This window comes from Trematomus bernacchii, unplaced genomic scaffold, assembly GCF_902827165.1.
Source record: "Trematomus bernacchii unplaced genomic scaffold, fTreBer1.1, whole genome shotgun sequence".
Taxonomy (NCBI): domain Eukaryota; kingdom Metazoa; phylum Chordata; class Actinopteri; order Perciformes; family Nototheniidae; genus Trematomus; species Trematomus bernacchii.
Genome location: NW_022987573.1, coordinates 1,579,867 through 1,710,285, shown reverse-complemented (window position 1 = coordinate 1,710,285; position 130,419 = coordinate 1,579,867). Strand labels below are relative to the sequence as shown.

Below are 130,419 nucleotides of genomic sequence, written 5' to 3'. Positions count from 1 at the left end.
ACTAAGATCTAAATCTTATAGTCAGTTTTTTCTTAACACAGTGCCAAAAACATTATTTGCAGCCCCTCAAGCAGTTAATCAGATTGTCCCTTGTCCCTTTGCCCTGTCTAACACTATTTTCTTGAATAGTTCACACTGGAAGCCCTCTCCTGATACACATCTAACATTACTAGCAGACAATGATTTATGGATAATTATTTGTTCTCTGCTAGTATGACGCTGACATTATGATTGTCTTTTACATGTTTTGATGTCACACACCAGACACCTACTAAATGTAGTTCAAATAAACATTTCCTCTTTAGATTATTTGCAACATACTGGCATGCCTGCATTCTGAATATTGTATTACTGCTGGGACAATGACTTACATGGTGACTTACTAAAACTATAATTTTTCTTTTTTTCTGAGTCATGTTTCCTATCTCTGTTGTGTGTCGCATGCATTCCTTAAACATGTATTTACACTGAGGACTTTTATCTGTTTTTGCATGGAACAAATTCCAAAACATCTTGAAGAGAGTATGTAATCTCTCTGCTCTTGACGCATGTCACTGTGTCACTCATTGAGACTTCACTGTGACTCTCGTCTCCTTATACAGGAATCTGCAAGGGCAAAAATATTCTGTTCAATTGTAGAACCTATTCCTTTAAACTTCTAATATTAAAGGTTATAATATGTCTGGAGTTGGTTTGATTCCTGAATGTGCACTATAACACTCACATAGTATGGTTCTGCTGTTTTTATAAAAAAAAAAATCTAATTGTATTTGGTCATCCATTCAAACTTGTTGAGGTGGTTTCCTTTTGTTTTGTTTTTGCTGTGTCATTGAAAGTTTTATTTCAAGTGCTATATGGAGGACATATGACATACGTACAAAACATGCAGGGCTAAGTAACTCATACCATCTGTCTGACTTCCTTCCTGGAACAAACATGCTCATCTCAACCATGACATTCTTCTATATGTGGCTCACATGTAGGATTATTTACATTTGGAACAGATGGAGAAGACTGCAGGTGGGCCAACATAAAGCCAATAACATGATGCAAGTAAGATGTGTTTGTAGTTATATTAATTAAACTATTTTATATTCAATCGTTATTCCATTTGATGCTGCTTCTACTATACCTCACTGCTTTTCAGATGTTTGTATTGTAGTTGTTACTCCATTTAGTAAAGTCTTCCACCGTGCCTTTATTTAATAGCTAAAGTTGCTAATTTTGTTACAGCATTTGCAAGAGAAGTACAGAAACATTTTACTTAGGTGTCAGACTAATACAAAAATAAATACAATTTATTTTACTGAAAATGCCACGAAATACAATCATGATTCATAAATAAAAATACAACACAGAAAAACTGTCACAATATACTGTATTTACATTAGTGTATAAAATACATAATTTTGAAATGAAGTAAACCAAAGGCCTGAATACTTCTACCATTTGTGGATCTACAATCTCTTGTGTTTCCTAGGAGCATATAGCCTACTTTTACCATGTTTACATTTATTTATTCTACAATTTATAAAGTTGAGTTTTAGTACAACATCTGTCTTAAAGGTGAGGATTTATTTGATGGACAGCACTGCACATTTGCGACCTTGTCCCTGAGTATTGATATGTCCTCCCAGGAAACAGAAGACATAACTCACTGCGGCTGTCACCGCCAATATCCTAATTTGTTAGTAGTTGGGGATTACCACCTGAGAGAGAGAGAGAGAGAGAGTCGTAAGCCCATACTTAGCCAGAGACTGACCTGAACAGCTCTAGCTCATTTTCCAACTCCCCCACTCCGTCCTATACCCCACTTTTATATTTCTACGGTTAAACTTAAACATATACAAAAATACTGTATGATTCACACAACATATACACCTAGATACTGTATTGTATTGTATTGTACTGTAGTGTCAGTCCAAGTTTGGCACAAAAGAAAGGCTGCTCTTACATTTCAATAGACAGGTTTAGAGATTTAAGACATGGGCAAGTGTTGTGTCCAGCCAGCCATTATGTAAGAAATGGCACAGCAAAGACTACACGCCGGCTAAATTGAATGATAGGTTCCCGCCGAGAAGATCTCTTTAAAGGATTGCCATGAAATGAGAGAGGCTGAGCAGCCAGTCCCTCTCCCCCACATTTCAACAGACATGTCATGCATATACCAGGCTGAAGATGCCTATAAGTTTAATAAATACTAATTCAAGCTTAAAGCGTCACAACCTGGTATTCTGATTATCTCCCTGCTCTGCGTGGAGGCTCCTCTTAGAAGTGTGTGACAGTCAGATGCTTACACTTAACATAGCCACGGTAATATGGGATTAAGCCTTACATACATGCACACTTGACGTATTAGCTGCCAGGACACAGACAAGCAGGGGAGCAGTGGTCTTATTAGTCAGCTTTGTGAATGACGATTGACTCTCTAAGAAAGCTGAGTAAATATATCTGGCCAATGCGTTTGCTTATAACACGAACAATGCATCCTGCAGCAGCAGGACATTTTTTTAATGGTTTATTTGTCCAATGTGTGTCCCAGTGTTCATTTTATCCTTTGCCATGTGTCTGTCTTGTTTGTTTGTTGCTATACACTGAAATGTTATGCTCAATTAAAGGTGAGTCACAAGGTTGCCAGAAGAGATCACAGCCAGCTCTGCAGATATACAAACAGCGTCTGCATGTGAGGCAGGATTACACTGTGACCATGTGACTGGTCTGCCCTTAGCTGGACCTCTAACAAAAGACAAGCTAAATCTATCCAGGACAACAACCACCGGTCTTAAACTCCCTCAAATAAAACATTCAGTGGACCTCAATGAATCAATGCATCAAGCTGCTGCAAAGGAGACAAAGCAGAAACTTAGAGTGTAAGGTTCTCTCTGCAACAAGTTGACTTTACTTGTACACAAACTTAAAGTAGTACTTGCTGAAGGGAGTTATATTATCAGATATTTGTGCAAAAACAGCAATTTAGCTACATTCTTAACATTTGGGCAGGAAATCATTGTTCACATCAAAGATTTTATTTTGTATTGTAAATTATACCAACAATGAAATAAGAAATTAAGAACAAGCACCAATGTACAGTATGATAATTGAATTACTAAGGCCTACTTCACTAGCATGTTCCAACATAACATTTCCCAGCTGGCATTTTCATCAGTCAACCATAATGTAATTTTTTTAAATGTATTAATCTAACCAAAGTTTCAAAATTTGAAATAAACATTTCATGATCTTTTTAGCTCATTTAAGCTGAGTCACAAAGCGGTGAGGTGACGCAGTAAAGAGGCGGTACATGATTGGAGCTTTGCAGATAAAGCTTGGGACAAGATGCATGATCTCTAAACATGATTATGGCCATACAGTATGAGCATTGAAAAACAACCATGTTTCAAACAGGATTCTATCATAATGATCAGGATGTTTACTCTGTCGGCTGGCCTGCTATTGTAACTTGATACTAGTCAGATGAAGCTTTCTCTCCCCTGCAGTTGTTCAGCTACTTTAGATTCAAGGTTGGTCTTTGTCACAGTTACAAACCGTGAGCGTCCAAACTTGAATTTGTTTTCTCTTTCCTGTTTCCTGGCCATTTCGTCCCCTGCACCAGAAAGCAGTTGTCCTGCTGACAGAGCTTTTGTTCTCTGTGAGGAGAAACCATCACCGAAACTCAAGGGGGCTGGGTGGCTTTGAAACACACTTTGCTTTACAACACTGACATGAAATGTTGCTCCGAAGGCTAATGAGGAAATGTGCACGTAAACACAGCATTGAAATAAGGAACAAACAGTCCGTTCCTTTTTGAAGTTTGATAAGAGATTGTGTGTTTAATTTCTTCATAAGGTTGTTCAATCAATTATTTGTCTTAATTTCTGGCTCCAAATCTTATAAATACAACCCCAAATAGCTTGAACATTAATCAATATGCCTTTACTTCCTATTTCTGAAACAACTGTAGTTAAGGTTATTTGTAGGCCAACAGTTTTTAATACATTTCTCAGTGTCTTAACAGTTCATGGTTTTGTCATATCAAACAATTGAATAAACAAACTGTGGTTAGCATTAGTGAGCATGATTTTGATGCTTTACCTTCAAGACATGGCAATACGTGGCTCTGCCATCTGTTTGTTTGGCATGTATTGCCTTAGATCAGGGGTGTCAAACTCAAGGCCCGGGGGCCAAATCCGGCCCGCGACCTCATTTTATGTGGCCCGCAAGAGCTTGCAAAGAATATAATATACAATACAATTGGTGTAATTGTTGAATATTTGCTTTCAATGATTTGCCCTAGACTTCTGCTTTCAGACGTAGTTATTTAGGAAGATATTACCAGAACTGATAATAATCCAATGCAGGGCCAACAATGTAATATAATACATTATTTAATATATATTATATATTTACATATGTATATTTATATATAATTAAAATTACAAACGGCCCTTTGAGTGCAACCATAATGCTGATGTGGCCCGGAATGAAATTAAGTTTGACACCCCTGCCTTAGATGAAGACATAAACCACACTGAACCACTGGTGTATGCACAAGACATAAACAATTATCTGTAGTCGTCTGTTTAGCCGCACTAACACAACCATTTTTTATGATAACATTTAGCTGATTTTGCCAAGTGGTGAAAAGTCACTTTGACTGTTTAGACCACATTATTCTAAACAAGATTAAAAGAGTCTACAGTCATGCATCTCTGTGGGGCTGCACTAAGGCACAGTGTTGTGCTAAGTTAAATGCTAAATCCTAGCATGCTTATAAATAATAAAATAATACAGATAATATTAAAGATATAGGTCTTGTTATTGTATTTTAAAATATCAAATAAAGCAAATAAAAAAATATCAAATAAAAATAGACAAAGATAAAATAAATGTGTATACTCAAAAAGATCATTTTAATTAATTCAAGGAACATCACTAATTCTTGGAATATTGACTTCTACTTTAATTTAAAGACATTGAACGTGTCTGCTAAATGTGTACTGCCTGCGAGTACTTTGCACGTATTTGGCACATTTTGCAAGTGCATGTAAACCAATCGTGCCATGAGAACATGAATTACGTGATGGATTATTTCTGGAGATATAGGCTGTATACATGGTGACAGACTGTTATGAATCAGGGGAAGGGCCGACGGAGGGAGGCTGTCGCTTTAAGAAGTTGATGCATGGAGACTGGTGATTTTCCACTCAAACTGATATTAAACGCGCACCAGCCTGTAGAAACAATGGTCTGAGAAAAATAGATTTCCTCATTTCACTCAGTGCTAAAACGCAGGCTACAAAACAAGGAACAACAACAGACTGCTTGATACCACGAGGAAAGGTAAATCGGCATCTTCTTTACGTATCAATTCAGGAAATTACGAATATGAATGTTCATTTCATTTTTTTAACGGCAAGCATAACTAAAGTAGACATCTGTTTCTGTTGTTAAAATATTGATTTAAGAAAACCACGCTGCGTTGAATTGTAATTTGTCCTGTTTTGATGTTAAACATCAGGCACGCGGATTTATTTCCTGTCCACATTTGTTCTTTTTCTTTGACATGAAGCTGTGTCCTACTTAAATACTGTCGTTTGTACATGTTTTAAAAACAATTTAGGCAATATTGATTTTTTTGGATTATTACAAAAACCCAGTTTTGGCCTTTGAACCGGTTTCCTGTGTTTACAGAGCAACCCGTTTCTATTTGATCGTTATTTGGAGGTCTGTCATGGTGCGTTCAGGAGCAGCTCCGGTTTCAAAGTGCCATGTGATGTGTTTAGGACGGGCATAGACTGTACTGTATAAGGGGTAAATACATGTGGTTATTATCTCCTTCAGAGTCCAGGTACCCGTTCACCCTCCACACCCACAATGAATGAAGGAATTGATTCATGTCTATGCAACGTTCAAAGCTAAAGGGGCGTCTGATAAGACTACTAGCTTATATCTTATATCTGGACATACTTAACCCACTTCCTCTGTCTGCAACCTGTCCAGTGTATGATTGATTCATGTTGTCCTTTCTTAAACCCAATCCAAAAACTGATACATACCAGGTCAGCAGGATAACAAATGACCGGCACCTTCTTTTTAAGCTGCATGTGCTGAAAGAAAAGCGGGGTCATAGGGCCTTTGGGGGTGTCTTTGAGGGGTTTCCTGAGGTTCACCATGCAAAATAAGGAGTAGATTCTAATATATAGGATCATTTTAACCAGTATTTCTAGTCAAATGTGACTTTCCCAGTCTATAGTTTAACATTTTAGTGTGAAATTATATTAAATGTTTTAACTGTTTCAACAATACAACAACAATACACCATTCAACAATAACTAAAGCTTTTTGTTAGCTATGAGTATGGAAAGTTGCACTTTATAAGGGTAACTCTGTGTGTATCTGGATAACCCACATGAAATTCTTTCTCTTCTAAGCATCTACCTTCAAAACACAAATCCTGTGATCGCTCGCATACGCATAATAGATTAGACAGCCTCTATCAAAGGTTATGTAACCAAAAATAGTATACAGGGCATGAAACCAAACTAAACATGATGGATAATGGCATCATGCAAAGTTAAGAGGTGTCAAAAGTGTGTCTGTGAAGTGCTCAAATGACAGCTTGCCATCAGCTGATCCTTGTCCCCCTCATTTAACTGTGCAAATCCTGCAGAGGAATGTATCAGTTTTTAATTGAACCTTGCATGCCAGCCTTTGCACAGCCATTGTGTGCTCTCTGAGCAGTGAATGGTATCTATACAGTTTCATGGACGAGCAGAGAGAGGCACACATTTCCTTATTAGGAGTTGTTATAAACTCATACAGTACTCGTTTACATTTCACAGATAACAAACTACATGTCATGAAAGAATGAAGGACCAGTGATTCGAAATGTCCCACATACCAGGTTTTATCACAGCATACGCTTGAATAAAAATAGTTTTCTCACAAAGATGCTTGAGAGTGGCGTGTTGATGTTATTAGGGACTTGTTATGAAACAGTGTCTCCTATTTTACTGCTGATTGAGTTTGCATCAGTTAAAAGAAGCACTTAAACTCTCAATGCTGCCTTCAGTTTCATTTTATTCAATTGTACAAGACCATAATTCAAGGCCGACCCCCAGTCTTGGACAAGCCTCTAACTTGTTCTCTGTGTCTTCGACATGAATAAGAAGTGTGTGTGTGTGAGAGTATGTGTATGTGTCACATACTCACCCCCCACCACTTGGTTATGTGTACGTTTGTGGGCAGGGAGTAGTGGGAAGTGGAAATTTACAGTCTGCCGCGTTGGTACCTGAGTCGTCTGTCACAGCTAGGCTGCGTCCAATCTCCACTTTGGATTTAATTGTCTTTAGAAAAGGGGCGGGCCCTGCTGTCAGCTTCACTTCTTGTGACCGGTGTCGCATAAAGGCATTCAGTACAGAGGAATGGTAACAGCAGAGGGAGAGGAACTCTATACATAGTTGCAGCCATGAAGGAAATGTAAGTTTTCTAAATTGCTTTACTGAAAGGAGACTTTACTGTTCAGGGTTTGCATGTGATATGTCAAGTTTTCTTTTATTAATGGGCTTTAAATAGTTAAATGGTGTAATGCTGTCATGGATGAATAAATGTTGAACAAGTCTATTTTTGTGCTAAAAGGTTAAACTAATAGAAACAAAACTGTTTGTTGAGATTCATTTTGACGGGATGTCTAGTTAGGAAGAGTAAGTGATTTCAATAGAATATTTGTTTTCTTTTTGTGTTTTTTTTTTTTCGGTTAAGGAATTTGTAGCTAAGTATGTCTGGTTTAAATCCCAAGGACAGTTTGTCTTAAATCTTATCTGTCGGGCCGGCAGCCTCCTAACACCATGCAGGCAGGTGGAAGCATACGCTGAGCAGACGAGGGGAAAAGGGGGGAAAAGAGATAAAGAGAGAGAGATAGAGAGAGATAGAGAGAGATAGAGAGAGATAGAGAGAGATAGAGAGAGATAGAGAGATAGAGAGAGAGAGATAGAGAGATAGAGAAACAGGATGAGAAACAAAGTGGGCAAGAACTGATCCAGTTATGTAAGGAGGTCTGAGAATGGAAAGCGGTTCAAGTTGACTTGTCATGCATAACAGGAACAGAGAAAATGGAATGTGAGGTTACAGTCTTAATGTGTTTGTTGGTAGAAGTAAACAATTCTGAAAGGGACATGCTGTCCATTTTTCAACAACGAATGAAGAGCAAATCTCAGGGTGATGTTTTTGAAGCATGAACGTTTTTCGTACAACGTGTACTATTATTATCTGAGCTTCAACAATCAACATAGTCTGAATTTATTTTGGGTCTCGCAAAAGTTACGGGAAGTACTTGATGTTGCTCAGTTCTTCTCTTAAAAGAAGAGGAAGTATTACATTTCATTTTGTATGTTACAATTACTGTTTTTGTGCTTTATTATAGCCATAAATCACATTAAGTTTCTTCACAACTTCCAAATGTATTCTTGTTCTCCAAGGGGTTTATTTTCTCTTCTTTGGCTCATGCGGGGAAATAAGATACTTTAGCAAGTGATGCTAAATCCTGTGTTTCTTGGAAAGGCGGTTTACAGTGTAAACACGCTAGTGAACCTAAGCCGCTGTATCGTCTCGAAAGCAGCCAGGGCTTTAGCAATGCAGAGGGGTATCTTTTTCTCTAAATTTGGATTGTGGAGGACCTACTCGTTGCCGATACTTCTTAGAAAGCTAAGAAAAAAACGTTCCTCCAGGGTCAGGTGAAGTCTTAAAGTCCTGCATCGTGTCCAAACATACCCTTCCTTTTTCTTCAGGGACAATGTGCCCCCCTCTGAGCAGAAAAATACACCATGAATGAGATGGAAACCAGCGAGCAACAGCTATCAAATTGGGGATGTGCTCATGCTATTGCCATGGTGGTGGTTTAGCCAATTGTGCGATTTCTTGGCAATACAGTTTAAGGCATTAAGATGTTTTTTCTAAAGATAGATGTATTGATTAATTGATTAAATTATTAAGACAGAAAAACAAACACAGTGGGTATGCTCTACATTGTTGGATAATCCTTGTCCATTGCTTTTAATTAACAAAATATTTCTCTTGTCTGAATGACCTTCCTGCATCAGTTGTTCAGATAAGCAAGATTAGCAACATAGTACTGTATATCACGTATTCAGTGGTTACACAGCACGGTGTAGCGCAATCACGAGACAGCATTATCTTCTTAATTTTCCTCCCTATATTTGTCTTACCCCAATTCACCTCTGTTTCTCTGTCTTTTTCTCTCTCCATCTTGCGTGTCCTTTTCCTTTTTACCGTCCACAGCATGGCACAAAAAGAGAAGCTTCAATGTTTAAAAGACTTTCACAAGGACACCCTTAAACCTTCACCGGGGAAGAGCCCGGGCACGCGGGCCGAGGATGAGGCTGAAGGCAAGGCGCCTCAGAGGGAGAAGTGGGACAGTAAGCTCGACTTTGTCCTGTCCGTGGCCGGAGGCTTTGTTGGATTAGGAAACGTCTGGCGCTTTCCTTACCTTTGTTATAAAAATGGTGGAGGTAGGCAAAAGATACTTAATGTTATTAATGCAAATTGTTAAGCAGAAAACACAAATTGTTACTGAAATACGTCTCATTCCCATTACCCAGGAGCGTTTCTCATCCCTTACACCATCTTCCTGTTTGGGGGCGGCCTGCCTGTGTTCTTCCTGGAGGTTGCTTTGGGCCAGTACACGTCTGAAGGAGGGATCACCTGCTGGGCCAAGCTCTGCCCCATCTTCACTGGTCAGTCCAAGCATAAACACTGCACATATTCTCACACACACAAACAGAAAAAAAAAGAGGCTATGCATCCCCAAGCTAAATCTTTCCTGACGGGATCATTTAATATTTAATGCTGAGTAAAAGCTTAATTTGTCCTAACAAGAATCCTGCCCTGGTTTTCTTTCTGTTTTAGTCAATTGTTCATCCTTAGTTGACATCATGTTCTTCTAAAGGTGTCCTTCCCCATTTCTAACATTGTAAGTGGACCAGTCTTACTTCATCAGGATGCTTTGTGTTATGTAAAGGACACTAAACACTACATTTAAAGCAGGAATAATGAGAGTACTGAAGATGGATTAGTATGGAGGATGATTTATCCACGGTCATGTTTACATTCATGCACACACGCACATTAACGTCTATTTAAATTAACACAAGGATATGGAACATGAAAGTAGGCGCTCCAAAACATAAAGTCATTGTTAGATTGCAGATTTTGTGACCGAGTAGATTGATGAGTTGCCATGGAAACAGACTAGCAAAAGAAACACAAGGTTGCCTAGCAATGACTCTGCATAAAAACGTAATAATATTTGTTGACAATGCGGGTCCACTTGTTTTCTCCTAGCTCATAGGGTGATATGAATAGTGTATGACGTCTGTGGGAGTTGTCAGGGTCGGGTTCCTTCACCTGTTCCATGACCTGAGATCACCAATTAGCTACTGATACTTTAAGGCACTCTTGGGTGCAACCCTTAACCTTTGATTGACAGCTGAAGACAAGCACAGAGGTCTCGCACCTTCAGCAGCTGCTGTGACGCCTTTACTCATGTTCACACACGGGACATGACATGAAGAGAGAGGAAGCTGTGCCTCACCAGATCTCTACCAGCTGCCGATGGTCTCCGCTATTCAAGGAACGCTGAGGCGGCTGTCTGTCCATATGGCGCAGCGTCTGGCACAGCAGAGAAAGTCCACAAGTGGCAGCAAAACTAGCCAACCACAATCCTCCAAATGTTTTCCCTCCCGCCTTCACATGTTTTAGCACACAGTGAAATTCATGACTTTACTCCCTGCACTCCAACACGTAGTCAAGTCCATGCAGACACACACACACGCACACCTGTCACAGCGTTGACTTGTCTATCAGTTCAAGTTTGGTATGTGGGAACAAGGCAGTGGGGGCAACAGAGATGATGAGATTAAAAATACTCTTGAGCAGTACCAGGGATTTCTGTGTCCAGGTTCGTGGCAAAGTCATCTAAAAATAGCATTAAAACACTAACGACATTATAACAGTAAGATAGCAGAGTCTAGTTCGGGCAGCTTTCCCTAATTTGACTTGATAATGAGTAAGTTGTTATTTATGTTTGTGAAAGCCTTCTTTTTAAGTTGTTCAGCAACAATCTCCACCTCACACAAGTTTTAATTTAAAGGGTTATTTCCCACCGGGCAGAAAATCTGTGCTGTGCTGCCCTCTCTGTTTGAAAGTTGAAGCTCTGACCACACCCAGAGTTACTGATGGTGTGGTCAGAAGTACACTTGTACACCACAGGGGCAAGGCAAGATGTAAAACCACTAATGCTGCTGGTAAATCGGCTATAATCACTATTTTTACAACAATGGATAACAATACTACTTGTTTGTGAAAGGAGTTGCTTGTAGTGACAAACCCACAGAGAACTAGCACCTGACTCTATGGTTGATATTACCCACTGAGAGACTACAAGCAGAACTTAAAGACAGTGAATATCAGACTTACATTATATGGTGACCAGAAACATATGAAATGCATCAACACAAATCTAAATCATAACTGTATTATATCTATCTCTATCTAAAATCTGCTTTCTTTTCTTCCTTTCTGCAGGTATTGGCTATGCCTCTGTCGTGATTGTATCTCTACTGAACATCTACTACATCGTGATCTTGGCCTGGGGACTGTACTACCTGTTTCACAGCTTTCAGCCGGAGCTCCCCTGGGCGAAATGCAAGCAGCCCTGGAACACAGAATTCTGTGTGGAGGACACAGTCCGCAAGAACAAGACCTTTTGGCTAGCAGCCAACATTACCAACTTTACCTCCCCCGTCACTGAGTTCTGGGAGTGAGTATTCATGCCTGACACACACACACACACACACACACACACACACACACACACACACACACACACACACACACACACACACACACACACACACACACACACACACACACACACACACACACACACACACACACACACACACACACACACACACACACACACACACACACACACACACACACACACACCACACACACACACACACACACACACTCACACACTTTGTACTGCACCTTTCACATGTTAAATGAAGCTCCTCAAAGTTTCCATTGCCTTTTTAAATGCCTGTTTGCTTTGAGTCATGTTTAAATCATCTGATTCATCATAAGTTTAATGCCTCTTACAGACTATTGTTTATGCAGCATTAGACCTAAAAGCCCTAAAGACTCTTTTCAAATATCTATCTCACCATTTTGGTGTTATCACAAAGGCCAGAGCAGCAGAACAGCACAGAATGACAAAGTCATTTGTCTGTCTGACTTGTGTTTTCTCTGCAGGCGCAACGTCCTGAGCATCTCCTCTGGGATTGAGGACATCGGGGCCGTGAAGTGGGACCTGGCCCTGTGTCTCCTAGCAGTGTGGGTTATCTGCTTCTTCTGCATCTGGAAGGGAGTCAGGTCCACTGGGAAAGTGAGTGCTGGGACACAGACACATCCTGTATTTATTGCGTTGCCATGGTGCTGTTTTTTGTTTGGCATTTTCACCCCGATAAATCAGTGACAAAACACTGTTGCTCAGAGAAAAGCCACATGCTTGGAGGGCTGTTAATTTGGTGGATTTAGAGACACAAGCCACTGCGCTGCCCTGAAAGTTTCTTGTTGGCCAGACTCACTGTCGGCTGTAAACAGTTGACTGCCGTTCCTTTAGCCCTCTCTGTGTTTCTGAAACTGGGCGGGAGCCAACAGGAGGAGCTCTGTGAGGAAAATTATTAACTCTATTAAGGAGCTCTTGTGTGTTTATCAGCGTGAAGCCTTTATGCTGTGTAGTGTACTGCTTCATGCTCTGTTGGGCATCTCAAATCCTCATTATGACTTCTGGTGACAGTAAAGAAGTCCTTTTCCCAGACCTTACCTACTTTTTCTTTGTCAAAAATACTTCTGGAAAAGAGGGGAAATGTTCGCCAGATAACATGGACAACGTTTATTTTGACATTCAGTTAGAAATGAGAACTTAATAATGAAGCTTTGTCTTTACCGTTATATTTAAAGGGTGACCAGTCATAAGTGTTGCTCAGTATTTTTGGCTGATACTTCCTTGTCCTTTCTAGGTGGTGTACATAACCGCAACTTTCCCATTCGTGATGCTGATTGTGTTGTTGGTGCGTGGAGTAACCTTGCCTGGGGCATCTGAAGGGATCAAATTCTACCTTTACCCTAACCTGACCCGCCTACAAGACCCAGAGGTAGGATCAAAAACTCTTCTCCTGTTTTTCTCCTCTACTTTTTTTTATGCAACTCGATTACATCATTTTTTTCACGAGTGATTGGATTAACAACAAAACCAAGCCGACATCTCTCAATAGGCTAGTCCACATGTGCTCTGTGCAAAAGCTGAGCTGAAATGGATAACATTTAACCAAGCTTCATAGAGTACGTGAGGTTTCAGATAAAACTGTAAAAAGTGCGCTCGGTAGAGTGCAGATCTCTGCCAGGTGTGTCTCCCGCTCCCATACCAAACAAATAAGAGTTTAATTTCAATCAATTGTCCCTCCGGCCCACCTTACACTCAAGATTGTGGTGGGAATAAGAAAAACAGAGATTTATTCATCTCATGTGGTAAAAAAATCAATATTTACACTAAAATGTTTGCCTTCTTGATATGAGCAATCACTTTCGATAAGCTGACTAGTATGGAGCTCATGATAACATTTCCAAAACACTTTCATAACAGGTGTTAAGAAACGTGTTTCTGCCCCACAGCCAACCTGCTCATTGTAATTTAGTAGCTTTAAAATATTTGTTTATCAGGGGACATTGCTTTTAAGATTTGCACTGGACTCTATGTACCATACTGAAAGTGCACTGGCATCCTTATGTGATATCCCTAACCAGTATCACTGTTGACAAGCTGTGAATCGCTGATGTGGACCCGACTGGTTCTGTTTCACAGTTTGACGTCATCAACATTGGATCACATTATGAAAACGTACTTGTCTTCTGTCTCGTTAGGTGTGGATTGATGCGGGAACCCAGATATTCTTCTCCTACGCCATTTGCCTGGGAGCCATGACGTCCCTGGGGAGCTACAACAAATACAAATACAACTGCTACAGGTGAGCAGTGTTTCCGCTGGGGGGGGAGTGGGACTGTAGTAGTGACAGCAACTCGTGTCAGAGACGGTTGCGTGAATAGAAAATGGGAACTTCGGTTCCACCTGTGTTCATTAACAACCTCCATGACATATGTGTGACATAGGGACTGTTTGCTGCTGGGAGGCCTCAACAGCGGTACCAGTTTTGTGTCTGGCTTCGCAATATTTTCCGTCCTGGGCTTCATGGCACAAGAACAAGGGGTGGACATTGCCGATGTGGCAGAGTCAGGTACGAGGGTCCAAGGGGATGGCAGCAGTGATGGTGGGCACTGTTGCCAAAAAAAAAAGACAATTGGAAACTCAAAACCAAGCAAATTTTTAAAAAGTTATTAATTCAAGTCTCGGAAACGATGATGCTGAAATGTAGAGGTATCGGCAATTGCACACTCCTTGATTAAAAGCCTCAAAAGAAACAGAATTGTTACTTCAGTGTGAAATCTGTTGCACCTTTTCTGCGGACAGATTACATGGCATTGGTGCTGTGTGTTTTAGCTACACAATGACCTGCATGGTTAAAGATCTCATCACTACTTCAAGTGTTCAATGGCACCAGGTGTCTTCATGTCCCACAGTCAACCCACTCATTTCATTCAGAAGCTTTACATCTTCTTGACCAGGGGACTTTGCTAAGAAGATTTGTACTGTATGTACTAAGTGCACTGGCACCATGATGTGATATTTCTCACCAGCAGCACTGTTAACAACTGTGGATCTCCCGAGTGGACGCCACCGGTTCTGTTTCTGCCTTCCTTTATACTCTATGTGGACTTTGAAGGAGATGCGTCTTCTTTCAGCATGCTCGCTCTGTTCAGTTTCAAATTACACTCTTTGCTTTCTTTAAAACTGGAATATAATTACAGTATTTATTTGATGGCATGTTAGTGTGTACATTCACAATATTCCACAATATATATTAAAACAAATGAAATTAAGAATATGTTTCATGTAGAACTGGCATTTCGCTCAGCTCTTCAATTGAGGCACTAGTTTGTGATTGCTGACTTTGTGTCTCATTGAATCCTGTTGTAATGGTATGTGGCTTTGTTGGGATTAGATTAGATTAGATTCCAGTTGGATGTTATTGCACACAGTACCAGCTATAATACAGTATGTACTGTATGAACAGGACCTTTTATAAATAGCATTTACAGTGGAAGGGCCATTACAGGAAGCAGTAATGTCATATCTATAGTGCAAAGAGAGACAAAACGTAAGGTTCAATGTTATTAATAAAAGTACAGAGACACTAAAGCATGAAAAAAACAATTATATTGGGAATTGTATTTCCTTATAGTTTACAAGAGTACATAAAGCCAACCATAGATTTAGATTATTGGCAGTGCCAGACCATGCTCGGCCTGTCTATCTCAATCTTAACACACATTTTTCCATTCCCCTATGTCGTCCAAGCTGGAATAAAATACAGATATTAATGTTGTTCTCCTCCCCTTCTCCCCATCCCCGCTATGCTTTCCCTCCAGGTCCTGGTCTGGCCTTTATCGCCTACCCTAAAGCTGTGTCCATGATGCCGATGCCAACCCTCTGGGCCGTGCTCTTCTTTGTCATGCTGTTGCTTCTGGGCCTCGACAGTCAGGTCAGTATTTTCACAATCACCGCGGCTCCTGTCGCGTAAAGGCCAGAATAATTAGTTGGTGATCTGTGCTCTGCAATGTTTAGTCGACGGAAAAGTTAACGCAAACTAATTTGATAATAGATAAGTTGTGCAAGTTGTGAAAAAATTGCAGAAATGCTGTTTTTTAGCCTCATAAATATCCATAGTCCCTGCTTTTATCTCTTTATATCATATTCAACTAAATATCATTGGGTTTTGAACTTACAAATCAAGACATTTAAAGAAATCGATATGGAATGTTAGAAACTGAGATCGATTTTTTTTACACTTATACACCAAACAATTCATCAAGAAAGTAACCGGCAGATTAATCGATAATGAAAATAATCGCTTATGGCAGCCTTAAAGAACTGCCCGTTTAATTTACCTTCCAGGTCCTTTCCAGGTTAGTTGGCTCCTGCCATCCACAATGTGTAAAACACATTAAGTGTCTCAGATCCATATCGAACGTCTCCAAGGTATCAGATAACTGTCAAACAAGAAAAGCAGACTTTTCCCACAAAGGAATTTTATTATCACGCTCGACCGCACTTGATGAGGCTTGAATTCCCTTTAAAGCCCTGTAGTAACACAAATGAAGTTTTAGAAGATGATACGCGTTAAAAGCCAAACATGTACTTAGTAGAAGTCATTATGATAGCTTGCATGCAAACCATTGCGACTGAGCTTTGAACAAGAAAAGATAATCTACATAGACAAAACACGAGTGTGCAATAGAGAGATTCGCCGGCCAGATCACATTTCCTGCCTCCAAGTGTAATTCTACTCCTGTGCTAACTCAGTCCTGCACATGGCCCGCTACTTCTCTCAGCCAACTGTGAGATCAGGCCAACGCTCTAAATTTGAGCACATGTAAATACTCATGCGGTTATTTCCATGAGACATGTTGGCAGTTACAGTTTGTGCGCGTGTGTGTGTGTGTGGGTGCGTTTCTTGACCATAAAATTAATTCAGTCCTGAATGCTATATATTGTTAACATCGCTCACACATACGTGCCACTGTTATGTAAGGGCTTTTTGTTTGGTTTTCATGCAACAAAGAAGCATGTTCTTGGTAAATTGGAACAATCTCATGATTTTGTTATGACATTATGTAGCTTATGATGAGGCATTAGAGGCCAAGGGGAACAAGAGGGAGACAGATGGGGAGACAGAAACAGAGATTTACTGTTTTGTTTCTGTTGCATCTTGGTAGCAACAAACCAGTGCTGCAAAGAGGAGCCCTGTGTAAATTATCATTACTGCTCAACAAAGACAGCTTTCATTCTCTAATCACTGGTTTGCAGAGGCTACACAAGAGCTGCATGCACACAAAAAGACACTTCTGAGAACTTAATAGTTGTTTTTGTCCCCACAGTTTGTTGAAGTAGAAGGACAGATCACCTCCATTGTGGATCTATATCCAGCAGTCCTCAGGAAGGGTTACCGACGGGAGATGTTTATAGCTGCGATGTGTTTGATGAGCTATCTTCTTGGACTCGCCATGGTAACAAAAGTAAGTTCACCAACAGTCACTTTTATTGGAGTTTCTACTGCTTATCCTGTTTAGAGAAGGAAAAGAGAGTCTGTGTATTCGGATCAACGGCAGAGATAACGCCACAGACTTTCCACTTGCCTCTCGACTGCCTCTCGACTGCCTCATTGTTACGACCAAATATGGCTTCCTACCACATCCACAGCTCACATCCTGTATGTCTGAATGGAACAATTTGGAATGCCATTTTCCATTTAGCAGTTAACTGTGCTCCAATGGCGTCTCAGCACCTGTTGAACTCTGCCTCTGTTGGTAGTGTGCCAGCATTCTTGTGCACTGCTTTTAACACCCCCCATCCACTCTGCTTTTATACCCTCCTCTATCGCTTTGACTTTCTTTCGTTTCACACACAACAGAGAGATAATTAATGTCGCTTTTCTTCTTTCTTTCTTTTCTTTTTTTCTAGGGTGGCATGTATGTGTTTCAACTCTTTGACTACTATGCAGCCAGTGGTGTGTGCCTTTTGTGGGTTGCATTCTTCGAATGCATTGCTGTCGCCTGGGTTTATGGTAAGTGGACACAACTATGTTTTTCTGTAACGTCGTTTTTCAAATTAATGATCCTGAAAAGTTGAGAAAGAAAAAGCAGAAATGATCTCTTTGGTCGTAAACAAAGGTGTCCTTGTGGTTCGTCACACATCAGTAGTTAAAAACTTGAACTGCATGCAGGGGCGTGGTGAGGGGGTTGGGGATGGTGTTGGTCCCCTGCTAGAATAAGATTGGCTATCCAGGGTTGCCTCCCTCTAGACCCATTCTTTTATTGTTAATGAAGGAAGAAAATAAAAACCCTAATTTGGAAGAAAGCAACTCTGCATTGTCCAAAAATAGACGCATTACTGATATTGTGTTGCTATCTGATTCCATAAATCATGCATCGGCCAAACGTGCAGCCACTATATGTACACTTTTGTGACTCTGAGGCTAAGTATGCTTCACCAAAACTCCCCAGGACTCAGAGTTAGGTGGCTTGGAACATAAAATATATTTAATTTAGCTTTCCTACCTTTCAAAATGTCTCCGCATTTCTAAGTACCATCGCCGGACTGAAGTCTTTTCCTTTTAAGAAACAAATACTGTCCTTATAACAATAGACTAGTCCCTTAGATACATGAATCAAATCCATCTTAATTGCTTGGCCTCAGTGTTCCTGGCCTTCAGGATTACAGATGCGTTACTCTTTGATTAATGTGCCGTAGACATATGCAACATATTACAAGTAAAAAAAAAAAAAGAAAAAAGGTTGGGAACCAGTGACTTTTGGGAGCTGTTTTCTATCATTGTTACGAAATATGCTATTATAACAGCACCACAAAGGACCTTACTAACATTCGTCTGTATTCCCTTGCCAGATGTTAAAAAGGAACTAAAAACAAAACAAAAGAACATATTGTTAACGTGTACAAAGGAGCATAATAATAAACATCAGGCACATGTGAACCACAGCACACACAACCCACTATACAATGCAATAGCACACATAGTTCACTGCAATAAACGTGGAAGGACAAATAATGACCTAGTAGCCAGACTGTTTATACTATATACATGTTATATGGTGCAGGACTTAGTGAAAATATAATTGCTGCAGTTAAGGGCAGACTGCAGAGATAAGGGGTAGAATGAAGGTCAGTCTGCGATAACAAAAATATCTCGGGAACAGTACAGACACATGGTATTGCTTGTACAATGTTCAGTAACTTAAGGGGAACTACAGGTTGGGTTAGGTTAGGTTAGGGCTACATCTAACCCTTTTTTTTTTCAGCGATTTACATTTGTATTATTTACTCGATTCATCATTTGGTCTGTAAAATGTCAGAAAATTGTGAAAGATTTCCTTCCTAAAAAAAGTTTTTTAATCGCCTTGTTTTGTTAGTCCAAAACCCAAAGATTTTCAGTTTACAATGATATGAAAAGTAGCAAACTTTTTCTGCCATTTTTGCATGAAATAATTACTCAATTCAATATGTTTTGGATTTATGTATACCAGTATGTAAGCTGGCACTCATGGTATTCTGTGTTCCCTTTGTGTTGGATAGGAGTCGATAATTTCTACGATGCAATTGAAGATATGATTGGCTACAGACCAAACTCATGGATGAAATGGAGCTGGTCTTATATCACACCTGTCCTCTGCATGGTGAGAGATGAGCGACAGCTTTTTAAGTTTCACTTGATAGTGTCGAATGAAGATATTGTTGATGAAATGTTGATAGTTGGAGATTCAAGGTCACAGGGAGGTGTACAAGTTGTACTAAAATAAGTATGTTTTTGTTTCCCAGGGCTGTTTTATCTTCTCCCTGGTGAAGTATAAGCCCTTGACCTATAACAAGGTGTACGAGTACCCTGACTGGGCCATCGGTATTGGCTGGGTTTTGGCCCTGTCCTCCATGATCTGCATCCCTATGGTGATGGTCATCAAGATCTTAAATTCTGAGGGATCCCTGATCGAGGTGAGCTCAACAAATAGTGTTTTTAAAAGAATAGTTGGAACATTTAAAAAAAATTGCTTATTTGCTGTCTTGTTGAGAGTAAGATGATATTACTCTTGTACCTGTACCCTAATACTGAAACTTTGCTTAGCATAAAAACTGGAAACGGCGTGAACAGCTAGCCTGGTTTTTCTAAAGCTAACCTAACAACATTTCTAAAGCACACTAATTAAACTACTGTTTGTTACATCTGTACTCAAATCAAAGTAAAAGAGTCATATAAGCTGAGACAGCTAAAGGCTAGTTTTCAGTATTTTTCAACATAAATGGGACTTAAAACCCGAAGAGTACAAATCTTGTTACCAACCTGCCTTAGGTGTTAATTGTTTTGACTGAGATTACTTTTGACAAAATCATCATTTGAAAAAAAAAAAAGAAAGAAAAAAGAAATATGAGGGAAACAAACTAAACGATAGCTAACTCTAGCTAGCCATCCTCCCTCAAAAGTTTGTAGATATACAGAAAATGTGTAGCTACGGCTAGCTACTATCTCAACTACCTCAAAGATAATTTTCTATTATCAATTATTACTAATAGGTGTGAATTACGAAGCCCTAAACTGTCAGCTGTCAGTAAACATGCAGATTAGCTCCATGCGATAGTTCAAGCCAGAGCAACCTCTTATGGTCACATAAGTCGCTTTGCATGTCATTGCGGCACATCAACAGTCTCAACTTGTCACCATGAGGTTGTTTAGCAACCAGGCTATCTGTTTCCCTTTGCTTAAGGTCATTCTGCCAAACTAAGCTAAACTAACATCTCCCGGCTGCAGCTTCACATTTAGCAAGTGTAGATTTTATTTTCATCTCAATTCCTGACTGAAGTATGAAGAAGCCTGTTCCCCAAATGTCCGTCAAATTTAAATCAACATGGCTTGAAATTTTGAACATGGACAAATTCAGATGCGATGTTTGTCATTTAAAATATAATAGCTGTCATTCTGAGCATTATACTGCCCCTTTTTGTGATGGTCATTGGTCTCTCGTCTCCTTCCTTCCTCAGAGGATCAAAGCAGCAGCGGCCCCGGCAAAGTCAGGCGTGAGTTCTCGCCCGAAAGAGTACAACGTGAAGGGCAGCGAGCTGACACAGCCCCTGGACGCAAACGGGACCAATGGCTTGAACAAGCCCACCCACACCATTGTAGAAACAATGATGTGAGCGCTCTCTGTGAGAGGAATAAGATTGATGTGCTTTCTGTGTTATTATCATATTTGCTAACTTTGATAATGGTAGGTTTACATCATCCAATATATTCACGTTAGAGATACTCTGATTTGATTTTTATGAAGAAAGTTATATATTATTGTTATGGGTTTTTTTTTCTCATGTAATTTTTTTTACTATATCAATATTGTTGATGTTATAATTGTTGTTGCTGTAGCTGGCACTGATCTCAGTTTAGGCAGTATTTTGAGATAGAAAATGTTCAATGTTTACTACCTTTCTGTTGATTCCGGAGAAGAGATGACGAATTTGCTTTTATGGTGTAGTAGAAGAAAAATTCTCACTTCACTTAAATTTAGTAAACTAAATGAGTAATTAGCCATGTAAAGGGAAAATACGTCTAAACACTCTCACTTTATTGTTACTGTTTTGTAGCCCTAACTATCTTTTTTAATATCTTAATGTTCATCCCTGCAGTGAAAATGAATGTACCCTTGTCTCTCAGAGTAGAAATCCTTAACATGTTAAATGGCAATATGCACTGTATATAGTTAATCTTGCTTGACATCCTTTAAGCTACAAGTTAAACAAGGCCTTGGTCAAATACTGTGAGAAATGCATTTATGAGAAAGTCCACCTTCAAAAACAGAAACGGGATAAAAAGCAAAAAACAGCCAAGGAAGAGGAAGTAAGGAGGAAAGGGAAGTGGCATTTTTAGAGTATTTGTACACAGCCTGTGTGACTACTAGTCAGTCCCAGTGCATTTATGGAAACCTCTCTTTGCACTTTATATGTCGTTTCACCTTTATTGTAGTATTTGTTTATATTGTTGCAAGCTATTTGGAGATGCATTTGCAACACATTTCAGGAGGAATACTTTTAGCTTTTAATTTTTTGATATTGTAAACTTTGATATACAGTATCTAGTTGTCTCCTTGGCCTTGCTAAGACATTGACACATTTAGAGTAGAAATCTGACATCAAACATTCTTAGCCAAATCTGTGAGAACAATTTTAAAATGTCAAAACCTTTCTTTTTCTAAACAATCCATACAGCTTTTCCCGTTGTGCTCATTACAGTAGCAGACGCGATCTACAGATCTACCACTGGATTCTAGTTGATAATGTTCGATTTAGGCATTTGTATCCTAGATCTTAAATGTTTGTAAATCACTTATGCCTTTTTGTAACAATTTTATACTGTACATCATTTGAACACCATCACTGATTAATTAATTTGACTGAAAACCTTCTAAATATTGATTACATTGTAAGATTGGATTACATTTTTCAGTGCGCAATATTCATTGAAGCAATGGAATTCTCTGCTTGCTCAAAATGCACCACAGATTTAGAGTAATGTTCAATAATGCAACATCTTGCACAGTAAAATACAAAATCTGAAGAATGTGCAGGAGCCACCACATTACCGTGCTGCTTTGTCCGTTAAAATCTCGGAGATTCAAGTGTACCAAAGTATTTTTGTCTCACAGTTGTCCCCTTTTTAGATGCACATTGCATCATTTCTATATAGATTATGAATAAACATTTTTTTTCTTTGGATTTTGTGTCATACAAATTATTTTGTTCTCTTAATATTAATGTCGGTAGCATTAGCATCCCTGAAAAGTGGAGAAATGTCCATCTGAACATGACACCACTGTTACTTTGTATCCAATATTTACAAAAATGCTTTTCTTCCTGAATGCCCAATTACTCCATTCTTCTCTTTAGTCTTGTATTTTTCCACTGTATCTACATTAAAGTTCCACTAGGAACCAGCTATTGTATTGTTGGTACCTGAAGCCTACAGCAAGAATACACTGTTAAATACATGTTTTATTCTTGCCATTAAAATGACTGCATATATTGGAGTTCCTTGCTAAAAGGAAATCTACCATCGCACAGATGATTTCGAGACTGCCTTTCAACACAATATCATATGTCTTCCGACATACATGGAATATCAAGTAAATGTGCACTGCGTAACCCTAACCCTCTGGTTTAGTGCCCGCTGGATGTTTTCACCCATGAATCAACACAACACTTTTTTTCATTAATACGATCATGTGTCAATACTAATTTGATTCTACTCTTGAAAGAACCAACTATTTATTTGAACAGATAAAACCAATGCCCCCTTTGACCCCCACCTCTCACCACTCATTGATACTTGGCGTGAATCTTTCTGGGTGACCCACCCACCATCAATCTAATGCCCCGGAACAGGTGGAAACTGCATTGACATCTCCCCCACAGGAATGATTCTGGCTTATTTGGGCATGTCTCTGGTGTCCAACCGTCCGGCCGAAGCTCTTGAGTCATTGAACCCCCTTGCGCTTTAATATACGTCACCTGGATGGTCAACATGAGTGCAGGAGGAAGCAAGGGCTCCAAATGCATTATGGCAAAGGGAGAGCACATGCATCTCTATGTCAGGCTCATTAAGTGTGGCAAATGTTGTGAAATGTCCTCAAAACTAATCAGAAACCCTGCTTGATAGTTATTTCCTGCTCTTATATTGCGACAGATATTGGATTTACTTAACATAGATGGACAATAAAATATTGTGCCCCATTTGCAATGGACACCATGTCCCAAACTGATCTTACACAGAATACTAGTTACCCAGTGTGTGACAGTAATCTAATTTAATGACGTTTCCAAACGGTCAATAGGGCTTTAAAGTCCTAAAAACATAACCTTAAACCAGGCAGTCTAAACCTAACCCTAAGCTGCCAAATATTACAAAAAGTCTTTATTATAACTTGAAATAAACACAACATATTGCATTAAACCCAACTGTTGACACGCTTTTGGGTTAGTGTGCGTTATCTTGGTGGGGATAGCCATAAACAAAACACTGTTGAGACACCAGAGCAACTATGGTTTCATGAACTTTATTCTCATAAAAAGAAATACATTTCTTAGTTTATAATAAATTAAATAACAAAAATAAAAATCATATTAATAAATAAATATTTCAAGTTACTTTGAAACTATTCCTGACTTATTCAGGGAGGATGTTGTAATTGACCACACTATGTGCAGCCACATTCAGTATCACAGCTTTCATGAAGATACTCAATGTGTGCATATACTTTAAATAAAAATAAAGCATGCCAATGATACAGCAAAATAAAAGATACAGTAAATTAATAAAATACCTTAGAAATAGGCCTCTGTGTATAACATGTCATTTTATATAAGAAATATCTGGATCAGATAAAAAAAAATTCACTGTCCCAAGGATTATTCAATCTTCTCTGAACATCGCAACTATCTCACAACATCTTCACATCGGCCAACACACGAATCAGGTTCTCATCTCCAGAGGCAGCTGGATCAGCAGGCCAGATTTGTTACACTAAAGCTTTATAAAAACACAGACATGATGAAAACGGGGCAAAGATCAAATTCCAATACCGTTTTTTTTTTTTTAAGTGAGGGATACTTGCTAAAGACAAACCCATGCCTTACATGCTTTTTGATAACGGTAGAGAAAACAGCTACTGCAGAGGGGAACATCAGATGTGGACTGAGAACAAGAAAATCATTCATCACTGAAAATGTAAAAGGCATTTCATCCTCCGTTTTGGGAAAGGATGTAATTCACTTAAGGAAGCATCAGTGATGGACCACCAACCAACCCATAAGTCATTCTGGTGTAATGCCACATATAGAGACGCAGAGTCACACAGTGAAATGTGAAAGTGAGGGAATTTTCAACAAATAAATCATAAAATGTGCCTTATGTGCAAACGCAGTGCGAGCAAGACACATGTGCAGAAACTGAAAACAGCATTTTTGTTAATGTGAGGGTGAGTCATCAAGACGGGAGCAAAAAAAAACTAAATGTATATAACTGTGGAGAACAGTGGAGTCTCTCTGGAACCATTCAGAAACTATTAAACCGTCAAGGAAAAACAGAAAGGGTAGAGTGTCTTCACAAGCATTCCTGGTATTAAAATGAAAGGAGGTTTTCAATTCAGCTAACGATCCTTGGAAACTACCAGGGAGCATTTTGTCTATTTGGAGGTCCTGTCACTTCTGTGGGACGGGCAGTGTGGGAAGAGAATGGAAACAAGGGCAGTCAGCCATGTTGTGTATGAAATTACTCAAATAAGCATAAGGGCCTTGGAACTTGAGCCCATTAACACCCTGTGTGTCAGTGCGTGCGTGTTTTATAAAGAATTGCATGTGCATATTTTATGTGCAACAAAAAGATTGCATAATAAAATGGTAACGTGAAGCTCAATCAGAGCAAAAGATATTAAATATATGCAGTGTGTGTATGTGTGTGTGCAGTGTTTGACTCTCCAGAGGCGTGTGTTAGCTTCTGACTGAGCCAGGATGTTATGACTCCTCCTGTTATATAAGCCTGCATGTGGCTTTGCCTCTGGAGAGGAAAGAGGTGGGGGTGGTGGGGGGGGGGGGGGGGGGGGCCCTGAAGCCAGAGCCTCCTCTGAACTGCATCATGGGAACACAGTGACTAAAACCGGCAGAAGTGAACACATGCACTTGTAACTTTGTGAGTGAGGGATGCTTTCAGGCGGTGAGAGTGGCCATTCTTTGTGTTGGTGTGTCAGAGAGGTACCGTGTGATAAATGTACCGTGCACAACAGTGTGTGTGTGAGTGTATGCGTGTGTGGTCCCAGTGCTTCATAAAGCTACCGTCTATCTGTGTGGTCACAGGGCGATGCTGTTGGTCCTGGGCTGCTCGTGAAAGCAGAACAGTGAATGTGAGCGGTCGTTGGAGTCGTCGGGCCGCCCGGGGTCTGCTGCCAGAGGATTCCTGCTAATGACCAGGTCCAGGGCGGCCCCTGCCTCTATAATAAGAGGTACAGTCAGACAGCAGTCCAAGTCCCTGGTCCTGGCTCGGTTCACCTAAAAAGGCATAGATTGACATTAGGGGAAATTTGCTTTTTGTTATATTGGTGAGAGATTTCATTGTAGTTTTCAGCAGGATGATGACAAGCTGTTTAGAAACAGTTTTACTGCTGTCACACACAGTAAATAATAAATGTATAGAATAGCACAAGATAAACAGAGACAATAAATGGAACAACAAAGTGTCCTTCTTATAAAAAGGGCTGTGCTACAAACCTATTTATTTTTTAATGGTTATTAGGGATTACAGTTTTGATTTAGAAGATGGAAATATTTGTTAAAATGTTTCAATTGTTCAATGGAGGATACGTTTTTACTTGCGCGTATAAAGTATATGTACAGGGGATGGATATCATTCTGATCCAACATTCACTAACAAGCAAAACATCGAATTTCTTCAAATCCATACCTGAAGAATGCGGTCGAAGGGTTTCAGCCCCGCCTTGTCAGCTGGGCCGTCGGGGCGGATCATGTTGACATAAACTCCTTTCTCCAGAAGCCCGTCGGATACACTGAAGCCAAAGTCATTGCTGTCGGGGTCCTTCCTTAAGGTTACCTGAAACACATGACACAGATTTTACAGTACAGCACATATTCTTGGCATTTACACACAGGCTTTTATGTAAACACTGCAGCAATTTAGTATTTGGGGCAGAGATTTGCAAAAGATTATAGCCGATGGCTAGAAATCCTGACTTTTTTTTTTTTTTTTACATTAGTAAAAGTCCTAAAACACTGGATCATCCTGGATTAGTTATAATGGCACACAATAGTGTCATTCATAGAGCTCATGCCTCCTAAAATGCTCATATCGTGTTTCGAGCTTTACATTAAACACTTAAAGGCTACAAGACAAAGCAGAGATAACGCTCAGAATAGGAAACCAGAGTCTCAAGAGACATTGTTCCGTTCTTTTTAACAGCCAGTGTGACTGAGCTAACCTGAAAATAAATACACAGTAGATGAGAAGGTGAATACCATTCTCATATCTGTCCATTAAATGTGAAGCTGCAGCCAGGAGACAGTTATCTGAGCCAAGCATAAATACTAGAAACAGGAAAGACTGCTTGCCTGGCTGGAGTAGATGCTACTCTTAGCTAGCTAACTGCCAGTTGTTCGACAGATAAAGAGAAATAACACTCTCCTATCGAACGTTTTGCTAGAAAATGACTAGGCACATTTTCACAAAATGTTAACTTTAAATTGTGGCCGGACAAAATAAAAGACATGATAATATGTAAGATAACTCTAGAAGGGCATTTGTCATGAAATTGGGCTTCTACATTTTCCATAATCCCTCTGACAAACAAAAACCTGAAAACATAAAATCCCTGGTGGAGGTTGTATACATTTTTAATTCATAGTCTTGCAATGTCTTGCAAACTACTACATATAAATTGTTGCAGTATTGTATCGCCACAGAGCTGCACAGTTGTGTGTCCGTTGTTCTTCCTCTGTTTATACTAAACAACGTTTTAAACGGCCACATGTCTCCGTGTCATGCGTCTCTTCGGATTCAGACCCACACAAGCTGAGCTGGTATAACAAGAAACCGCTTAAAAGCTAGGACTTCAGATGACTTTCCATGAAGTCAGATGTGTCAACTCAAAACAATTTATATTTCCACACTGCCTGATGGTGATGCTTTGTCACTAGAGCATGCTCTGTTCCGGTTACATGCTGAGATGCACAGATGACAGCAAACAATGCTTCTCAGGGAGTACACACCAAGGTCACAGCATGTAATGAAGCATAATGAATGTTGTGTGTTTCTGTTGTACACATACTGCAAGTCCTGACTGGCCAGGTATCCACTGGGTCCAGTTAGACGGTACAACAGGCACAGTGAGTCCAATGAAGGAGGCACACGGGTATAAACGTCATTATGGGCATTCCCTCAGGACACTTGTTTGCACCATGTTCGTCCTTCAAACTGGGAATGAAGCCGACTGATAAATCAATTATCAGATAATCATGTGTCTTTAGATTATTGTAGTAGTGCATATGGACTATCAAATATGATTTGGGTACAATATGCTGGTACAAGAGAATGGAAAGAAATGGACAATAAGGGAGTATTTGTCTTTTTTTACCTTATTTATACTTATATAAGGAACAATTACATTGTTACCAGTTCAAAATGGAAGGGGCAACTGGGCCAAAAATGTGTATGTTGTTAGTTAAAAAGGAAGAGAGAAGTGGGCAAAATTGGGTACATTATAACGTTTTTAGGCCAAATACCCCTCACCTGTAATTATTTATGGGGGGGTTACGAACATGACCCCTAGAGGTCACTGACTCCCTGTTGAGGACCCATGATTCTCAACAAGGAGTCAGTAACTGCTTGCGTTTACTGATAATGAATACTGTTGTTTATTTTCAAATGATAAATTCTACTGTGTAAATCCCTAAAAACAACTACCTTGTGCAGTGCCAGCGTGGTAGGGGACACGATATCCGAGGGGTCCCCTCTGCCCCGGGGGGGTAGGTCTCTGCTTCCAGTCAACATGTGCAGGTTGTTTTTGTTGTTAGACTCGAAGTGCATTGCTTCCCTTTTAATGGGACTGATTTCAGAGCGAAACATTGAGTCGTCGTTGGTCTTGGTTTCCTCCAGGTACAGACTGAGAGCGCTACCTGTCATGGATGCCTGAAAGAGCACAAAATCAAAGAGCATCATGTAATAAAAGGGACAGAAAAAAAAGACATCCATATGGACAGCACAACATAATCTCATGAAGTATCCACAGAGCCCGATTAGAGGCCAGGGCACTGCACAAAGCCTTCCTGGGTTAGAGAGGCAGCAGGTGCCCGGCCTGTGTGGTCAGATTTAATAACAGATTACACACTCCAGCGATTATCATAATGCTTCATCTGGCATGCTCTTTTAGGGTGACACTGGGCTATGAGTACATGAGTGGGACAAAGCAGATGGAGGAGGAAGCAGGAGGGGGGGGGGGGGGGGGGTGGAGATGACAGGTGGGCCTACCTCCAGCTCCCTGAGTATCTCCGACTGTCCGCAGGTCTCCAGGTCCTGCAGAGCCTGGGACCAGAAGCTGTCATCCTGGTTCAGGGTGCCATGGCAACGAGGGGGGCTGACGAATCTATGACAACGCAGGAACCAGAACATGAGAGCAGCCCAGCGGGTCTCGAGGCCGGTGTGCCGCAGACAAGAGGCAGCATGGGAAATGCAGTTTTTTGGGCTGCACGCTGGAGAATCCCTTTGAAAACCTCTCAGGACCACATTGAGGGTTTTTACTGTTAATTCTCACACGTTTGGAGTCCACTAGATAAGATAAAGCCTTTATAAAAGAGTTCAATTCAACAAAAAGTAACATCGCCCCCCCCCCAAAAAAAGCAGAAAATGTAAAGCATGTGACACAAAAGTTCAGAAAAAAAAAAGGCGGAGTGTGAAGAGACAGATAAGGCTGATGCATCCTTGGAGCGCTTTTTTGTGGAAACGTTTTTGTTGTAGACAAGGGGTGACAGAAAAAGATGCATCTATGTGAAACACCAAAGACTCGTGGGCAGTTAGTAAAGCAGATGAGAGAGAGAATACCTAAGAAAGAAGAGAAAAGACAGTTTTGGAAAAGCACAAAACATGAAAGCATACAACACAAAATGAAGAGAAAATAATTCACACAGTGCAGTTTGTTTTTGTCAATGATCCACAGAAGCACTATACACAGAGTGATGGAAACAAAGTATAAGTATAGTATTTACTTTTCTATAATCTTTGCTTTTTTGAGAAGTATTCAATAAATCTATCTCTTTAAGCCTCAAATTGTTATTCAAAAGTTAATTTCAGAAGTCTTGATATGAAATAACTCATTAATAACGTATTGAATCCTGAAACATGATAAGGGGAACTGACTGTAAACCACTGGCTTATTCTATAATAATGTGTTAAACAATATGCAAGTAATAATGCACGTTTTATGTAAATGCTTGATCTGTAGAGTAACCATGTATGTCCCGTGTGTGTGTGTGTGTGTGAAGTAAAAAATACAACATTCAGGTATAGCAAAACATGTTCAAGTACCTAAAACAACACAAGTCCAGTTCCAATGCTTATACACAGAATATGATTTGAATAAAAGACCGCCTTTATTGTGAAACAAAACACGAGAAGCTGCACTGACATGTAACAAGATGTTGACAGGATGTAAACTGCAGACTTGAGCCCTTACCCAGGTCTATTATCCCACTCGTCCTCAGTGAACCTCCCATCGTACAGCGCTGAGTGGTGGACCAGGCCTGCAGAGCTGGAGCCGATTTGGCTCCTGAGCTTCGTGCGTCGCCAGTCATTTGGATTGAGCAATAGATCTGAGGCTTTGTGGAGATATGTCCCTGAACAATACACACAAGAAAATAGAATGACCTTATTGGATGCAAGACATAAGAGAGGTACATTAGAGCTAACTAAGCATCCAGTGGACCTTACCTTGGCTACCGTAGCCTGCATCGAACCCTGAGCTATCCCAGGAGCTCATGGCAGAGTCTAAACTGGGCAGAGTGGCAGAGTAGACCTCCGAGTGTTTGCTGGTTTTCTGGGAGTCTGTCAGCTCATCCTCTGTGTCGCTTAAAAACCCAGTTTCTCTGTCCAGAGGCCGCCGGCCATCAGACTCTGGGAATGAACAGAGATTCAAATAATCATCAAACAAGGAGGAAGTGCACCTTTTATCAGTTTTAATTAATCATTTCTGTAGCATTTAAAGGTGGGGTAGGTAAGTTTGAGAAACCGGTTCGAGATCGCTAGAATTTGAAAATCTACCACTTCCTTATATAGCCCCGCCTCCAACACACACGAACGCGCACATGACCAATGAGGGCATGAGATAAGTTTGTGCCCCGATGGAAGGCTGACAGGCAGGTAGGCCATCCAGTTATTTTAGCCGGGCCGGCTGGTCGTACTTTTTACAGTACTACGGCTTCCACAAATTACATTTTATGGATTTTTTGTCAAAGCACTTAAGATATTCATTGCTATCGGGATGTTAAGAGCATTCCATGGAATATAACAAAAAGTGTATCTCGAGCCGGTTTCTCAAACTTACCTACCCCACCTTTAAGCCTCAAAGAAAGCTAAATAAATGCATTTTATTAAAGGATATCAAAACCCAGCAATTGTCTTTATTTTTTCCCCAACTTCTTTTTGTTTTTTACACTTTGTGTCTTTCTTTGTATACGTTTAGTGTTCTTCCTCTTTCTTCCCATTTCTCCTTTTGCTTTCCTGTTAACGATTGTTTAACATTTAGAAAATGTACCAAAGAAGTTGAATGGGAGTGGATAACATACAGCCACCAGGGATTTTCCTTCAGCAGGAGAATGGCAAGCAACATTTACTTTTAACGTAACTTTCTTTTTAGTTAAAAAAAACAGTTTTTTCTTTCTGTTTTGTTTCAATTGTGCAACTACATTTGCAAGATCATGTTTTCAAACCACTGAGTAGTAAAAAAGGAAACATTTGAGACCAAAACAACATACTGTCAGCTTGTTTTTTTATCTTGAGGGTGACAGACTCCCCGGCCATCTGCAGGAGGTGGATGGCCTCGCTCAGCGGCTTCCCCTTCAGACTGACCCCGTTGATGGCCAGCACTCGGTCTCCTATATGGATTGCTCCGGTCCTGCAGAGGAGACAGAGATACGAGACAGTACAACACACGGGCCGGGAAACTGTCAGGCTGCCAGCGCGCTGACTGAGACGGAAACAAAGAGGCTTCTTGTTTTAGAAAAAGACGAGACTGACATTGTTTATTGTCTTGTTTACTCTAAAAAGGGGACCTCCTCAGATTTGACTAGCCTCAACCTAAAGCATGCGTCACCATCCTATCAAATCTCTCTTTACCCCCGACCTGTCCTCCTGCCTATCTCTCACCTCTCTGCCAGGCCTTTCTTGGTGAGGCCTGAAATGACGATGGGGTCAAAGGGCTCCTCTGTCCCAGAGATCGTGATGCCTAGCGGTCCGTTATATCTCTTCAACTCCACTGTGTAGATTATAGAGCCCGACATCTCCAACTCATCTACAGCAAATAGGGAAAACAAAAATGTACCACACATAAAACTCAAGATTATACAGACATGAAATACTCTAAGATACAATATATTTTTGAAAAGTCTGTGCAAATGGATAAATAACCTTTAGAATTGTGATAGATAACGTATTCAATCCTTAAGTTAAAGAGTACAATTGCCAATAGAACAATTTTAAAATGACTTTATCTCGTAAACTACTTAATTTCATTAATTCCAGGTTTATGAATATTAGTTGGTTTTCTTAATTCTCTTTTATAATGCACTTCATATATTCGGACTTTGGACTTTTTAATGACAAAACAATTGAATATGTAAACTTGGGCTCTGGGAACCTGGGATAGATATCCGTTACACTTTCCTTAGATAGTAGGTTACCAATCTAGGGGTGAGGCCCCCTCCAAAGGGTCACTAGATTAGTCTGAGGGGTTGTAAGATGATTAATGGGGTTCGGGAAGTTCAAAGTTCAAAAGGGTTAGCTACACAAAACACACACACAAAAAAGAAAAGAAAAAGATTCCTCACAGTTATTCAAATGAAACAAATGGAGAAGTTAAAAGGGGAAGTCTATCTTGGTTCAACAGCTAAGAGCCTAAAGTCATTCAAATGAGACAAAAAGCCAACAAATATTATTTTATCTTGTCATTTTATATAAAATATTAATCTGAAGGGTAACTAGTAACATTTTAGGATAAATGTAGTGATGACAAGTGAGACAATTATTTCCTATAAATGTTGTGGTCTTATAAAGATGCATCAAATGTAAATACTTAATATTTAAATTGTACTTGAGTACAAACGTTTTTGTGTTTGGTTACTTTGCAAAGAATGCATATTTTGTGTTTCAAGCGATAAATGTACCAATGTTGTCCTCGTCTTTCTGGATCCGGAGTTTGACCATGTCCTCGGCCTGCTGCAGGACGTGCATGGCGTCCTCCATGGAGCAGTTCTCCAGACGCACGCTGTCGATGGCCAGCAGCCGGTCTCCAGGCTCCAGAGTGCCTGTTCTACCGGACACAGGAGCGAAAAAGATCACAGCTATTAACTAAGACCATGGAGCTGCTCCTCCTGAGTCCTATTGTGTCTCAGTGGGATCCTTCGGGGGTCACCCGGGTCACCCTGAGCCACACTGAGCCCTTCTGAAATGGAGCTGCTCTGTCCTACTGATCCAGTTTTAAAAGCTCAAACCAATTAGGTTTGTATTACACAGTGGATTCACAAAACAATGTTATTTTTTTTAATGGAGTAATCCCACACAAGGCAGGAAAACATAGTTTACCCTGAACTGTAAAGTGTTGAGAAACAGTGTCACCCTAATGTCCTATAGCCAATGACCATTTCTGTACTCATAAAAACTAAATGATATACTATAGCCCTGTGAGAGGAATAACATGTTAAAATGAACAAGCATTTATAGACTTCAGCTCAACATGTATGGCAATGTTCTCAAAAAAGATTAACAGACCACTCTACTGAATGGATAAGACGGATTTGTAATTAACATTTGATCTAGTGAATGAAATTGAGCAATTCGTTTTTTCTCCAAATATGTATTATTTTGCATCTAATGCAATTAAGAACACATTTTGTACAGATGACCATTTACGAAAACAGGAGGCGCACGCTTGTGTTTTGTGTCGATGCAGCAATTTTATGTTGTGTTATATAATCTCAATAGGATTTATTTTACTGTGTAAATGAACATACTATGGAAAGGAGTTCAGCAGTCATATTATTATGGCTCTGTGATGATAGGACATACCTGTGTGCTATGCTTCCTTTTCTGATGTCGGAGATGATGAGGGGCTTTCCAGGTTTTTTACTTGCTGGTGAAAAAGAAGAATAATTGAAGTGTTTTTATTATAAAGTTGTATGATTAACCACTTGGAATAACTCAACTTCATTTTCTCTTTGTTGCACTAATCATACTCGGCCTCCTGTTTATTCAGGGCACATTGAGTGAAGATGAATGATGGTACAGTCTGGTATTGTTCAGAGTTAATGAGGTATGAGCCCTCATGGTCTTTCAAGCCTGAGTTTTATGGATCACAGAACACTGATTCAAAGGCATGCAGCTCTGTGAGGTATTTTTAAGCGACACTGCCCTCTGCTGTTCATCTAGATCAGGGGTGTCCAAACTTTTTCCACCGAGGGCCACATACAGAAAGATATACGAAGGGCTGGGCCACTCCCTAGAGGTATATTGCCTCATAAGTTCAGTTATAAGTTAGCAAAAACAATCAAATGTAGGTAAATTATGCTTGTGAGTGTTGGCAGCTCATCCCTTAAAACAGAAGCCTCAGATTGATTATAATAAGGAGAAATATGAAGGGTGTTTCAAGCTTGTTATGTAAATAAGTAATTGGGCTTTTTTCTTATCAACTACGATATGTTAGAAAAAATGTCCAACTTTAATTGACTGAATTTATTTGAAAAGTGGTCTCATTAAAACATGAATACTACTGTGTAATATATTTGTACATTTATATTTAAGAAGTACAATATAAGAGATATTCCATTATACTTTTTGAATTTGCTGAGGGCCAATTCAAAATGGTCCGCGGGCCGCATTTGGACCCTGGGCCGTAGTTTGGACACCCATGGTCTAGATCAGGGATGGGCAACTTTGATGGTGGTGGGGGCCACATAATTGATGTACTGGCCACCAGGGGGCCGCATATTCACTTGGAACACACACACACACACAAATTCCATGTATTGTATGTAATTATTAACAAATATACTAAGTCTGACATCTTCATTGACATTTTACAATCTTTCAGGGAACATCCTCTAATAAGCTCACTAAACAAATATCAGTTCACAGACATTTAATTTAATTTTTACAAGTGGCATGTTTGTATTGAACAGGTTATTTAACAGTGGAATAAAACTATTTTAAACTATTGGAAAGCACGGAAAATGTGCTTGTCATGAACACTAACCCAGACATTAGTTGTCTAACTTGAACCTAAGACACTTGACCGCCGCCATTTGCCCATCCCTGGTCTAGATCCTAACAAACTCACCACTGATGGTGATGCCCAGCTCCACTCCTCTCCTCTTGGGTAGTTTAACGTGGAAGGTGCCGCTGCTGGGAACCACTGACTCTAAGTTGGTTTTAAAGGGAAGATAAATGTGAAGATAAATGTAAGTATGAAGGCACAAATTGAGTCAGAGATCTCACATTATAAGAATATATCTTCACAATATGATACCTGCGACATCAAACTCAATCTCCACTGTGACCTTATTGGCCAGAGCAGAGTCTCTGAGCAGCTGATGGGCTTCCTCCAAAGTGCCATCTTCAGTCGGGATCCCGTTAATGGACAGCAGCCGGTCCCCAACCTGCAGCAGCCCGCACCTCCACACAGAAACAAAACATAGAAAGGATTAATGTGGAAATAAAGCTCTGGTGAAAGACTGTTTTGACCACGACTGTTCATATAGGAATACAGATATGTATAAATGTTAGGAATAAATGTGATTAGGTGCAAATGGATGATAAAAAAAGACCTTGTTATTAAATAAAAGGATCACATTTCAACTAGGGCTGCAACTTATGATTATTACAATTACTGATTAATACTGTCAATTTCTCTCCAATCAGAAAAGTGATAAATTACTATCGACACTATATAAATTATAACTATCAATTCACAAAATCCAGTGTAGCCAGTTAAGTAGTTAAACATGGCTTAAGCTAATGCAGTCCAATACATACTTTATAAAATAAATAAATCTGACTTTTTATTTTTTGTTGAAATTGTTTATGGTGTTAATTGATAGAGTTCAACAGCACCTATTCAACCGATGACATTATACAGAAATGTGTTCAACCCTGATATAAATGTGACAGACATAAATAAATAGATGGCATAAAGAAAGTTTAGTTTCATAAAGCTGGCATCACACACAAATAAAACTAAAGTTTTTCTTAATAAAAAAACATTTAATAAAACAAAATTGTAAAGTTTCTCAGACGGATGAATGGCTGAAATGAGTGCTTCCCAGCTTCTTGTTTTGTCCAACAAACAATTCAGAATGAAAATGTTGTTACATAAATTACGGTAATTTGTTGCTTCATCAGTGGCGAGCCGTCAGGGCTCTCTAGGCCCTCTGTGAGGGCCTAAGATATTCCAAAAAAAAATATTTAAAAACATTAAAAAAAAAAAAAAATTTTTTAAATATATATTTTTTTAATATTATTTTTGTTATATTTTTCATTAGTTTTACCGAAAAAAAAAAACTTGATTTAATAAAATAACATTTTCAAATAAATAAATCCTTCGAATCTGCCTGTTCAGTCTCTGTTTGAATGTGGGTTACATGAAAGAAGCTCACCTGGCCCTCTCTGCGATTCACAGAGGGCCCGCTATAGTAACTGAACGAGAGAGTAATGTCAAATGACAGTACAATTGACCAGTCATATCTTCCCTCTAAATGGGTGGGTTTTATTATCGCGGACTAGATGACAAGTTCCGCCCGCTGTGAAACTTTTCTTGTTTCCATAGCAACAACAACTTCCTGTCAACAGCGTGAACTCGCCTTCAAAATAAAAGCATGCCAAATTACACTTAAGACATACAACTGCAACGAAAGTAACAAACACAATGCAATATCATTTTCAATGTCAAAGAACACAAATTGGGTTCACAGGTGTTGTTTTGTGTGGTAGAGGGTCGCTGTCATTGATGCGTTTTGCACCCTGGGCCGTTGTTTTGATATTCCGCTGAAGTATACGCTGTGACGTAATAACTCTTTTTTTTTTTTTTCGAGGGAAGGGGTGGGGGTCAGAGGGCCTAGGTATAAAGCTCACGGCTCGCCACTGCGCTTCATAGATGACCAGGATGCTTACATTTCAAGCGTTTAATCTACTAATCGTAACAACACTCGTTTCAAACCAGGCTTTACATTTCCTGCTTTCAAGGGAAGAAAATCCTGAGCGTTACAGCCTGTGTGACATGAGGTGTGAATGTTTAAAAATGCCATCATTAAATTGGTATGGCCTCAAGGCTTGACATAAACACAGACCTTACTTGAACTTGTAAAACCCCATCGAAGCGAGCTCATGCAGAAAAAAAAAAAATCTCACATTATCACACATTTACATCAGACCCTTAATTGCAAGGACAAACACTGAAGCACTGTCAACTGATATTAATTCACTAAGCCCCGCTGCTTGTTAACCTTGTGGAGGCAGAGACTCCGACATCACGGTCGGATGCTGCACTTGAGTCACTCCTGTCTAACTGCTGCTGGACTAATCGTGTTACAAGACCCAGGGGACACTGCACTACACAGCATCATTATGTTGCAGGACAAGGACAGATACAACACATCGGCCTGATCGGGGCAGGGTGCTAATTGCTACAACATGCAATCTCAATCAATACAAGACTACATACCAATACGGGGGGATTATCACCACTAAACAATGCCTCTTGTATAATGTGATCTACTACGGGGGACCCCTGCTCCTGGGAGTTTGTCAGACACACAATAGGTCAATATTACTGGCTATTATAATTTGCTGAGGACATCTGTTGACTGCAACTTTTGGATAAAAGGAAAATAAACCATTAACATGCTGAGTGTTGACAAGCACCAATGTTTCCTGGCCCTTAAAACAAAGTAATATATACTGAAGACCTGTTGTTATCGGTAGTATCCTATATAATAATATAATTGTCTGCCAGTGGTGCACAGTTCACCCAAAGGCCAGTTTTTTTTCCATACATACAATCATTTTAAAGACTGGAAAAACAAGCATATTTGCTACAAAGGTCACCAACTCTAGTGGAAATGTCAACACTGCCATTATATTTCAAACTCTGGAGTTATTAAACATAATTAAATAGACTTCCGACTTCAGGTAGGTCTGCTTTCGTACTGAAATGTCTTAATTGACTCATCTCCTTTCACTGTTTCTTTGTTACTAGGCCAGATCTGTTGATCTTCTGCATGACTACGCACTCGCTTCTTATTTCAAAAACACATTCTCTTGATGCCATACAGTACTATTTAAATTATTAAACAAACAAGCAAATATTTGTTATTGTAATATTGTAATCTTCCTTGGTGTTTTGAACTAAAGAAATAATATCCTTTTCTTTCTTTAAGAAATAAAAAGAAAATGGACAAATTAAAAGTTTCCAACATAAGTTATCGTGAGGGAAACATAGCTGTAAGAACCAAAGATCCGGACACTTCCTGAAGCTAGGGTAAAGGTCAGAGGATCCCTTAAGTCAGTAGGATGCATCCCTCTGGGTCAAATTAGTTTCTCTCAAAATTAAATGACAATGAAATAACTATTGAGAAATCTCAGTCTAAACCAAAGTAGTGGTTAAATCAACTGACAGATCTTAATTGCCTCTATAAAGCCACACTGATAGTGTTGCCCAGTAAAGAGTAAATTAAATTCTGATGAAAATGAGCATAACTTTTCATAGCAGATAATATCCACACATGTTTTCAACAAATGTTTTGATGCATCTGTTGGACAGGACCCAACATTTGAGAACCACAGCATTAGACAAAATCAGATATTAATGCTCCTGCCTTCAGCTACGATACTCATTGCGACACAAGGTTAAAATTAGTCGTTTTTTCTCCCATGGGGCTGAATGATTAGCAGTGGAGCCATCTAGATCCATCATGTGACTCTCTATATATATGATACTTGTTTACTCGTTAGGTGTCTCTGTGCGTTACCTCTCAGCTGGGCTGTCGGGCTCAATAAAGCGGATGACTGGGGGAGCAGACAGCGTTTCTGTGGCGAAGACACCTCCTTGCAGCTGGACCCCAAAACCTGTGAGCGGATCCCCCCTCAGGATGACCTCGCTCGTTTCCACATGAAAGATCTGCCCCCCCGGCCCAACAGAACTGGAAGCCAGAGATACTGAGGAACAGCGGGGGAGGGAGGGGCCACATCAGAGAGAGATATTAGTGGAGAAGTGGCAGATAAATAGAGCAAGAGAGTGATTGTGGGAGACAAAAACTGTGGAGTATAAAGAGAGGAGACATGCGACCACAGAGATGACGTGGGAATGGGGAGGGAATGAGTCACTGTCAGAGTTTACGTCAATCATGTTTACGTCACAAGATCAGTCAAATCTGTTCACACACACTGAGGGGGCAAAACAGAGGAAAGGTGTTTTAACTGCACTGAAAAACATGTTTAAAAGGGTGGTACCTAAATAAGGAATACAGAAAAAATTATTCTCATCTTACCCTCTTGATAAATGATAGTTTAAACAATAGTGGTATACATTTGTTGTATTGTTTGTCTGTCATATACTGTAGGGTTGATATGTTGTACCAGAATTTTTTTAATTCATTACAATACTAACGATTATTATTTTTTAAATGGTGGAAAAAAAATTGAAATATGAGATTTTTTTTAAATGAACCCTTCCTAATGATAATTTAAAAATAAAACAGATGTCTGAAAAGTAATGTTCAATCCTGAAGAACATCACAAACAAATCTTTCTCACCTTATTTGTAATAATTTGCAGGTAGAAATCAAATCAACATACACTCAGTTTATTATTAGGAACATCTAGATAAAAGTAATGCAGTCCCTTACACACTCATGTTATAAATACACTGAGGTGTTTCTGTTCTTCAGACTAACTTCATTAAAATAAATGGGGTGGACAGAATAATAGATCTGGTTAATGTGGTTTAACTGACCCATTAAGGTGGTTATAAAAAAATAAATAAAAGGAAACAAGGGTGGGCATGCGGCTTATCATACGTGAGCTTTTGTGGTCCTTCTTCCTGTTCCTCCTCCGGCCCGTGGAGTTTCGGGGGCTGCTGGGGGGGATGGGGCAGGGCAGCGTGTTGCTCCCCTGGCTGCTGAAGCCTGAGGTGGCTGTGGAGGAAGGAGAGAAGCCACCGCTCACCACCGCTGAAAGGAGACATAGCACTACACGTATCAAAAGGGCTGATTAAACCAAATCACCATGGCAATTGTATTCATGTCCACAGCAGCAGCAAACGCTTGTGGGAACATACAACAAAGGAGATGACTCTAGTAACAGTGTTCGAGTAAAGCTCTTGGAAAAGATTTAACAAATGCTCTGAAGAAAAAAAGTCTCCTGCTATGGTGTCTTGCCAGCAGCAGTGCTGTCACAAGTGATAACTTACATTTGCAGTGGTCCTGCTGGTTGTGTGGGTGGCTTGGGCTGCTCCATGTCTTCCCGTGGCTGGCATGTGGGGGATGGCAGTAGTTGCTGCTTTGGTCCCAGTGATGATTGTTGCTCTTCTGCACTTTTACTGCGGCAAAACAGAGGCAAACACATCCATTAAGTAAACCAGATCCACTCCTCTTCTGTACACTTTTCTAAATCCTAACCATGAAATCACGCTTTTCATTCCCATGTCTAAATATGTACCACATCACACAGAGCCTGGGGGAGGTAATTCAGAGCAGAGTAATTGATATTTAATGTTCTCGTCATGGAACACTAGATTATATCCTGCGGTTTAATGTATTTTGATGAGCATCTGAGTGTCAGCTAGACACACAGAGCTGAATGAGAAATGGTGGATTCAAAAAAAGCACATCTTACTTTTACTAGAAAGCTTCCAAAAAGCTAAGTGCAGACTAGAGATCATTTTCAGGATTGAATTCAAAAGAGCCTGAATGTTTAAAAAGATGTTGAGTAAGTTGACCACGGTGCTGTGATCACCAGGAAGTGGTACTGGCTGTTTGGAGGCATGTGTCTCAACCTTGATTGGACACAGCTGAAAGCTTGATTGCTGATGATGTGTCTGTTCTGCACCTGATTGACAGACAGCTACACTCATTTTCATTTAATTCATTTAATTCTGTTTCTTCTTCTTCTTCTTCTTCTCTTCGTTTTTGGCAGATTGCAAACAACTTAAAAGGTGCATACCGTCACCTACTGTACATGAGTATGAATCATCATATCATACCAACTCTTTAACCTATGATCTAATCAAAATAAATCAAAATAAATAAATAACTCAACAAAAAACATGAAATAAATAAAACAAAAATAAAAATCTATATTCTTTCCTGACCTAATGTTAAATTATTTTTCCTACCCCAGTTTCACTCAAGAATGTAAACAGTGCCTTTCTGGTAGCTCTTACTCCCTCTCCTTTTGTTCCCAAAACACCAACCACACTCCATTCCCTCTCTGCCTCTAAAACTTTAGCCTTTAGTTTTTCTCTTTCCGCTTTATAGATGTCACAATGTAACAAGATATGTTCTACATCTTCTTTCACTCCACAGTTCCCACACTTGTCACTGTCACTTTTCCCCATGATATACAGCGTACCATTCAAAGCCGTGTGATTTATTAATTCTGTTTCATTCATATGTGTTTCTTTTAAGTAGCAACTGTGTTGACTTCTTCTGCTTTGAATAAAATGGAGAGCGCAGATTGTAAATTCTGAAAGGCGTCTTATCCCTCATGTCAAAGCTTGTATAACAGTCAAACTGTATGGAAAGCATTCAAATGGGAAACAAATAACCTCTTGTATGACACATCACCTCAATAATTAACTTTCCTTACAGATTCATGCAGCTAAAATCGTCACAGAGCTTTACATGTGACAGTAATCTGTGCTGCTTCATTTGCAGGGGTCTAATCTCCAACAACTTGCTCACATGGATGGAGGATTTGCTTGAAACATGGATGACTGCAGTAGTGCCTGGGACGCTTGCCATGTTCAGGGAACCTGGTTAAACCCGACTGCATGTAATCAGAATACAAGAAGGAGAACCAGTTTCTATCGGACTCCATCAAACCTGTGAAGCTTTGGCTCTGACGGCTTATGTTAAGCTCACCTAGGGGGAGCTCTCAAAAAAATGGTGTTTTCGATCAGCGCTGGTGGAAAGAAGCATTAACACCTAATCTCTCGGTGGCCATATCAGTCTTATTAAATCCCCAGAGGAGATTAGACAAATTGCATCTTATAATCATGCCTTACCCTGGGGGTGGGGGGAAGAAGCCGTGAAAATATCGTTTTATCATAACGTCATGGCATCTTATTCAAGAAATGAGGCATTATCTAATATAAATTTCAGAAGACAAGATGCATGCCTTGCATTTCAGTGAGATTTTATGCACTACACTTTGAATTAAGAGATATTAATAGTAAACAGGAGCAAACGCAAGTGTTTACACTGAGCAGTCTTGAAAATTACTAATAGTGAACTGAATAAAGGACAAAAAAAAATATGGAAGAGAGGGTTCGGTGACCTCCAGAGGAGATTAAACTACATCTTGCTTCTTTGTCATGGTGTGTGATTCCTCCCATGCTCACATGTTAAGGAGCCCTGCAGCTGCTGACCCAGAAATAAGTCTTCAGAACATGATCTCTGACAGAGAACGTGTGTGTGTGTGTGTGTGTGTGTGTGTGTGTGTGTGTGTGTGCGCACATGTGTGTTTGAGTATTTAAAGGCCTGTTGGTACCAACAGAGGGTGTACCCAAAGGCAAAGGGACTGTGGCCAGCAACACACACACACACACACACACACACACACACACACACACACACACACACACACACACACACACACACACACACACACACACACACACACACACACACACACACACACACACACACACACACACACACACACACACACACACACACACACACACACACACACACACAGTACATGTGAGGAGGCAGCTGGGAGGCAGCTAGGCTCTCACAGCTGTAGGTAGAATAGCTGAGAGCAGAGCCGTCACATATGGTGTGGACGACACACTGAAGCCAGCCTGTGTACTGTATGTTCTCCACAATGTACACACACTGAACTACATCACAGGCTCTAGAGCTGAAACAATGAGTCATTCCATCCACTGTGAAGCCTTACCATTGCATTGCCCTGCTCATTTGCTTGCTTTTGTGTCACCTCCAGGACATACCTGTGTCTTGCGGTCTGACAGGAAGTCTGCTCTGACTGGCGGGGAGGATCTCCAGTTTAACGACATCAGTGGTGCTGGCGAGCAGCTGCGTGGCCTCCATCAGAGAGCAGTGCTCCGTGCCGGTCCCGTCTATAGACAGAAGGATGTCACCTGCGTGCAGCGCTCCACACCTGAGAGAGAGACAGCAGGGCAGAGTGGGTCAGGGAAGCTCTTGTTTATTGGGAAGTGTCTGTGTAGCAGTGTACTGGGAGAGGTTGGTTTCACCTTTCCACCACGCTGCCTGCCTTTATCTTGTCTATAATAATAACTTGTTTGCTCCTGTATATTGTTGTAGTGAGGCCGATCCCAAGGCTGGTGGAGGGACCTTTCACTATCTCCACCAGCAGAGGGCCCGAGGCTCGCTGCACTGCCTCTGAAACAGATAACACACACAGATATGAGAGAGGCCAAACAGATATTTATACATAATATATATGCAGTGGTGGAATGTAACAAAGTACTTTTGCTCAAATAATTTAATTAAGTACATTTGTTCATACTTGTGAGTTACTTGAGTATTCCCAAATATTGTGTTATACTTCAACCCCATTCAATCTCAGGGGAGAAATATTTTGTTAATATAATACTTATCTACAGACGTATACAATATATCTTGAATTGCTCCGCATTGACAAATCATCACCATTAAAATTCCCTTACGTGTATATATTTAGTGATAAAAATATAATAAGATTATATTGTATAATATTGTAACACTTTTAAAAGAGCCATTCATAATGAGTAGTGTTATGTTTGCTAGTTTAAGTATTTATTTTCTGAAAAAGGGATTCACACATTTTCAAACATTAGTGTTTAAAATAAATAAAATATTTGTATTCATCAGGCATTTATCTTTTCATAACGCTTCTGAATGCCAATATGTTTGAAAGTGAGAGAAAACATTTTATTTCTCAAAGATTCCTAGTGTGCATGAATGTTGTATTAAGACATTTGCTTTTACTGTACTTTCATTTGAATATGTTTTCTTTTACATTATTGATATATACATTGTCTTAACGGTATAGATGGGGTTTACAAGAGGGGTGACCATAGACAGTGATAAAGCTTTGAACAATCTCTAACTGGTGTTTGAATAACATGAGTTACTGGATTATTGTAAGTAAGTCTCATGAGAATTACAAACATGTTGTTGGCCTCTGTGCTCCAAGACAGTCATTTCACTGCCTTGACTTATTAAAGGTAGGCTAGGTAAGTTTGAGAAACCGGCTCGAGATACACTTTTTGTTATATTCCATGGAATGCTCTTAACATCCCGATAGCAATGAATATCTTAAGTGCTTTGACAAAAAATCCATACAAAAATGTCATCTGTGGAAGCCGTAGTACTGTAAAAAGCACGACCAATCATTTTAGCCGGCCCGGCTAAAATAACTGGATGGCCTACCTGCCTGTCAGCCTTCCATCTGTGCACAAACTTATCTCGTGCCCTCATTGGTCATGTGCGCGTTCGTGTGTGTTGGAGGAGGGGCTCTGTAAGGAAGTGGGAGATTTTCTCCGGTTGTGTATTTTCAAATTCTAGCGATCTCGAGTTCGGTTTCTCAAACTTACCTACCCTACCTTTAATTAAGTGTTGTGCTTCAGTATAAAATGCTAGAATAATTGCACTCAATGATTTGCAAATTCCAACATTGTTACAAGGAACCATTTTAATCAATTGAGATAAACTGTAACCAGCTTAACCTGAAAAAATCCACATTTTCCAGATCTCACTTCTAAAAGTATTTATGAACCTTTTACTGGTTCAGTCTGGAGGCAGGAAGTCTGGATCCTAAACTCCCAAAAATGGGGAGATAATGTGTGTCGAATGTCCTTGGTGACCTGCCCTACTTTGCATAGAGAAGAGTTTGTGATCTTATGGAGAATTAGTCACTGTGACCAAACGGAGGGTATAATCTGTAGTGAGTCTTCAGTGGTTTATTTTTACAAAATGTTGACCCAATGGTGAGGATACTTCTTAACTCAAAATAGAGTATAAAGACGCAATCAGACTGATCTGTGTTGGTGGGCATTCCTTTAGACAACATTTGATTCTAATGAGTTGAAATGAGTGGAACAAAGAACTACTAGTATTGTAAAATGTGCCTCTAAATAACACAATATGTACCGGTTACTCTACTGGCAATATCCAAATTCACCTAATTTACTTTAAAATATTTAAATGTAGGAGTGACGAGAGGACATACAGTACACTATTATAAAACAATGACGATTATCCATCTCCCCTTTTCTGTTAAGTGTGCTCTTGGGCCAGTGTGACTCCCCTGGTGGCGTCTCCAGCACCGACACTTTCCTCTACGCAGCCAAACGGCCACATTATTTACCCTCAGAGCAACGCTGCCCTACCATGCCCCCCACATATTCCCTGTGTGTGTGTGCTCACCCATGACAGAGATGTCATACTCAATCAGGAACAGAGCTTCCTGGCCGCTCTGCATCAGCATGGTCAAAGAGTCAGCGTGCTTTTCCCTGTTTAAAGGCATCCCGTCTACGCTCACTACTCGGTCTCCTGCCTTCAAAGTGCCCTCTCTGGAGAAGAAAGAAAGAAAAAAATAATTAATAACACACGGGCGACTAGAACAAGGTGCTCAAAGAAGCGTTCAAGCACCAGTCACAGTAAATCATTAAACAGTTCCACATGAGTGTTCCCTCCCAGGTGAGATGAAGGATAAACGAGATAAACGGACGTCAGGTCTTTGATGTTGAATTATGTTTGCTCCAGTGTTTTGGTTTACTCTTGGTTTGTATAAGGATAAGTGCGATGCTGCACCAGCCTCAGGATGAGCTGTGCCCTTTCTGCTTTGAAGATACTCTATATGTGTCACCGCCACAATTTCATGCACCGGCCTCAGCGTAGACTGATGCATGTGCATATAAACATATTGAGGATTTAAACGCGTAATTCCTAACAATACAATTCCATATGGGTATGAGGTAAATATGTTTTATGGTGGACAAAGAAAATGCAATTAGTAAAACACATATCCATGAGTCTATACATCTAAATCCGTATGGAAACACGCATGCATGCACACATACAATCATTTGAATAGACTCAGTCATGCATGGTCAACAGAAATAAAATGCATAGAAGCCACAGAAAAAGTGTATACACACAAACACTAGCTTATATATGTCTGTCTTTACCTGTCAGCGGGACCTCCAGGCCTGACGTATGTAACCAATAGAGGTCGTGACCTGCGCCAGTCCTCGTGGAAGCCTCCTAAAAAAAACAAAAAAAAAAACAAAATAAGTCATAGCAGTAAGATCATTATTTTATTCAAGGATGTACATACAAGAATCACGTCCACTTACCTCTCATGACAAACCCAAAGCTGTTCCCCTCCTTGTGTAAACACACCTCTATGGTTTTGGTTGAGACGCCTGATGGGTTCTGGACTAAGGAAAGAACAGACCCAAAAAATGATCACCACAATCCTCAAAAGATACGCATAAAATAAATGTAGAAAGCTTTCACAGCAGCTTGATGATAATGATAATGTTGAGTGTTGTAAGTGCTGAATCATGAGAATTAACAAATATGGATTGTGGAAATATGTTTCATTAATCTTAGTGGGGAAATTAATTCTATGTATTTGACCCATGCTAATGATTGAAGAGCAGTGAGCAGCCACGGAGCAGCGCCGGGGGACCAACTCTGTTTCCGAGGCAGTGAAAGCCAATAAGTATTGATCTGATGATTTGCAGGTCGGAAGATGTCTACACGTTGAGGTTAAATCGGGGCTGAATTAGATTTTCAGTTTTTAGACGTCTAGGTTATACCGCTCTGCTTCACAAATATGTAAATGTAACTAAAAGAAACTGTGTTATGTCACCTGAATGTTTTAACCACATTTAGCTCAGTTTTAACCATGCATTAAGAAATGAGAAGCCAGAGTTTTTTATTGTCTATACTACAGCCTTAACTAAAAAGCTTATTTATTCACCCATTTCCTACTCCTACTTTGCATTTGAAAATACAAAGCATTAGTTTTTGTGCATGTAAATGGTCTGCATAGGCTAAAATCCCAAAGTTCCCAGAGTTTCTCTCCCACACATTCCCCCCCCTGCCTGAAACACCTAGACTGGACTCCATGGTTTACTTCCGCAACATAGTGACATCGCTATGTAGCACTTGCGTTTCTATTGGCTAGTGCTCCAACACATTGTAGGTGATGTAAGTGGCGGGACAATCATAAGAGAACCAGCCGGCTAACCAATCAGAGCAGACTGGGCTCTGGTTTCAAACAGAGGGTGAAAATAAGTGCTGCAGCAATGGTAGTATGAGGAACATTAAAGCACCTATTAAACCTTAAAGCATGTAAACATGTCAAAGTAGAGGCACACAATACATTTATGAAAATGCTCCTCATATGGCCCCTTTAAAGCATGTATTAGACTTTCAGGCAGAATGTTACTCCAGCAGAACTTCACCTACCAAATGGAGGCAGCTCGTACTCCACCTCCAGCATGACTCGCTCCCCGATGTTCTTCAGCAGGCTGATGATCTCATCGTGGCGAAGCTTTGACAAGTTGATGCCGTTCACTGACTTGATGTAGTCTCCAACATTCAGCTGGTCACTCCTGTGGATAAGTCATAAACAGACATTCAAAATCAAGGATGGATGACCAACCGAGCTAAGCAGGAAAAATCCCCAGATCTCTAAAAAGCTTGAGATTGACTACTTATCAATTTGAAGTTACCTGATTTATAAATCAAATCAAGTTTTCATTTATAGAGCTAAATATTACAAATTAAAAGTTTGCTTTACAATTTATACAGCATATGGCAATATCTAAACCTTAGAAACTTGCAGAAGAGAATCCCTTCCCAAAAAATAGACTTGATTTATTTAGGGGCCTGTTTTTAACACTTTAAAACTGCAAACTGAGATGTGTGGCTTGTTTGGACAAACCAATAACAAAATGGTGGGTTTCGATTACCATCGACCCTGCAGATTACTTTCATTTTATTTTACAGCTGACAACGATCACTCTCATCTCTCTAAACTCACTGTAATATATATGTTTATTATAGTTAACCCAATAACAAGCGCCCAACAGAACAATTTGAACCGGGAGATCCTCAAACAAGCTGATCCATTGGTGACCAAATGTGTAGAAGAGTCAGATGTAAAATGAGCTGCTTTTTTGTATACATTTGTGTCCAAACAATAATGATAATCTAATAATTTGAGCATTATGCAGACTGACTTACAGAGCCAGCTATGTTGAGCGTCTGGCTGAAAGCGTTTCCTGTTCAAACAGTGACACAGATGATTGTACAAGTCGTCTCACATATGACATTCTGAGTCAACACGCTGCTCATTGGAGGGCTAATTAATTAAATGCATGTTCTGCCTTGCTAGCTCCTCTCACCTTTGGGCTACTGAGGATCACCAATGACAGCAGACAGAGAGAAGGAGAGAGATACAGAGGGACAGAGATGGACAGAGAGAAAGAGAGACAGACAGAGACAGAGACACAGACACAGAAAGAGAGACATCACGACCAGCAGAGCAGACTGACGGCCTGCCATCCGGTCCGCTCTCATCACTCTCCCTGTCTGTCTGCCTGCGTGTCTCTCTCCACGCAGTAAATTAGCCAGCACTTCCACACAAGCATGAACACAGCTGTGTGAAGACAAGCTGCTTGAAGAATTAGCTCAGTGTCTGTCTTTAAACCTCCTTGGAATTGACAGGCGATGGCATGTTTGGCCAAGACATTTTCAGAGGGGCTGTGTCACTCTTACAAAACTTGCGTGTTACCCTTCACACATGCGCCGGTTAATCACCAAGAAATGTCTTCCGATTTTAGTTTGATGTTGGAGGAAATGAGTTTAATGTCGTTGACGTCTCTGAAAATGAGTTTAATCTAATCTTAATCAAGCAATCTGTAAAAAAGAGGCGCACCAAATGTTTCTGCTGATTAATTAACACCATACAGTAAATGATGTGTGAACTGACATCCAAATGAAATCTAAATGTAATCTTATGGTCAATGTGATATGGTTTCTTGGGTTCCTTTAGGTGTTACTTTAAATGAGTTACTGCGTCACATGTACCGATGCCATTTAAAGTGGACCTATCATGCTATATTTGAATAATATAGTGTAGGACCATACCTATATAAGGCATATTTATACTTTTTTTTTTTTCAAAATACCAAACAGATCATGCATTTTAGCCATGCCTCATTTTGCTCAATTTGACATTTTTTATCCCTGTTTTAGCAAGGGCAGATTCAGTGAGAACAGCACCATCTACAGGCCTGGCATATGTACTACAGCGTCTCCAGCGCTTTCGAACGGCAATGGCCGTGGCTGTCTCCTCCTGGTTGGTGGAGTTGGCCCAATAGCCGTAGCGCCACTGTCCTGACGTCAGGACAGTGTTCAAATCTGGATCAGTTTTTATCAGATCCGTTGCAGCCCCTTTTTTAGAGATTTGGGTATGGAGGAAAATAGAGAGGGTTGTGTTTTCTGACACTTGGTGAGTTCCCTGGAACACCGGGGACACATATTCATGTATAAAAGACGTACAAAAGTGCATTTTGCATGATAGGTCCCCTTTAAATGAAGAAAAGCCTGTGTCTTGTTTCAATATAATGCAGCATGTTTTACTAAATACAATATATGCACTCCTATGTTGTTTACTTCACTTTTTATATATTACTCATATTTCAAGCCATATTTTTCCTTGCCCTCATTTTGGATCAATTTCATCCACTAGCCCTGATTACAAACTTATTGAATAGCCCTGTTATAGACAAATGTTTTATGGTTTCTTGGGGTTCTTTTAGGTATAATGGGACTGAATCAAGTTGATCTAACAAACACCAACTACATTTGTGCCAATAAGGTGAGCTGGTACTTCTTAGCATATTTGTGGGAGCAGAATAACATGTGGGAAGCTTGGTGTGGTTGCCAGGTTTTAGCCTCATCTCAGAGCAGTGATCTCACCTGGCAGCTAGCCCACCTGGCCGTAGGTTTGACACTCTGGGCTTGCCGTCTTTATCTGAGCCTCCGGAGATGGTGAGGCCAAGGCTGCTGCCTTCCCTTTTCATCAGGTCCACTGTGGTCACTCCTCGGCACTCCTCTGCTGACAGATACAGACACAGGCACAGATCCACAGTCAGCATTAGTGTCTGCTTGACAGAATCACCCTGTCTGAGAGGCAACAAAATACTTTTATCTTTCTCTCCTGAATCTTTCACAGAAATGCCCTCTGACACATGACCACATACTTTTTTTTCTCACTCTCCTGTCCTTTTCTTGTTATATTGAATCTTTGTGACAGGTTCAGAAGGAAAAGGAGGACAAAGTCAGTTTTATTAAAGGCACACACTTCTCTTGCACTGACAATGGAGTGAAATTAAATGCATTATTATAAAAGAGGCACTCATTGAAAATTACAGCAGACTCATCAGGTCATAAAATGAAATCCAATTGTATTCTTAAGTGAATGAAAGTGATTTTCTTGACTCTGATGGATACGCGGCTTTATAGTGTCATCAGAGGACTCATTCTGTCTTCTGGTGTGCGTTCTGCTGTGCTGTTAAATCGTTCTACGTGAAGTGTACCCAGTGTGGTTTAGTACAAATGACAGGTATGCCACACAAGCGGTTTTTCCACCTTATCTAAGCATTCAAAACAGTGCAACATCAAGCAAAACCCAGTAGGCACATGGCTGTAGGTGCACCTAGATGAACATCTCAGCACAACTTTTTCCAGGTCGCACTGTCATGAATTAGATAACAGATAGCAATCAAATGTCAGGTTTTACTGTATTGTACCCGAGAAGCTGCGCCTGTAGGACGAACCTGATTGGTCAGGTGCCGCAGAGTCCTTGCTCCCCTTTGAGTATGGCCCTTCATCTGAGGAGACAGCAGGGAGGAGGTGCTGTTAGGTTATGAAGCAGTGTGGTGACATGTAGGGGAACTCTGCAGCAGAAGGCTAAATGAACATAACCATCCAATGCACATCAGGACAGCTGCTGCACACATTTAATGATTTGTTTCCCAGTTTCACCCTGGGAAACGTGAGGGCTCTGGGGGGTGAGGGGGACGGCCACATCCATACACCAGGCATGAAACTGAAGTGAAACAAAAAAGACAGCTCATCCTACTTTGTTTCCACAATCATGTAAAAGGTTCAAATAGCTCCTCTCAGTCTGCAGCAGAGACCCTTGAAAACCATTAATTTAACAAGAATACATTTGCGGTGAGCTTGATGTATGCTGCTCCTAAAGCATGGGAATTTTCCTGAAGGAACAGCATGCGGTTAATGGACTGTTCGGGCATAGAGAGAAAATCATACTTTTCATGTCATTTACAGCAGCTGGGAAATGTTCAATCTGCTCTGCAGGGAAACTGATTTTTTATTCCTTCTTTTTTTTTACCCACAGTGCTGACAGAGCACAGGGCCGGGCTCAGATTAGCAGAGCGCCTGCACGGCCATCTGAACCTGAAAGCAGTCATACAAGCATGTCAGCAGTCACAGTGATGGGGAAACGGACTTTGCACTTCTCTAATCCCGTCCACTGTGAGGATTACCTTTTGAGCAGTCCGGCACAGTGATTGAACATCTTATTACTAGTTTAAAGAAGAGATGTGCAAGGGCCTCTTTTTAAGAATGGAGGGGCCATGTTAGTACCTCGAGCTGCAACCACCAAATGTAAGTCCCCACAAGATAAGGTCTCGTGACTGCTTTGATAATGCCCAGAGACTTGTTTAAAAAACCCTGTTCTTCTAACACTGATATTAAGAAACTGTATCAACTTTACATTTGTACGGTGTTGTGGACAGATAACGTTACAGCGTGATGTGGCAGACAGGTGCATGCTGGTGTTTATGGAGGTACATTCTTACACACCCGATTACCGCATTTCGTGTTCAAAATAGTACTCTATCTCTGAGTTTTAAACAAATCTGAACACACAGAATTGATACACACATTTTGATACACAATGTAACTTCCAAAATATATAATTTACTCGATTTGAAACGGGATAAAGATCGAAGAATTCGCTCTAGATTGCATGATAAAAGACGCTCCTTGTAACTACAGAACTTGCCTGAGAATCATCCCTTTTTTTAGGTTTTCCTCACTTTTACAGTAATCCAGGGATAGTTGTCTGTAGATTGCAAACAGGAAACGCTAATAGCTAATTCGGCATCATTGAAATAGTGATACAGTTCCAAAATGAAAACTGTAGGCTAAAAACAAATGGTGTTCAGGTTGTAGCCTAGAGCTAACTCCATGTCAACAGGTCTACTACACTGTAGTTACAGGATGGCCTAGTACTTCCTGTTGGCATCCCCTTCAATTTAAATCTTGCTTATCTACCAAATATTAGGAAGACAAATATATAATATAGAGTGATAATATATAAACTTCAGTCTTCTCCCACTTTATATAGTGATATAACATTTGGTATTTTTTCTTAATTAAGTCTTAAATCCATAAACAGTCAACTAAATCTACTATGTGATCTACTATGTGATCTACTTCCATGTGCTCTTAATGTCAACATTTTGTCTTGTCCATCATTTTAAGAGGTATCATCCTAGGCCTGACAGTAAATCAATTTGATATGAAAAATGACATCCTCTATTTCCCCAGTTCAGTCTTCAGTCTTGCTGATTTGTAAAGACTGAGCAGGGGAAAGCAAATGCTCGGAGGACATCAAACAAACTGCGTTCTCTCTGTCCAAGTCAATAAACTTTCCACATCTGCCTAAGTGAAGATGAGGCATCAGACAGCTGGGAGGCATGGATCCTTTGTCAGACCTTTACTGACCTGAAACCTTTGGGCAGGCCCTGGATCTGAGGAGTCAAGAAGAAAACCCTGCCTCCTAATACGCACAGCTGTATGAGTCAGACCCTTAACGACAGAAATATCCTTACTGGACTTGGCATATATGTAATGGCAAAGTATAGAACATACATATGCATAGTATGGTATTTCACACTAATTAACACACATCCTTGCACAAATATCCTGTCCAGTAGCTGTGAGGCACAAACAAAGTGAGTGAATGACACATAATAAACACATTAGGCCGGGCACAAGCCTTGAAACCATGCGGGCTCCAGAGGGCCCTGACAGTCCAGCAGCTGTCATTGCAGTCAAAAGGCAACATTAGCTCTGGGTAACGCAGACCCAACGCTCGGCACGTGACTGAGCGCTACTGTACCATCAAGCCATCCCCCAGCATCCTCCTCCAGCTTAAAATAACTATCTATCCTAACGGGCAGAATTAAAATCAGGATGGAGCTGATTAATAAACAGCCCCAACAAACAACTGTTAAAAAACCGATATCTGCTTTGTTGTCTTTGAAGAGGAGGTTAGTTGAGGGCTCAAGGATGAGGTTTGCCAGAAGGACCTTGGAGCGCCACACTGACTAAAATACAATTCTGTGCCACTGCATGAATATGTGGAGAGTTAATTAACCCCTGGTTTAATTCAGGCCACTGTATGCCATCCCTCTTCTAACCAATCAGAATGTAGGTTAAATATGGGGGTGGCACTCACAATGACAATGAAATCATAATGCTATTTTCAGTCGTAAAACTTTATTTATAAACGGGGCCCTGCCAGACCCAGTTTACATTTCTATATCTGCCCCAATTGCACATGGCAGCAGGAAGGCATTCAGAGCTGGTGCTCAAGTCTACTGACATTTCAATCTCTCTTAACCAATGACAAGCAAGATACATGCATTGCAATGATTCTAGATTCAACTGGACTTGTGTTCAGGCCATATAGATTACAGATTAAAAGAGACATTACCGTTGACACTTCTCAGTTACTGTCCCTCCGATTCAATAGACATTTAAGACATAAGCCGCTCTTCACAGGTGATCCAGCTGACACAAATCCTCTACTACAACACACACGCTGACCCCCTTGACTTGAAGAGGAAAGTGTGGTGCTCTTACCAATGCTGTTGTTCTTGGAGTCTCTCCTCAGACCACACAGCATGGCTGTAGTTTTGTCAGAGCAGCCCCCTTGGGAAGTAACCTTGCTGATCTTTAGTAGTGGGCAGAGAGCTGAGGTTCCACCTGAGGTTAAAATAATCTTAGCCGCTCAAATGAAACAAAAGCACCATCTTCGTTTCTTCATTCCTTTGCTAACATTTCCTTAACCTTTGTCCCCGTTTGTCAAACCCAGTGAGGAATTGAGCTCCAGAGGGCAAATTCTTATCCTGAGACGGTCTCTAGTTCCCCTTTCTATTTAAACTGCTCAAAAATATAAATCTACCAAGCGCTGTTCTTCTTTAAAGATCCACAGCATGGAGAGCAATGGTTCATGTCCTTTTCTTCCCATCTTGCCGTGGTCCCATTTTGGAGCTATTCTCACTAATCAGCCGTCCTTTTCCAGAGGGTTTATCATCCCCTGTTCATACACTCAGAAGAGCTCACACATAACCCTCCTCTCTCTACAGAGCCAGAGCATGAGTGTGTTTGCTCTCTCTCCCTCTCTCTCTCTCCCTGCCAGAGGGGTTCAGTGAGGCAGGCACACACGATCGTCACTCCCTCCCCCAGCAGACACACACACACTCTTTATCCATTTCCCACCAAGTCAAACACCCCTCATATGCACATCCTCAAACCCACCCACACACATCTACACACACTGAGATTAGGCACGACACAGCGACACACACTCAACTCTCTGCACAATTAACACCACCTGCACATTCATTGTCAGACTGAGCCCTGCTCTGTCACGTTTTTTCTCACATAGAATGACTGCATCCATTTTTACAGAGCTTGTATCTTCACAGTAATAGTATCTCTCTCTCTCTTAAACAATCACACACACAAGTACATAATGGAAAAATGCATTTGCAAAATTCCTGTGCAGAACAGCTGCCTGTTTGAGATGTCCAGCAGTTGAAATGTTATGTGCAGTTGTCGCACATGAGACTAATGACAGATTTGACTTGTCATACTGTGATCAAGTGAAAGTTAAAGCAATAAAGACACATTTAGAATCTGGCTGATGTGTTAAAATTAAATGCATTTCCTCTAAAGCCTAGCATCTCCTGTTTCTCTCTCAGGAGGGTCCGGGGCCACTGAGGTGCCTCCACTCGATTACAGAGGGACTTACAGGTCTGGTGAATGATCCGTCCCCACACCTGTCTGACCATGTGTCATGCTACACGCCTCGACGTCTGCCACTTCCTGACCCCCACTGCAACCACCAAAAACAACAACATACGCCTTCTTCACTGGCAGCCCCTCAGAGTCTCGTCTGCCTAATTTGCTTTGGTCACTGCGGACAAATTCCTGTCATCACTGATACATACAGCACACCACTAGTACACACAATTAAGGATTTCACAATGTGAAATTATACCCTATATTCTATAACTGCTTATTTTACAGATCTGTGAAAGTGATTACAAACAAACATTTCCATACTTCTACGTGCTGTAGCAGGGAGCCTAATTACTCAGCTGTTACAGTGGACACAATACTCTTTTGGTGTTGATAATTTCCTCAGAGACTTTTGTCCTTAATACGCCATTTACAATGTGAGCGAGCGCAGTCTTTCAGAGCGAGACTAATTAATTTTGAACAAAATAAAGAGAGTGGGGAGAAGTAGCAGTGTGTTGGACTGATAAAAACCCCTGGGAACAGGGTGGCAAATGTTGGGTTATAATAAAAAATTTACTCTTTCGCACTTCCTCTAGAGCAGATTTCAACCTAATTAATGAGTAAGTGATAATGTAATGATTGGATTAAGGAAGCAGATTGTTTGCTGGTACCTCGGCATATAAAAGTAGGTTGAGAATACTAAGCAAAAAAGAAATAAGGAAAACAGAATTTAAGAAGACTGAAAAAGCTGCTAAATATTAAAGACTCAGAAAGCTGTGATTGTACAACTATAGTGTCTCTATTCAGTGCATGTTTATTATTGTGACAATAACCATTCTGAAAATAGCCTTCATTATGCATAGACAAAGTGTGTAATCTGAGCTGCAGGGCCTGAATCTTAACCTGCTTCTTAAACTGCACACACTGCCCTCTTATGGTGAACTCATCCAGTTGCAAGTGAAAGGCTAAAAAGCAAAATGACTAATTCACTTGTCAGCCAGCACAGATCATTGTGTGACATGAAGGGCCAGAGGATGAGGATGTGTCACACATGCTCGTGCTTCAGTGTTCTTCTTAAAGGTCTGTCAAAAGCCCAGACTTCAGTGACTTTAACAGGCCTGCTGCACACATAGTTTTTTTTTTTTTTTTAAAGTAATTCAGGTAATATATGTTGGAGGAATTATTCAAATATATACTCAAAAATGTTTTGTGCAGGCAACAAAACTGTTCTTTTCTTAAACTGCATGAATTAGCAAATTACAAACTTTCAACCCTCACATGTTGTTTTAAATATCAAAGATAACAGATGAAAACTTTACCATTCCCTAAAAGATGCCACATCCTTGCTGTCGGCTTTACCTTTGGTTCTGCCTCTGATGATGCCCAGTCGACATCTTATAGAAAATGAGAACATCCTCCTCTTTCCTCCTGCACACCGGCTGCCTTTCCTCAGGGAATCTGACTGAGGGAAAGCGAAGGAGAGCTGCTTGGGAGTGAGGCGCCCTTTTCCAAACGCGACCCGTGCTGACATGCTCATCTTCTGTCCAGTGACAAGGAAACAGTGGATCATATCCTCCTCCTCACACTCAGCATCTTTTAGACATCACAGTCTCCTTCTGTCCTGCTGTTCTCGTGTTCTCCTCCCTCTCTGGAGAGCTTCCAGTCTTCTTAGGTGCTCGCTCAAAGCTGATATAGAAACAGGTGGATGTTTTTTTTTTAAAGAGGAAATATTCAGATCCAACAGTGCCTGTTTTTTCCCCTTCAACCAGCATTGGTAACTCACTTCCTTTAGTTTCAAACAGCAACGAGCTGGCTGGCTTAATAAATGTTATGTTTCTGCATCTCTGGCAGTGTCAGTTGAACAGGAGCAGATGGCAGAGGGCTCAGGGCTGTGGGGCACAGCTTGCCTGCCGGAGTGCAATGGAAACTTTCTCTGCAGGGTGCCGGCTCTGAACATCAAACAAAACACAATCCGAGCTGGCCATTTTAAGGCAATGACTTCTGACAACGGTGTATTGGATGTACTGACATTATACCAGCCCCCTGACTCCTTGTTATTAGTCTAAAACCTGTGAGAAGTAGCTTCTGTGTCAATTACAGGATACAGAGTATTTTATCATTATGGGATTTCTTTTAAATACCAACCCCTCAATGCCAAGGAGATTCAATTCAAGTTAAAATGGAGATGTCAGCACTGTCTAACCTAGTCTACATTGATATAAAGAAAGTTTGATTTTTGAAACTTAGCTTTAGTCTAGTTCTAATTTTTTTTACTATCCTTACTTTGAAAGGCCACTGCTGCATGCACTATGATTAACACCAAGCTATATTTAGATAATAAACATGTAATCTGGGATTTTCAATGCAAGGCTATTGTCCAATAAACAGCAGTTATTCTTGTAAAACTGGGGTAAAAAACAAAACTACCAAAACCCCGGTAATTAGAGTCCAGATGTTCTTTGACAGCTAAAGCCTACATTTGTTGAAGCATGAACACTTTCCTTGCGGCAGTTTAGCTCCTTTGGTCCTGTCCCAGCATCCAGTGATCTGGAGGGAAAAGAGGAATAACCCCATGTACCCAAGGGGGAATCCAACCAGCTCTGTGGCCATCGGTGTAGACACCAACTCATGCATGCAGGAGCAGATCCTTAAAATGTTGATGCCTGTGCCCCATATAACATAACTAGTACCCCAGGATGAAAAAATTATGTTCAACTTCCTGGTCACTTCAATTTATATTGATTGAAGATGTTTTTCTCTCCTAACCCACACAACCAATTTTAAAACTCTTATTTTTTCTCCTTGATAACATTATTTCAACTTTTAAATGCGGCTCACACACACACTGGACTTTCCAAACATGTGCATCAATACTGCTAACAAGCAATTCAGTTGTAAAAGAGGATCCCACGTCATTTTTGATTTTTTAACATTTATTGTGAACAACCAGTTTATTCGTTCTCCTCGCTCCTGAGCCTGGCGTTGGGGTTGGTGATCTTGATGGCCAGCTGGGCGGCTCTCTCCACGATCGTCTTCCTGTTCTTGGATGAGACGTTGTGGGCGATCTCAGCACAGTGAGTCCTGCAGAGGGAGAGAAGGGCTTTAGGATTCAGACTGTAGTAAATACAGAAATCAACATCAGTACATAAAATAAAGAAACTCTTCTATTCAGATAACACAATGAAAATGGATTCTGAACTCCTGTAAACATAAATTGACATTGTAAAATGTGTTTAAACGTTAGAGCAGCTTTGGCCCAATGTATCATTTCGCTTTGTGGGCAATGTTTAAACACTGACACGGGGTCACTGAATTCATCCTTAAAAAGCGCCACTAAATATGACTAACTACAGAAAGAAAGACTTTAAAAGACGGAAAATATCTACCCATAGTGTTATTGACTTAAAAAAAAGTCAGTCTCAAGATTACAATTTTAAATGTTATACTAAAAATGTTCTCTGAACTTCATACAGCATGGATCATTTTGAATCAAATGTGAAGATGGTCTTGGGTAAACACAATATCCCCACATAAAATCAACGTGATTCAGATTTATTAGAACAGCTTAGAGAGTTCTACACCTTTTGATTTAAACGTTATTTCCCTGCCCTCAGAATTACTCTGGCATATTTTATCCTGACAAATCTACAGCTGATTCCTTCAGATTACAGTCAGAAAGTTAAATACAATTCACCCTCTCTGTGATTGAAATTGGCGAGTTGATCTTTGGTAGGTCAGACCAAACTCTTTTGAGATTAAGGAAGCCGTATCACTAAAAACAAAAATCAATGATAAGCACGAGAATCTCACGCTTTCTTAACTATAACTAAGATGAATGCTTTGAGCTGTAACTACTTCAGTCATCTTAACATATAAAATGTAGTCACTGCCATCTGCTCGCCTCAGCATCTGTTATTATTGTTTAGCTAGCTTCCATCCCTTAAAAAAAAAACTCAATGGCGCGATTAAAACCAGCTTGTTTTTGTTGCAATTACAACCAACAGATAGCCTGAAGGGCTATGAATGAGAAATTCATGAAAACACATTTCCTAAATTCCTAAAACAGATTAGATTGTGCCAAATGCAAATTAATCTATAAGCCTTTCTACTAAAGGGATAGGCCGAGTAGAGCTATATCTTCTACCTAAAACTGTTAGATCAGTTATTCAAATGCCATTGAAGGTTCAGTTCACATACTCTGCCCTTGAGGTATATAGACATGTCTTTTCTTATAGGCTGAGAATTCCAGCATTGGTGAATAAACAACTTAATAGTCAAAAGGCTAATAAATGTAAAGCTTGTCGTATGTACAGTATTAAGTGTTTTTCTTTGTAAGCTTTAGTCAAGCTTTTGCAATTATAATTTCCTTCACCTGATAAACTGAAGGTTCAGCATGTATTTCAAATCCTAGCAAACAGAACAACTCTTGTGCATGCCTGATATCAGTAACTTGGACATGCAAGGAAAATGTACTCCTAGTAAACAGTTACAGCTTACCTGTTGCTCATCATAAGGACCTCCAGCTCCTTGATATTGTGCACCAGGAACTTCTTGAAGCCGGTTGGCAGCATGAACTTGGTCTTCTTGTTGCTACCATAACCGATGTTGGGCATCAGCATCTGACCCTTGAACCGCCTGCGGACCCTGTTGTCAATACCCCTGGGCTTACGCCAGTTTTTCTATTGGAGTTAAGAAAAAGATATACCAATAATGAATCACTTGAAGGGACAGGTTTAAGACAAAGCTTAACATGTGAAGTATTTCCTTGAAAGCCTTACCGCAATCTTCACATATCTGTCAGACTGGTGGCGAATGAACTTCTTAGTCCTCTTCTTGACGATTTTGGGGTTTTTGAGGGGCCTGAGGGCTGCCATGGTGACTAAGGATGGGGAAAAAACAAGTTAACAACCAAGTAAGCATGTATATTCCAGTGTTGTAGCATTAAACCTGCATGCTACAAGGGTTTTCTAGGCTAGTTTGAAGTTGCTCCTAAATCACTGCCCAATTTAGACAACAGTAGATCTCAATGACAAACAATCATACGGCTTGGTAATAACATAGATAGATCTTTTACAGAACAGACTCGTCACATTAACAACTAACGAATGCTCATTGGCATCAAGTGCCCTGGGAAGCTAAAGCATTGAACCAGCATGCACAACACCAGGACTTCCTTTTAGCGGAATGCAGCTAAGTTTATTGTTATATAAATACTAAGTTACACATGTGATTTCGATACTAGCACGTGTAAAAATGTTTGCTGTGTGTAATATGTCTGTTCCAAGTCAACATCAACGTTTCTGCTTTGCGAGCCTCAGGGTAAACGTGTTGACCAAAGTCGGCTAGCAAACTAGCTTTAACGGTGCAGTCAATGTTTAGTTAGCTTGCTAGCCATGCTACTCTGCTCTGTGCATTCTGCTTCAGCGGTATAACCTGAACCAAAGTGTACATTTGATGGTCGTCTTATGTTGGCAACGGGTGGTTGTTATTTAAGAATGAACTGTAAGCCACTTCGTACAGCGGAATTATTACTGAGTAAGACAACCCCATTTCACGGAGAGCGTTAGCACCCAGCCAGCCGAAACACCTCGCTCAAGAACAACACATTAATCACGGAATAATATTAGAAAATGGTCAATTTTAACAAACATGTGTAGAGTGGACGTCTATTATTGATAACATGTATCAGGATGGTCAAATAACGCCTTAAATCGCGCTGATGAACATAGATTGAATCGACTCACCCGCCGATGAAAATCCAAAAGGGACTTCGGCGACGGCGGAAGGGAAGAAAAGAACTTCCGCGAGTGCCGCAAAGGCTTATGGGTACTGTATTTCAGCAGAACTACACTTACTTTTAGTTCCTGTTTTAGTCCACTTGAATGTACACCTATACATACATTCACATTTACATTTACTTTTACTCAAAAACGATTGAGTGCAAGTGCATGAAACTAAATACGTGTGTTGTTGTAATTGTTTTGGGGTTTTTATTAACGCTTTCTGTACGCCCACCTTCACAAATATTTACTATGAAACTTTGTGCGCACTTCCTGGACAGTTTGTTTTTGTTGGTGAAAGCTTTTACAGTCTACTTGTTTAAACTGAGTGCGTTATCTCGAAATAATTATTAACTACAGCACTCAACCAACACATCGAAAAAAGTGAAGTACTTTTTAACAATCAGAAGAAGACTGACTGATAGATCTGATGACCCGGAGGTGTGGTTTGATACGAGGTGAATGATTTGCTTTTTGTCACATGATTGGTGATAGGCTATATATATTCACCATTCACCTAATGTGGGATTAGATCCCGAATGAAGGAGTTCTTTTTTGGTTGGTTTCTAGCACTTTAGATGGAGTATCAGCCTATTGTTGGGTGAGTATCTGATGATTTTTTTTTACTGAACTTGAAACTGAATTTAGCCCACATTGTTTTTCACATCACTTGCTTTACTTTCGTTTCCCCGTTACTTGACAGCGAAGGGAACCGAACCTACGGAATGGCTAACCCCGGTTATATGCCAGCAGCAGAAGGGGGACCAGGTAAGACCAGTAAAGGAGTAATTCAAGTTTAGCAATTTGTAATGCCATGTATGTAAAGACATTACAACATTTATAATTGCACACTTCCGTTTCACACGGACACACCAAAAGTACGTCACTTCTACGTAGGCCTACAGGTTTATTTGAGGCTGTGAGCGCGATAGTCGCTTTAGTAGGAGTTGTATACTTTGAGACGTATATAGAAGTTAAAGTGTTTGTTAAAGCATCTTACCCTTGGTCAAGTCTTTAGTGTAGCTGTAAACCTTCCTTGAGTGGATATTACCATGGAGGGGCAAGGTAAGTCTCTCTCAAAACAATGTATTCAGGTGTTGAAGAAGCTGGCACGTAGAAAACATGTTACAACTTGGAAATGTCAAGTATTAAGCAGGATTTTCTTTAAAGATGTAGAAATGTGCATAAGAGTATCTAACGGTTTAGACATTTGTAATAGTCTAGTCGTTTGTTTACGACACGTAGAGCAACCTCAGAAGATTGTTTTTATCTGTAAAAGTACATCCATGATTAAACTGGTTCTTCTTGTTTTGTTGAAGCTCTCTTCGCCCCACCCGCAGCTGCTCTCCAGGGACCCAGCGCTCCTCCAGCCAGCATGTTTGACAGCATGCCTGGCTATGAAGGAACAGTGGCAGGAGGAGGAGGTACAGTATGCTGAAAATACTCATAAGCACTCATATTCTACAAAATGACTGTCTCTGTGAAAAATGACACTTCACAATACTGTCACATACAGTCACATACCACTTGATTTGGTACTCCCATAACATTTAAATCAATCCAGTACTACAGCTCTATTTTTCTTCTTCATCAAGCTCATCATTTTACGTTTTTGTTGACATTTTCCTGGTGGTAATTAAAAGTTGTCAGAAGTGATGGCGTGTAACTGGACTACAATTTAATGTATGTGTTTCTTTGTTTACCCCTGTTTGTAACTGTGGTGGGCATAACATAATGAGGACCTCTTTGACTGTGTCAATCAAAACTAAACACTATTATGAAAACGTTGAATGTTTTGGCAAACTGTTACGATAAAGTGTATACTGCACTGTATAAACAAAAGCACCAGGAATGATTGCTAAACACTAAACAGTACAAACATTGTTTTCATTATTTGCTCTAGGTGGATTTCTGCCCCCTCCGATGCCTGCTTTCCCAGTTCCTCAGCCTGAACCTGGACCTGCACAACCAAGTTGGAAGTAAGAAAAAGTCATTTGATTTTTTTCAACATGACTGCTTGAGGTATTGCAAAACATTTTCTTCGATGTGTTGTAAGATTCGGAGCACATCAGGCACTATTCCAACCATCACTTCCTCTTTAACATTTCACCAAATGACATACTGTATCTCGTTTCCTCCCTTCCAACAGTATCCCATCTATATCAGAAGATACTGCCCGGGCAGCGTTTGTCCTGTTTGCCTCCGGCAAGTGTTGCTACAATTCAGGACCAGCTAAGGACGGTGTAATTACTCGAATGGATGCATTCAATACATACAGGGTAAGAGGAGATTTCTACACAAGTTTGAGTTTGAAAAACCTGCTTGAAAGGCAGGGAAATCTATAGAAGTAATACTTTGAATGGTTGTTTTGGGTGACCAGTGCATAAGTAAATACTTCTCTTGTGTGTTTACTTTGTTTTAGTACCGGCTGGAGACATTTACTGAATCAAGATCTACAGAGTGGAGTCACGAGCCATACAGAGGTACAGCACTATTACCTTGTGCATTAGATACGTTGTACTCTCTGTTTTCTGCTGTCAGGAAGCTACTTATAAGCAACTGCTATTAATAATAATATGTTGTTTCATTTGAATTAGGCCAGCCAGTGGATGCCTTTGCCCAACCACCTCCAGGACCATGGGACGTTCCTGCTAAAGCCCCCACCTTTTTTGTGGAAGACCAACAGATTATGAAGGTTCCCTACACATCGTCAACAAAGGTAAATTACAAAACACATGTGTCAGGAATGAAAAGCTATTTTTAAGAGTATGTTTCTACTGATAAAAACATTTGATTTACAGCCCTGCCACGTTTGTGTCGGAATGGGGCGCAGACCTTGCAAGGACTGTGCTGGTGCTGGTAACGTAAGTCATTTAAAGAGACCTCATCTAAAGGGTTACTTTCTGACTTTAATCCTCATCCTCTGATCATATGATTTCTTTTATTGCTACTTCCAGAAAGTTTGTTGGGTGTGCAATGGCTCTGGATTCCGCCACGGAGAAGATCGATGCCACCACTGCAGTGGCAGAGGGAGGGAAAAGTAAGTGTAATCCATCATATCTCATAGCTTTCTAATGAAGTGCAATTTATAAAGTTTCAGATTTTTCTTAAATACATTTATAGTTAATAATCAATTTTCTGTTTACAGTTGCAGCCGCTGCCAAGGGAAAGGATCGATGCAATGTGACACATGTCATGGACAACAACAGCTTCTGGTCTACATTAACCTGACTGTGAAATGGTAACATATCTGTCAGACATATTGACATGACTAATTAAATGAATAGTCTTCCTTAACAATGTAAAGGTCAACAACATTTATGGGTATTTTATATTCTTGTTGTTGTATTGTATTTTACAGTTGTAAAATTAATCTGGATTTCTTCCTTTTTATGTACATTCTTGCAGGACCAACAACTCTGAGAACTATGTGGTAGAACAGTCCAGTGGGCTGCAGGCAGAAAATCTCAGCAAGGTGTCCGGCAAGGAGCTTTTCAGGGACACTCAATACCTGGTAAAATATTGTTATTCACTTTTTCAGCAGGCACAACCTATGGGTATTAGAGTATTGTGTGCTTTTTTTAACACATAGTACATGCAGATTTCTTCGTGAGGAATGTTGGTGCTCGTTTTCTTTAAATCAATTGTAATAGGATTGATATTCTAGATTAGTCAAAATCTTGAGTCTCAAAGCAAATTATACATTTTCCTTTACAAAATATTATGCATCTTTGCCTGCTGGTTAGTTGTACACATTTAAAGTCACCTTTTTATTTTTACACAAACAGGCTGTCAACACAGGATGTGTTTCAACCACATTAAATACAATGGTCTACCATCTCACACAACATTGGTTAATCCTGAAGCCTCTTTTTAGGCTTCAAGTATATTCTCTTTAGTTTTTATTGGGACGATGTATTTATGTTTTTTTGGCTCTCAGTAAGTCAAAGTGTGGGTGACCACACAGCATATCTGTGGCTGAACCCTTCCTGTCTGACACTGATAGAGGTCTGAAACTGCTGCTGCAGACACGGTCCTTCCACTATGTAGCCCATGCAATGTGTTAATGTATGGGTCTTATACTTATCCTTGGTTCAGGTGTCATTCAGGTGACATAGTTGTCTAAGCATGCTTGAAACAAATGAATGTCATCAATAGTATTGTGAAGTTAACACTTACTTTTTTCTGTTGACTCTGTGTAGGTGTACCCACTGGTAGGCTTCCCAGACCCTGCAGTGGTGAATGCTGCACAGCGCCTTGTCCATGATCACCAAGGAAAATACTCCAGGACATCACGCATTCTACAACAGGTAATGTTGCATCCACTCTATGTATAGCCTACTACTTGGATATAAGAAAATGTTTTCAACATGAACTGGACAATACTTGTGATCAAAGTCTATAATCTTTTGTTTGTCTAACATGCTCATATTCAAACTCTTCTTTTGCAGCGTCAAACCATAGAGCTGATCCCTGTTACCAAGGTAACCTACTCATGGAAAGGGAAATCACACATTTACTTTGTTTACGGGAATGAGTTCACAGTGAATGCAGATGACTATCCTGCAACGTGTTGCTGTACTGTTATGTAATTGAAATGGTTGTGTATGAAGGTTTTTTTCCTTTCAAGCCAATATATTTAAATAAATAAGACAGATTGAGATACAGGTCAGTTCTGCTGATTAGTGACGAGTACCCTGACATGTGGACAGTTGATTGTTCAATAAAGGTAAACGGAGGCATTTAACCTATGAACTTTCCACAAGTTAGTAAAACTGATGCCTCTTAAAGAATAGAATAGAATATATCTTTATTGTCATCATACAAAGTACAACGACATTTCTTTGGCAACTCTCACTGCATATATATAATAACTGACCCTTAATGCTACACAGACGTTAATAAACGTTTCACTTATTATTACAATATTACTTATTTTTAGGAAATCATTTATATTGTTACGTGCCATTTTATTCACGCACCACATAAATAAATTGTTTACTGACACCATTATATAACCCTAACTGAACCCTTTCGCTTTAAAAAGGCAGCAGTGATTTTGTTACAAATAATATGATAGAAATTGTATTGTATTGTGTTTTTGCATCAATAATTGTTTAATGTCTTTTGTTTGTATTGTACCTTAATCAGTTTGCTTTCATTGCAAAATGAATATTTTTGTATGTGAATGTAACAAATGGTTTTAATGTGTATGACAATGTAAGACACACATTTGCAATACTTGCTTTTCTATAAATCCTATGAAGAATAAAGTTATTATGCAAGGCTTTCGATTAAAATAAAATGTATGGATTTGTGAATCTGACATTTTTGCTAATATTATTCTTGGATTTCCATTGCATGAATCGAGTCGATATGATAAATCCTGTTAAGCCCTTCCATAGCCTTTTGCTGTGTGTACTGTGTGAAAACAGACATGAACGTGTGGCTGGGAAATATATGGTATTTATTTATTTTTAAGGTTTTAATAACAAAAAGCATGGTACAAATATAAAACACACATAAACAGATAACGCTAGGAAATCAGAGCACTGGCCGATATCATAAATCTGCTCACAAAATGGGCATAGAATCAATGTGTTGATAGATTTCCTATTTATAGAATATAGGATTGATGATTTCCTTGTTTCATTTATTTGCAAGTAATACAATCAAACGGACTAAGTCATCTGCTTTGGTAGAAGAGTAAGTGAACAATAATTTAAAAGAAATGGAAAAATAATTGGAAAATACATGACAGACATTTTGCCAAAAAGTACAAGTTGGTATACAACGAAAATAAATAACATACATCTAATTTAATCAGTTGACAACATTAGCAGTCCACATCAAGTGGTTTTGATATATTTGAAGAACTATCGTGCAAGTTTAAACATGATCATTTTTGGTAGTCATTTATAATCAGACAGATATTTCGCAATGTTTTGCTATTGAATCGTTTCGTCATTAAAAGTGGACTGTCGCTCGTGAAATGACGTGAGGAACGTGTTCGCCATAATGATAATAAACCGTGAACACAAAGCTACACTAAAGCATTTTAAGCTTTGGCTTTGAAACAGTGGTCGGTACGTAGATATTCACCAAGTATAAACCAAGTTTTGACTGATATCAGTCTTGGAAAATTCGCTAAAACCGAGGAAGAACTGAGCGAACAACGAGGTAAGTTAGCATGCTAGCTAAGTAGCCTGGTTTACCTGAGATGCTGTTAGCTACTAGTGCTAGCCTTAGGTTACATGCACAGGCAGGTATGGGCGCTTGACTATGATATGAATCTGACCAAATAGGCTGTTCATGTCAGGACAGCTCAGGCGTAATGTAAACTATTGCACTGGACTTTAAAAGTGGCCATTTTAAAGATCGTCGCTTGCGGGCTAAGTATATTAGCTTCCTTGTTTAGCAACAGTCTAGCTAGCCAAACACCGCAACAGGCAGAGTCTGAGTTGGCTGCTGCTGCTGCCTTGTACAGTGAGTATCAGCTGTATGTGAATGTAGGATATTCAAACACGCAAAGTGAATTGGTTGTTCCCGATCAAACAAGAAAGTAGGTTCATATATTTCATTATATATGCTAACATTAAAAGTATCAGATCTGTGTGTTTGACAGTTGCAGTCCCTGGAGGACAGCTGCACCTGCACTCTGTTGTTTGACTTCATTGAAGCGATGGAGAGCAACTCTGCTATTCTCTTTGTTGTCCTGATTTTAGCGACCTAATCGTTTTCATGCACCTCTGTGGTATTTATTCTACTTTTTTAATAATATTTTAGGTCATACTTTGTTATCCCTTGGAGTTGCGGTTACGTTTGGATACATTCTAAATAATTAACAGTGGTGGAAGAAGTATTGCGATGTTTTACTTAATTCAACGTAATAATAACACTCTGAAAATACTGTACTAGAAGTAGAAGCGTTGTATTAAGAACCTCACTTACTGTATGTTTAAGTATTTAAGAATAATCAGCTAAATGTACTTTAAGTCTGAGAAGTTAAAGAAGTAATTGATCAGCAAAATGTCCCCTTTCAGTGGTTTTCTATTATATCTTATTTTTGGGGATTTTATTATTACTGCTACATTAATTTGACTGCTGTAGAGGTCAAAGCTCCTGCTATATTTAACTCCTTTGTAAACTGTTGCTTATCATATATCATAATCTGTTGTACATTTCTGTTCTGTGAGAACCACATATCTAAACTTTTTATGAGCTCACTAAAAAACAGTTTAAGTTTTGTGACAAGGCATTTTCCAGTTGTTCTTTTAAATACTTTCTTTATTTCTAGAAGTAGGAGAATCTTCATTTTATACATCATTTTTGTTTTAACTACGGGAAGGGGATGCAACATTGTAATGTGAAAAGAATTTGGCAACTGAAGCTGTCCGATAAATGTAGTAAAGTAATATATATTTACCTCTGAGATGTATTAGAACAAATACAATATTATATAATAAGAAAATAGTACAGTACAAGTTAGGGCTGCTCGATTATGGCAAAAATCATAATCTCGATTATTTGGGTCAATAATTGATATCACGATTATTAAAAACGATTATCCATATACTTTGAAAACATCCATTTATTGAAAAAAAAAACAGTTGATTACCCTGAACTTTAAGTATAATTTAACTGAAAAACCAATAAGAAAAAAAAAAAAAAAAATAATAATAATAATCGTTTTATTTCGATTATGTTGTTTTCATAATCGTTGCAAGCCAAAATCGTAATTGCGATTAAAATAAGATTAATTAAGCAGCCCTAGTACAAGTACCTTACATTTGTACCAAATTACTGTATTTGAGTAATGTACTTAGTAACATGCAGCCACTGATTTATTAATGAAATAAATTCATACTAAGTGCATGCTACCCTGACAGGCTGCGCTATGGCGTCGGCGTCTGCCAGCGTGGACTCCAAGGCAGAGCTGACTGCTTTACTGGAACAGTGGGAGAGGGAGCAGCAAGGCAGCACACAGGAGCTGGTTAACATCATCACCAAGTAAGTCGTTTAGTAAAAGCCTTTATGATTAGTTAGTTCAACAAATGTATTTCTAATGTGTAGCCGACTTAAAGATTGTAAATGATTGATGTGCTGTAACTTTCAGAATCTCAGAGCTTGTTGAGAAAGAGACAGAGGAATACCACAAAGCGGACCCCGACCCTTTTGATGATCGACACCCTGGTATGAAAGAAGAAAAAAAAAAGATCATAATGTGAAGATAACTGGAGATTTGAATATTGTTTATGTTTTTGACATTTCCCTTTTGGCCACTAGGGAGAGCTGATCCAGAATGTGTGTTAGGACACCTGCTCAAGATCCTGTTCAAGAATGATGACTTTATGAACACAGTAAGAATGGAGCGACTCAACCAAGACTGTTTTTATGCAAAATAAGGGACAATTTATAGCTTCTTAGTTAGAAAGGGCTTCATTCCTTTTTTCTTCTTTTGTAGCTGGTGAATAGCTATGTGATGACCAGCAGAGAATTCCCCCTAAATGCAGCAGCATGTCGCCTGCTTCAGAACATCATGCCTGGATTGGAGACAGCTGTTGTCTTTCAGGAAAAGGTGGGTGATTTCTTATCTAATAAAAAGACTGAAGCATTTTTTATTTCTCTGTTCAAACAACATGTTTAATTTATTTCACTTGTTATATTGAATATATTATATTGAATCAGGGGGTAGCAAGTTCGAGTCCCACTGCAGTCAGCATGTCGTTGTGTCCCTGGGCAAGACACTTCACCCCAAATTGCTCCTGTGGGGATTGTCCACAGTACTGAATGTATGCAAGTCGCTTTGGATAAAAGCGTCTAACAAATGACATGTAATGTAATGTAATGTAATGTTCTTATAGTTTCCCAGATGCATATTCAGCATGCTCGGTTTAGTGGTTAAAGAACATAATACATGTTTACATGCCTTCTACAAGCAGTAATATAGATTTTTGTTTAGAATGATTGAATAAATAATAAAGTAGACCATAATAGCAACAAAGTAGAGCAAGATAAAAAGGGATAAGTTCTTATTTTCACTTGTGGTATTACTCAGGCACACTGTTTTTTAAAATGTACCTAGCCTACAGCAATTGATAATGGAATAGGGCACAAGGTAAAAGGAGGATTTTCCGGTAGTTTTGTTGAGTCATAAAGTAGATTAAGTTAAGTTCAAAGTTGTGTTTCTATATGCATTTCAACCTTCCGCTGTGTTGGCTCTTCTCAGGAGGGCATAGTTGAGAGGCTGTTTAAATGGGCTCAGGAGGCCGAGCAGCCGCTCAGGATCTACGCTACGGGCTTGTTGGCCGGTGCTATGGAGAACCAGGACATCGCAGCCAACTACAGGGAGGAGAACTCTGTTTTGGTCAGTAGGGAATACTGCGGTCCCAAATGTTTGTTTTAATTAACATACAATATGAAAATACATACTGATAGGTTATTTCAATAATTGATAGAGCTTTAGATCATTAGCAAGTGATGTAAAGTAGCAACTTTCCATCAACTTGTTTTTACTGTCTCACTTTGACAGGTGCCTTTGATGCTGCATCGGTTGCGTGAGCTCCAGGATAAAGATGCTGAGAATAAAAGGGAAATCAAACGGCCCAGCCCCTGGAAGAATTTGAGTGAGCCTTTGCTCACTTTGGATGAGGAGACTGTTGACGGAAGCTTTGAAGAGAAGTCCTTCACACCGGGGAGGAACGGGGCTGAAAGGGAGGGGACAGAGGAGGATGGCCAAATTGCCTTCTCAACCATCGAGCCTGAAAACGAGCTTTCGTTCCGACTCAACTCCCCTCATAAGACCAGCAGTCATGCCAACTCTGCTGTTAAGACTATGATGAAGCCCATGTCTGACCCTGGTTCAATGACATACCAAGGCATGTCGGATGGCAGCAGCTTCCTGAAAAGGAAGGCAGATAGGGAGAGCGGCAGGACCTCAAAACAGAAGCTAAATTTCTCCTTGCCAGACCCAGACAGGAACTTTAGTGAGCTCTCCAACAGCAGCTGGTCGGAGATGAGCCCCTGGGTGATTGGCAACAACTATCATCTGTACCCTCTGACCCCCGAAATCGAGCAGAGGCTAATCCTGCAGTACCTCACCCCTCTGGGAGAATATCAGGAGGTTTGTCTATTCTCTTTAGCTGGAATAGTGTATTGTAAAATTGCATTTTGCAACATGTAGAAGTGCTTTGTTTTAGCTCGATCCAGTCACTTTTGTTATGCATTTGCCATGTCTTGTCACAGACTGTCCAGCAGATGTCAGTCTTCCTTATGATATTGATTAAATAAATGATTCTGCTCTTGGTCTCATACTTTGTAAGAGTGGTGTGAATTTTCCGTTTATACAGGACATTTGGTAAAGACTTTTTTTTTTAAATGTTAAACATTAGTTCCAGCAGCTAGTCATTTATAGGCTTTTATAATAAAGTGAATGTACATGATTCAAGTGTCTTTAATGCCCATTCCTCCTCCTGCAGCTGCTGGCGGTGTTCATGCAGATGGGAGCTCGTGAGCTGCTCATGCATTATATGGATCTAAAGCAGACCAATGATGTGCAGCTCACCTTTGAGGCCCTCAAGGTAAAAAAAACGATTTACTCCTGTTGACCCTCTTTGTTGTCAAAACTTAGGGCAGAGCACTTCTGACTTATTTCAATTTTCTTTCCCTCTTCTTGCAGTACCTGGCTTCTCTGCTGCTGCACAAGAAGTTTGCTGCAGAGTTTGTGGCTCATGGAGGGGTTCAGAAGTTGTTGGAAATCCCCAGACCGTCTATGGCTGCTACTGGAGTGTCTCTGTGCCTCTACTACCTAGCCTATAACCAGGATGCCATGGAAAGGGTACAAAACAAACAGAAATCCTGCAAATACACAATGAAATCTATACTTTTGCCAAACTGGATAATATTCTACTTTCAGATTTTTGTTTTGGTACTGTATGTGCTAAAAGATAAATGTTGAAGCTTGGTGTTATATCATTATATTATGATATGAGATATAATCTGGACTCTGTCACATTTTCATATACCTCAAAGAATGTGAAGCCTGCTTTATAATTTAGTGATACAATAACAAACTTGTCTAAAAAATGTCTCTGCATGAAAAGTGCTACTCAAATAATGTCATAAAAATAATGATCTTTAATACTGAGGAATCTGAAAAACTATACTACATTTTTATCAGTGTTGCATAACTAGTGCCAGAGCACATTTGTATTCATTGTTGTGTCCTTTCCTCTGAAGGTGTGCATGTTGCCCCACTCCATCCTGTCAGATGTGGTTGGTTACACGCTGTGGCTGCTGGAGTGCTCACATGCGTCCGGCTGCTGCCACGCCACCATGTTCTTCTCCATCTCCTTCTCTTTCCGTGCCGTGCTGGAGCTCTTCGACAGGCAGGACGGACTCCGACGCCTCGTCAACCTGGTAAGAAATCAGCAGACCGCTGCATGTGATCCTCACTGTAACCATGTTAACATATCCATCTGTGTCTTTATTTATGTAGCATAAACCAATGCCACACACTACATCAATTAAAGCCAATGTTGAATTGCAAATGTTCCTGGAAGGGCCTTTAAAATGCAGAAAACTCAACATCAACACACGAGGTATGTCGGATAAAAACTCAACAAGAGAACAGAGACAACACAAGAGACAAACTAATACGATCAAGCACCATAAAACAAGAAGCACACATTTCAATTTGAGTTTAAAAATGATCCCCACTTAACAAATGCTGACTGTGTACTAAAGAGTGATATGACGTCACTGTTTACAGATCAGCACGCTGGAGATCCTGAACCCGGAGGACCAGGGAGCGCTGCTGAGTGATGATGAGATTTTCTCCAGCAGGCAGACAGCCAAGCACACCTGCATGGCCCTGCGCAGGTACTTTGAGGCGCACCTGGCTATCAAGGTGGAGCAGGTGAAGCAATCCCTGCAGCGCACAGAGGGTGGAGCCCCCATTCACTCCCAACCATACTATAAGGTACACAGAGAAAAATTGAAGCTAAAATGACTGAAAGATGTATTTATCAAACATTTCATTATCGATGTTCTCGTTTTCCAGGCGGTCAGCTATACCCGAGATCAGGTGGTGGAAATGATGGAGTTCTTGATAGAGTACGGTCCTCTCAGGCTGTACTGGGAACCAGCGGAGGTCTTTCACAAGCTCTCATGCGTCCAGCTCCTCCTGCAGCTCATCTCCATCGCCTGTGACTGGAGCACGTATTATGGCAGGTATAGACCAGCAGTAACTCTCATTTCTTCTTCTTTCATCCGTCGCCTTCTCAGTGACTTCTGATGTGTTATGTGGTGATATAATGCTTCGATAATATAATACAATGATGATATAATGATGAATTTGTTTCTAGGAGCGATACAGTGCGTTACGCTCTGGACATCCTGAGCATCCTCACCGTTGTTCCTAAGACGCAGATGTTGTTGTCTGAGGCTGTTGCTGTGCTGGATGAGGGAGGATCCACTGTTTCCACTGTTGGTAAGTGATGCTACTCAATTGTTTTGTATTTTATAGGAAATAACTATTTAAGTGTAACCATCTAGTAGGCACAAAGACATAGCATACAGTACATTGGGTTAGCAGCAGTATTTCTAATCTATCCACTCATTCAGTTTCAGCAAGATGAACAGTAACCTTTTCTGAAATGTAGTGTATAAAAATGAAAATTATGAATACATTCCACAGATTGTAATACCATGCAGTGTCTTTGTATTTTCATTTTGGTTTATTTCATAAAACCTGAGCCCAGCTCTGCTGAGAGATGGCGCAATTCCATGTATTATTTTGTTCAAGGATATTCGTTTAATTGTAGGATTTTTTTCTTTTCTTTTCCCCTCAGGAATGAGTATAGTCCTGGCAGTAGCAGAGGGAGAGGTGTTTGTAAACGATGCCGAGATTCAGAAGTCCGCTCTGCAGGTCGCCATCAACTGCGTGTGTGCTCCAGACAAACGCGTGTCCAGCATTGGCAAGTTCATCGCAGGAACCCCCCGCCGCCGCCTGCCTCAGCAGACCAAAGCCAGCGAGAGTGTGCTCACTAAGATGTGGAATGTGGTGCAGTCCAACAATGGCATCAAGGTAGAGATAAATAACACCAGTTACTATATCCTTTGGGAAGGTTGTACTTGCCATTTCTAAAAGTTGATATTGAAAAAAAGTCTTACTACTCATTCTGTGAACACGTTTTGTGCATCATGATGGTGCTGCTAAGAACTGCCGTTTTTAAATGGGCTGGCTTTATATAGGGGATTTATCTTGGGAACCTTGCACATGTTTTAAAGCTTTACACACCAAAACATACATATACACACACATTTATACACTGAATGCATTCGAGGCGCCATGCAAGGCACAGCAGGAGATTGGTTTCAGTATATTACTTTGGGACATCTGGACCTGCAGTTGGGACGTTGCAGAGGCCAGACATAATGACATGCTAATTCACAGGCAGCGCAAAAATCTGTTGCTGTGGCTTCACTAGGCATCAAATTACCCTTCATAACACAATGATGTCTTCATCTTGCCTAGGATTCAGATACATTTAAATGTCTGGCTGTAAAATGACAACCGTTGTTCCAAAACGCTCCAAGAAGCACACGGCAAAACATGTGTTTACTGTGTTTTGTTGGTTCAGTAAACACGTTTTGCTTTGCTTTTCATTTTTATTCATTTTTTTTTTACATACTGCATCTTTCCTGTAGGTGCTGCTGTCCCTGCTGACGGTGAAGATGCCCATCACGGATGCAGATCAGATCCGAGCGTTGGCTTGTAAAGCTCTGGTGGGTCTGTCTCGCTCCACCTCCGTCAGACAGATCATCAGCAAGCTGCCATTGTTCAGCAGCGGACACATCCAGCAGCTCATGAAGGAGCCTGTGCTGCAGGACAAACGCAGCGAACATGTCAAGTTCTGTAAGTTTGCAGCCGAGCTGATAGAGAGGATCTCCGGGAAGCCGTTGATGATCGGTACGGACGTGTCTCTGGCGTGGCTGCTGAGGGCCAGTGTGGTCGCCAAGTCCAGGATCTCCTTCCCAGAGAAAGAGCTGCTGCTGCTCATCAGGAACCACCTCGTTGCCAAAGGCCTTCATGACACCGCCACCACACTCACCAAGGAGGCAGATCTCCCCATGGCATGTCTGTCTCATTCTTCACATGCAGCTTCTGCTTTCCCTCCTGTCGCACCCCCCCTACCTGTCTCCCCTGTTGCTACTCTACCCCGCACCCCACGGCTGGCCAACGGTGTCGGGTTAAGACTCGTAAATCATCCCTCTCATTCGTCCTCCCCAGGATGCAGCAATCCACAATCACGTCCCTCCCCGTCACTACTCAACTTGTGTTCTTCCACTGCTCTCCCCTCACCGTGTGTCCCGCCCTGTACCAACGGCTCCCCACTGATTGGTCGAATAGTTTTCTCTCGGGAGAGGCTAGCGTCGTGTACTACGGTGAGCTGCAAGAAACCCCGGGTGCTGAGGCAGAAGTCTGACCATGGCGCCTTCAGCCAGAGTCCGGCCATGAAGAAGCAGTTTGACAGGCATCTGCCCTCCCCCCCTGCACTGGACAGCATTATCACAGAGTACCTGAGGGAACAGCATGCGCGCTGTAAGAACCCTGTGGCAACATGCCCGCCTTTCTCTCTCTTCACCCCCCATCAATGCCCCGAGCCCAAACAGAGACGCCAAGCACCCATCAACTGTACATCCCGACACACGCGGCGGGTTATCTATCCTAAATACGGAGGCGTGGATGGAGGCTGCTTTGACAGACATCTCATCTTCAGCAGGTTGGTAGCTTTCATACATTCATGTTCCCTCCCTTGAACACATTGTGCGAATACTTAACCATTTTTCTAAATTCTTCCGTTTCTCAGATTCCGTCCCATCTCCGTCTTCAGAGAGGCGGACGAGGATGAGAGTGGATTCATGTGTTGTGCCTTCTCAGCTCGCGAGCGGTTCCTGATGCTGGGGACGTGCACGGGGCAGCTCAAACTCTACAATGTGTTTACAGGCCAGGAGGAAGCCAGCTACAGCTGTCACAGTTCAGCCATCACTCACCTGGAGCCCTCACGGGTCCGTACAGAGAGCTACTAGAATATACAAAATGTTATGCTTTGTCTTGCTATTGTTGCTGAATGTATTCCTCCTCATGCTGTTATGTGTACGTTATTTAAAAAAACCCTCTCCTCAGGATGTATTTTTGCGAATTGTAACTTTTCTTGTAATTCATTGCATCAAACAGTTAAACTTTTAAAATGGACTATACCATATCAGACACATTAATTTTTTTAAAGATTAGTATGTTTGTATATTTGATGTCTTAAACATGCATCGAGGAGATCTTTTACCATCACATTTTATGTTTTTAGGATGGCTCTCTGCTCTTAACGTCAGCCTCCTGGAGTTACCCTCTGTCCGCGCTCTGGGGCATGAAATCCGTCTTCATCATGAAGTAAGTGATGTTTGCACAAGAGACTAAACCCATTTTTTACGCCTGTCTGTGATCCCACTGCCTCCATGTATGTGGTCCTCACTGCCCCATGTTACAGCAGCTTTATGATGTTGAAGGAGGGAGCTGCCGAAAGGAGAAGACATGCTGTTTAATTATGCCTAACAGCCTGAGGGCTGCAGTCTTCAGTTTATAGAACACAAGCACTTGGCATCATTCAACCGTACAGTCTAACAAATGCAATACTAGGACTCTGTCAATGGATTCAGATTTTTTCTACAGTGTCTTTAAGAAATTAATGTTTAATCACATAGCTTTTATACCCCCTACTGGCTCATGTTTCTGATTTAATGTGCAAAATGTTGCACTTGTATTCTTCAGGCATTCTTTTCTGGGGGACCACTATGTGGAGTTCAGTAAGCTTTCCCAAGATCGTGTCATTGGTACTAAGGAACATATAGCACGGGTACGTATGTCAGCATTTTTCTTTTTTTAACAAGATATATACAGAAAGAAATAGTAAATGCTTACGTTCAGTTTTTCTCTGTGCCAGATTTACGACATCCAGACGGGACAGGTTACTCTGACTCTGAACAACCCAGACCTGGCTAACAACTACAAGAGGAACTGTGCCACCTTCAACCCAACAGACGACCTTGTGCTGAACGACGGCGTGCTGTGGGACGTGCGCTCAGCTCAGGCCATACACAAGTTTGACAAGTTCAACATGAACATCAGCGGTGTGTTCCATCCCAACGGCCTGGAGGTCATCGTGAACACAGAGATTGTATCCTTGAGAGAGTAATACTTGGGTTGACAAGAGTATGCCACAGAGTTTTTCTTTGTGTGGAAACAACCTACCGAACTGCATTAAGCAAGAATAAGAGTCTACAGCAATGCTAGAGGCTCTGTGTGGCTCGACTAAGGCACACCTTTTGCTGAATGCTTATGGTTAGCATGATCACATTCTCAAAATAACAATGCTAACAAGTTGATGTTTAGCAGGTCTATTGTTTATCATTTCCACCATTTGAGTTAAGTGTGTAAGCATTCTAACAATTGCTAACTAGCACAACACATCAAGTAGAACTGAGGCTGATTGAAATGTTATTATTTTAAGGTGTTATGTCATAAACAAAACTAAAGAAATTACACTTATGATGGCACTAAATGAAAAGTGAAGCAATCACCAAAGTTATATCCGTACTAAATGTCATTGCAAGCCATCAAGTAGCTGTTGAGATATGTAAGTCTCGACCAAAAATGTATACATTGTATACATCCCCAAATCTTTTAATGTTACACCATTTAAGAAAAAAAGTGATTGCATTTTTGTACTTCAAATGATTAACATTGCATTGAAAGAAATTAATATACATTGGAACATAAATCCGACCAGGAAACCATAAAAATTATTGTATTCGTTTTTTAATTTCTAGTTGAATGACTGTTATGCTTTTATTTCACTGCTGAACATTACATATTTTTTACTGTAATAATTGATTTCATTACCTAGGGGGTGGTTTTAATCGCTGTGTTATTAAATGTGTAGCAGATTAAGTTGATACAAAAGAAAAAGAGTGTCATGGTCCTTAGTTTGAGTTTCAGTGGGATCTGCGGACCTTCCACCTCCTCCACACAGTGCCCGCTCTGGACCAGTGCAGAATAGTCTTCAACAACAACGGCACCGTCATCTATGGAGGTAATTACTGAAACCAGTGCATGATGGGTAATGTAGAGCATTTGGCATCCAGCCTACATCTCACTCCACAGTCAGTGCAAGTGTGTGAAAGGTTTGAGTAAAAGACTTGTGTGTATTTGAAGAGAGGTGTGAATAGACTCCAAAGGGGGGGGGGGAGAAAAAAGGTGTGTGTGTGTGTGTGTGTGTGTGTGTGTGTGTGTGTGGTGTGTGTGTGTGTGTGCTTTGTGTGTGTGGTGTGTGTGTGTGTGTGTGTGTGTGTGTGTGTGTGTGTGTGTGTGTGTGTGTGTGTGTGTGTGTGTGTGTGGTGTGTGTGTGTGTGTGTGTGTGTGTGTGTGTGTGTGTGTGTGTGTGTGTGTGTGTGTGTGTGTGTGGTGTGTGTGTGTGTGTGTGTGTGTGTGTGTGTGTGTGTGGTGTGTGTGTGTGTGTGTGTGTGTGGTGTGTGTGTGTGTGTGTGTGTGTGTGTGTGTGTGTGTGTGTGTGTGTGTGTGTGTGTGTGTGTGTGTGTGTGTGTGTGTGTGTGTGTGTGTGTGTGTGTGTGTGTGTGTGTGTGTGGCGGCGGCCATATGGGCAGAAGGCTCTGTGTTGGACAACAGACAGAAGCAGCTGGTTCACAGGAGGAAACATGGGCGCGCCGCAAAGGCTCCGCTCGTACAACGACTGCTAGACCTCTCAGAAGTCCGAACCGCCGTGAACCAGATCGCTGTGCACAGTTTGTATTTACTCTCATATTCTGGCTCTGTGGTTTTACAGCAATGTTACAGGCTGACGATGAAGACGACATGATGGAGGTGCAGATGAAAAGTCCATTTGGGTCATCGTTCAGGACCTTTAATGCCACAGACTACAAACCCATCGGTAAGGCGTCCTGCACTCAGCTTACATTAATTTAGCTTTAAGTCGTTCATGCTAACTAAGGAGTTTTGTTAAGTATTTTTACTTTTGTGATTATTTGTTACTGTATTAGTTGGCAGTCATTTTCCAGATACTTAATATGTATCTTAAAAAACATAAATGTACTTCTGACACTTCTCATTCCCTCTCTTCTCAGCCACCATTGATGTCAAGAGGAACATATTTGACCTTTGCACCGATACCAAAGACTGCTACCTAGCTGTGATTGAGGTAAATACTTGAAATATGGGTTTAAAATGCAAATCGTTTTTGCTGAAGTTTATGATAATGTATGTGTCTTAAAAATATGTTGGATAATTTAATTTCCTTTCCCTTTCCTGCTTGTCCTGTAGAACCAAGACTCTGTAAACACCGACACCGTGTGCAGGCTGTACGAAGTCGGCCGGCAGAGACTCGCAGAGGAAGAGGAGGAGGATGAGGAGGATCAGGTTTGAATTTAGTTCTCTTAATTCTGCACTGACTCTAGAAATGAAAATGAATTGTACTTTAACAATTTTTTGTGTCATCCATGCACCAGGAGGATGACGATCAGGATGAAGACGACGATGACGATGACGACTCAGACGACGACATCGATACAGATCCTCTTATCGCCGAGCTAGACAATGAGAACGGTGGAGAGGATGAGGACGATGAAGAGGAGGATGATGGGAACGAGGAGTTCTCTCCCTCTGATGAAGAGGTAGCTCGCCTTCTCGAAGAAGATGTCGACGTTGGGGACGACGACGATGAGGATGACAATGATGAGGAAGACTCTGATAATGAAGATGTTGATCTGGATGGCGACAATGGTGAGAGGTTTATCAATTCAAGCTATGAAAGTATTCCCACTAATACTTTCAGTTATGTATTTGTTTCTACATATTTCTTTGTCCTGAACGTGTTCTTCGTAAGTGGGTAATCATGTTGATTTCACTGTAGAGGATTTGTTCATTCTGGATTTCTCCGTTTTTAAAAAGCGGCTGTGCAGATGATGTCAGAAGAGCATGACCTTAAGCCTAAATCTGCAACAGTACATGATTGAACTTAATTAAAACAGCAATTCCCCAACATAAATTACCAAAACCTTTAGGAATCTTGTGGAAAAAAACTGAATTGACTGGATGATTTAAAACAAAACCACACCAGACACAATAATAAATAATAAATGTCCATAAAGCAGCTGCCCATATGAATGCTGGGAGGCTTCCCAACACACCTACTGCGTGTAAGTGCTAAACAAAATGTGGGAAAATGCACCAGTTAAGTCTTACAGAGAAGCGATAGAAAGCATTCTGACTGGAAAACGTACAGACTGGAATGACCAGTAGTAACCCATTTATTCAGCATCAGTAATATTGGTGAGAAGTGCCTGCAAAGAGCTCAAAGGATATCACAGAGAAACAGAAGTATCTGCTGCCAGACTACAGAGCAGCTCTCCTCCTCAGGCTGTGAGAATCCTGAAGCCATTCTCCAGGACTCTCTTTTTTGCATTCTTTTGGACTATAACTGCATTTTGTGTTGGACAATGGCAATACATGATCCTTGTATTATAAGCACTGAGCCAACTATATTAAAGCTGATCCTGGTTTTAACTCTACTCATGTGCCTTTTAAAATAAAAGTGAACTATTTTATAGGATTAACAAAGAAACCCTCCATCTGTGTTTAAAGTACCCACTCAGCTGCAGGAGAATTACCAGGATCCCTTAGCCTGATAACAGCATGTTAAACCAGGATAAATTAAGCTACATTAGAAGAATGGTGTCCTAATCTGCACTGTCAGCTAAAGGAGTGACCAAAGCTGCTGTTTGGTCCAGTTTCTGTGTTTTCTTGCTTGTCTGGTCACTCTGAGGAAATGTTGTCTTTCCCAGTGGAATTTAAAAACTGCTGTCTTGGTTTATTCAAAAGACTGTCAGAGAAAGCGTGATTTTTTTTTTTTTACAGTCTATGTACTCCCACATTTCTAAATCTGCTTTTTTTTCCTGTGCCACAAACAGACAGCTCCGACAACTCTGACCTTGAGGATGACATAATCTTATCCCTGAATGAGTGAGGAGCCGCTAGCGTCTGGGACCAAGGAACCGGGCATCATGTCAAGACTTCTGCCTCATAGACAAGTGCGCTGCAGAACAGGAGGCAAGAAAAGAGGATAATATCAGCAGATAAGGTGGGAGATAGCCTGGAGCACTGCCAGTTTGAAACAGTAGGTGTCTGCACCTGACAAGACAAAGGAAGAACAATCTCATAGAGATGGAGGGCTGAAAAACCAATGCACACTCAAATTGACTTACTAGTGGGCAAAAATGATTGTATACGATATAGTTTTATAAAAAAAAGAGAAGAAGTGGGCTTGATGGTGAAATAAATTGCCAGTGCTTTGATGCAGTGAAGAAAAGTTTTATATTTGATCTCATTTGCAACTTTTTTAAGTGAGCCCCTTCATTTGAAATTGATTCCCTCACTCTGTTTGGTCACAGATTAGTGTTCGTAGGGGAGAAGGCTTACATTGCACCACTGAGGGTCTGCATTTGTGTGGCAAAGGATATAAAGCTCTCTCCAATGTGTATTTTGCCAGACTTCCAGGATTCTTCACCAAAAAGTAATGAAGCATCGAGTTAGGCAGCTAATGCAATTCACACATGTTGCTGAAGGTTCATGAAGCGTCAAACTCGCCTCCAGGTTTTTATTTTTCTCCTTAAACCAACGACCAAAACGCCACCCACATCAGTGCCATTCGTGACCGTCTCCTTCTGATTTCAGTATGTAGAGAAATCATCTTGGTGCTCTTGCTTTGCTGAGGAAACTGTAACTAGTGTGCACACTGTAACAAAAACTTTGACACACTGTCAGAACATGATGGACATAAAGAGGCTTTTTTCGGCTCTCCACCATTGTTTTATTTTACAAGGCTTTGTTAGTTTGGCTTTAGTGGATGTTTCTTAAAAAGATTTACAGGGCATTGTGATGGTGATAATGCCACAAGTCTAAATGTTACTTAATCTTATGTTACGGGATAAAATCGACTTAGCTAAATCTTGAGAAAATAAATACTTGGGAAATAACAGATGGTGGTAGAATTCAGCTAAATATTTTCCTTTCAAATGTTATTTTTTTCTGGGTGGAGTGACAGGAAGCTTCAAACTTAACATTGTGGAAACAAATGCCTTTCACTTGCACACTTTTTTGAAAGCACTGCAAACATTGATTCTCATGTTCTTTGCCTTGTATCAGTGCATTTTACCTGTTTTCTTTTCCATAAGAAGACTGTGATGTTTTCCTCAAACAGTTTATGTACAGCTTGTATGTATCTAAAGTATTTTTACTATAAATAAAGCCGCAAAATTATCTTTGTGTGCTTCTTTTAATGACATGTGCATGATGCTCACAGGCAGTAGACAATAATAAGCTGTTATACCGGAGGTGGGTAAAACATTTGTGAAAAAGGAAGAAGTGAATGCTGAAACTGGTGCCGATATCAGGGTCAAAATAACACACAAACTTCATCAGAACATCAGGTCTCTTCAAGCATGGGCAGCGGTTAGGTCAATCTTTTCAACTTGAAGGAACTTTGAACTGATAGAAGAATCAATCTGTACTAAGTCTCACATCAAACCCCCCTCTAAATGACCAAATACATGCGATACAGATTCTTTCTTTGTTCATTAATATTTTCAATTAATAGACATCATTCTATTCAAATACAGTATTATAATATTTTATGCAGATGGTGATTCATATCTCCCCACTTTATTAGTTTTCACATTAAAAAAAAAAAAAATGTATACAAAATGCAGCAAAACTATTTAATTTGCTTTTTTTCTCCCCAATGAAACGGACCGATAAACAAAATCAAGTATAATAAGGTGATTTCCCCCCCCCCCACATTTTTTTTTTTTAATAAATATATATATATATAAAACCACAAAAACCTACTGAGTAAATGTCATAATCAATTACTATTTTAGATTATGATGATTGACATTGGATACCAAAGAATTGTCTGTAAGAGGATTTGGATATATTCATTTTTCTAGTATCTTAGATACAACATAAAAAATGGAGGACCAGTAACCTGAAAGTTAGAAAAGCCAAATATATTATTTTGTTTCACCGTGGAATTTTAAATACATTACAAGAATCATCAATAGATGGAAACACTCACACTTTAGACAGATGAAGTCTGTGTGCCGCCTTAAATTGAATCAGGCCATGGCCGGTACATATTGGAGTGTAATATTGAGAATATATCTGAGCACTCAGCTGTAAAATGTACTTTCAGATCAGCCGGCCACGCTTCTCTCAATGCATCAAGACATGTGCAGATGACACAGTTTTATGAATTCCTACATGGCTCATCTTTAAATTAAACCATGTCCATCTACTTAAACGTCTGAAATTGAAGTATAAGGGAATTTGCTTAGTTAGCACTCTTACTCATATGCCATAGTTGGCACAGAATCGCTAAATACAAATTGGGTTTCCTATATTTTACCGTCATGTCTGTGCTTGACAATGAAGATATCCTGCACATTCATGCTAAAACTACACCATACTACTGTTTGTAAATGTATCCACCAATCACATCTCGTCTCAAATGATAGCTACTGTTCATCAGGCCAGATCACAGGACTGGCTAGCACTTGATAGAGCTCGAGTAAATACTAGACGGAGCAGCCTTCAAGTGCTTGGCCCAAATAATTGGAATTAATTACAAAGGACGTAAGCACCTAAAAGTCTGGTCCAATTGGATAGGTTTACTTTTTTCTGTTTTATTGTAGAGATGTAACGTGTTTTTGTGTGACAGGCTTTTTTCGGTTTGTGTCTTATCTGCTCGATTTCTCCTGCTGTACTCGGGTCTCTCTTGCAAAACTGAATTACCTTATTAGATAGAGGTTATGATAATATTTTAATTGACCATTAAGGCAAAAATCATAGTCTATATAACAATCTAGTTACGTTAAATTACGTCCAATAAAATGAGGGTACAGTTTACCTGGCGTTTTTTTATAAAGAAACTATGACAGTTGACTTTTGCTTTAATAATTACCAGCAGCTGAGTTTGCATATACATTTCAATCATATATTTGTTATGTTTCATATCTTTCCATGTAAATAATGATATCTTTATTGCCCTTTAAGTGTTAAGATACCTTACATTTACAATAACGTGACATTATTCAGGTCACTTGATGGTTGAATGGTGCATGCAGGGATTTGCCACTAAATGTTCCCGTTGCCTCCCCCACAGTTATTAATAGATCTTATTAAAATAGTCACAAGACCCATTTAAAAAACACCACATTAAAATAGGATCAAATATGTTTTCTAAATTGAGCTTGTGTGTGTCCATGTGTACAGACAGTGATTGTTTGTACAGCGAGCGCATGAAATGTATGATCCTGAGAAGAGTAAAGAAATAAGAATGTGTGTGTTTGTGTGTTTGCAGGTGATGGATGAGTTGGTAGGCCGTGCTTCTTATTACCTCCTCGGCTGGCTCTTATTGCCTGCTAGCTTTGGGAGTGTAGAAACAGATAGCTGTATAGATGTATTAGGCAATCCCTGTTTGCAGGGGACCGGTGTCTCGTCCTGTGCTGCTGCATCAGAGCAGCAGCTAAATGTAGCCTCTGCTCATAGCTGAGCAAGTGTAATGTTGTCAGAAAATGACAAGTGCATGAGGCCTTTTCAAATCTTTAATTATATAATATGTCCTTTGTGCCAGCTTTAACAAGTATGCTGTAGTGTCACCTAACCAGATTTTCAGCAAGGATAGTTGCTTGTTATTTTGTACGTTTTATATTTTCTCTCAAATGTTTATTAGCTGGGATGCATATTTAGCTTTCAAAACGCCCCACTCTCCTTCAGCTTTATGTATGTGAGTGGAACACCGCCCACAGTGTTCCACTTGAAGTAATAGACAGATGGGAGTCAGTCACAGCGTCGCTATGATGGAGAGAAATTACCCTGCTGAATACTGCCCTCCCTCCCACACTACATCAAACTCACTGGACGCTCAATATTCACCAAATCACTCTATTTTTCTACTCATGATGGCCTTGTGTATAGGACATGACAGCTTAATGCACTGAATGGACCAGACGTGCATTGAGCAATGGGTGAGATACTGTATAACAAATGTTTTAGGAAAAAAACTGTTTATCCATCTGATTTAAAACATCAGCCTCTATGTTCTCTTTCCACATCATGCTGTTGTTCACATGTTTAAATCAAGGTCTCGGGGGGGACAGAGGGTCATTTTCAACGCAGAACATAAATTGCGTTCCTGGAACGTTCACAAATATAAGGATAGGATGTTATATGCCTTACTGGAATAATTAGGTCACTTTGGTACGTATTAACTGTGCAGGTTTAAGCTTCAGAGCGAAGTGAATGCATCATGTTCATTTCCCCACAGACTGTTTTACCAGCAGTGACTCACTTACTACGCCATAAAGTCAACTCAACTAAATTCATTGCATCACATCCGGTATACAGTATGTCATTAGAAGTCAAACCTTACAAACAACTTGTTTCCTCGTATCTGGCAACATGTGGTGAGAGCTTAAGGCCGAATACAGTATTTATTTTAGTTTTAAGACAACAAAAGATGAACAAGTTAATATCGAGACAGTTCACAACTTCCTTCCCACCAGAATGTTCTTCAAAACATTTTGGAGACTTACAAATAACTTAGACCATCACATGTGGAAATATATTCAAAAAAATATACATATAATGTACAGTATACAAAAAACGTACTCAATTTAAGTAGCCTACCGAACTGAATCTTCATATTAAATTCAGAAGAAGAAAACACTACATGCAGATGATTGTAGCAGATGTGTCTGAACTCGGATCAAGGTCATATCCACACATCATGTTAACAGCTCATTAATCCACAACATGCATTTGTATTTTTTCAAAATCCATCGTTTATTTTAGGTGAATGTCATTTATAAAGCAGCCTGTTGTCGTGTGATGTAGGTCTAAAGAGAAATCCACTGTTTGTCCAACCTATCAATCAAATCCAAAGGGAAAAGTGGCCTTTAGGAATTAGTTGCATCCCATCAGTGTGGGAGCATGACTGCACTATGACAAAGCATCACCGGTAGTGGGTCTGTTTCTTTGAAATGACTCAACCAGGAGGTGCTTCCCCACATGGTCTTATTCGTAACACCGGGAGCTACTTTATGGCCAACAACCCCCAAAGCTATGCATCCAATCAAAAAAAGGCAGACTGCCAGCCAGCTTACTAGCAGAAGAAAATGCTGTTTGTGATGGATGCAACTGCCATGCAGAGAGAGAGAGAGAGAGAGGGCGCATATATTTGCAAATGCTTGACACATCAGTGTTGACAAAACGAGTCATGTGACGACCATGAAGATGGCGCAGCTTATGGTATATTGCAGCTTTCTCAGTATTTTCTTGCAGCAGCTCGACAGTTCTGACCGCGGAACGATATCGCGACCTATTACCTCCTAATTACCGATCGATTGTGCGCGCTGCCTGAGCAGCCGGATCATCTGCAGCTGAGCGATTGGCTGAGGAAAAAAGGAGAAGAGAGAAAAAACTAAGAAATTAAATAAATAATCTTCGAGGAAAAGAAGCATCTTTGTTCTACTTTAAATTCGGCTGCAATAACACCTTTTTACTGGAGACGAGAAAACCGCTCACCGTGTGCGTGCGAGCGTTCGTGCCTGCCTGCGCGAGTGTGTATGTGTGTGTGTGTGCGCGTTACATTAGGTGGACACGGAGACTGCATCAGACTGGAGATACACGCCGGAACATAATAGAGAGGAGATATCGGTGCTTTCATGGTCCTTCCTCTCCCCTGCACACACACAGACTCCAGGACAGAGATTTCGGTCGAGACATGTAGTCCCATGTTTGAGCAGCCAGGATCATTTGTAGCCTTCAGCTCTCATTTTCTAGCAGCATCATCTCACGATATCGACATAATGTGGCTTTCTCTACCGGAGGGAAAATAACCAAATATGTGGATACCTACAGAAGAGGAGAAAATCGGAGTTGGTAAGTCAATTGCATCCTATATTGATTATCTAATGATGTTTTTTTTTTATTTATCTTATTTTAATTGACTTTATTAATACAGCGCTGTGATGACAGTTTTTCCACGAGAAACACCCAATGTGTGTTCATCGACACCCCGCATAGGCTATCCAGACCATTTCCCCTCTTATTATGCCTATTACACCCAATGAAAAACACACACACACTTGTAATGGCTGATATACACGGCCAGTGACTGCATTGAAAGGGAAATTGCGTGGGATGATACAGCCTACAGCCCACCACCTTAAAGATGCTATCGCAGTCTATACACAACCGCAGGCGGTGCTTTAGATCCGGCTCTTACTCTTGGTTGTGTGTTTTTTATATATATAAAAATAAATAAGAAAATGCGTCAGTGTAGCATTTTAGCCTTTATTCTTATGAGCATATCTGGAGGGGGAAGAGGGGAAAAAACGATTCGTGTTGAAACCACGAGGGGGCATCGTGACTGCGTCCCTCCAACAGGTGTAGGTTGGTGGAGTGGAGCCGGAGTCTACCTGTAGGAAGACATCAGCCCTAATGCTGCTGCTGCAAGGGACTGCGCTGTAACAAATACCACATTTCATCCCTGCATGTGTGCACTTTGACCCAGAGGGAAAGGTGAAAGTGCAACATCAGATTAGCTGTTTATGGACGAAAACAAATCAAAGCGAGCTGTTTACAATCAAGTCTCCAATAGAATAGGCAACAATTACGCCATGAGACACCACACGGTCATCATTAAGGGACTGCCACGGCCAAGGTGTCTATAGCTGTGATTATCCTAGGTTTTCAATAGGGGAATGAGTCATTTCCAGATGCTCTACAGCTGTTACTCGTGCTGGCTTGCACATGATACCCCCCCTCATATAAAACGCCCACACATATACACTTTTGTTTGGAGGCATTACATTTGTCATCATCGTTTCATAAAGACCGCAGGATGAGAGACCCAAATGGCAATCCACCATAATATCGGCTCTTGTTGTGGCTGTACAGTAATCATCTTATCGCATTCAGTCGTTTGTGTTTTTTTTTTTCCTTCCACGCATCCATTGCTCCATCACAGATTCACTGCAGGTGTTTTTTTTTCTTTGCGCAAATATATCGGGGTTTTAACAGAGAGGAAGTGAGGGGAAGCAACAGTTCTCCGCAGCCTCCGCAGCAGTGGAGTGACCTGGCGCTGTCCATGGTGCTGAAATGCGGGGAGGCAAAGCGCCTTGAACCTACACAGTACATACTGTACATTGTAACAGCAGCCCACATTACTCTGCTACAATTTCCCCCTTCGCCTGAGAGAACGTGTTGACATACTAGGTTCAAAATCACACATGTTAACTGGCAGTACAGTCCGTTTTCTCCTCTCCTCCTGACTCCTCTGTTATTAGCACCATTTTGCACATTTCCCCATTATCTTTGCTTATTTTGTCCCTGCCTGTAAATTGTCTCTCACCAATAATGCCATACACCAATATGAACCTGAGCCGTGATCTTTAGCAGCAACCCAGGCCTTTATTTTCTGTTCTATTTTTAATGGGCTCCGTCTAAACAGGAAACAGTTGGAGACCACCTCATGAAATGTTAATGCCTTTCTTCGAATTGTTGCCTATTCATTATTTTCTTTGTTTATGCAGGAACTAATATAAGTTTGTAAATCACTTGCATAGTGGCAGCATAGACCTGGATTTCAATGTACTGTAGGGTTGCCCGGCTCTTTCCACTCCGCAACTGCACTTAATTTTCTTAAATTATTTAAATCACCAACTAATTTATACCTACTTTTTCTGCCTTATTTAATAACACATTTGTAAAAATGTTGTACCCCAAGGAAAATGCTAATTTTAAAATCAAAAACACAATGTGGGAGGTTAACATTACAATAGATTAAAAAAATTAAATCGATCCTCGGTCCAGTCTTTTTAAAATGACTTTTTATTTGCAAATGAGTCACTAATGGATTTCTCTCATATAACCAGAGGTATTGCAAGAGTCTTAACACTTCTATTGGAGAGATCTCTCTGACTGTAAGCCAGTACCTGCCCACATGAGAAAGAGAGAGAGCGAAACAATTATGTAGCCACATGAACGTGTCTCGGGCACAAACTACTGTAGCAGTAACATGAAATAATCTAGCGGGCTAGGCCACCATTATCTGAAATGGACAGATCGAGGATCAAACGTGTTCAGGAGAGAACAAAAGATGGAGCTAATGTTCAACTGAGAGTGGGATTAGAGAGATTAATGTAGCCCAAAGTAGCCATGATTTTAGCTTGATTTCGGTGAGCACTTTTGGATTCATCATGGGCACTGATTTACAAATCTCCTTAGTACTGTCGTTTTCTGTTCCTTAACTGCACTTAAAACCATTCAAGTATACCTATTGTTGCATGTGTGAACATGTTGATGGCCATTTCAAGTGTTTTGAGGTCGTCATCTTGCGGCTACACAGACCCCTGCAGCTGAGTAGCGTGCCTTTATTCTGTGACACTGGTTTGGGATCCGATACGGTAAAATGCTCCTCTGCCTCTGTGGCAGAAATCCCTAGGTTAGCAATACTTCGGCGCAGTAATGTGTCTGAGTAAGGGAGTCTGCATATAAGTCGTGCTGAACAACATGACTCAGTGGGCGAAACCCAAAGACTGTTGTGTACATTTGAACTTTGCTGGATCTGGGACAGAACTACTCAAGCAGGCCTTCATACTCACATTGCATTACTGAAATGGTTGAAGGATCCACTCGGTAAGCAGTTAGGCTTCAGATGTACCAATCATGAATTAGGCTGGAACTAAAAGAGAATAGAAAAATCAAAGAGTTTTCAGTGCTGCATTTAAGATGAGCACAGTGTCTTTTTTAATAATAATATTTCTCAGCACAGTGGTCCCCATTTATCACTCAGTTGTTTTGAAAAAGCAGAGCGTTTATAATCCATAATAATGTTTACTGGCAGGTTTTTGATGGCATCTTCACTCTCTGCAGAATATGTCTCCCCTGTGGACCATTGTACAGTTAGGAACTCTATGTGTCTCTCGCTGATTCTAACACAAGGTCATCAGGCCATTCATGCTGTGCGCTAATCTTCGCTATATTACATATAGAGGAAAAACATTTTTCAAGACATGTCGGCAAGTACAGATATTAACGCTGGAAGGTGATACATGTCTCCCTCATCCGCTGTAAAAGAACAATAGATGTTTTTGTTGATAGCTTACATATTGGAGTTGACCATAACAATGACAGGAAACAGGAGAGTGGAACACAAGACAAATAGGTCAAAGGTCAACGTCATACAGAGGGGCTTGGGTACATGGAGACTGGATTTCTACAGAAAATGTTCTGTCAGGATCATATTTGTATTTTTTTACCTCTACTCTGACATGTTTACATGCTTTAATGTTCAAAAACCTCCTCTTTTCACCCTCTGTCTTAAACCAGAGCCCAGTCTGCTCTGATTGGTTAGCTGGCCGGCTCTGTTTTGATTGGTCAACCTCTTAGAGAAGTCCCGTCCCCTAGCCTTTCACGCACAATGTGTTTCGAGCGCCAGCCAATAGAAGTGCGAGTGTTATATAGCGATGTCACTATGTTGCGGAAGTAAACAAAGGAGTCCAATGGAGGCGTTTCAGGCAGAGGGGGAGTGTGTGGGAGAGAAACTCCCTCTGGAGATAACTTTGGGTATTTAGCCTTTGCAGCCCATTAACATGCACAAAGACCTATACCACACACTAGAGGAAAGGGAAACCCCTAAAAATCATTGTAGGGCCCCTTTAACAGAATATGAAGAGAAGATATAAGAGACGTTTAAGAGAATGTTGCTGCACAAATGAGATCCTTGAATTGCCACATTCTTCTTGCAATCATCACATAACAGCTCTTTTTACATCGTAACACTGCAGGATTCTATTAACAAGGTGAGGGTGTTAGTTTTCACTTATGGGCATTTTAGGCATTACTGCTGGTGAAGAGCGGCAACTTAGAAAATAAGGCACAACAGAGGAAGAGCTTTCTTAATTCTCACTCAGGCTGATTTTAAAAGGTATTTTGTGCACCAGTATATCTGTGGTCTCCTGAGTCTAATGCTTTTTACTATGAGGCTTGATACTCATTGGGTGCATTTTCTTCTACTATTCTCAGTATTAGGTGACCAAAGTGATACCATAAATAGTGTAAACTTCAGCGCTTGAATGTCATAACTTCTGCGTAATTAAATCCAGAATGATAACTTGTTTTTTTCTTCAGGAGATGGCAGTGGTAGTAATTAGGTGCTGTTATGGAAAATAAACTCCAGCGTCTGTTCTGACTTTACACCAACTTAAGATTCTTAAGAGACTGTTTCCAGGCTGTTATCTAAAATGTTATCTGAAGAATAACTGAGAGATTTGAGTTTATATTTTGCCCGTCGACAACTATTACCATTAATTAAATCTAGCATTTAAATGAATCACCCTTTTAAACTTCATAAGTAAACCTGTCTGGCTATAAGTTGTAATTCTTCTACTTTTCTGGAGAATTATTTAGCTATTTCCTTGGTTTTGGTCTTTATATATTTGCCTAGCCTGATATTTATTTATGAAAATGCATTGCATCTCTTTGCTGCCATCAACATTTTCGCCAGCCAGAAGATACAAAAACATGTATTTTTCCTTCTTCTTTACAAACAACTTGGTCGAGTGGGAAAAAATAGGATTTAAAAAAAGCAGTCATGCCCCTAAAACCGAACATCTGATATTAAATGAGTGAATAGATGCAGTTGCTAATAGAGGTATGGATGAGTAAACGTATATATCTGTGATACATGGAACAATGGAGAGGTGGCGAGGTGTGAGGAGAGTGGAGCACAGCAGGAGTCTCCTGCTGTGCTTAAGCTCCATAATTCCTACCAGTGAGTTTGTGGTTACACAATAGCAGCCTTAAGATGCCATGTGGACTATATGCAACTAAATCGAGGGACAGTCTGGACTGATATTATGTTGCTCAGCAGAAATGTTTGCTTTTGCCAACATTTCCACTGCCTGTCCCATCAGTCCTTCCAACATCCTACGTTCAACATGTTGAAGTATAAAAAGATGCATTTTCTTGTTTTTTTTGTTTTGTGGATATGCTAATACTCTGAAGCTTTGAAAGAGTGTTTACACAGCTTGGAGGTTTTGTGAGGGTGGACTATGGAAATATGAGTCTGCTTGATGCGCCCATCCCTCTCGAACATGACAAGCTCATCTTGTTCTGACATGGCCTCCGCTAAAGAGTTTTAAAATGGTGTGAGTGCAGGTTTTGCAATTCAAATGAAATAGAGGCCATTAAAGAATAGCACTCTAAAATAGGCAATACTTAGCCTTGGCTGGAAAAGAGCCCCAGCCAGAGGCAAAAGGTGACAAGGAGGCTCTCTTAAGTCTATCCATCTCTCTGACTCTAATACATGCCTAATACGCTTGACTTGAACTCTAGCGCCATGCAGCATCCATAAGCTTCGCCATTTAAAAATGCCCAGATCCCCGCAGCAGTTACAGTGAAGAAAGCCCTCCAGTTTGTAGATGATCTGTTGCCATAGTTACCCGAGCACAGGAACTGAGCACTCGTTACCCTCAAACAGGCAACTGAGCCGAGCCCAAGCCCCTCCTCCTCTTCCTCCCCCTCACTGGGTCCCCTGGCTAGTTCATTAGCATAATGATTCACACCAAACTCCCCTCGAAGGGCCACCATTTGTAGGTTTAAAATCATCAGTGGAGCCCTGTCGTAGTTAAACAAGTTTGCCTTTACTGAGGCCTGTATGTTACATAGATGCAGAGATTAAAAAAGAACTGTCTCCAGAGGCCATCCCATTGTGAAAGTCTTTACTGTGGCATCCGTCCCCTGAGGAATAATCATGTTCTTAATCAGTGTTTGAGTCACAATAAGTTTCTGTGTACGGTCAAAGACTGCATGATGCTGCAAAAGCGGGTGGCTTGGAAGATTTATTATGCTAATACCGACTTATGATAAAGCAGCGTTTACTACTTAGCAGATTGTGTGGGCTCTATTTTGGGAGACAGTTCAATTAACTTAACATTCCACAAAAATCAGGCCGCTTAAGAATTAATTGCTTATTAAAATGACTACCCACTTCAGGGTGGGAGCTTGTTTACAGTTTGCTAAGCAGTGGTTCCTGTGTGTCAGCGAGTTTAGATGTTTGTGTTTAACAGCTTATTAAAAGTCCCGCTTCAACCCAAAAAGACATGCTGTGCGGAGACTTTATACATTAGATAGAGACCCACAAGTCTAAAAGAGGCCCCTTGCTTAATCAGAGGTCACAAAAATGACACAAAGAATATATGTTGTATACAAAAATACATCACAGTCAAATCAGGTCAAATGTTTGTTCTCATCACTGTTGTCTCATGATTGTTTTTCTCTTTCCAGTGATCTGCAACTTCCGGTCATCAACATGTCAGGCCTTAGTCCTGGAGATTGGGGAAACTGTACAGATTTTGGAGAAGAGTGAAGGTAAAAGCAATCACGCCCAAATGATTGTGTTTGATTGTAAATAACAATCAGATCTGTACTGCAGAAAGATATCATGTGCCTAAAGTATTGTGTGGTGGTCATGTTCACTAAGGCCTAAGGGTCCTTCTTTCTTAGTATTTTATATGGGACTGAATAAATCTGCATACTAAAGTAAAAACAAATCTAGACACAGTGTTTAAATGTGATTACTTTTAAGTGAAATAAAGAAATGAAAGCATTCTGTTTTTCTGTGCCAGATCGAAGGTTAATCATAGAAGTAGGCTTTGAAACACCATTCAAACCATCATGTTGAAAAGACTTAATTTCACAGGTCCATATTTGCTAATAAATCTCTTGAGAGAGTCCTGTTAGACACTTTTCTGCTTACAGTATGTTATGGAAAATAGAGTCTAGTAAAGCAGTTATTATAAGCAGTTATTGATTTCCAGATCTTGACCTAAAAATAAACTGCACCATCAAACCAAAAGAAGGATTCACTGAAGCTAACACAAAATAAAATCCTAACATACAGGGCGGATTATGTAACTTTTTTGGGAAATGATGATATCACTTTTTGTTCAATACAGCCCTATACCTGGTGATCCACCATACTAACTGCTAAATAGGCTTACAGAACTGATTTCACGCATTTCTTTACCATTTCATGACCAATAAAATGACAAAACAGTCAATATAACAGTTAGTATAATTATTTTTAAGCAAGTAAGTTAGCTAGCAAAGTTAAAACGGTAATGAATTACATTCAGATTAACATCTCGAGTACAAGTTCAATGAAGGTAAAAAGTAATGGCACATCTTTCTTTACAATGTGTTTCATTGTGATGTAGCAAGGTTTTCTAATGTGAATTTTGCTCTTCCTTTAGGATGGTACAGAGGCTTTTCCACCAAGAAGCCTTCTATCAAGGTAATTATAACACCGTTCAAAAATGACTGGTTGGAGATTGGGTTAGTTCCTGCAGGCTACTTACAGTTCTCAGCATTTTGAATATGTGAGCAAAACTGGCATACTTGAAGTACAGACTCAAAATACAAAGATCTATTTGGACTTAAGACACAACCTTGTACTGTAGTGCAGCAAACTGAATAAGTTGTTGGAAAGCCAGTAATCATAGTAAAGTTAACACATATTTAAATAAACACATTAAGAATCGCCAACTGGTCTCTTTGTAATACAGAGTGGTCTCCACGTGAAGCTTTTATTTGATAGAGACTAATGCATTTTTGTGAATGATAATGTGACATGAGAGATGTGCATCCCAAAAATAACTTTGTCTAGACAACAAAGACATTAATGACTGATTAACTTATTGAATGGAGCTTTGTTTGACAAAAATAGAAATCTCCTGACCTGTTTTTCAAAATGTGCTTTTCATAGACACATGTTTAACCAAGATGTTCTGACTTCATATCATATAAACACTAAGACTAATTGGAGGGTCGTCTTCAAGATGTTATTTACAAAAATAAAATATACACGACAAATACAGAGACAAGAAAAGATACAATTAATCCAACCTTGGTTTGAGGCCGACGCCACCTCTATCATTTATTTTATTTTTGTACAATGGCCATTTACAGAATAGCATCCCAGAATAGCACCATGGAGCCACCACTCTGTGTGCTGTATTACCACTCTGCTGTTTTCTCTCCTGTGCAGCATCTTCTAAAACATCTCAATTTGGTTTTCTTTTCAGCCAGCAGATGGTGCAATTAGTGATCTAAAAACATATTTTTAAGCAAAAAAAAAGCAATTGAAAAATACATAAAAATAAAACTCCAATTTGGTTTTTAATCCATAACATTAAATACACTGTTTTCTTCAGTGTTTCCTGCAGGAGAGAAGCAGCACACACTTATTGTGGTGTTATATTTTTGATCAAGGCAGAAATAAAGTTAAGATGGAGGGTAGAACAGAGAGATTGAATCCACTTCACAGTCAGCATCATTATGATCAATCCTACTCAGTAAGTAAAGAGCATAGGTACAGAACTCTGAATAATACAGCCCCATCACTGCCTAAAGAGATCAATACTCTGCACTGCAATAAGTGGTTATTATATATGACTGACACATCTGCTTCTTATAGGATTGATTCTTCAGTAAAAACTGTTTATGACAGACTCCGTCCTTGACAACCTGTAACAGAGCCCAATAGCCATTACACAAGCAGTCGTATTATCAGAAACAAAAATACCAGATGTATTATAAAAAACCCAAGAGCAGCAGGTAATCTGTTGCCATTTCGTATGTCTACTTTTAAAATAAAATGTCAGAAGCTGAAGTGTTATGTGATGCTGCTGTAATGTTTTAAAAGAAGCACAAAAGCTGTCCAGTCCTGGTAAATGTAGGTGTTAGTGGCTTCATGCTGTCCTTCCCTACTCTCATCAGCTATTTACAGTTCTTACTAACACCCCTCCATTTTGTTATGTACTCTACTGCCCACATTCAATCGCCCCCATACTCTCTCTATGCTGAGAGGAATTAGTTTTGCTCACTGTGGCCAATTCTTCACATCTGGCAGATTAGAATAAGAAAGATGAACTGCAAGGGTGGCACCACTCAGTCTCTCATGCCCTTCCCCTGCTAAGCCAAGCCACAAAAGGGCTCATCATCTCTGTGGTGTGTGTGTGCACGCAGTATCATTTATTCTCTGCATGTCAGCATACAGCGGAGCAGAAAATGGTCTAAACATATAATGCAAGAGTGAGCTAGCAGTTCCTTCAACATATAATGTGTGGCCAGCAGAAGTGTATCTTAACTTTAAGGTATTGTACCACATACAACACAATACTGTACACGTTGGTTACATGTTGCAGGAGAATTAAGAACGTGATCCTGTCACACTCGGTAACATCTCTGCTCCCTCCTCTCTGTCCACAGGGGATTTTCCCAGTCAGCTATGTCCACTTGAAGAAATCCACAGTGACCAACAGAGGGTAAGTCGTTTGATGTTTTAGTCGAGCTTGCACGGCGTCATAATTAGAGATGCGCTTATCTAACTTTGATGGATGTACCCCGCCGCCATACAGGCACCAACATACGATGAAAAAAACAAAAGAGACTGAGTAGCAAATAAAAGTCTGTGCACTCACTAGTGTGCTCCGGTGAAGGTTGCAGATGTCAATACATATATTTGGTAATGTTGGAAAGATCTATATACTCACCAATACTAATTTGTTGTTACATAAACTAATTATTGACATACTGTGGCAGTGTCAACACAATCCAACATGCAAAGCTGAATCTGAAATACATGCAGAGACAGACTAGTTAGACTAGTTTTGGGTGGGCAGTTTGATAATAAAGCAATCCCTTCAATATGATAGATTGTATGTGGCCCTTTGTATTTGAGTTGGATTGACGGGAATTAAAGGAATTATATCAGTGTATTGAAATGTAAGGTAATTAATCCTTTTTACCAGTCTTTTCCACTTCTTTTGTTTAACATTTAATAATACCTAATGTACTTCATCATGGCAAACTTTAATCTCACAATGTTAAAGTAAACACAACATAAGAGAATATGTTATCCATGTCACCAACCCCTACAACCAGTGTCGGTCACACTAAGATTAGAGTGAAGGGAACATCTTTGCACGTGCAGGAAACATTACATCATCTTTGAATTGGTTTATTATTGAGTAGACACATAAACAAAACGAAAAGAGCTTGTTGAATTTATTGCAGCACATAGCATTTTATGTAGGAGGGAAGTGCAGCTCAAAATACTAAAGACAACATCAGCAGTGGTTTCTCTACAGATCCGTATCTACCATTGACACATAGAGGAAGGATGATATTAGCAATGATATCTGTTTGTTCTGTACTAGTCAGGAGCTCTTATCAATCATTACACAGTGCAGATACATCAATGTGTTCATCTATAAGACAACTTCCATTGGACAGTCGTTAACATGCATGCTCTCTCACACACGCATGCACACAAATGCACACACAGTGGAGGTCATCCAAAGTTCCCGTCGCAAAGCCGGCATAATAACAGTGAAGACAAAACATGCGGCAGATCTCTTTATCAGCCTGAACTGATGGAGGTTAACCCTGCAGACTGGGAGCTGTGGCTCAGTGTGGACTGGGAGTTTGCCGTTACATCTCCCAGTTGAGCTTCCACATAGCAGCAGGATTGTTGTTTCCACTCAAACAATTAAAAGTGCACACTTGGAAATCCACATTATTATACCTCCCCGCTCCAGGAGTTGCACTTTGGGAAATGTGCTTTGCTGTCTCGTGGAGTTAATGAGGTGACACACCTTCTGCATATCTGTGGTTCTCCCAGAGCGTTCGTGCCACAGACAATAACCCTGAGTCATGGTGTAATGGACGGAGATGCTTCCCTTGTTGCAAAAATCAATGATACAGTATTAAAGATAATTCTTTCAGAACAGGCCGGAGCTTAGTGAGCAACGTTTCACTAGAGAATTAACCTTGGTTTAGTGTTTCTCTGAGTGTAGTCGCACAGGAAGGATGTGTGTTGTGTTTTTTTTACTGAAGTGCTCTACCTCTCCTGCAGCCAGGGAACATATTCTTACTCTTCATAAGATTACTCTCTTTTTCATTTCATTGCTGTTACTAATTTAAAAGCTGGCCTGAAGCTGTGACATTAATGCCTGCGGTATTATGTCAGTTTTGAGCAAGCGAAAATTACAACATGTTACTTGTTTAACATTTAAGAAGTAATCAGTTACTTGTACTCTACTAACGTTACTCAGCTCAGCATTGGCTATCTGCTCAATTCATCCGGCGACTTTGCATCACTGCCGAACAACCGTCTGTATCGTTGTGCACGCTCACATTCATCTACATGTTTCTCTTTTGCTGCAGGCTGTGTGAGACGGTGGTGCCCCTGGAGGACCCCATCATCACAGAGACCACCTCCACACTGCAGGAATGGGGGGTCTTGTGGAAGCAGCTCTATGTGGTCAGTAGCACTATATTACAATACATCGCCGTCATCTTGAAACAAAACACCAAGCAATAAATGTGAGACTAAATCTAACACATTTGCAAGTGAGTTGGGACAAAAAGAAATTGCATCTATCATTGTTTCATTTTCATCATCCTTAGGGGTTTTGGTGGAATAATCTTTTCCAGTATGTTTTTGTCTTCCCTGCACTTAATTAAACACCTGTATAACCATCAACTATAGTGAATAACCCAAAGAGATACAGTGCTAACATACAGTGAAAGCCCCTTTTAGATATTTCCCATTAGCATGTCGTTCTGACTGCCAGCCTACATGTTCATATACTATCTCTGTAGGAACAGGAATGGTGGCCACAGATAATGGCCTGCAGACCTGTCGCATGCAATTTCATGCTGTGTCATTCAGCCATTGATTGATTTAAGCCTCCTTCTCGTAGTTGGTGCATCATCTTAAGATCCAGCTCTGCTCGCCACCTTCAGTCAGCCTTTACTTTCCCGGGGCAAAAGTGATTACTGGAAAACCTAAAGCATTCTTAATCCTGCTATGTGTCGAGGGGGCAGGCAGAAGTGGTTGGTAGGGTTTGGAGTTTGGAGCTGAGTAGATACATTGCGGAGCTGGCAGCGAGTTTTTACATAACCTCTCACTGAGGACTGCTCATGCTCTGAGCAACTAAGGAGCCGGAGGCGCTGGTGTAGTGATGTAACTTTCTCTGAAGCCCGACTAATGTGAAGCGCTGATTTAACAGAACCCGCTTTGGTGCTCACCCCCTGTGTGATATGGGCCATGTTGCCACAGTTGCATCCATAATAATAGGATGTAGCATTGGCTAAATGTTGTTACATTTCACCTTATTGTTGCCAATTACAATTCATGGGATTACTTCAGGGAGCAATGGCCTAAGCATAACTGTGTATCTGTTTTAATGTACGTAATTAGCCCCGCAGAATAGACACCCGAAAGGGCTCATCAACCCTGAAAAAAATCTTTGTTTTCCAGCAGCCTTTGAGAACATGCAGGGCTTATCCTCATTAAATTTACATCGGCAATGTGGTGCCGCTTAATCTTTGCATTTATGTAAACAAACCTGGGTGGTAATGTGGAGAACACAAAATGCCTGAATTAAAAGGGTTGTCCTTAGTTTACGACAAATAGCGATGAAAGTCATTACCGTGAGGAGGTCAAAGCAACCTTGCAAGGGGAATAAACATTTTTGTTTCATTAACAATAGCAGTGCGACTTAAATGTCAGAAGCATCACATATTTGTTCTGCTACCTGCACAGGCTGGCAAGGAGTGGTTAGAACATAATTTTTGTCTTGATCCTACTTTGACTGAATAATAAATCATCAGAGTCTGATATCAGAGAACAATCTGCTAGTAACCTCTTGTTTTCTCTCAGTGTCCAGCGCTGTAGTTAAAGAGGGAAATGAATAATCTCTACATAAATGCTGCAGCAGAAGAAGATCACATATCCTAACCAAGCCTTTTTTTGGATGCTCCAACAGAAACACAAGGTGGATCTATTCCATAAGCTGCGTCATGTGATGAATGAGCTCATCGACCTGCGCCGGCAGCTGATCCAGGGTCACCTCGCCCAGGATCAGACTCGCGAGATCAAGCGGCACATCACTGTACGACTCGACTGGGGCAATGAGTGAGTGACTCTTGTACTGAATTGTATTGAGATTGGCTGCACAAGGAATACAATATTTCCTTGGCACTGGAGAGATCTACAACACTGGATGAGTGGGTGCGGGATAACATCCTCTATGATGTAAGTTTATGGTCATTTAGCAGATGAGTGAATCTCAAGTGGCTTAAAGTCAATGCACATCCCCCTGGAGGAACTGTAAAGACATATTCCTACTGTTGCCAGTTTAAAACTCCATCCAACTCAACTGTGACAGTTATCCATAACAGATAAAACATATGAGGGCTCCCTCTCAGCTGAGAAAGAACTGCATATGAAGTGGCTGTCTGTCAGTTTATTATAAAAGAATTGCACATACAAGTACACCAATATTTACTTGAACTATTATGAGTTAATGTAAAAAAAAAGCACTCAGAAGTGGAGCCTGAAATTCCCTGTATTCTGTTCACCATGCGTGTTGAGGTCACTGCTTCATAGTGCACACTGACCTGAGAGCTGTAGTGATCTAATTTCATGGTTAAAAGATCACAGCAGCCCTGACTGCATGTTTTGAGGCTGCACAATTTAGTTTGAAAAAAGCATGAACTAGACTAGAGGTGTAAGGAAACACTTAACCTCTTTAATCCATAGACGCTTTGGTTGGTCTCTTTAATACATAATCATCTCGGAGTGTTTAAGTAATGTTTAAACCTAATAATCCGAAATCTTGCCATCAGTACATGCCTAAACCAAAATTGACTGTTGATAGTGCTGCCATCAAGTTTGAGTGATGATTCACACTGCAGCTGGTAGTCCTCGAGCAAACTGATACAGATGACTGTTTATATAAGGAGATATGTAAGTGGTTGTAAGTGTAAACATTTACATTTGCATTATATTATATTTTGAGACTACTAAAAAAGCATAATATTAATTTCATGATGCATTTCTGGAGTTTAAACTAGCTAACAGTCTAATTATGATGAGCAAAATAAATGACCTAAAATAAATTAAAGGGGACAATTGCCAATTTTTTTGGTTCATATTTATGATGTGCCTTTACTGTGAAATTGTTACCTGCCTTAAAGATCAAAGAGTGCTTATTGTTCTCATACTGCCTGTGCTGCAGCACCTCTTTCACCCTCTGCTCCGATTGGTTAGCTGGCCGGCTCTGTTGTGATTGGTCCATCTCTTAGAGAGGTCCCGCCCCTTATCACAAACAATGTGTTGGAGTGCTAGCCAAAAGAAGCATGAGTGTTACATAGTGATGTCACTATGTTACAGAAGTAAACAAGGAGTCAAGTCATAGGCGTTTCAGGCAGGGGGGTGTGTGTGGGAGCAGCGTTTCCACCAGGGGGGCGTCTTGCCGTCATTTGACGCCCTTGTTCAGCTCGGGACGCCCTGAACGCGAGCCAAGGGCGTCCACAAATATTAATAATTCGAGACAAGATCGAGAGTTTTTATCGCTTGAAATGACGAAAAGGAAAAAGGACAAGGACATCCCTCTGTTGGAGGGGCAAAGTAGTCTGGTGGGATTCTTTTCGGAGTATTGAGGATCGTTTCCCCGACATCGGCGGTGCCTGCTACAGGACAACACGGAACGTGCGTGATTTGGACGCGATGAGCGGTGCTAGTGGAGCACGCGCGTGAGCTGCGAGCACCAGAGCCTCAGAGCCTCGCAGCGGCGAAACTGAGGCTCCGTGGTAAACTGTGGTAACATGAAGAGCCGTTTGGGAGCCGAAACAGCTGGCGCTTTAAGAGAGCCGAGCCAAATGATCCGGCTCACTAACGTAAAAAGACAGTATCTATAAGGGACGGCTCAAGTCAAAATTCAAACACTGTGTGGGAGAGAAACTCCCTCTGGAAGGAACATAGGGGATTTTAACCTTTGCAGACCATTCTGTAACCCACACACTACAGGAAAGGGAAAACTCCAAAAAGGATTATGGGGCCCCTTTAAATAAAAAGTAGCATTTGATAGAAATCATTCTTTTTAAACTAAGTACAATACCTTAGTGAATGTTAGAAGGCATGTTTATAAAGTGTCGTATTAAGATTTGATTAGGCTGGATTATAAATTGATGAAGTGACACCTTTTGACTATTCATATTATCTTTAAAAGCTGAAGTGAAAAACCCTCCAGGAGTGTATTTGAAGAGCTTAACATGTAATATATTTTAACTTGAAGTTGTAATATGAGACTGTTTTGATTCTGCCTTTTTTGTCATACACCTCTTATCCCTCTTTCTCCAGGCACCTCGGCTTAGACCTTGTTCCCAGAAAAGAGTTTGAAATGGTGGATCAGGATCAGATCAGCATATCAGAGCTACACAAACTGGTATGTACAGTAGGGTGGGAATATCTTTCAGCCAGTGCATGCTGTACAAATTCACCACATGAATTATTGAAAATAATACATTAATAAAGTAAATGTGCACTCTATGAAGGATATAAGAGAAATGAAAAGCAATTTTGCAGCATTCATGTAATCTACTTAAAATTCTGTAAAGTTGTATTGTAATGTCTCAAATGATGCGGACTATGAGATTTTTTGGTGGCTTTTTTTCCTGCTGATGTGGTTTTACATACAAGAATGTGTGGTTGGATGTGTATGGATGTGTGAATGTACCGATTATCAAATCATCCACAAGAAGGTGACTCACAAGAGGGAGTGTGATTCAGCTGCCTCATGTGACCTGTTCTTTATGCTTATCTTACCGCCATATTGAGTGTGTCCCTTTTCTTGCATGCACGTGACTCTTGCATGCACGTGACTCTCACATGCGGGATTGCCAGCTAGCAATGCAGACATAATGCAAAGAGACAGTCCTAGGTGAGGCTCCGGGAAAATACATACAAATTAATCTTTTAGCATTTATTTAAAAAAATAAGATACATATTTTACTCTTGGTTGCTTTAATCCGCCAACTAGACTTGAGACACATTTCCGTGAATAAATTATGCCTGAAATGTATTTTGTCTTCACTGACATGGGACTTTTAAACGTACACACACACAGAGAGGAGACCAACTGAAGCAGGTACTATTTTAGAAATATGCGATTACATCACCGATGTTATGAAACCTAATGTAATACTGCTGGAGACTGCTATCTAGGAGGGAGATCCTTTCTGGTCACAAGTGGAAGCTCCATATGCTGATCAAAACTCTCTCCAAATGCCCCGCAGCCTCACATTATCCCATTGCCATGTTTCTCAGCTCTGCACGCAGATTGTTTGTGCACTAAATGCTTTGTCCAGTAACAAAAGCGAGCTCTCTCTTGCCAAAAAGCATCCTGACTCTGTCGATGAAAGTGAGCTTGTTTTTGGCAGGGCGCACGGCCTTGGCACTTCTTCAGGTAGGGGAGTAGAGGAGTTCTTTCAGGCTGCTGAGCAAAGAGGTGTGTGTGGGCGATACTGGCTTTGTCCTCTCCTCTCCCACACGCTCACGTTTTGCCTCATGTGGGCTTCTTTTAGCGCTGCAGGAGCAGTAGTATAGCCCCTCGGCTACGTACGTAGGTGCAAATTGTCAGATATGAAGCATTGACAGAGGCAACCCACAGGTAGTGTGTGTCTGAAGCTGCTTAAGGTAAATAAGTTCAATGCTGTGTGGGATGAGTAAAGAATGGACCGACTGATCTAACATCTTTCCTTTGAACTTTGCTCTTTTTCAGCATATATCCAGCAGACACTGTGGTCAGCAAAGCACAACCCAGGTACAGTCCTTTCAAAGATGTTTGTTTTCAAAATCATCAGAACCCTTCATGATGTGTCAGTCCCTTCATCTCTTAATATTTACTTCTGTCTGTACACTCTGTGAACAGGTCAGTGTTCAAAAGTCGGGGCACTCTGGCTTTATCACATTAAGACCTGTGGTTCTAGCAATGTCTTTCGTTGCATTGAGGATAAGAAGCTTGCAGGGACAAAAGCCCTTGATATATAAATGATAAGGTTTCATTGCCATGCTGCATAAGAACCTCACACTTCTGCTGCCAGAGTGTGAGAGTTGATTCCCACTGGGATCACATATGCTACAAGATGTATGCACAAATGGTGCTTTAAGGCACTTAAGATATGTTTGTCCAGTACATTTCATTTGTGTGGAAACCAAGGACTTGTTGCATATGGACTCCATACATCTAAGGAATGTAGCATTTCTAAAATGCTTTTTGTATGTAGTCCCCCGTGAGCGAAGGCCTTAAAAGCAGAATTGTCTGTTTATTAAATATGAAGCTACCATATGATATGCATAATTCACAATAGTTGTCATACATCCTATAAATAGAGAAGTTTACATCACAGTAAGACAACCCCCTGCAGCCCCGCACAACAAAAACAGACCCACCACAGCTGCAGTTTCCATCATTCATTCATCATTTCTTGTAACTAAAGTCTACTGGAAATAGCATGTACATGTGACAGGATGAAGTACACTGTAGGGCATATATTAATGAATTATTCACCTCTTACAGTACCCCCATTGATCTGCTAAATAGGCGTATCCATTAACTGAGTGGCAGGTACTCGGCCTCAATCGCAGTGAGGAGCAGCCTTTTTAGCGGTCATTTTTTTCTTCGTTCCCAGGGTGACAGCACGAGACAACGCCACGGTGACGGTTGCCGTGTCCCTGTGTCACACCACCTCTTCATCAACCTGAAGAGCTTTACTTACAACAGCATCAGCGAGGATGCAGACGTCTTCTTCTCTCTGTATGATACTCGGGAGGCCAAACAGATCAGGTATGGGGGGGGGGTGAATGTCAGTGCACTCATAACCAAATGATCCCCCGATGCAAACTGCACTCACATATGTCCACACACTATGTCTGACCAGCAGATTGACTGAGGCCTTCTGTGGTTGACACTCTGAAACTGTGAACTGGCTTTTTTTGCAGTGAGAAGTTCATGGTGAAACTGAACAAAAATGGAGGACCAAAGAATCCAGAGAAGGTTGATCGTCTGTGTGCTCTCTTCACGGTAACATATGTTCCCTTCAAGTCTTCAATATAAATATTGTGTACTTCAAATACTTAAGGGACATTTTTCATCCCATTTCTCGTTAGGACCTAAGCAGTAAAGACTTGAAGAGAGATCTGTACATTGTTGCACATGTCATAAGAACTGGTAAATATGGCACAGTGTTTAATAATAAAGATTTTTGGTTTATCAATGCTTATGTTTTAGCGCATCCCTCTCCTTTCTGTTTCCAGGTCGAATGCTGCTGAACGACTCAAAGAAAGGCCCCCCCCATGTGCAGTACAGACGACCTTATGGCTGCGCCGTTCTTGCCATGAGTGACGTTTTCCACACGATCACAGACCTCAAAGAGGAGAAGGACTTTGTGCTCAAAGTTTACACGTGAGTTAAACCTGAGCTCTTCTTCATTATAAATACAGTCGCCCTAAAAACTAATTTCTCTGGCATTTAAAGCGTGAAACAGAATATTATTTGTATACAGATGTCAGTGTAACTGCTTAGTAGAAGTTGCATGGCTTCTGTTCTTTTGGAAATAGAGTTAAAGAGTCTACGCAGTGAGGCGGGAAATGTGACTGTTCTGCAAATGCCGTGCATGACAACCTAGTGCTCCAGTGTTGATGCCTGGTGTGTTTTGACCAGAATGATAATGAAGTGTCCTCTGGAAAATCAATAGCTACTCACCCTGGGCCCGAGATAGGGCACTTGGCGTGTTGTGAATCTGGCTGCTTCTGTTAGACTTCGCCACAGAGAGCCTCTCCTGTACGCCAGCCAACCCAGAGAAGGAGGGAGACACAGAGAAGGAGAGGGGAAGAGACCGGGGGAGATGACACTTAGATAATTGAGCAAAGTTAGAGGACAAAGAAAAAAACAACACCAAGCTCAGCACTTTCTCTTGTCAGTCAACAGCTAGGATGTCTCCTTGTGTCTGCAGTGTCCTCCCTAGCGTCCGCTCGGGGTCAGAGGTCATTCATGCGCTCTGCCATCCTGTTGTGTGCGACATTTTTCACATGTTGTATTTTCCAGGATAACTTTACAGCACAGTGTGAAATAAAGATTTTTTTTAGAATAGAAAGCTGTCGTTTATATTGGATTCCTCTGCCTAGGCGAAGAGCTCTTCCCTTTAAAAAGCAAGCAGTGATTCAGTGCTGAGCTGTCTCCAAACTGTCGGCTCCTATAATGCTCCAGTCTGTGCATTTCCCCATGCCATCCCAGGGGCCTACAGGCCCACAGTAATGAAAAAGGCTGGTAGAGAGCTGGCTGTCAGGTTTGCTTAGTGAGCTGTGCATTTGGGCTAATGTGCTGCTTGATAGCACCTCCCCCTGCTGCTACCTTTTCTCCAGGAGGAAATCGGCTCTGGGACACATGCTGTTCATGTAGTCCCCATGCACACAGTCCCAATCCCTCCATCTGGACCCACTAATGGGTGCGTTGTTAACAGCCCCACCCAACTGTCTCTCTCTACAGATGTAACAATGAGAACGAGTGGCACCAGATACAGGAGAACATCATCCGCAAGTCCAACACCAAGTACTCCGCTCCCAGCACCAACTATGGTAAATATGACGTCTCTACTGATCTGATCCCTGTTTGTTCTCCCCATGATTAGATTCACACCTTTTTTTCTTTCGGTTAGAATTTATAGAGAAGAAAATTCAACGTTTGCTGCTGATGTTTTTATTCAAAGCAGTTCACAGCGAGTAAGCAAGTTAGGGGAGGTCTTGGGTCAAGGGCAGGTCATGTGACTGCTGATATATACAAGAGCAGCATATGCACTTGTGCTATGGTATCTAGACATACAGACAATTATGGTTGTATTTTGTCAAGATTTGAGAGCTCATTTCATTTGCTTATAGTCTTTTCTTTACCTTTAAAAAAATCAATCTGTCTAAAGAAAGTGCTGCCTGCAGTGTTATAGGCACTATTTCCTTCTTAGAAGCAATGTATGTGGATTATTCTGAGAAAACAGGACATTTCTGTATCTTTGCCATAAACAGTGACTTCTGCTCCTGGCCAAGAAATAGACTTAAATTGTCCTTGGTTAAGCCTATCAACTTCCAGCTGTAGCTTTATATTTAAAGGATAACTAAGGCAGTGGCTTCAATATTCTAAGCTAACACTCGGCAAGAAAATAAATATGGCTGCGAAGTATATGTTCTCATTGTGTTATATCGCAGAGGACTATAAGAACAAGCCAAATATTTATATTTCCAAGAATTAGGAAGTGTTCCTTTAGGATTTGGACAAAAATAGACATTACCCCATTATTAATTTATCCAGCAATGTTTGACAATGATGGATTGTATAGAAACTATACCCTCATATCCATGAATTTCAATAAAGACTTCACTGTATGTCACCCACCCCTAACTGTCACTGTGATAATATTCACCTAAAGAAGAAAACACTTCAGCTCAGCCATTGAATTTGATCCTTTGAAAGATAATGCCAATCATCTTCTTGGTTCTGATTAAAAAATCTATCTTGCTTTGTGAAATGTTCAACATGTAGGCGTGATCTCTCCACTTCACTATTACTCTTTTTTTATGTGCATCTCACAGTTTGATATATGACTCATGCCTTACAAAAATCTGTCACTAGATTTCTGTGGTAGCCATATTTTTTCTTGCTTCTTTGCGTATTTTCACGACACGGTTTCTCCTGCCTCCCTCTGTTGTCCCTGGCTTCGATCACGTCTCTCCATCCACTCTCGTGTCTCTCTTTTCCTCCCCCACATTCTGACTAATGTCCTTTAAATACCCCTCTGTCCCTCCTTTTCCCGCCTGCCTTCTTCTTTGCCCCTACGCTTATACTTTCCCTTCAATTTCACATTCCTCCCACAACCCCACACCTCTACATTTGCCTTTTTCGCCCCATTTTAACACACACAAATGTGCTTACTCTTGCCCCCAGGCCTCATCATTTCCCTGCAGCTGCTGCGAGGTGAGCTGGAACAAATCCGACGGGAGAACCAGGCCGTGTTCAACAGGGCCCTGGCACTCACACGCAAACTGGGTTTCCCAGATGTCATCCTGCCAGGTGAGGAGGCAGAGAGCAGCGGGCGGTAATGGGGACGGAGAGTTCAAGGAGGAGGTGGAGACCAGAGGCCAGATGGCTTGGAGGAATGAAGAGAGGGGACGGTCACAGGTCAGGGTACAGAAGATGCAGATGAAGGAGGACAGGGATAGGGCATGGAGGATGGGGGTGAAAGATTAAATAGAAGAAAACCGCAGGAAACAGGAAGATGTAGGAGAGAGCAGAGTGTTGTGCCAAGGAAATGTTAATTTATTTATCTGCTGTACTTCACTTTTTCATTTTGATGCTACTTTATACTGGTGCTACATTTTTCTACAGTTACTTTCTAGTTACATTGAAAACATTGAGTAAAATAACAAAATACAATACAATATTTGTACAACATTTTTTCAATAGTAGTGGCCTTTTGTTACATTTCAGGGATGTCACGAGTTGTTAAAGAGACATTCCCTGTCTGAACTTCCAGAAAGTTTAATTTAAATAACTATGTGAGGCCCCAAGAGGTAAACATATTAAACATTTGACAAAAACAGCATAATTGTGTATTCACCTCATGATTCAGATCTGCTGCAATGGTTCCTTTTTGGCCCATGTATCACCCTTGAACCAAGTTTCCTGAAAATCGGGTCAGTAATCTTTCCGTGATCCTACTGACCAACAAACCGAACAGATACTGAACCAAAAATATGACTTCCTTTACTGAGGTAATTAAAGAAGAATTCTCAGAAAATGAACTCAAATTAGTAGGGAAGAAGAATTTAGGTTCATTGCATTTCTCATTTCCTTCTTCAACCTTCAGAGTTATCTTCAACCCTTTCCAGAGTACCCAAGTTTGGGAACATCAAAATACACAGCTGTGTATAAAGTATATAAATGCATCAGTATTACCAAGTATGATTATGAGTGCAGGACTTTTACTTGTAATGCTATATTCTTAAATGTTTTTATTGTTACTGGTACTTCTTCCAGCACTGGTGTTTAGGAGGCTCTCGGATTTGTCACTCCCTACAGTATTTTTGTGAGATCTGCATTTAGGTCAGGTGCTGAGCAACTTATGAAAAGCAGAGGTCTTCAAAGATATCTCAAAGAGAGAGAGAGAAAATCTGAGGTGTGTGTTTATTTCGGTATATTTCATCAGATATCATGGCTCTGCTTTGTGTCTACTGAGAATGTATGATCTTCTCCTCTCCTCTCCTCTCCTCTCCTCTCCTCTCCTCTCCTCTCCTCTCCTCTCCTCTCCTCTCCCATCCTCTCCTCACCAGTTAGCCTGAAATACCTCCCAATATCACCTCTTGTGACTCATGCGTCCCCAAGGAAATGACTTGGATATAAATAACTATAATCTGATTTTATAAATAACTGCAATATCTTCCTCCGCTGTTGCCACTGATATTTATTGCATTAAACACTGACCTCACAAAAGGTGCTGAGGCAGCCATGAGCTACAGTGTATTACAGCTCAGCGGGGTCATTTCTCATCAACTGGAACAATGACGTGTGGTGCACATCTTAGTCTTAATTTATGCTGACCACTCGCAGTTCATCTGTGGAGCAGACGCTGACATGTACATTATAAAGTATTAACATTGCCAGGACAGGACACATGTTGGTTCTAATAGTCTACTGAGATGTCTATGTCGTGTTTTGACTCTAAACCTCAAGATGTTGCGCATGACTTCCTAGTTAGTGTGTCAAGCTTGAAGGAGTGCTCCGCAGATTTAGCCTTGCACTCTTCAGCATTGTTGCACTCACAAAAGGCCTAAAATGCATGTAGCAGAGCCACAGATATAGTCTCTTTTTTGTTCTATTCATTGTTCTTACTTGTTTAAACCTGACGCCCGTCGCTACCCATAATGCAATTTAATGTGGCAGTTGGGAGCAGAGATCAGGGTGTTATGCTAGCAGCTATTAATGTAGCATGGAGTGGAGATGAGGAGCGAGCGACAGATGTTTAGTAAACTTCACATATTCCTCCACCATGGATCTGAGGAGAGCTGTGGCCCCTTGAGACGTTGCGTCTAAAAAATAAAAAACAATAACTATTTTCCCCATAGACTACCATTAAATAAGATGTGTGTGTTAAGCTATTGACAAAAAAGAAAAGTAGATTATTATTATTTTAACAATATAAGTTTTATAATTTTTAACCTTTCCCTAATTCTAGAAAATCAATTTCCATTTGTGGGATGGATCATCCTCATGCAGGCATTAGGCTGCAACATGAACGCAAGCGCTTCTGGCCTATGTGAGCAATTTTAACACAAGTGACTATGCGCCATCAACCTCTAGCTATTATAACTTTATAAAACCTTTTTTTCCCCAACCGACAGGGCAGTAGTGCTCACCAGTCTTTGAAGTGTTGGTGGAATTTTCTTTTACTAACGTTTCCCCTTCGTATTTGTCTTAGGTGACACACGCAACGACCTGTATCTGACCCTGGAGAGGGGAGAGTTTGAGAGGGGCGGCAAAAGCGTCCAGAAGAACATCGAAGTCACGCTCTACGTACTTTACGCCGACGGGGACACACTCAAAGTATGACACATATGTACATAAGTTAATGAGTGTAACCTTTCTCCCATACTTCCTCATGTGTCATTAACACTAATTTGATACGTCATTAACAGTATATGTCACTAAAAACAATCTACTGTGCTGCCTTCCTTCTCAGGACTGCATCAGTTTGGGCAGCGGCGAGCCCAGCTCCAGCGAATATCGCTCTTTCGTCCTTTACCACAACAACAGCCCTCGCTGGAGTGAGATGGTCAAGCTGCCCATTCCCATAGATCGTTTCAGAGGATCCCACCTACGCTTCGAGTTCAGACACTGCTCCAGTGAGTCACTAATGCAGCCCAGTGGCAGTCATCCCTCAGCGTATGAGTTTATTTGGACAGATTGGATCACGCTCTGAGTTATACAAGTAGTTGGGCTGTGCTGATACAGTATGATGATGCATGATACTATGATGTGCTTCTTTTCAGCTAAAGACAAAGGAGAGAAAAAACTGTTTGGCTTTGCGTTCACTCCTCTGATGAGAGAGGACGGGACCACACTGTCAGATGAAAGCCATGAGCTATATGTGTACAAGGTATGTGCAGGTTTATTATATATTATATCTTAGTTTTATTCCACTCATGGCACTTATTATAAAAACAAAACATTTACACTTTAAGCAGTTTTTTTGTAGGCCATGATGGAAAGGAGCAGGGAGGTCTTATTTTAGTTGCCCCTTACACAAAAATAGATGGTCTGTTAATCACCGCTGCTTACAACCAATACTTTCAGTAACATAAAACGATAAACACAATCAAAAGTAAACACAACAAACTACCATCAACGAAACAGATTACCTGACTTCTTAATACTGTCTAATTATTCTTTCTTTATACATTTTATTAAACTTAAAGATGGCCATACAGCCCTTTAAATCATTTGGTAAAGAATTCCACAGTTTAACGCCAACTACAGAGATACACATTTGCTTTAAAGAAGTCCGTGCAAACTAATGCTTAAAGGGGACCTATCATGCAAAATGCACTTTTGTACGTCTTTTATACATGAATATGTGTCCCCGGTGTGTCAGGGAACTCACCAAGTGTCAGAAAACACAACCCTCTCTCTTTTCCTCCATACCCAAATCTCTAAAAACGGGGCTGCAACGGAGCTGATTATTATTTGAATTTTTCTGACGTCAGAAAAGGGGTGCTCCGCCTATATGGGCAACTCTCCACCTATCAGGGGAATGAGAGACCGCTCAAAAGCGCTGGAGACGCTGTAGTACATATGCCAGGCCTGTAAGTGGCGCTGTAGTCTGCCACAAAAGCAGAATCAGCCCTTGCAAAAACAGGGCTGGAAAAGAGCAAATAGAACGAAATGAGGCATGGCTAAAATGCATGATCTGTTTGGTATTTTGAAAAAAAAACTTCACAGACATGTTTTATATAGGTATGGCCCTACAATATATTATTCAAATATAGCATGATAGGTCCACTTTAAAGTAACATTTCCTTATATGTTGCTCATCATCTACCATCATCTGGCAGTATTATGTTTTTCACTAACTAGGGAAGTCTGTAATTCAGTAAAATCTTTAAGTTTTAACACACATATTAGATAAACAGTGTTATCTATCAACTATAAAAAAAGATGCATAATGTCATAATGATTGTTGTTATATAACAATATTAACAAGACACACTTTGCTGTCTCTTTAACTATGACCTTTGTGTCTTGAATTTTTTAATTAAAAGTCTCCCAGCTGTGGCGGGTGTCAGCTGCTGCCAGCTCTCTGTTTGTCTTCATAGTGTTTTCTCAGCAGTGGACCCTCGGTCACTCTGTGCTCTGCCAACATGTAATTAAATGCACCATCCATTTTCTCTGCTCTATTTCACTAGAAACATGTACAGTATATACCATGTGATAGCTGAGCAACCCTGAGAGACTGATCAAACAGTGTACATTTAAAGTGTTGTTCAGGACTGTTAACCCTGTCCAGGAAGGACCAATGCAGTTAGAGTTGTCTCATACAACAATAATACAAGCATGACATAATCAACTAAGAGGATGTAAAGAATATGTCTGCAGATTTTCATGCGCATTTAGAAGGTGTACAAAAAAAAATCCAGTTGCCTTTACTGGAAAAGATAATGTGCTGTATTTATCTATCATCAATTGAACAGCCTTAGAAACCTTTTGTGTGGGCGCACTTGTTGCTTTCTGGGTAGAGTGCATACCATTAGGGTCCTTATAGCACTGGTCTGGCATTTTACCCACTCTCTTCCCACTGTCTGTCTGTCTCACCATCAAATAAATACAAAATGCCCAACAATGATTACAGAAATATTCCTACTGTGCCACAATTTGTTACATATCGTTATATACAACAGTATATGATAGATAGATAGATAGATAGATAGATAGATAGATAGATAGATAGATAGATAGATAGATAGATAGATAGATAGATAGATAGATAGATAGATAGATAGATAGATCAATAGATAGATAGATAGATAGATAGATCAATAGATAGATAGATAGATAGATAGATAGATAGATAGATAGATAGATAGATCAATAGATAGATAGATAGATAGATAGATAGATCAATAGATAGATAGATAGATAGATAGATAGATAGATAGATAGATAGATAGATAGATAGATAGATAGATAGATAGATAGATAGATAGATAGATAGATAGATCAATAGATAGATAGATAGATAGATACTTTATTGATCCCAGTTTGGGAACATTTTTCGTCACAGAAGCAGAAGTGTGTTCAGACTTTATAATACAATAATAAAAAAGTGGAAAAGAGAATTAACAATTACAAATAAAATGAAAAAATGAAAAATATTATATCAAATATAAACAAAATAATATACAATATTCTGGATAATTAAAATAAGAAGTCAAAAATACAACAGGATCCAAAATACTACAGGTTAGATATGATTATCTGCATCCAGTTAGTTTGCAATATATGTATGATCAGTGTAACTTTGTTGTAAGCATCCTAAAGTATACCCCTCAGAATAAAGAAAGTATGACAACCCCAACTTTCCGTCCCTAATGAAGATGATGATGGTTCAGTGCCATTGTTCCTTAACTTCTTTGACCTCCAAGTTGCCTTTAAACCATAATAAACCCTCTCGTTCCCTCTGGTATCTGTCCTCCAGTGTGATGAAAACGCCACCTTCAGTAACCAGGGTCTGTACCTGAGTCTGCCGTGCTGCAAAGAAGACTTCAACAGCTGCCCCAACCTGCCGGCCAACCTGCCCTTCCAGAGGAGCCCCAAAGAAACTTTCTCGGTCTCCACAATACTCTGCTCCACCAAACTCACACAAAATGGTAATTCACCATCTCACACGCTCTTATTTATATTTCCCCTTGGATTGAATTGAACTCAATTTGAGTTTACTCTGTTTCCAGTGGACCTGCTGGCTCTTCTCAACTGGAAGGCACATCCAGACAGGGTGTTGGACATCCTCGGTCGATTACGTCAGATTAGTGGAGAAGAGATTGTCAAGGTCACTGTCGTCATATTATTCATATTTCATGAAGAGAATTATTAATGTTTACCTTCTGTGCGGCAGGGGAGGTTATTCGGTGTACTTGACTATACGCTAAACAAAATATGTAATCTAATAACAGAAAAGACAGTAGTATAGTTTTCTAAGGTACATTTTAAGTGTGACTTACTGATTATGTGTTTATAATATTATTATTTAACATATTTTATACTGTTTTTAATTTGTAAACCTCATTTCAGAACTAAAAAAAGTGTTTCTGGATGAATGGGCTTCCCTTTGTTTTTATTTTAGTTTCCAGCGAGGCCTTTAATGTGAAGCCTGTGTGTTCCTTTGTTTCTCCTCACAGTTCCTGCGAGATGTCCTGGATACGCTCTTCTGTCTTTTAGATGACAACACTGATAAATACGGACCGCTGGTTTTCCAGTCACTGGTAGGAAAATTAAAGGAGCATAAGTATACTCTACTACATGATTTGTTTTGCCTGTAGCCAGAGAAAAAAAGCTTAACATCTTATGAATAATGTTTTTAGGTTTTCATCATCAACCTGCTCAGGGACAGCCGTTTCTACCACTTCAGACCTGTCATGGACGCCTACATCCAAAACCACTTTGCTGGAGCTTTGGCATACAAGTAAAACATTAAAACACAAACAAAAATCTCAATTACATAACCTACAAAGTCACACTTGATATTGAGCCTCATCATATTAAACTGTGTCTCCGCAGAGAGTTGATTCGATGTCTGAAGTGGTACATGGACCGCTCGGCTGAGGTCGTCCGGCAGGACCACATCCAGGAAGCCATGAGGGTAAAGTATCAATTCCCTTCCTTCGTGTCTGTCCTGGCTCCTTCTACTGGGATTCATTAGAAGGAAATGGTAACAGAGGAACTGATAAGGAGTAATGTGAAGCCCTGTAAGGCGTCAGTGAGGGACTTCAGAGTGAAACATTTCCGCATGGTCTTTGAATTTCCTTTTCAGAAAAAACACATGGAGAAGTATCCTCTTACAACGTATCTTTTGTTTATTGATTTTCTCTGGATGATCAAACATACCACTTTGGTGCTCAGTGTTTGTATAGAATTCATTGTATGAAATTACATTTACATTCACTGACTGCAGTTCTCCTTCTGCTTCCTTCCCCCCCCCCTCAGGCTCTAGAGTACCTGTTCAAGTTTATCGTCCAGTCTCGCATCCTGTACTCCAGAGCCACCTGTGGGATGGAGGAGGAGCAGTTCAGAGCGAGCATCCAGGAGCTTTTCCAGTCCATCCGCTTCGTGCTGAGTCTGGACAGCCGCAGCTCAGAGAACTTGGTGTTCACGCAGGTCAGAAAGTTCACACTAAACTCTACTGCTCTAAAGACGTACAGTGCGTCAACTGGTCCGCAACTTTTATCTTTATTATATATGTTTTTATTTATCCATCATCTTACGTTTCATTCATGATTTATTGTTTACCTTTTATTTGTTAACTTGTTTCTATTTTCATTCTTTTGACTTATTTCACCTCTCATGTGTGCATGTTGTGACTCATGCTTTAACCCCTCGCCCCGTCCTTGTCTTGCTCTGGGACAGTTTAGAGGTGTGAGCAGCTGCATGCTTTTCTGTGGTATCATGCTCCGAGGGTCTCGTCCATCTCAGTAAGTCACACGCGCCCCCCTGTGTTGGTTCCACAATGCAGTCGATGTAAAGGAAGATGTATTCCTAAATCAGTGCTAAATTGAGATTATGGCTGCGGAAGGCCATGTATTGTGTTTTTAAATGTTGGTGTTTCTTCTAAAGCAGGGGTGTCAAACTCAATTTCATTGTGGGCCACATTAGCATTTTGGTTGCACTCAAAGGGCCGGTTGTAACTTTAAGACTATATAAATATACATATATAAATATATTAAATAATGTATCATATTACATGATTGGCTCTGCATTGGATTATTATCAGTTCTGGTAATAACTTCATAAACAACTACGTCTGAAAGCAGAAGTCTAGGGCAAATAATTGAAAGTAAATATTCAACAATTACACCAATTGTATTGTATATAATATTCTTTGCAAGCTCTTAAGGGCCACATAAAATGATGTCTTGAGTTGGACACCCCTGTTCTAAAGGATGAATTGCAGGTTTGCTTAGTTTTGTGTGACTCAGAGAATATTTGCTCTTACTGGTATGTTTTGTGGTGCTTTTATACATGTAAGTACAGTTTTTTGTGACAATATTATTCCGTATGCACCCTTCAAACTCCTTTATCTGTGTCCGTTGTTTCCCCCCACCAGGCAGCACTGTTGAACAGTTTCCCGGATATCTTTGATGAGCTGCTGCAGATGTTCACCGTTCAGGAGGTGGCCGAATATGTCAGAGGCACCCTAGGGAGCATGCCCAGCACAGTGGACATCGGCCAGTCCATGGATGTAGTCAAACTGCAGTCCATCGCTCGTACAGTGGAGAGCCGCCTCTTCTTCTTCCCTGGTAGGACACTTGTTATTGATTATGCAAAGTGTTTAATTGTTCTGAAGATACCAAAATGCATTTTATCTTCAATCTCCCTCCTTTCTGTTATTCCTCTCTTGCCACAGAGTCTCGTAGTATTCTGCTGCCGGTGGTTCTGCATCACATCCACCTGCATCTGCGCCAGCAGAGGGAGCTGCTCATCTGTTCTGGGATCCTTGCTAGCATCTTTGCCATCATTAAGACTAGCTCAATGGTACTGAACAATTTACCATGCATATTCAGCATATAGGACTTAACATTAAATGTGATTCCAAAAAAGGTTTCATTTAATTAGAAAATGCAATATAAAATGCTAATTTACTTTAAAAGAAACAGATTAGATTATTTAAATGCACCTACAGCATGATAGCACACATACTAAAGCATTCCCATAAGGAACGTGTTGCATGTCTGTGTGTCTCAGGAGTCTTCTGTTCAGGAGGAAGTGGAGATGATGGTGGAGAGCCTTCTGGATGTGCTGCTGCAGACCCTGCTGTCCATCATGAGCAAGTCTCACTCTGTGGAGACGTCCAGAGGCCAGCGCTGCCCCCAGTGCACGGCGGAGATAACGGTGAGCTTCCACTCAAAGTGTCTCTTTGACGTGCAATTAAAACAGGTTGAATTTGAGTTAATATTTTGAGTGGATTAACCTTCAATGCCCATTTCTGTCACTTTTTTTGGCAGGGGGAGTATGTTTCCTGTCTTCTCTCTCTGCTGCAGACGATGTCAGAGCTCCACTTTCACCATCTACTCAACAACTTCCATAGCAAAGAGGAGTTAAAGGTAGGATATCTCCGGCTGCAAATGATCAAATCATTTTTGCTTCAGCCTGTTTATTGCATACTTTGACTGCAACACTTAACTAATACAATCCTTTCTAGGAGTTCCTGTTGAAGATCTTCTGCGTGTTCCGCAATCTGATGAAACTGAATATCTTTCCCCGAGACTGGAGCGTCATGAGGCTTCTGACTAGTCAGTGAGTCTGCTTTTCCATTTCTGTCATGCAGTCATTGTCCCAGAGACGGTAAGGGAATACAGCCAACCATTAGATCAGAGTCTCTTAAGATAATCCTGATCTGAAGGTGACGCTTGTGTTGCAATTTATTCATCTATTTTTGGCAGCTAGCTCGTTCTGTTAGCTGACAGTGTGTTGTTTGCTTTCTGCAGCATCATCGTAGTGACAACACAGTTCCTGTCTCCCGCGCTCCACAAGAACTTCTCTGAGGCTGACTTTGATTTCAAGGTGTGTCCGAGCAGCGGGGGGCAAGCATTTAGGAAACCCAGCACATAGACTGTGTGATGTATTGAATACATTCCTAACATTTTCAACATAGCATTTATTTACTTGTGTTTTTGTCTGTGGTTTGTTAGGTGTGGAACTCGTTTTTCAGCCTCACCGTGCTGTACATCAACCAGCCCAGTCTGCAGCTGGAGGCACTCGGCCCGGCAAAGAGAAAGAAAATCCTGGACAAGTAAGTGCCGTGTCAAATTTCACTTGTATATTGATTTTCTTTATTACTTACTTAAATATAACAAAAGACAAACTTTGTCCATGAATCATTTATCAGTTTCTCTTAAGAATTTCCTCAACAGTAAGAAACTTCCGGATATTAATTGTGTGGATTCTATCAAACACAGGTTTATTATTTATCTAACTGTTCATTCTTCAAGCACTACTCTTTTCTTTATAGGCATGGAGATATGAGAGTCATGATGGCTTATGAGCTCTTCAGCATGTGGCAGAAATTAGGTACGTCAGACAACCTGACTCTAAACACAAATACACAAAATACAGAAAGGTTTTAGGAAATGACCAACAAATATGACTCCAATCTATAATAATCTTTGTAATCCAGGTGACAACAAGCCCCACTTCATCCCAGGAATGATGGGTCCCTTCCTCGGCGTCACCTTGGTGCCTCAGACCGAAGTACGAAATATTATGATCCCAATTTTCCACGACATGATGGATTGGGAGCAGAGGAAAAACGGCAACTTCAAACAGGTCATTGTGATAGTGTTATGTAAAGATGGCAGATTGTGTGACGCAGCAGCTGTGATAAAGAAATGGACATCTTTTTGGCGTATAATATATACCAACATCTTTTTACTGAATGTATGTATGTGTGTAGGTGGAGGCAGAGCTGATGGATAAGCTGGACAGCATGGTGTCGGATGGGAAAGGCGATGATAACCACCGAGAGCTCTTCAGCCTTTTGTAAGCATCAAACCTGTGTTTAGTGAGCCTGTGGAGTGATACTCAGAGTGATGCTGCTCTCATGGTATTTCCTCTAACATACTCTCTGTGTTGTCTGCCTGTCACACTGCAGGACCATGCTGTTTGGGCCTTATCCAAGGTGAGCTGTAGTCCTCTCACAGCTAAGACGGAGAGACGTTGTCATTCATATCTATTTAGTCCCTGTGCTTGTCACCTTTTGTAAGAACATCTCACTGTGTTTTATGTGCAGCCTGCTGGAGAAGATAGAGCAGGAGACCTGGAGAGAGACGGGGATCTCATTTGTCACATCAGTCACAAGACTTGTGGAGCGATTACTGGATTACAGGTATGCAGAGATTACAGATTACTTTGCACATAATCAAACTGATGGTTTTTGTCATGGAATTACAGAGCAGTAAGATTTTGAAATATATTTTTAGGGACTGCATGAAAGGAGATGAGATGGAGAACAAGAAAATTGGCGGTTCCGTCAACCTCATGGTGAGTCATTCCCGGCAGAGTTTGAAGAACGCGTTTATGAATATATTCACACATGGAATTAGATTGTAACCATTATGTTTAATTCATCCCCAGAATTTTTACAAATCAGAGGTCAACAAGGAGGACATGTACATCCGTTACATCCACAAGCTGTGTGACCTGCATCTCCAAGCAGAGGACTTCACAGGTAAAGGAGAGGGTTTTACTTCTTGTGCTGTTTCCCCTCTCCCATTGATTTCAGATGCAGAATTGGTGTAGGAGAGAAACATGAACAAACATAATCATTGAGATCACAATCATGACAGAATTAGGTCTGGTACTGCCACTCACGATGTCAAAAATAAATCAGGGGAAGTTGTGACTCCATGTAATCTTGTAAATGTCTTAAGTGCTCTTGCTTGACTCACGTTATTGGCAGTGGTGGCTGTATTGTGTGCATGTTAAAGTAGCCAAATATGACTAATCAAGTACAACCTTATTCATCACTTAAGTAGAACAAACAACCGGCAGCTGGCAAGATGACTGAAACACATTTCATGTTCTGCAGAGTTGGCTGTGATTGCACATGTGTTTATTTTGTAAATCATTATCCCCTAAAAAAATGTTCTTCAAAAATGTGAATTCACACATAAATTCGACTAAGAAACTAGTTTGAAATCAAACGTAAACTGTATTTGTTGTCCAATTTTGGGTTTGAGCATTTTTCTGAATTTTAATTATAGGATGTACCAAAGCAACTGAGAAAATTGTAAACGCACTGAGAGCAGCTGATACGACTGTGCAGGTGCAACATTTTGCACTTCCTCCTTTTGCAAATATACCAACACAACCTTACTATGCTCTGAGCATTTTGTGTTTTTTGACATTTTGCCACATGTTCACGAGAACTGGAAAAATATATCAGTGTATCACTGTAGCTCGAGTCTGTAAACTATTCAACATGGTTAGTTTTACTAGATGGCCGTTATTACATTTTTTTTCTGATGACCTCTGACCTGTGCCTTGTCAACAACAGAGGCAGCGTTCACCCTGCTGCTGTACTGGGAGCTGCTGCAGTGGGAGGACCGGCCCCTGAGGGACTTCCTTCACTACCCCTGTCAGAGCGAGTGGCAACGCAAGGAGAACCTGAGTCGTAAAATCCTCCACTACTTCAACAAGGGCAAGGCAAGTGAATTTTTATAGGGTTATCTCTCACTCCTGCCTCTATGCACTGCGACTGAAGCTCAGAGGAAACTGTTTAAATGGAGGCGAGGCAAAGTTAGCTTTATATTGATGGAGCGGTGTTGTTAGGATTGTGCTGGACAAGTCCCAAAAAAGAGATAAGAGTTAGTACAACAAAACTGCATTTAATTTCAACACTTGAGTAAATGTATTTTCCAGAAAATGTTTTATACATGTAGCTTAAGCAACATCCTTTCTACCGTGAAGAGAGCAGAACCAAAACTGTGGATTATCGAAACAACATCATCTAATTTTCATTGCTTTGGCATATATCATAAAAAAGTATTCTGTGCTTAAGCAAACAGTGAATATGATATAATATAAATATCTATGAAGATTAGCCCACATAAGGGTCAGATATCGGCTCAAATGAGATTTGCTTCCTCGACTCACTCCTTCCTGGCTAGTATTCATCCACAAAATGAGATTAGTTGACTGGTGTCTGTGCTTCGGAGAGGACAATGCCCTCTGGACTGTGGGAGCAGCTGAGGAGGAAATAAAAGTGGCCTCCTTCAATAACTCTTTGTCCTATCTAGTTGTTATTGCTGCCCTCATAGAAAAAAACAAGTCACGGTTCTGTACCTGTGGGATTCATCTGCTGATGTAACAAATGTTCAAATCTGTCCAGGACAAATAGAGAGCTTAATGTTCTCAAGAACAACTTGAAGCTTGACAACGTAGGCAAATTAAAGTTTGAGTCTGTGATTCTGGAGAAGATTGTTGACATTTGAACTCAACACCTAAACAGATCCCCTCCTCCAGGCTCTCCCACTCTCCTGACACACAAAGGGAGGCAACCCCTTATACAAAAGACATAGAAAGATTTATCAGGAAACCAGAGAAGAAGCCGATCATTAAACCCATTATTATTATTATTATTATTATTATTATTATTATTATTATTATTATTATTATTATTATTATTATTATTATTATTATTATTATTATTATTATTATTATTATTATTATGTCATGTACTGTAAAATATAAAAGCATACATTTCCACTTTTCCAGTAACCATCTCAACACAACCTTGTATAATCCAGTAAAAAAATCCACATACAAGTTGCTCCTGTTTTTTTAAATTATTCGTAGAGGCTGGTCCTGACTTTATGTAAAAAATAAATGAATGATAGGATGTTAATGTAGATACAACTTCATTTAAATAAAGAAAGACTGACTTTAGATCGGCCTTTTTTATTTATCAAATACATTTTGAAGCTATTTTGAATTCCAAATCCAACATTGCTTCGGTAGACTCTCATTACGTTTTTTCTCTGCTTGCTTTCAAATGATAAGGCTCACATAAAGGATTTTCTTCATATTCATCTAATTTATCTCTGACTTTGCAGTGCTGGGAATATGGGATCTCTCTCTGCCGGGAGCTGGCTTTCCAGTACGAGACTTTATATGATTATCAGAGCCTCAGCTGGATACGGGTAAGTAAAGTCTCGCATGCTTCCTGTTATTATAAAACACACATCCTTTGTGATGCTGGAGGGTGAGACTTCCAGCTCCCTTTCTCACCGTCACCCTGTTATGCAGTGTGATGTGCGTACAGCGTCAAACACAATGTCCTAATTACCTGTGCACACCCACACTCATCAGCAAACACAGAGCCTACAGTAATGTGTGTGATTAAATCATTATTCATCATGACTCCTTTGCATGTTGATCATTCTGTGACAGAAAATGGAGGCAGCGTATTATGACAACATCATCGAGCAGCAGAGGATCGAGCCGGAGTTCTTCAGAATGGGCTTCTATGGCAGGAAGTTTCCTTTCTTCCTCAGGGTACGACTTACTAGATCTCATCTTGGCCTGTGCTGACACAGTTGTGATTCTGCTGATGCGCACGGCTACGTTTCTCCTTCATGCTTCAGCGGGAGAACAAGTCAGCTACAGAAGCAATAGAGAGAAAGCTGGGATAGAGTTGAAAATAAGTGGGTTATACCTCTACCAGCCGTTCTCTGCTATTGCTGTTATTAATCTCATTAAAGTATATTATAACTTTTTGTGTAAATATCAGGCTCTAGATAAATAATTACATTTTCTTAAAATATAAGAAAATGGGTCCATGACATTTCTAAGTATCTATTTCATTCACTTATTTTACCATTTAGAGTTTGTTTTAAGCAAAATAACAAACCCAAATGTCATATATTTCATTAAAGCAGCTATAATCTATATTTGTATAATAATCTTTAAAAAGACAATGAGAGGATGAGAACTGTTGCAGTAATGGACAAACAGACCTTTCACCAAAACCTGCAGCTCCACCTTACTTTACTGAGCTTTAAATCGAGTTTGATGACATTGTTTAGTTTCCAGCTAAACTTTGATGTGAACTCTCTCTTAAAGTGTTTTTCTCTGCTGCAGTAGGCTGTTTTTAGCAAGAAAACACATTTGAAAGCCATCTGTACACTAGCTTCTCAGGACTTAACAGCAGCAGACACAGTTGGTGACTAGCTGAAGCACATAATTAAACATTTAGCAGCTACATTTCCCTCAGGATTTGGAAGAGGGGTTAAAAGAGAGTGAATTTTGGACTTTTACTAAAGCATCTAGTACTTCTAGCTCTTCAGCAATAAAATCAGAGCACAAGTTGACTTATTATTTGTAATAAACTATAACCGTTGTGTACTAAAGTTATTCATTAGCATGTCATCGTTGATATTTCTCTTTGTGCAGAACAAGGAGTTTGTCTGTCGTGGTTATGACTATGAACGGCTCGAGGACTTCCAGCAAAGGATGCTGGGGGAATTTCCACAAGCCATTGCCATGCAGCATCCGAACCAACCAGACGACACCATCCTGCAGAGTGACGCTCAGTGTATCCTACACAGTTTACTGCGCTAAAGCCATCAGTTATCTGCATGTTTATCTAAACAACAACCTTTAATTCAATTATTTTAATTTCCTAATGTTATAAAAGCAAATCCTCGCATTTCAGAAAATGTACAACAGTGAAAAGCTAATATATTTTGCTTGATAAATAACTTTTAATCAATTAATCAATTATGAACATTGTTGGCAATTAATTTGAATTATATTTACTAATTGTTTTACCATTACAGCTTGCACTATGATTTGCTGATGTATGAATGATCTTCATGATGTTACAGAATAAATAGTATCACGGCATGTTGAGATTGATTTCAGACAGTGAAAGCAAACGACCTTTGTCAGCGTTTCTTTTGAGTATCCCTCCTGCTCTTCCTCCTCTGTGAATATGCATGTCTGTCTGTCTTTCTGTCATTTCCTTGACACTTGACTTCTAGACTTGCAGATCTATGCAGTGACTCCAGTGTCAGACATCTCTGATGTGCCTCAGCTGGAGCGTGTGCCCGAGAGGATCAAGAGCTTCTACCGCATAAACAATGTCAGCCGCTTCCACTATGACAGGCCTTTCCACAAGGGGCCCAAGGACCGCGAGAACGAGTTCAGGGTACGGTGAACCAGCAGTGCCCCGCTCAGTCCATTTCTGCCTCACTGTTCAGTGTTTCTCCAGGAAATGCTGAATTCAGATGAGATGCTGGTTAAAAACATGGAATGGGACAAAAACTCAAAGCCTTAGTTAGATTCATGCTGAGGTATTTTTGGCTGATATAGGACAAGTCAAGTCAGTTTTTGTTATATAGATCAATATCACTAATTTACCTCAAGGCGCTTTAAAATATGTGTATCATCATATGATGCCCTCCATCCTTCAGCCCCTAGATTCCTATTAAAACGGCCCCTAAAAACCTTTTATTTTGGAAAAATATGGAGCAAATTATCTTCCAGGACAAATATCCACACACTAGAAAAAGCCGGGTAAAATTATGGTAAGGACAATCTGGATGACAAAAAAATAGATATTTGAGCAATATTGATTTGGGAGGTCGTCAATAACTTCCAACAAACAACAGATATAACAAATAGACCCACCATGGAAACCTGGTGGAGGATAGACAAACCAAACAAGCAAACAAGAGGCCAAACTCAATAACACAATTCATACAGAAAGAAGCAAAACATGCACATAGAATCTGAATCAACTCTCTTAGATACAGCAATGTTGGTGAATCTCCCAAAGGACAAACAAAGGACAAAGAGAGGACAAAGACGAGAACATGGGGGTAAAGGGAGAGATAGTGATTCTGGGACAAGAAAGGAAGAGAGTGTCAGAGAGATGCCATGGTTTTCAGAAAGCTTGCAGTGTTTTCATCATTAGGACAAAGATATACTGCTCTTTATATTTACCTCTCCAGTTTCTCAGATTATTTCTCCGCAGGTGTATTAGTCATTAAAACACTGCAGAATGATGTAATGCGGCAAGAAGGAAATTTCCACGATTATGACGAAATAAGACAAAGACAGAAAGCTGCATTAGCATACAGGAAAAAGACAATCTAGTTAAATGATCACAATTATTGATGACTTACTGTATTTTCTGTTGATCAACGTATTTATTGAACATCAGCCCTTTTTGTTACGTTACTCCCTCCCCTTGTATCTAGTCCAAGTACAGCCAATAGGGCTTTAGAAAATTAAACCAGACATGATCTAATACCTTACTTTCCACTGACACAGTAACCTAATTTTGAAATCAAACCACACCAGGAGTTTTAACTTAGGATCCTCTAAAGCTTTCCCGACTGCTAACTCATATCGTGAACTTCCATTTGAAGTGTTAAAATGGTTTCCAGATGTGGTGGGATAGTAGACTGCATAACCGTTGTTCTCTGCTCTCACAGAGTCTCTGGATTGAGAGAACGACCCTGATCCTCTCCCGTCCTCTCCCCGGGATCTCCCGCTGGGCCGAGGTGGAAAGGAGAGAAGTGGTGAGCAGCTTAAACATTCACTCTCCATCACCTCATCGTGCACATGCTGAGGGATGTCACACAGTTTCTCTTAAGCTCTCTATGCTTCCCAGAGAGTATGTTAAATTAGAAGTTATATACACATACTTCCTCCCCTTATATCTTGTGTATATGTATTTGCAGATGGAGGTGAGCCCTCTGGAGAATGCCATTTATGTGGTGGAGAATAAAACCCAGGAGCTTCGGACTCTGATCAGCCAGTACCAACACAGACAGCATCATGGCAACATCAACCCGCTCAGCATGTGCCTAAATGGGGTCATAGATGCTGCTGTGAACGGAGGCATCGCCAGATATCAGGAGGTACACAAGAAGACAGAAATAATCGGGTTGACGTTTCAAATGTGTGAATTGTTTCAGCGTTGTGAGCGATCCTCATCTTCTCCTCTTCAACAGGCCTTCTTTGATAAGGACTACATCAGCAGTCACCCAGAAGATACAGAGAGGATCACTCATCTAAAGGATCTGATGCAGGAACAGGTAACAACAAATATGTTTTTATTTAGTCTTAGTTCTGTGTCAAATGTCCTTACTAGTTTTTATCAGATGTACTGTATATTATATCCAAGCTAATCCTGTTTTTATGTCAAGTTTAATTTGACTAAAACTCGCATTTTAGTCTTATCCTAATCAAAGAAAACTGAAACTATTTCATAGTCTTAGTCAATAAAAACTCCTGACATTTTAGTCTTTTTAAATCATCAGATTATATTTATATATATTATATAACATTTATTTGGTCTATTCGGCCAAATCAAAGCCCTGTTGCTGGTTTAGTACTGATATTGTCTACGAAACCACAGGAAACTATATTCGGGAAGAAATGAACAGTTCTTCACCTTTTTGTCAAAAAAAAAAAAAAATCTTTTAAAGATGTTTGTATTTTTTAAACTACGTTTTAGTCTTAGCATTATTGGTCTTTATTTGCATGTTGATATCATAAGTGTTTTATGACATCGTTGCTGTCTTGCCATCATGTTGTCAAAGTAGTAGTAGTAGTCAAAATGATACTGTAATCCAATTTTGTGTCAATGAAATGAACACTGCATAATGAAGATATGAACATCCCCCATAACTCTGTTTCTCCTCTGGTTTCCTGTCAACAGGTGCACATTCTGGGAGTGGGGCTGGCTGTTCACGAGAAGCTGGTGCATCCAGAGATGCGTCCTCTGCACAAAAAGCTGGTAGATCAGTTCCACATGATGAGGACAGGTTTACACCATGTGAGTAGTCCCACATCTGGCTCAGTTTTTTACACTAGTTTTGGTTTGAGCTGTGTTTTTAATTGTTATTCTTGCTAACAAATAGGTAAATAGCCATTTTGTATGGTCTGTTTCGATGCATCTGCGTTTGTATGAGATGAGTGTTATGAATATGCCTGTATGTTGTTATGCAAGTGTTTTAATGCTTGTGTTAGCAGTGTAAATATTCAGAGTAGTATATGGTTGGGTCCCAGCAGGGTGTGCCTGGCGTGGATCGGTTTGGAGCTGCAGGCTGCCCGGGGGTTAACTCTCCCAGAGGCATCCTCTCCTCCCACAGCCACATGAGCCCCGAGAGCGTCCGCCTCATACACAGACACAGGTCAGTCACACACACACATGGACACACAGACACATTTATAAAAACATGGAGATTACAGTGTTACAACATTGTCTCTGTCCTGCAGCCCTCTGAGCCTCCAGGGATCGATCCGTCACTCGTCCTCCTCTCTGTCCTCTCACACATCGAGTGAGGCAGGAGGAAACCTTGTGCTAATGAACGATGGCATGATGGGAGAGCACTCTGAGGATGCGTTACACATGCAGGTGAGGCTTGATGTAATACACACCCTCATAAAAGCAGTTGAAATGGTATGAGTTTGTGTTAACATGTTTCTACCACGAAAAATGTTTTACTTTTTGAACTTCTTTTCAATTCTTTTTTTGCAGCCAAGCCCCTCCTCCTCCAGCCTGAGCTCAATCCGCTCCAATTCTTCCCAGATTATTAACTCTGCCCCCTCGAGTGCCAGAGGTAAGTAAGAAAGTCACATTATAGATGATCCTTACTGTGTAATCTGTATATATTTAATTTCCCTATGGAGGTTTTCTTGCAGATGCTTGAGAATAAGGAATACAATATATGAAGAAGGTTACACAACACAAATTAACTGTATTTTTAGAATGAGGTTGCTGTGCTAAAATGTCCTCATCCTTTCTCCATCTAGGATCCCCATCCTTGCCCGATAAGGCCAAACACAACCGGGAGGTGATGATCCTGTTGCCGTCTCATCGTGAGAGGACCAGCAACATGTACTACAACATGGCAGAGAATGGACAGGTATGTACAGTGCAGTGTATCAATGTCCAAAACATACCAGGCGTTAAATGTGTTTGTAATTATTCAAATCAATGTGTTAAATGTTCTTATGAGTTTTAAAATCAAAACTTGTTCTACTTATACCAAATTGTAATCAGGGTTCAGATAGTTACTTTAATAATGCAGTTAGTAACCTGGTTTAAGTGTCACAATATTTAAGAAATGTAACTTAATCACTTTCTGTTACTTTTGGATGATCTCAATGCCAAATATGCAGAACAAGAGAAACAATTTCTAAAATGTCCACATTATGTTGTGTGTAAAACTTCCAGGGGCTCTTTTGGCACATTATATTAGCCAGACCAGTATAGGTTTTAAAAAAAAAAGCCATTTATAAATCATATTCTGTTCATTATGCCCATTTGAACTAAACTGATATTGATAATGCGATTAAGTCTTTTTTCCCTGTTTAACTGTAACAGACTTCACTTTTTTGTATCCCAATTACATAACACGTTTTCAGTGACTTCTCATCCCTGCTTATAATGATGAATTCTATGTTTCAGAACAACCACATGCAGCGGGCTTTACTTCAGCAAATTAGCCCCTGCAAGCCGTGTGCTGACCCTCACATGACTCTGCCAGAGAAAGGTGACAACACAATCAGGTTGAAATGTACTGTATCGTCTATATGAGACATAAATCACAGTGTTTGATGACATGTTCATGTTTTCCTCTCCAGTCTTTCCCAACACTCCCGGCAGCTGGAGTCTGGACGGGGAGAACAGGGAGCCAGTGTCCTACATGCCGACTTCTACTGGAGGGGTCATCATGCCGCCCGTGCCCCCCAGGTCCTTCCCCTCAGGTACATCTCCTTTAAATTAGCTTTTATGGGTTTTTGTGGGGTTAAGAGCTTTTGAGAGTTTCAAGGCTATTTAGGACCATTACATAAGACCTTTTAAGCATTGTATAAATTATGTATCTCCTCATATGAATTTCACTTTGCAGGACACTTTCTGATGCACTGTGATGCGTTTCACCATCAGAACAGCGACCCCCCCCCCTGCCCTGCCCATCCGTTCACTTCGGAAGGTACAGCCCACAGAGAAATATTCATAACATATCAGACGCAAAACAGCTTTGTAGCAACTTTTTGGCATTTCACTCTCCTCATCCTCCCTCTTCTTTTGAATGTCAATTTTAAATTATCATATTGACATTTTCAGTGTTTTGTCATGGTTACCCTGACTTCACAGAAAGTCCTATTTTCCAAGTTCTCAACACAACCACACACTGTCTTCACTTTCAGTCAATTTGTACACTATAGAAATGCCTGATGATAGAGTGCTGACACTAGGGTTGCAAAGGGGCGGAACATTTCCGGTACATTTCCGGAAAGTTTCCATGGGAAGTTAAGCTGGGAAATGTGTGGTCTCAATAGCCATGCAGTAAGCAGTGTGCTATGGCATGGATATTCAAGTGTACTTGAATGGCATCTGTTTGTTTTAGTCAAGATTATGCTAAAATATACTTTCCCCAACTATATTTAAGTTCCCTATGAAGAGCCAACCTTCAATTTTGAAAATTCCCAGTTTATTCCCGTTAATTTCTGTTAATTCCCATGGAAAGTTTCCATCTTTGAAAATTCCCGGAATTTTGCAACCCTAACTGACACATTTTTTTTAACTCTGGTTGTCAAGTTATAATTACAAAGGCATTGCTACATGTCTGAAATACGGACAGTTTCAGACTCAAGTAGTTGATGACTCTTGATCTTTTTGCAACTTGTTATCCTAACATTTCAGACAGTATGTGAAGGCAGCTTGAGTAGAAATTAAATTCAGGTTGTTGTTTCAAAACTTTTCCCTTGACTGTAAGTTGAAAAAAAAAGACACACAATTATTTGACTGTTTCTCTCGCCAGTCTCCTCTCCACCCGATCCCCGGCTCCCCCACCAGTCCTCAGTCAGCTCTGGGGGGTAGTAACTCCACTCTGTCAGGCAGCGCCAGCAGCGGGGTTTCCTCTCTGAGTGAGAGTAACTTTGGAGGCCAATATCCGGACCCCGGCCCTATCAGGAACGACGCCTTGGAGCCTCTTCCCAGTCACCTGTGGTCCCCCCCTGATGAGTACCTGGCCTCTCCCTACCTGCACATTCACTACGGCGGACCAGAGATTGAGTCCGTGGACCCTGTCCGCCCTTTCCACTACCGCAGCCCTTCATCACACCCGCACAACCACCAGCACCCTCACACTCACGCCCACCCGGGACTGGACAGCCACTCCCACGGGCCCCCGCCCCACCACCACGCTCCCACTCACGGCCCCCACCACATCCCTTACCGCAGGCCTCAGCCTCCAGCCGTGCCGCCGAAACCCTACCTGAGAGAGGGCTGCATCCCAGAGGAGGACCTGCCGCCTCAGCCCATCCCGCTGCCCCGCAGGATCTTCCACTCCCCGCACGGCCACCGTGAAGACCAGGGGAAACACCCCTGGGAGCAGTGCATCAGCGAGGAGCACGAGGAGGCCCAGTGATGACGAGGGTCCGCTATACTTCAGTTAGAGCTTTCTTCTTCCCTTCATTTGCACTGAGTTAAAGGCAGTTACAGGGAGATTCCTAAGTGAAGCGGTGATTTGTGTTCAGATGACACTTCTCGCTTTCATTTCAGTGCACATGAAGGAAAGAAAAGAGGGGATGAACCTCCACAAATCTACAGCACGAGGCTCTGTCACTGCTCCGTGTGGCCTCTTAGATATAATTAAAAGAAATGTATCTGTTAAACAAAAGACAGATTGACTTTGTTCAGAAATTGATATTGATTGTACAAAATTGTACAACTTGTCTGTGAGCATGTTTTTTCATTTGAGAATAATAAGACAACAGTTTTGTGAA

The 130,419-nt window shown here is 40.4% G+C and overlaps 6 protein-coding genes across 11 annotated transcripts; 4 read left to right on the top strand and 2 right to left on the bottom strand.

Moving 5' to 3' along the window:
- Positions 1–5,139: 5,139 nt before the first annotated feature.
- On the top strand, positions 5,140–22,531 carry LOC117479446 (sodium- and chloride-dependent taurine transporter-like). 2 transcript variants are annotated; one of them, XM_034126394.1, is made up of 14 exons: positions 5,140–5,340; positions 9,298–9,527; positions 9,618–9,752; positions 11,602–11,836; positions 12,337–12,469; positions 13,107–13,241; positions 14,008–14,111; positions 14,254–14,378; positions 15,631–15,743; positions 17,140–17,277; positions 17,723–17,825; positions 19,352–19,452; positions 19,595–19,765; positions 20,807–22,531. In XM_034126394.1, exons 2-14 carry the CDS (start codon positions 9,299–9,301, stop codon positions 20,960–20,962), a joined length of 1,878 nt encoding a protein of 625 aa, XP_033982285.1. In that variant the 5' UTR covers positions 5,140–5,340; position 9,298; the 3' UTR covers positions 20,963–22,531. The 2 variants fall into 2 exon arrangements, with proteins under 2 accessions (XP_033982285.1, XP_033982284.1); XM_034126393.1 differs by lacking the exon at positions 5,140–5,340 and adding an exon at positions 7,246–7,479.
- A 1,321-nt stretch (positions 22,532–23,852) lies between these two features.
- On the bottom strand, positions 23,853–56,504 carry LOC117479363 (glutamate receptor-interacting protein 2-like). Of its 2 annotated transcripts, none has more exons than XM_034126291.1 (24): positions 56,327–56,504; positions 50,656–50,736; positions 49,823–49,958; positions 47,303–47,448; positions 46,180–46,263; positions 46,012–46,087; positions 45,248–45,393; positions 43,072–43,219; positions 42,808–42,977; positions 40,042–40,170; positions 39,650–39,802; positions 38,603–38,789; positions 35,107–35,252; positions 34,918–34,998; positions 33,651–33,714; positions 32,750–32,895; positions 31,734–31,878; positions 31,343–31,482; positions 30,300–30,482; positions 30,046–30,205; positions 28,845–28,959; positions 28,281–28,505; positions 26,268–26,414; positions 23,853–25,855 (listed from the first exon to the last, which is right to left on the bottom strand). In XM_034126291.1, exons 1-24 carry the CDS (start codon positions 56,502–56,504, stop codon positions 25,658–25,660), a joined length of 3,384 nt encoding a protein of 1,127 aa, XP_033982182.1. In that variant the 3' UTR covers positions 23,853–25,657. The 2 variants fall into 2 exon arrangements, with proteins under 2 accessions (XP_033982182.1, XP_033982184.1); XM_034126293.1 differs by lacking the exon at positions 56,327–56,504 and adding an exon at positions 53,804–53,874.
- A 1,378-nt stretch (positions 56,505–57,882) lies between these two features.
- On the bottom strand, positions 57,883–60,806 carry rpl32 (ribosomal protein L32). The gene is made up of 4 exons (XM_034126700.1): positions 60,712–60,806; positions 59,746–59,846; positions 59,465–59,646; positions 57,883–58,048 (listed from the first exon to the last, which is right to left on the bottom strand). Exons 2-4 carry the CDS (start codon positions 59,839–59,841, stop codon positions 57,919–57,921), a joined length of 408 nt encoding a protein of 135 aa, XP_033982591.1. The 5' UTR covers positions 59,842–59,846; positions 60,712–60,806; the 3' UTR covers positions 57,883–57,918.
- Positions 60,807–61,018: 212 nt separating this feature from the next.
- On the top strand, positions 61,019–66,073 carry ssuh2rs1 (ssu-2 homolog, related sequence 1). Of its 3 annotated transcripts, XM_034126698.1 has the most exons (14): positions 61,019–61,205; positions 61,318–61,348; positions 61,451–61,515; positions 62,067–62,171; positions 62,651–62,726; positions 62,897–63,026; positions 63,170–63,230; positions 63,345–63,466; positions 63,549–63,611; positions 63,705–63,787; positions 63,896–63,988; positions 64,156–64,261; positions 64,950–65,057; positions 65,199–66,073. In XM_034126698.1, exons 2-14 carry the CDS (start codon positions 61,326–61,328, stop codon positions 65,337–65,339), a joined length of 1,176 nt encoding a protein of 391 aa, XP_033982589.1. In that variant the 5' UTR covers positions 61,019–61,205; positions 61,318–61,325; the 3' UTR covers positions 65,340–66,073. The 3 variants fall into 3 exon arrangements, with proteins under 3 accessions (XP_033982589.1, XP_033982588.1, XP_033982590.1); XM_034126697.1 differs by having other exon boundaries at positions 61,019–61,348; XM_034126699.1 differs by lacking the exons at positions 61,019–61,205; positions 61,318–61,348; positions 61,451–61,515 and adding an exon at positions 61,590–61,812.
- Positions 66,074–66,720: 647 nt separating this feature from the next.
- On the top strand, positions 66,721–82,135 carry LOC117479599 (DDB1- and CUL4-associated factor 1-like). Of its 2 annotated transcripts, none has more exons than XM_034126696.1 (25): positions 66,721–66,927; positions 68,637–68,757; positions 68,864–68,940; positions 69,034–69,107; positions 69,212–69,325; positions 69,977–70,114; positions 70,280–70,870; positions 71,226–71,327; positions 71,426–71,584; positions 71,986–72,165; positions 72,518–72,727; positions 72,809–72,978; positions 73,113–73,237; positions 73,599–73,834; positions 74,458–75,533; positions 75,621–75,819; positions 76,116–76,198; positions 76,577–76,661; positions 76,749–76,982; positions 77,804–77,897; positions 78,648–78,752; positions 78,946–79,019; positions 79,142–79,237; positions 79,327–79,600; positions 80,788–82,135. In XM_034126696.1, exons 2-25 carry the CDS (start codon positions 68,645–68,647, stop codon positions 80,841–80,843), a joined length of 4,665 nt encoding a protein of 1,554 aa, XP_033982587.1. In that variant the 5' UTR covers positions 66,721–66,927; positions 68,637–68,644; the 3' UTR covers positions 80,844–82,135. The 2 variants fall into 2 exon arrangements, with proteins under 2 accessions (XP_033982587.1, XP_033982586.1); XM_034126695.1 differs by lacking the exon at positions 66,721–66,927 and adding an exon at positions 67,364–67,501.
- A 4,646-nt stretch (positions 82,136–86,781) lies between these two features.
- On the top strand, positions 86,782–130,061 carry LOC117479597 (dedicator of cytokinesis protein 3-like). Its single transcript, XM_034126694.1, is given in 55 exon segments — positions 86,782–86,818; positions 93,230–93,313; positions 94,198–94,238; positions 96,215–96,270; positions 98,174–98,270; positions 99,781–99,929; positions 102,159–102,243; positions 103,579–103,620; positions 104,489–104,643; positions 104,799–104,880; positions 104,967–105,027; positions 105,114–105,261; positions 106,345–106,433; positions 107,791–107,916; positions 110,321–110,445; positions 110,582–110,744; positions 110,892–110,998; positions 113,594–113,765; positions 113,847–113,944; positions 114,294–114,377; positions 114,477–114,577; positions 114,673–114,754; positions 115,099–115,269; positions 116,216–116,408; positions 116,516–116,643; positions 116,854–117,000; positions 117,114–117,212; positions 117,311–117,405; positions 117,597–117,672; positions 117,801–117,901; positions 118,121–118,179; positions 118,286–118,434; positions 118,562–118,647; positions 118,760–118,786; positions 118,898–118,993; positions 119,088–119,148; positions 119,242–119,335; positions 120,164–120,312; positions 121,722–121,808; positions 122,059–122,163; positions 123,061–123,202; positions 123,651–123,817; positions 125,109–125,195; positions 125,358–125,537; positions 125,631–125,714; positions 126,341–126,457; positions 126,673–126,815; positions 126,901–127,039; positions 127,163–127,244; positions 127,438–127,550; positions 128,096–128,180; positions 128,272–128,394; positions 128,538–128,584; positions 128,586–128,621; positions 129,453–130,061. Coding segments are annotated over 55 exon segments (6,261 nt in total).
- The last annotated feature ends 358 nt before the right edge of the window (positions 130,062–130,419 follow it).

Excerpts from the sequence above, each read along its gene's own strand:
- LOC117479446 (XM_034126393.1), top strand. Across the intron at positions 9,528-9,617 it reads TTGTTATAAAAATGGTGGAG|GAGCGTTTCTCATCCCTTAC; the intron begins GTAGGCAAAAGA and ends CCCATTACCCAG. Across the intron at positions 14,112-14,253 it reads TACAAATACAACTGCTACAG|GGACTGTTTGCTGCTGGGAG; the intron begins GTGAGCAGTGTT and ends TGTGTGACATAG.
- LOC117479363 (XM_034126291.1), bottom strand. The coding sequence starts at position 56,504 with ATGAGCATGTCAGCACGGGTCGCGTTTGGAAAAGGGCGCCTCACTCCC. Across the intron at positions 40,171-42,807 it reads TGTCAGACCGCAAGACACAG|TAAAAGTGCAGAAGAGCAAC; the intron begins GTATGTCCTGGA and ends GTTTTGCCGCAG. Across the intron at positions 26,415-28,280 it reads CCACGCTGGCACTGCACAAG|GTAACCTTAAGGAAGGACCC; the intron begins GTAGTTGTTTTT and ends CATGTGTTTCAG.
- rpl32 (XM_034126700.1), bottom strand. The coding sequence starts at position 59,841 with ATGGCAGCCCTCAGGCCCCTCAAAAACCCCAAAATCGTCAAGAAGAGG. Across the intron at positions 59,647-59,745 it reads ACAGATATGTGAAGATTGCG|AAAAACTGGCGTAAGCCCAG; the intron begins GTAAGGCTTTCA and ends TAACTCCAATAG. Across the intron at positions 58,049-59,464 it reads GTCCTTATGATGAGCAACAG|GACTCACTGTGCTGAGATCG; the intron begins GTAAGCTGTAAC and ends CTCCCTCTGCAG.
- ssuh2rs1 (XM_034126698.1), top strand. The coding sequence starts at position 61,326 with ATGGAGTATCAGCCTATTGTTGG. Across the intron at positions 63,231-63,344 it reads GAGTCACGAGCCATACAGAG|GCCAGCCAGTGGATGCCTTT; the intron begins GTACAGCACTAT and ends CATTTGAATTAG. Across the intron at positions 63,467-63,548 it reads CCTACACATCGTCAACAAAG|CCCTGCCACGTTTGTGTCGG; the intron begins GTAAATTACAAA and ends TTTGATTTACAG.
- LOC117479599 (XM_034126695.1), top strand. Across the intron at positions 73,835-74,457 it reads AGTCCAACAATGGCATCAAG|GTGCTGCTGTCCCTGCTGAC; the intron begins GTAGAGATAAAT and ends TCTTTCCTGTAG. Across the intron at positions 75,534-75,620 it reads AGACATCTCATCTTCAGCAG|ATTCCGTCCCATCTCCGTCT; the intron begins GTTGGTAGCTTT and ends TCCGTTTCTCAG.